General features: G+C 40.8%; 3 protein-coding genes across 3 annotated transcripts; all 3 read right to left on the reverse strand.

Moving 5' to 3' along the window:
- Positions 1–13,744: 13,744 nt before the first annotated feature.
- Positions 13,745–14,492, reverse strand: LOC134209056 (uncharacterized). Its single transcript, XM_062685037.1, has 2 exons — positions 14,198–14,492; positions 13,745–14,139 (listed from the first exon to the last, which is right to left on the reverse strand). Exons 1-2 carry the CDS (start codon positions 14,490–14,492, stop codon positions 13,745–13,747), a joined length of 690 nt encoding a protein of 229 aa, XP_062541021.1.
- Positions 14,493–14,640: 148 nt separating this feature from the next.
- Positions 14,641–18,484, reverse strand: LOC134209057 (uncharacterized). The gene is made up of 3 exons (XM_062685038.1): positions 17,872–18,484; positions 16,196–17,776; positions 14,641–16,121 (listed from the first exon to the last, which is right to left on the reverse strand). The coding sequence occupies exons 1-3, from the start codon at positions 18,482–18,484 to the stop codon at positions 14,641–14,643; spliced, it is 3,675 nt and encodes a 1,224-aa protein (XP_062541022.1).
- A 13,573-nt stretch (positions 18,485–32,057) lies between these two features.
- LOC134209298 (fatty acyl-CoA reductase wat-like) lies at positions 32,058–105,920 on the reverse strand. Its single transcript, XM_062685293.1, has 9 exons — positions 105,739–105,920; positions 91,332–91,599; positions 46,922–47,258; positions 46,594–46,858; positions 46,292–46,484; positions 46,094–46,209; positions 45,850–46,030; positions 32,765–32,872; positions 32,058–32,698 (listed from the first exon to the last, which is right to left on the reverse strand). The coding sequence occupies exons 2-9, from the start codon at positions 91,484–91,486 to the stop codon at positions 32,458–32,460; spliced, it is 1,596 nt and encodes a 531-aa protein (XP_062541277.1). The 5' UTR covers positions 91,487–91,599; positions 105,739–105,920; the 3' UTR covers positions 32,058–32,457.
- Positions 105,921–144,179: the final 38,259 nt, after the last annotated feature.

Here is a 144,179-nt window from a genome sequence, read left to right on the forward strand (position 1 = left end):
AAATATTGATTTTAAAAATGCACTGGAGAATCGAACTTAGAACCTCAAGATCGGCTGGCTTAAACGCTAGCATTTGTACCAATTTAGATTCGTGGAGGTTGTGCACCATAAAGCTATGATATTACAAATAAATCTCAGGTAACTTTGCATACATGCCGTAGTTTACCTTTTCACAGCATTGAGCTTCGCGACCGTCCTTTATATAAGTATCCAGAGAGGGTCATTCCCTGAAAAACATCGTTCTCGTCATCCATAATAACGAGACGGGCTCATTCAATGAAAAGTCTTACCGCACATGGGCTGGGACGTAAGTAAACTAGAGACAAACAAAAAGAGCCTATTGCGATTGAATGATTAGGGCAACTGTACCGGTTTTGGCCATGTTCCTAATTTGGCCAATTTTGCGAATAACTCCGAAAATAAAGCAATTCGCGAGGGTTTTTTTAGTTCCAGCAAAAGATATATCCCTCACGATTCAACGCTGCTTTCAACTGATCGATTATTTTGCAAAAATATGCATTTTCCAAGGTTGGCCAAATTAGGCACTAAGTTGGCCAAAACCGGTGCTCTTCCCCTATTTTATTATTATTATTTATCAGATTAAGGCCGGAGTGGCCTGTGCTGCACATAAAAGTCTTCTCCATTCAGCTCGGTCCATGGCTGTACTTCGCCAGCCACGCAGTTTGCGGAGGGTCCGCAAATCGTCCTCCACCTGATCGATCCACCTTGCCCGCTGTGCACCTCGCCTTCTTGTTCCCGTCGGATCGTTGTCGAGAACCATTTTCATCATGTGATTGAATGATCCTGCAAGTGAAACATTGGTCTTTATTGTTTGACTATGACTATGAACGGTGATCAATGACAAGCCTGGTGGCTGGCTTCGATTCCCGGTGCCGGTCAAGGCAATTTTTGGTTTGGAAGTTGTCTCGACTTCCCTAGGCATAAAAGTATCATTGTGTTAGCCTCATGCAAAAGTGGTAAGTTGGCTTAGAAACCCCGCGGCTAATAGCTGTGGAAGTGCTGAATGGACACGAAGCAGCGAGGCGACATACCCCTTATATTTTATTTTAAAATATTCTTTTTTATATACACACATAAGAAGAATACAGCAGCAGGGGGGCAGCAGGGACTATGTCCAAGGGCTTGACGATCCCTCCCCAGGCCATCTGCGAGTTCGGGTGCTCCGCTAAAGCGACCGTGTGCCGCTCAAAGCGCCCAAGTCCTGGTGTAAGGTGGGACGCTAAACAGCCCTAACACGACGACCCTCCGACGAGACAGTAGGTTTGCGCAGGCCCAATAAGCCGCCTTTAAAAACAACTATTACGAACGACATAGAAGATAATACGACTCGATACAATCGGCAACGACCTAGGCGACGAATAAAGGATCACGATTGGAAGCTTGGAACATATAACTGCAAGTCGCTAGGCTTCGCAGGTTGCGACAGGATAATCTACGATGAATTACATCCCCGCAACTTCGATGTCGTAGCGCTGCAGGAAATCTGCTGGACAGGACAGAAAGTGTGGAAAAGCGGGCATCGAGCGGCTACCTTCTACCAAAGCTGTGGCACTACCAACGAGCTGGGATCCGGCTTCATAGTGCTGGGAAAGATGCGCCAACGCGTGATTGGGTGGCAGCCAATCAACGCAAGGATGTGAAGACTGAGGATAAAAAGCCGTTTCTTCAACTATAGCATCATCAACGTGTAGTGAACACACGAAGGGAGACCTGACGACGAGAAATAAACGTTTTATGCACAGCTGGGGCAAACATGCGATGGATGCTCACTGCGGGACGTCAAAATCGTCATGGGTGACAGGATGAACGCTCAGGTAGGAAGGGAGGAAATGTATAGACCGGTCATCGGACCGGATAGTCTGCATACCGTATCGAACGACAACGGCCAACGATGCATAAACTTTGCAGCCTCCCGCGGAATGGTAGTCCGAAGCACTTTCTTCCACCGTAAGAATATCCACAAGGCCACATGGAAATCACCTAATCAAGTAACGGAAAACCAAATCGACCACGTTCTAATCGACGGTAAATTCTTCTCCGACATCACGAACGTACGCACTTACAGCAGTGCGAATATTGAATCCGACCTCGTCTCGTCTACCTCGTCGCAGTATGTCTGCGCTCAAAACTCTCGGTGGTGATCAACACGCGTCGTAGTCGTCCACCGCGGCTTAACATCGGGTGGCTACAAGACGGTAGACTAGCCCAAGACTACGCGCAGCAGCTGGAAGTGGACTCCCAACGGAAGAGCAGCTAGGCGCAGCGTCTTTTGAAAATGGCTGGCAAGATATTCGATCCGCCATTGGAAGCACCGCAACCGCTGCACTAGGCACGGTGGCTCCGGATCAGAAAAACGACTGGTATGACGGCGAATGTGAGCAGTTAGTTGAGGAGAAGAATGCAGCATGGGCGAGATTGCTGCAAGACCGCACGAGGGCGAACGAGGCATGATACAAACGGGCGCGGAACAGACAAAAGTCGATTTTCCAGAGGAAAAAGCGCCAGAAGGAAGATCGAGACATCGGAACTGTACCGCGCTAATAACGCACGAAAGTTCTATGAGGAGTTGAACCGTTCACGTAAGGGCCACGTGCCACAGCCCGATATGTGTAAGGACATAAACGGGAACCTTCTTACGAACGAGCGTGAGGTGATCCAAAGGTGGCGGCAGCACTACGAAGAGCACCTGAATGGCGATATGGCAGACAACGGTGGCGGTATGGTAATGAACCTAGGAGCACGCGCGCAGGACATGCGACTTCCGGCTCCGAAACTCCAGGAAATCCAGGAGGAGATCGGCCGGCTGAAAAACAACAAAGCCCCTGGGGTTGACCAACTACCAGGAGAGCTGCTTAAACACGGTGGTGAAGCACTGGCTAGAGCGTTACATTGGGTAATTACCAAGGTTTGAGAGGATAAGGTTCTGTCGCAGGAGTGGATGGAAGGTGTCGTGTGACCCATCTACAAAAGTGCGATAAGCTGGATTGTAGCAACTACCGCGCAATCACATTGCTGAACGCCGCCTACAAGGTACTCTCCCAAATTTTATGCCGCCGACTAACACCAATTGCAAGAGAGTTCGTGGGGCAGTACCAGGCGGGATTTATGGGAGAACGCTCTACCACAGACCAGGTGTTCGTCATACGTCAGGTATTGCAGAAATGCCGCGAATACAACGTGCCCACACATCATCTATTTATCGACTTCAAAGCCGCATATGATACAATCGATCGGGACCAGCTATGGCAGCTAATGCACGAAAACGGATTTCCGGATAAACTGATACGGTTGATCAAGGCGACGATGGATCGGGTGATGTGCGTAGTTCGAGTTTCAGGGGCATTCTCGAGTCCCTTAGAAACCCGTAGAGGGTTACGGCAAGGTGATGGTCTTTCATGTCTGCTATTCAACATCGCTTTGGAGGGAGTAATACGAAGAGCAGGGATTGACACGAGTGGTACGATTTTCACGAAGTCCGTCCAGTTATTTGGTTTCGCCGACGACATTGATATCATGGCACGTAACTTTGAGAGGATGGAGGAAGCCTACATCAGACTGAAAAGCGAAGCTAAACGGATTGGACTAGTCATCAACACGTCGAAGACGAAGTACATGATAGGAAGAGGCTCCAGAGAGGTCAATGTGAGCCACCCACCACGAGTTTCCATCGGTGGTGACGAAATCCGATAACGCCGATAACGATACCAGCAGAGAAATTCGAAGACGCATAGTGGCTGGAATTCGTACGTACTTTGGACTCCGCAAGACGCTCCGATCGAATAGAGTTCGCCACCGTACCAAACTGACTATCTACAAAACGCTAATAAGACCGGTAGTTCTCTACGGACACGAGACCTGGACGATGCTCGTGGAGGACCAACGCGCACTGGGAGTTTTCGAAAGGAAAGTGTTGCGTACCATCTATGGTGGGTTGCAGATGGCGGACGGTACGTGGAGGAGGCGAATGTACCACGAGTTGCATCAGCTGTTGGGAGAACCATCCATCGTTCACACCGCGAAAATCGGAAGACTAGGTGGAGGACGACTTGCGGACCCTCTGCAGACTGCGTGGTTGGCGAAGTGCAGCCATGAACCGAGCTGAATGGAGAAGTCTTTTATGTGCAGCACAGGCCACTCCGGCCTTAGTCTGATGATAAATAAATTAAGAAGAATAATGTACAAGTAAGGCAATAAGTGGGACATTTGAAATTTATATAACTCAAGTGTACACACTTAATTTTTTTACCGGGATCTCAGCAAAATGTTGAACTTTTACCGAGAATCGCCAGCCGTGCCCCAGCAAACATGTTTTTTGCCGAGATTTCTGTCAAAGTTACTGATAATCAGCAAATAATTTGCCGAAAATCAGCTAACAAACGCTGTTTTTGACGGAATATCAGTTATTTATTTTGCTGGCGCACGGCTGTGCGGATTTTTGCCGAGCTGCAGAAATAAAAACTGAGTGTGTAATTTCGTGTAAACACAAGCTTCAACCGCATACAGCAGTTTCAGTGTACTAAAAAGTTGTGTGCGCCATTTTGCGCCGAAACAAGTTACACGATTCTAAAACACATTTTATCAAATAACTTTTCAATTTCAAGAGATAGAGCTTTGCAATGTTCTACATTTCTTCAAAAACGTGTATTTTTGTTAGCCAAACTACTTTGTAGAAGGTGGTAAAAATTCCTGAAACATAGAAAAAAAGTTATGCCCAAAAAACTGAATTCAGGGCATACACTGAAAACTAAAACTACCCAAAAGTGGGTTGTTTACACTCAAAACCGTGGTTTGGGCCAATAACCCAAATTTGAGTAAAATGGCTTTTCTGGCACTAGGTAGTTTGCCTTTAATCACATGTAAACAATTTACCCAAAGCTGAGTTTAATTTATCCAAAGTGGACCTTGATCAACTCAAAATTGAGAATATTGAATTTACTCCAATTTGGGTTATTGGGCTGAGCAACCCCGGTGAGGTGCTTGCATCTTGCTCTAGTTTTGACAACAATCATGGGAAGAAAAGGGAATACTACCCACAGTTGAGTAAATTTTTCTGCGATATTCGCAGCAGTGCGTATATTGAGTTCAAATTTTGAGTTGATTTGTCTGTCCGTGTATAAGCAATATAAGGGCATAACATACTTTTGCATATAAACTATAAAGACGGATCCATAAAAAAAAGTGAAAAGCGATTCATAAATAACATCTGACTCACAGGGCTGGTAGCGATGAATGCCGTTCAAAATAGTGACTTTAGTAACCAACGATGACGAAAAAGTGACAGAAAAAAAGTTGCAGAAAAAGTGACCAAAAAGTGACTTTCAATTGCAGAAAAATTGACCAAATAGTGACTTTTGCATGAAGTTTTAAACCAGGGATAGAGCTACAACACAGACGAACAGACGTAACACTAGATAAATTACCTTTGACCATGACTTCATTGATCAATTTGAATTTGATTGCTTGCTTGTTTCACAACTAGAGGCGCTAGCGTCGTAATCCTTCAAGTTTGACATTTCACTCCACCACCTTCTTGTGACAATGTCATACGAAACATTCTTTTGTGTAACATCCTCGCAAGATGGTGGTAGAGGAGTCGAGCCATGGATTTTTCAGAAAAATGTTCAAGCTATTACGTCTGTTTGTCTGTGGTTACAAGTAAGTTGCATTAGCATTGTTATGATATAATTTGTAGATTGCAAACTAGTGTTTTATTTTTGAAATCCTTATCTAGAATGCTATCACAAATCAAGAAAAGGCAAAAACAACAAAAGCATGAATATTACTGCTATTGACCACGCTAATCTTCACCATAAAAAGGGAGAGGATGAAACCAAGCGGCCAAGAGCAATGTGACCATGGTATCATATTGAGGCATCATATTAAGTAACACACCACGACAAGGTTTCTACCCGGTTTCATGGGAACGGGAACATTTGTTGTTTAATATGAGCTCGAAGTTTTCTGTATAACAGCAATTTTAGTGCTATAAAATGATCTTATTGATTCCTAGACGGTGCATTATTTGGATTTGTAAGCTAATAAATCTTAGGTAGGACCATTTGGCCGGTGTTCTGCCAAATACACATTTTCTGCCCAAACTTCCGGATAGCAGATCTAATTGATCACAAATAGTATCGAATATCACTCAGCCTCATAACTGTGGATATCCTTCAACAAATTGTCGTATGAATTGATATAAAGTGATTTCCGTTTTTTTTTGGGAACAAAATACAAGTTAGTCAAAAAGCCGCTTAGTGCGGTTTAATATAAAATAATTTAAATAAATAGAGAACTTAAAAAAATACGATTTTACCTGTTATTAAACTATGGTTTAATAACAACTTTAAATGAAGTTTTTGATATTTTGGACTCGACGTGGCATTCTGAGGAAAATTTTTAAAATCCAATAAAATCATGGTCTTTTATTAGAAATCCAGAAATTCTAATAAACTATAGTCTAAATGGCAGACTTTAGTATTGAAGTTAATAAAAATGGGTGGCCAAATAATCTGAAGTAAAAAAAATCTTTTAAATCTAATTAGTTTGTTGTTTTATTTAAGATTTAAAAAACCGACTAATCCATTCACCTCCACACTAGTTTTGGGTATTCTTGATCTTTTTTTCATAAAAATGTGATATTTCTAAAATAATTTCAATAACAAAGTTTAGAATTACACCATGATCCTTTTTCAAGGCGATTTAATTCTCGAGCTTTTTTCTTACAAATCTTACCGGAGTTAGGGGTACTAAATTATAGTAAAAATGAACACCCTCGTTAGCAAAAATGAGCAGCGTCGTGCCTTTTGTTTTTTAAGAAGCCTTTAATCAAACATTTTTTCTATCACGACTTCCTGCATGTGATCCGCAACTCATTTTCGCAAAGCTTGTTTTTACGCACGATCAAAACGCCATCTAGCTTGGGTTTGGGCCAGAATTACTTCCGTCATAACTTGCTTTTTTTCGAGACTTTCCCCGAAGGATTGGTACTCTATTCTCGAGGTCAACCTTTCGCAACAAATCCCATTCGTGAAGAAAAATATCATTGTCGATTTAAATCGGAAACAAACTCACGGTTCCACAACTCACAAACCTTACAACACAGTGGCGTAGCCAGAAAATTGGTCTGGGGGGGGTTTTCCGAACATTTTTTTTTTCGAAAAAAAAAATTTCTTCTGAAAATTTTGTCTCTGGGGGGGGTTTTATGCCCAAAACCACCCCCCTGGCTACGCCACTGTTACAACACACTTGGAACTTTTTTGGTGCATATTTCCCAAATTTTATATATTGCAACCAGACTCACATTTGATTTGGTTGATAACAATAGTAGGTACAAATGATTTTTATTTTGATTTTTTTACAATAGGCAGTGCAAAAATAGTGACTTTAGTGACCATTTTCTGAAAAATAGTGACTTTAGTGACTTTTGGATGCAAATAGTGACTTTTTAGTGACTAGACTCAAAATAGTGACCAAGTCACTAAAAAGTGACTCGCTACCAGGCCTGGACTCAGCACATTCAAAGTTAATTGCCTATTATTATTATTATTATTATTATTTATTCAGACTAAGGCCGAAGTGGCCTGTGCGGTATATAAGAGTCTTCTCCATTCGGCTCGGTCCATGGCTACACGTCGCCAACCACGCAGTCTACGGAGGGTCCGCAAGTCATCTTCCACCTGATCGATCCACCTTGCCCGCTGCGCACCTCGCCTTCTTGTGCCCGTCGGATCGTTGTCGAGAACCATTTTCACCGGGTTACTGTCCGACATTCTGGCTACGTGCCCGGCCCATCGCAGTCGTCCGATTTTCGCGGTGTGAACGATGGATGGTTCTCCCAACAGCTGATGCAATTCGTGGTTCATTCGCCTCCTCCACGTACCGTCCGCCATCTGCACCCCACCATAGATGGTACGCAGCACTTTCCTTTCGAGAACTCCAAGTGCGCGTTGGTCCTCCACGAGCATCGTCCAGGTCTCGTGTCCGTAGAGGACTACCGGTCTAATGAGCGTTTTGTAGATTGTCAGTTTGGTACGGCGGCGAACTCTATTCGATCGGAGCGTCTTGCGGAGTCCAAAGTACGTACGATTTCCAGCCACTATGCGTCTCCGAATTTCTCTGCTGGTGTCATTTTCGGCAGTCACCAGTGAGCCCAAGTACACAAATTCTTCTACCACCTCGATTTCGTCACCACCGATGCAAACTCGCGGTGGGTGGCTCACATTGTCTTCTCTTGAACCTCTTCCTATCATGTACTTCGTCTTCGACGTGTTGATGACTAGTCCGATCCGCTTAGCTTCCCTCTTCAGTCTGATGTAGGCTTCCTCCATCTTCTCCAAGTTACGTGCCATAATATCTATGTCGTCGGCGAAACCAAATAGCTGGACGGACTTATTGAAAATTGTACCACTCGTGTTAATCCCTGCTCTTCGTATTACCCCTTCCAAAGCGATGTTGAATAGCAAACACGAAAGACCATCACCTTGCCGTAACCCTCTGCGGGTTTCGAAGGGACTCGAGAATGCCCCTGAAACTCGAACTACGCACATCACCCGATCCATCGTCGCTTTGATCAACCGTGTCAGTTTATCCGGAAAACCGTGTTCGTGCATTAGCTGCCATAGCTGGTCCCGATCGATTGTATCATATGCGGCTTTGAAGTCGATGAATAGATGATGTGTGGGCACGTTGTATTCGCGGCATTTCTGCAGTACTTGGCGAATGGCGAACACCTGGTCCGTGGTGGAGCGTTCGCCCATAAAACCCGCCTGGTACTGCCCCACGAACTCCCTTGCAGTTGGTGCTAGTCGACGGCATAAAATTTGGGAGAGTACCTTGTAGGCGGCGTTCAGCAATGTGATTGCGCGGTAGTTGCTACAATCCAGCTTATCGCCCTTTTTGTAGATGGGACACACGACACCTTCCATCCACTCCTGCGGCAAAACTTCCTCCTCCCAAATCTTGGTAATGACCCAGTGCAGCGCTCTAGCCAGTGCCTCACCACCGTGTTTAAATAGCTCTCCTGGTAGTTGGTCAACCCCAGGGGCTTTGTTGTTCTTCAGCCGGCCAATCTCCTCCTGGATTTCCTGGAGATCAGGAGCCGGTAGAATTCTGTCCTGCGCGCGTTCTCCCAGGTCCATCACCATACCGCCATCTTCGTCTGCCACATCGCCATTCAGGTGTTCTTCGTAGTGCTGCCGCCACCTTTGGATCACCTCGCGCTCGTTCGTAAGAAGGTTCCCGTTTATGTCCTTACACATATCAGGCTGTGGCACGTGGCCCTTACGTGAACGGTTTAACTTCTCATAGAACTTTCGTGTGTTATTAGCGCGGTACAGTTGCTCCGTTTCTTCACGGTCTCGATCTTCCTGCTGGCGCTTTTTCCTCCGGAAAATCGAGTTTTGTCTGTTCCGCGCCTGTTTATATCGTGCTTCGTTCGCCCTCGTGCGGTGTTGCAGCAATCTCGCCCATGCTGCATTCTTCTCTTCCACTAACTGCTCACATTCGCCGTCATACCAGTCGTTTCTCTGATCCGAGGGCACCGTGCCAAGTGCAGCGGTTGCGGTGCTACCAATGGCGGATCGAATATCTCTCCAGCCATCTTCAAGAGACGCTGCGCCTAGCTGCTCTTCCGTTGGAAGTGCCACTTCCAGCTGCTGCGCGTATTCTTGGGCTAGTCTACCGTCTTGTAGCCGCCCAATGTTAAGCCGCGGCGTCCGACTTCGACGCGTGTTGTACACCGTCGAGAGTTTTGAGCGCAGGCATACTGCAACGAGGTAGTGGTCGGATTCAATATTCGCACTGCGGTAAGTGCGGACGTTCGTGATGTCGGAGAAGAATTTACCGTCGATTAGAACGTGGTCGATTTGGTTTTCCGTTTCTTGGTTAGGTGATCTCCATGTGGCCTTGTGGATATTTTTGCGGGGAAAGAAGGTGCTTCGGACTACCATTCCGCGGGAGGCTGCGAAGTTTATGCATCGTTGGCCGTTGTCATTTGATACGGTGTGCAGACTATCCGGTCCGATGACCGGTCTATACATTTCCTCCCTTCCTACCTGTGCGTTCATGTCACCGATGACGATTTTAACGTCCCGCAGTGGGCATCCATCGTATGTCTGCTCCAGCTGTGCGTAGAACGCTTCTTTCTCGTCGTCGGGTCTCCCTTCGTGTGGGCAGTGCACGTTGATGATGCTATAGTTGAAGAAACGGCCTTTAATCCTCAGCTTGCACATCCTTGCGTTGATTGGCTGCCACCCAATCACGCGTTGGCGCATCTTACCCAGCACTATGAAGCCGGTTCCCAGCTCGTTGGTGGTGCCACAGCTTTGGTAGAAGGTAGCCGCTCGATGCCCGCTTTTCCACACTTTCTGTCCTGTCCAGCAAATCTCCTGCAGCGCCACGACGTCGAAGTTGCGGGGATGTAATTCATCGTAGATCATCCTGTCGCAACCTGCGAAACCTAGCGACTTGCAATTCCATGTTCCAAGCTTCCAATCGTGATCCTGTATTCGTCGCCTAGGTCTTTGCCGATTATATCGAGTCGCATTATCTCTTATATTGTTCGTAATGATTGGTTTTCTAGGCGGCTTATTGGGCCTGCGCAAACCTCCTGTCTCGTCGGAGGGCCGTCGTGTCAGGGCTGTTTAGCGTCCCACCTAACACCAGGACTTGGGCTTGTGCGCTTTGAGCGGCACACGGTCGCTTTGGTGGGGCCTACTTGCGGATACATGCAGCTTTTTATAGAGGTTTAACAGGGCCCACTGTCAAACCCCACCACATCCTAGGCAAGCCCCACAACTCGCAGATGGCCTGGGGAGGGATCGTCAAGCCCTTGGACATAGTCCCTTGCCTATATGCCGGGTATTAAGCCACCCGGTGTGGAAATTAATTACTATGTCTGAAACTTGATTATGCATATGTACAACATGAGATAGATTTAGTTCGGAAAAGGTATTGGAGTGTAACCGCCCCTTCGGTGGGGTTTGATCCCACGACCCCAGTTCGTATGACAGGTGCTTTCCCTACTAAGCTACGAAGGACCTGGTTGACATGTGTACAAAAATGCATATGAGAGACTTAGTTCTGAAAATTTATTGCGAGAGATCGGCTGGTACCTGGTGCTGGGAATTTGGTTTCATCAGTACCCGCTAAGCTGCGGAGGACGACGGAGGTCCTTCGTAGCTTAGTAGAGAAAGCACCTGTCATGCGAACTGGGGTCGTGGGATTAAACCCCACCGAAGGGGCGGTTACCCTCCAATACCTTTTCCGAACTAAATCTATCACATGTTGTACATATGCATAATCAAGTTTCAGACATAGTAACATCTGACTGTTCCTTAAAACGCTACCATTAATCCATAAAATAGTTCAGGTGTAGATTGAAGGGACCAAGGAAACCATCGACATAGGGAGAAATATCGAGATACAGAACATCGAGATGTAGAGAGTCGACTGTAACAAGATTGAAACACCTGAGTGTGCCATGAGATTCCAAAAAGAATCATTTTTCGATCCATAACTAAGCTAAAATTTAGCAATTAATAGGAAAATATGTTCCATTGACATGATCAAGAAAAACAATACAATTCTTGCTATTTTCTTATGAACATATGACAAATGATCCATAAATCTTTATCGTGATCATGATCCATAATTTCAGTAATATGATCCATAATTTTAGTCATATGATCCATAATTCTGGACATTTGATCCAAAACTGTTCAAATGATGCATAGTTTTGGTGATAAGATCTATAAATTTTGAGAAATGATCCAAAAATTTTATAAAATGTGTGGATCAATTAATACAGTTTCATCACTGCTTCATCATTCGATTCCCGGCTGTTTGATATATTTTCATATGCTGATAATGCCGCCGCAGAAATTGATGATTCACACGATTCATATTCAAGCTCCTCGTCATATGCTGGATCTTTGTCGCTGTCTTAAAAAGTTTCCTCGCTGCTAGACATCTTGATTTGATAAGCTTTAACAAGATATCTGTTTCATAGTTAAAGGTTCATTGAAAGTAAAAATACTGCTTACCGAAAGATGATCAAATACCAAACTTCAACAACTTTCGGTATAGTACCAATGAACTTCATAGAATTTCTAATATTGAGACATTGCAACGAATAGCTCCTTGTATACCATTAGTATAAATTAGGATAAGTTCTAACACGATTAATTTACTATACTACCTACACTTTTAAACGTATAATCCCTCATGAATATGGTGGGTGATGTATTCGTAAATGAAGAGATCGATTGTCATTCAACAATATATTTCATATGCCATCAATCACTTTTCATTATGTGCCATTTTTTCAAGCCTTTAATATTTTTTAAAAAATACATCGGATTTTCCTGGAGCCTTATTTTGAAACGAAGAATATCGTGCAACATTTATCTAAAAACAAATATTTTTTGTCACAACCCTTTGCTTCCTTAACCTTACCCTTAGGGTATTAGTTTCCACGAAAATACTCAATCTGCTAACTGATCCTAAGATTGAGTGCTTTCATGGAGATTATTTATCCTGTTCTTTGACATAAGGACGCATGCAACGGAATTCAAAAATGGTTACCCCAGTTCTTATCTTGTGTTTTTCGATGAGTCAAAAATAACTTAATAGTCAATCAACATATCTGGAAAAATTACAGTAAAAACGAAAATTATTGTTGCCTGGTTCCTTTTTGTTAATAATTGTGCTACAGATTTGAATCGTAAGGTTGTTTTGATATTGGATTCTAAAGCAGCCTTAGCCTTAGAATCAGGGTTTCGACTTTTCGTTTCAATGAGACCAAAGCAAGCGTTTTTCGGGCCAAGGGAAAATCTTGTTTCGTTGTTTATGTTGAGGATCATCTTTCACCCATCAATCTTTTCTCTAGAATTAGCATTGGAAGATGAACGAAAATCTTGCCTATTAGATGAAAATCCTTTTTCGTTTCATTACTTTCACCTCTCACTCACTTTTCGCGAGAATTATCACAGAACAATTACAAAATTGTATGGCCGCGCCGGGATTCGAACCCAGAATAGTAACAATAATAGCTGTGGAGATGCGCTTACTTTAGCCACACCACCACGCTATCTGTATGAAAGCGTTAAGTTATTTGTTCCACATAAGCTACTACCATTTGCATTGATGATGCCACGAAAAGACTCGAATATGAAAGAAAAAGAGCAAACCAACGTGTTGTGACCCTTCCGGTGTAGTGATCAGATCCCAAAATAAGACGCACAAGACACTTCCGATTGTTCTAAACACTCCGTTTTATTCAATAACTACTTTATTGCTTATTCTAACTTTATTTAAAAAACTACGGATACAGGTTAACAATTTAGTAGCTGACCGCGCTCGGAAAGGACCCAATTACGAATAACGAAATTATTTCAAAAATTGCGCGCGCTACATATTTCTGTTCGGGCTCTATTCAAACCGTTTCGGCTGATATTCGGACACCAATCGTGTGTCTCGGAAAAGCTTTTCATTCGAGCAATTTTGGGCATTGCAAACTACACTACCAAATGAATATTGTCTAAGCTACATGCTACATTCTCCCGTAGTAGCGTTTGTCGACTATAACATCTACATAGCCGGCCACCTAAATTTGACGTTCCAAATTTACAACAAAACAAGAAAACAGACATAGCTTCATCGTTGTACCACTAGGAATGACTTATTTTCTATAATTATACACTAATATTTGCTTATTTTTAGGACTTTAGCTGGCAGGTGTCGAGATCTCATCGGTGTTGTGTTGTTGGTCGCATGGTAATGGGTAGATACGCGAGATTGAACGTTTGTAGGTTCCACTCAAAGTTCGTAGTGTCGCAACGCGAACTACGCCATCATCTCCAGGGTGATTTTGCACAATTCGTGCCAGCGGCCATGATATAGATGGTTTTCCTTCATCTTGTACCAACACAATTTGCCCAACTTGGATGTTCGTCGCTGATCCAGCCTTCTTCCTTTGATGGTTCTGCTCGTAGAGGTACTCCTTACGCCATCGATCCCAGTGTTGTTGGACCAGCTTCTGCAGTTCGTGGTAATGTTGCAATCGGTTGCTAGGGATACTGGTGTAGTCTGGCTCCGGCAGACTTTGTAGCGACGTACCGACTAGGAAATGGCCAGGTGTGAGAACGACGATCACCCGACAATGATGTCAGCGGGCGACTATTCATGTTGGCTTCGATTTGGGTCAGGATGGTCGCGAAATCTTCATAGGACAGTTGAGTGCTTCCGAGTGTTTTCACCAAAGACGTTTTAGCTGTTTTGACGGCCGCCTCCCACAATCCGCCGAATGAAGGTGCTCGCGGTGGTATGAAATACCATTGAATTCGCTTCAGGCTGCATTCGTTGTTGATTGCTTCTCTCGTGCGCTTGTTCTCCAAAAGACGATGCAGTTCAACCAGGGTGTTATTTGCTCCTCTAAAATTTGTACCATTGTCGGAGTGTATTTCCGTTGGCATGCCGCGCCGGGCGATGAAGCGGCGTAGTGCGGCGATAAAGGCTTCTGTTGACAGATCGCATACTAGCTCCAGATGTACGGCCTTTGATGCAAAGCATACAAAAACGCAATGAAGGCTTTTCGTGCCGCAGCTCGTCGGTGTACAGGCTTCAAGTAGACAGGGCCACAAAATCCACTCCGGTCACAGCGAAAGCTCTATTTGGTGCGGTGCGTTGCTTCGGTAATTGGCCAACGGGTTGAACGATAGGGGTAGGGTTTTGACGAAAGCATTGCAAACACTTACGGAACACAGAGGTGGCGACTAGTTTGCCGTTTACAGGCCAAAATTCTTGGTGCATAGAGGCAAGTGTCATGCGAGGCCCAGAGTGCATACAGAGTTTGTGGTAGTATTCGGTGATTAGGTATGTGAGAGGGTGATGCTTTGGAAGGATGATAGGGTGCTTTGTTTGGTATTTTTCAGAAGAGTGATCCAGACGCCCACGCAGACGAATCAGGCTATTCTCGTCTAGGAATGGATGAAGCAGGCGTAGTGGTGATCGTTTAGAAACCGGTCGATTTTTAGCCAAATCCTTGAGCTCTTCCGTAAAAACCTCCTGTTGTGCAACCCTTGAAAGGACTTCCTTGGCCTGTTCCAATTCATGGACTGATACGAATGTATTAGGACTAGGAGCGAATTTTCGTTGACATTGGTTTTTGAAGCGAAGAAGTAGAGCTGTTATTCTAACCAGTCTTTGGAAGGAAGAGTATCGGTAGAACAGAAAATTATGGTCCGATCCTGTTTGTGCCACAAAAACCGATTTTCGTCGCTCCAGAAGATCTTCGGATGGAACTACGTTTGACTTCTTAGGCCAGTCGTTTTTTCCTCGTGATAGCCATGATGGTCCACTCCCCCAAATAGTGTTTCCGATCAATTCCTTGGGAAGCATTCCCCGCGAAACGTGGTCCGCTGGATTTTCGTTTCCGCTCACGTGGTTCCATGAATGGCCATGCGTTAGTTGCTGGATTTCTGCCGTACGGTTGCCGATGAAATTTTGCCATGAATTTGGTGTTGCTTGAATCCAGTGCAGAGTTACAGTCGAGTCTGTCCAAAACCAGCATCGAGTACCTTCCATGCGCAAAGCTTTCGATACTCGAGCGTACAACCTAGCCCCAAGTAAAGCAGCACAAAGTTCGAGTCGCGGTAAACTAATGCGTTTTAGTGGTGCAACTCTGGATTTGGCCGCAATTAGTTGAATCTTTGTATTTCCTTCCTGGTCTTCCGAGCGTGCGTAGATACATGCACCATATCCTGCTTCTGATGCATCCGTGAACACGTGAAATTCAATCGATGATGATCCCAGCAAGAAAAGGTATCTCGGAACCTTGTATTCTTCCAGGCATTGTAATTGTGAAGAAAATTCCTCCCATTTCACCATAACGTCATTCGGTACTTGATCGTCCCATCCAGAATTCGCAATCCAAAGCTGCTGCATACGAATTTTTGCCCATGCCACGACTGGTGACACCAAACCAAGCGGGTCGTACAGCTTCGCAATCGTCGAGAAAATTTTGCGTTTCGTTAAATAGCCCTCGTGTGTGGGTGGTTGAACCTCGATGCAAAACTGGTCTGGTCCGGTCTCCCAACCTACTCCTAACGTTTTTATTTTTGTAGATCGTCGAAGTGCAATGTTGCCTCTCCTCCCAACAGTTCCTTGGGAATCTTACGCAGAACTTCCACCTTGTTGGAGCACCATTTCCGCAACTCGAGACCTCCTTGCGACATCAGTGTTTGCACTTCTTCTTGAAGTTCGATAGCTTCGGGTACAGAATCAGCTCCGGATAAAAAGTCGTCCATGTAGAAATCTTCCTGCACCGCTGAAGTAGCAAGATCCCATTTGTTCTTCGAGTCCAAAGCCAGTTGCTTCAAAACTCGAGTGGCAAGGAAAGAAGATGGAGTTAAACCATAGGTGATTGTTTGGAGCTCGTACACTTGAAGGGGTTCTACAGTGCTAAATCTCCATACAATTCTCTGAAGAGGTGTGTCGTCTTCATGAACCCTGATCTGTCGGTACATTTTAGTGACATCAGCGACTAATGCGACAGCATGTTTTCTGAAACGGAGCATCAAGTCGAGGAGATCGTCTTGTATATTTGGACCAGCAAGCAGAGCATCATTCAGCGAGTAATTAGTAGACGTTTTAGCAGACCCATCAAAGACTACGCGCACCTTGGTAGTCGAACTTGAGTCCTTAAACACCGGGTGGTGCGGGAGATAACAGACCGTTTTTCCTTCATCCAATTGCGGGTCGCTAGCCTCGCCTATACACTTCATGTGGCCCAAACTCAAATATTCTTGCATGAAGTCTGAATACTGCTTGCGCAAACCAGAATCTTGCTCCAAGCGTTTCTCGATTTGGGAAAACCGTCGTATCGCACCTTGTTTAGACTCTCCAATCATGTCGTAGAAATCCATGCGTTTAGGGTAACGAACCGTATATCTTCCCGTACCGTCTCGTGTATGCGTACTAGTAAAGTGCGCCTCACAGTCTTCTTCCTCTTGCGAATATGGTGTTTTGTTCGAAAGTTCCTCCAAAGCCCAAAACTTTTCAATAGTTTTCTCGAACGGTTCTATTCTAGCTACGTGACAACTGACATTGCTTATTTCATCCATGCATTTGGATTCACCTGTCGCAACCCATCCGAATATTGTTTGCACGAACACAGGAAGAGCATTTCCAAACTTTCGAACCTGCAACCGGCCACCATCACGTACTAGAAAGTCGTAGAAGTATTGAGCACCCAGCACTAAATCGATCGGAGCCGAGACAAAAAATTCCGGATCCGCTAGAGCTATATCGGAAGGAGGATTCCAGTGCATCAACGGAATAGACCGTGAAGGTTGATCGTCGGTAACTTTATCCAAAACCAGAAATTCCATTGCAATCGAATACTTCTGGACGCGTGAAGATATTGTGGTGGAGACTTCAAATGCCGATTGGCTGCGCGATCCTCCGATTCCCGTTATTACCACCTTCCTATCCAGTCGAGAAAGCCGGAGAAGTTGAAATAGTCTCCTTGACATCAGATTAGCCTGCGAGCCAGAATCTAGGAGAGCTCGTGCGATGTGCGTCCTTCCCAATGCATCTTTCACCTTCAACAACACCGTCTGCAGGAACACGTGCGACCTAGTATTTCCTACCGCCAAATTCGATGATATTGTTGCCGTCGAAGGACCCACAGTAGTAGAAGGGTTTGAACCACCACCAGATGAAGATGTACCAGGTAACTGTACGTCAACATTCGCTGCTGGAGAGATATTGGAAGAGGGACCAGAACCAGAACCAGGGAAACCAGGGTGCAGCAACGAATGATGCTTCTTCGAGCAAGTTTTGCATCGGTACTTTGACGGGCAATCTCGAGCCAAATGATTTCGTCCCAGACAATTACTACATAACCGCTTGGAGTTGGTGAGTTGCAGCCTTTATCAACAGGAAGTTTCGCAAAGGCTGGACACCGAGAGATCCAATGTTTGTCTTGGCAGGCAAAACAGTTCGAGGAGAAATTTTCAGTCGCCGAGTTGACCGAAACCTTGGCCATTCGAGGCTTGAAACTATTATGTGGCGAAGACGTAGTCGGAACGAATATATGCTGATCAACAGAAACTGCATCCAAAACTCGAGTCTGCTTTTTGAGAAACTGCACCAGCGATGTAAATGTAGGCTCCTTTTCTGGTGCGACGTTTTCCTCCCACCGCTTTTGCGTAATTTCGTCGAGTTTCGAAACCATCAAATGCACTAACATCGCACCCCAACCGTTGGTCTTCTCTCCAAGTTGATCCAAAATTTTTGTGTTCCGCTCAAAGCAATCGATGAGATCATGCAACGCAACAGCAGATTCCTTTTTTATCCTCGGATATTCAAAAAGCGCGTTCATATGTCGTTTCTTGAGAAGGTAGTTGTTTGAGAAACGAGCCACCAAACCATCCCAAGCAACCCTATAGTTAGCATCGCTCATAGAGTAAGAATCTACCAATTTCAACGCATCGCCTTTGAGAGAAGCACGCAAGTAGTGAAATTTTTGAATATTACTCAAATCGGCAGAAGAGTCAATCAAAGCCACAAACGTGTCATGAAATGGCAACCAATTTTCAAAATCTCCGTTGAACTTTGGCAGATTGATTTGAACAAGTCAAACCGCAGCTTGTACATTCGAGGTGTTGTTATTAGGTTGTGTGTTTTGTGTTGCATGCTGTCTCGCTAACTTATTCGCCAGCCGTGTAATATTTTTCCTCGAATTCCACTCGCAATTGCTGTAGTTCTTTAAGCCTTCGATGTCGCCCTTTACCTCCTCGAATTCCTTCCACTTCTGCTCGAGCTTCTCCATGCGTATGATGACCTGCTGATGATCGAACTGAACGGTGCTGTTCAGGTACTGCTCGATGCGCATGACAAATTCGACCACGTTGTCCCTGGTGCGCATAAGCAACTTCTGCTTCTTCGACATGATGATGATTTCCTTGAAGCCTTGAACTGTAAGGAAAGCAACCAGCGAAGCACCTTCTAACGGAAATAATCGTTTTCTGGACAGAAACTCACCTGGTGAGCCTGTCAATCAGGCCTTGTATAATAATGATTCAGCGACGGCAACGGCAATCAGACCAGACAATAAATGGTACGTAGCACTGTAAAACATGAAGAAGCGAAGCACCTTCTAACCAGATTTATCGTTTGTTGGACAGGAACTCACCTGGTGAGCCTGTCAACTAGGCCTTGTATGTAAATGGATTTAGCGCCAAACACAACGATAATATCGACCCGGTACTCAAAGATGACGATTTCTGTGGAAATACAAGCAGCGAAGCACCTTCTAACGAGAATTACAGTTGATGGACAGAAACTCACCTGGTGAGCCTGTCAATTAGGCCTTGTATAAATGTAATTCTCCTACAGCAACGGCTTTTTAGAATGGGTAAAATTCTAAGAACACGAACTGGAACTCCATTCGTTGGGATTCGTCCTCCGTAGGTTTTAGCGGTACGATATTTGGAGCAGATAGCGATGGCGTCTCAAGAAAGCACAGAAGTGAACGTATTGTTCTGAAATTCCAACAAGAGAAGCACCTTCCAACCAATAAAAAGATGTCTGGACAGAGACTCACCAATTGAGCCTTTTGTTAAGGCCTTGTATAATAAAAGTACACCAGCTCTTGTTGGCCAATTCCACACGCCGAAATACCGATCGTATCCGCTGTCCAAATGTCCAATTCCGAGACGCAAGGTCCGAGTAATGCCACTAATAAACCGTTGATGAAACCGCGATGGCTACGTCCAAAGATCGTCACGATCTCGATGGCGGTTGGTTCCGTATAATAGAGTGTAGATCACTATTGTCCAAGGTTCCAATGGCGTCTCGGCGTCGATTCCTTCCTAGATCACTATCCTGGTCACGGCACCAATGTTGTGACCCTTCCGGTGTAGTGATCAGATCCCAAAATAAGACGCACAAGACACTTCCGTTTGTTCTAAACACTCCGTTTTATTCAATAACTACTTTATTGCTTATTCTAACTTTATTTAAAAACTACGGATACAGGTTAACAATTTAGTAGCTGACCGCGCTCGGAAAGGACCCAATTACGAATAACGAAATTATTTCAAAAATTGCGCGCGCTACATATTTCTGTTCGGGCTCTATTCAAACCGTTTCGGCTGATATTCGGACACCAATCGTGTGTCTCGGAAAAGCTTTTCATTCGAGCAATTTTGGGCATTGCAAACTACACTACCAAATGAATATTGTCTAAGCTACATGCTACATTTTCCCGTAGTAGCGTTTGTCGACTATAACATCTACACAACGTTTAGCGGCAATCAAAGTGAGCGAAAAATTGTTATCACTCTCCAGGCTGTTTTTCTTTCCCGAAAAGCGATTTCTCCCCGAAAACTTTCCCGAGGGAAAATCATGTGCTCCTGAGATTGAGTGAGCATTATGAACCCTGCTTAGAATATATTTCGATGAGAATACTCATCTTTTTGTTTATTTATTTTAAATAACTTTGAAACTCATAAACATTTTCTGGAAAAAATATTTCCTAAATATTCATGATTTCAGCGTCAATCCTAGTGCTAATTTTAGAACACGGCACTATGTTAGCATATTATACATTCAGGATACAAGGTCTCCAGACTACTACGCAGTAGTAAACCTGACAAATAGTGGAAGGAACAATGTGACACACTTTCACGTTATATAAGGAAATTAATGCGCTTCTGCAACAAACGCCGCACATATCACCGCCCGCAGATGGGCCAGACCGAGTGCAGCGAGCTAATCTTCATCGAGCCATAAGCAGTTTAGAATTGATATAAATTCATGAAAAAACAAGAAACTGCAATTGGTCCTCACCGTCGCGTCGCCGTCGAGTCCCAAATGCAAATCAGCAGTCGGCCCCTGGTAATGATAATAATAGTAAAGAGTGGTGAATCCGAGACAGATTGATCAAAACAAGTCTTGGGCGACATGCATGGACAAATCGCACCGAGACCGCAGTCTGCCACGTCGTTTATTTAGATGATTTGAATACGCGGGCATAAACAAGAGGCGACTCCAGGCGTGGAACGACACGCTATATGGAAACATCTGGACAATGAATAATGGGGCTGCGTTTTGGTGTAGATCGCTTCGGCTTCTTATGCTTATGTGATTCTGATGCATAATGCACACCGTCTCGACGGGACTTTGTTGTTTGACCTAAATAATCTCAGGTGTTGATTAGCAAGTCTATCTTTGCTAGAGTACAATCTCTGCTATTTATAAATTGATAGTAGTTATGTAAAACACATCTTTTTTAATTTACTGCTTCGAATCAGTATTAGGCTGGAAAAGGATACTTCAAATTCCAGCTGGGTTTAAATATGTAAGGATATTGATATTCCACGTAGTTCGCTAATAGAATATTCTCATGTGCACACTTCAACCATATATGGCGTTAAAAATAGACTTTAGGACAAATCCGAAGGACATGTCCGTATGTTTGTGCACCCCGACAGCCCTGTATTGATAACATCAAATCTAAATAAACAACTCGACTCTCTTGAGATGCCAGCATCAATGTGACTGCATCTGGAAGAATCTAAAATGCACTAACTTAACTTAAACATAATATGTTCCACCACGATAAATAACGATCACATATTGAAAATTTATACCACCCCCAGAAGCACCTAAATTTATTTTTCTGGTTCTTAGGCATTTTCTTCAGCTAAATTTACTAAAAAGTCATAGAATTAGCCCTCTAAACATCTAGTATCAATGACAAAGTGGTAGATAATAGTCTAAAGAAGCTATTAATTTATTTATTTACCTGTCATAAGACGAGTTTATACAATCCCATTGAATTCCACCACTTAATTGTATCTTGACAGATACGTATTTCGACCTCAACAGTAAGGCCGTCCTCAGTGTCTCGTACTTGACTCGACTTAAGTCGAGTGGAAATTAAAATTAATAATTAAATATAAGCTTTAGGCATAAATTAAAAGCTTTATATTTTTGAGAATGAGGAAATGTCATTTACATACAATATAAATAAAGAGGGCCAAGATGGGAGCCTTGTGGAACTCCTGAAGTGACTTGAATGGGATTGGATTTCTTTCTATTAAATTTAATAATAAGATTCAAGCCATCTAAGGAGTCCTGGCTCAATTCCAATTTTTTGCAATTTGAAGAGTAACAATGAAATGTCAATGCGATCAAACGCCTTGCTAAAGTCAGTGTACAGAGGTTCCACGTAGTTACCATTATCCATCGCATGGAGAGTATAATCAATGAATTCTATTAAATTTGTAGCGGTTGAGCGACCTTTAAAAAATCCGTGCTGTTTATTTGTAATTCTGTTTTTAAGTTGTGAAAATAATTTTTCATTAATACTAGATTCAAAAAGTTTAGGAATGCAAGAGATGATGGCTATTCCACGACTAATGCTTTTATTATGTGGAGTAAAATTGATGCATTCAGACGATATTTCTATGAAAAAGTCTGAAAAATCACAAATCTCGTTTGATGCACCTCTAAATCTTCATGGATTTGGCTGAAAATTGGTCAGCAGACTCCATTTAAGATACACCCGATTCTTTTTTTACACGGGGGATGCGTGCCGTGTGAAAAAAATCCGTGTAAAAATAATCCGTGTTATTTCGAGAAACCGTGTAAAAATAATCCGTGTTATTTCGAGAATCCGTGCAAAAAAATCCGTGCTATTTCGAGAAACCGTGTAAAAAAGCCGTGCAAAAATATCCGTGTAAAAAAGTCACCGGGTCTTTGTTAATCTGGGGATGCGTTCCGTGTAAAAATAGATCCGTGTAAAAAAATCCGTGTTATTTCGAGAATCCGTGAAAAAAAAAATCCGTGCTATTTCGAGAAACGGTGCAAAAAAAAAGTATAAAAAAGCCGTGTAAAAAAAATCCGTGCGAAAATAATCCGTGAAAAAAAAGAATCGGGTGTACTCATTGAAATAGAGGGGTGGCGCTTTGAATCTGAAATACTTTTGCAAAAGGGTAAACAGATCTATTATATATAGATATAATATAGTATAATATAATATAATGTAATTCAAGATGGTCTTTAGAAATATTGTCGCGATTATCTTTTTTTAGAATGCTGCGGCAGTCTTACACTCGCAGGCTTGACTGCGAAGGTAAACGTCAAGATAGTCGCCGTGTTAAAATATAGGCAGAATTTTCCCGCTCAAAACAAAACCACGTGCTTTTCGCGAAATGACAGCAGTGTTCGATTGTATTAGTGAGAGGCAATCGGAGTCACTTAGTACATGGAGAGTGTTTATCATGGCAAGTGCATACTTGACTCTGTTGTGTTTAGTGACCGTTGCGATTACCTAAGAAGCAATAAGCAGGAAGCCGCAGTATTCTATTTTATCTCGAGATGCATAATATCATTTCGCGTAACACATCGGTTACAAAAAAAAACAGTATTGAGAAATATATTTCGGTAACATGGACTAATTTGAAGATGAGTAATTCTCGCTGAGACCGTCCCAGTATGTGTACGAGGTTCTCAAAAATGCCTGAATTCATGTTCCCTCAAAACTTGTCGGCGAGCGTATGAAAGATCTGAGTTGAATTCCTAAGCAATATGGACTCCTGTTTGTTATACACAAAATGAAGTTAACCCAATTGGTAAGAAAATAATCAAATCGACTTCTGTGAAACATTTTTCATGCCTGCCATATCCTAACGGAACTATCAAATCTATACTTTCGCCTCTAATACTATCATGAACATGTACAACTAACTTTGGAAGATGATATTAGCATTTCCATATCATCAACATAAGTTTGAGCTACATGTGGATGTTTATAATTAAAAAAGTTAACAATTTTTCCACAACATATACAAAATGATGTTCAATTATGTATCAGAGATGAATTACATATTGTAAATCTGCGGCTCTCAACCTTTTAATTGAAAGATACCCCTTCAAACTTTTACATTCATTAAGGTACCCCCAATTTTTTCGTTGTGAATAAACTTAAGTATAACGCATACGATATATGTAAAACGGTCCTGAAAACTAACGGAATGCATGGCTGTCCAAAAGTTGTCTGATATCTTCATTATTCCGTGAAACTTTTCAATTCAAATTAAGTTTATATATCAAGCTTCCTATAAGATTTTCAGGAGTTTTGGTAGATTCTGAGCATCCTGAAAGGAAGTTTTCGAGCCTCTTGAAAGGAGGCTTCCAAGCCACTAAACAGGGTTTCCACGTTTCTCGATAGAAAGCTTCCGAGCGTCTCCCAAGCCTCTTGAAAGGAGGGTCCAAAGCCTCTCAAAATGAGGCTTCAGATGTTTTTGAAATGAGGCTTCAGATCTTCTTGAAATGAGGCTTCCGAGCCTCTTGAAAGGAGGCTTCCGAGCCTCTTGAAAGGAGGCTTTCGAGTCTCTTGAAAGGAGGCTTCGCCTTTTGAAAGGAAGCTTCCGAGCGTCTTGAAAGGAGGCTACCGAGTCTCTTGAAAGGAGGCTTCCGAGTCTCTTGAAAGGAGGCTTCCGAGCCTCTTGAAAGGAGGCTTCCGAGCCTCTTGAAAGGAGGCTTCCGAGGCCTCTTGAAAGGAGGCTTCCGAGGCCTCCTGAAATTGGCTTGCGAGGCCTCTTGAAAGGAGGCTTCCGAGCCTCTTGAAAGGAGGCTTCCGAGCCTCTTGAAAGGAGGCTTCCGAGCCTCTTGAAAGGAGGCTTCCGAGCCTCTTGAAAGGAGGCTTCCTAGCCCCTTGAAAGGACGCTTCCAGGCCTCTTGAAAGGAGGCTTCTGAGCCTCTCAAAATGAGGCTTCCGAGCCTTTCGAAAGGAAGCTTCCGAGCTTCTTCAAATGAGGCTTCCGAGGCCTCTTAAAGGAGGCTTCAGGCCTCTTGAAAGGAGGCTTCGAGCCTCTTGAAAGGAGGCGTCCGAGCCTCTTGAAAGGAGGCGTCCGAGCCTCTTGAAAGGAGGCTTCCGAGCCTTTTGAAAAAGGAGGCTTCCGAGCATCTTGAAAAAGGAGGCTTCCGAACCCCTTGAAAGGAGGCTTCCAAGCTTCATAAAGGAGGCTCCCAAGCCTTATGAAAAAAGGCTTCCGGACCTCATGAAATAAGGCTTCCGAGCCTCTTGAAAGGAGGCGTCCGAGTCTCGTGAAAGGAGGCGTCCGAGCCTCTTGAAAGGAGGTGTCCGAGTCTCTTGAAAGGAGGCTTCCGAGCCTCTTGAAGGAGGCCTCCCGGCCCCCTGAAAGGAGGCCTCCGAGCCTCTTGAACGGAGGCTTCCGAGCCTCTTGACAGGAGGCTTCCGAGCCGCGTGGATGGCGGCTGCCGAGGCACCTTAAAGGAGGCTTCCAAGCCTCTTGAAAGGAGGCTTCCGAGCCTCTTGAAAGGAGGCTTCCGAGCCTCTTGAAAGGAGGCTTCCGAGCCTCTTGAAAGGAGGCTTCCGAGCCTCTTGAAAGGAGGCTTCCGGGCCTCTTTAAAGGAGGCTTCCGGGCCTCTTGAAAGGAGGCTTCCGAGCCTCTTGAAAGGAGGCTTCCGAGCCTCTTGAAAGGAGGCTTCCGAGCCTCTTGAAAGGAGGCTACCGAGCCTCTTGAAAGGAGGCTACCGAGCCTCTTGAAAGGAGGCTTCCGAGCCTCTTGAAAGGAGGCTTCCGAGCCTCTTGAAAGGAGGCTTCCGAGCCTCTTGAAAGGAGGCTTCCGAACAGCTTGAAAGGAGGCTTCCGAGCCTCTTGAAAGGAGGCTTCCATGCATCTTGAAAAGAGATACAATCTGATTGTTCAACACTCAAATACGCTCATACTTTTTCATTGGTAAAAACTAGCCAGCGAGTAAGAATCGTTTGAAAATTGTATCTTAATTTGAAGCATTTACCTTTACGAAAGCATAACGCTTAATAGAAGATTTAACTAGACTGTTGACATTTAGCTGGTACATATTAGTGAGGTTTATATTTAAATAATAACTCTGTGTTTATTATCGTTTGAGTCCAAAATTTAAGAAGTTATAGTCGGCGCAACTCGTCTACAGTTCTAATTTGTAAATTTCTCGAATGAAAAATAGCAATCAATATCTCAGAAAACGGTTCAGCACAACACTGTTCAGAATCCTTTTATCTTTTGTCCCACAGCTGGTTGTAGTGACAGGATTCAATAGGGTTTGATTTCCTGATTGCCATGTATATTATGAACAAGTCAAAGTTTAGAAATAAAATAATTACACAATTATCAAAACTGTATCAATAAGCTTTTAATGAAATTGTGATACATCCGCCATTCTGCATTTCTGTCCGAGCCAGTGAAACTACCCCCAGGTGTACATGTATCCCAGGTTGAGAACCGCTGCTGTAGCTTATGCAGAAGGGTGCCAATGGTATGTATGGGAAAAAAAAATGTCATCGAATTTCAAAAATGACATTGCTCATAAGTTTCGTCACCTCAAAATATTACCCCATGCAAAATTTAAGCTCAATCGGACATGATTTAGGGGTGCGTAAAATTGATCAAAGTTTTGACATTTTTACCCATGAAAATTTTCCCATGACCAAAGGAAAAGTCGAAAATCGATTTTTTGTTTTGTTTGTTTTTTTCAAAATATTTTTTTTAATGGCACCGGATCTCGACGTTTCATGCATTTTTAAGTCATTTGGAATCAAAAATAAAAATTCGATTTTCGACTTTTCCTTTGGTTTCCCCTTTTCATGGGTAAAAATTTAAAAATTCTGAAGAATTTTAGGCACCCCTAAATCATGTCCGATTGAGCTCAAATTTTGCATGGGGTCATATTTTAGGGTAATGAAACTAGTGAGCAATATCGTTTTTTGAAATTCGAAAATGCCATTTTCATTGGCACCCTATTATGCACCGATACCAAAATTTTAGGTATTCATCTCGTCCATAGTGATCAATGATCAATGTCGTTTTAAACGAATTAAAAAGGACGAGAAAATTGTATAGTTCCAAAATTATTAAAATCGGTCAGTAACGGCAAAGATATTGTGAAATGGTTATTGGCAGTCTAATGTTGCATAAGGGGGAAACATAAAAGATGATATTCAAAAAATATGCACAAGAAATTTACACATACTCAGCAGCTATTTTTTGGAATGACGCGTTTAAAAATGACGCACTAGGTCAAGTTGTTCAACATAATAGTAGTTTTTGTTTTGGAAATATCAGGAAAATTGTTGATTCTAATGTTATCAATTTGAATTCAGGTGCTGCGAGACCCTAAGTTTAAAATTTAAAAAATATAAATTGTTGAATTTGAAATTTGAATTGGCCAATATATCAAAAATAAATTCAACATATTTGTAGTTCACTGCCAAAATTTCAGCTCAATTGGTCATCGGGGTACAAAGTTACAGCTTGACAAAGTTGACCATTTTGTATGAAAAACGGCTTCCGCTGCTATTATTCTGAACACAGGTGTATATATGTATATATACAATATTTAAATTTTGATCCAACTTGTATTATTGTTTCAGAATCATGTAGCTCGAAGGGCAACATCAACCCTCTTTCAAGTTCGTGATTCAATTCATTGACATATTTTGATCTATCAATAAAACTAGGGTAAATGATAAATTACTAAGCACGTTTCAACAATATTATTTTTCCCAGAATAAGCTCAAATATAATTTCACTTAACTTTGATATATATTCGAAGGCTCTCCCGGGCAGAAGCCATAAACAGAATAACAAAACATGATATGGATTTGATTGATATAAGAAATAAAATAATAGGCAACAATATCAAAAATTGCAAATTTAAATAGCATCATTTAAATATCAAGATATGCTATGTATAAGAGCATACTAATGGCACTTGATAATGATCACTTAATACAAATAGCATAACTTGATGTCATAATGATTTTTAGTGCAAAATATTGATATTGTCGTCTGATCTTTTATCTCTTATATCAATCATGTCCATAACTCATTTTGCTATTTTATCAACATTTGATATTATTGAACTATTTTCGTCTACTCGGGCTCCGCTACTATTTTAATAATGAAATTCTAACGGTCCAAAGGAATGCATTTTTCGAGCCCAAAATTATAACTCCAATTACTGGTACAATGTTTCAATATTTGCGATATTTTTTAATTTGCGTTCCTATAGTTGCGAATCCCATTGTTCTCTTATGGGACTCGCAACTAAAGAAACATCTCCGCAACTATTGGTACATAGACGAAAAAATATTAAGGTATTTTGAGGATATTCACAAGCTTCGAAGGGCTACCAAAGATTTTTTTTGCTCGGATCGGGTACTGCCAGTTCAACTCACTGTTTCACAGTGTGGGCTGCTGTGATTGATTTGTCAATTTTGAGTAAGGTACACTGGGGGAAATGGAAAAAGGGGGTAAGTGTAAAAATCGACTCGAAAAATTTCAATTGTACAGACTTTACAGTCTTTACCACATCATAACATTGTGCAAAAATATACTTTAATGTGCACACTAATACTATGTTGAAATCTGTGTTATGCATACACTAACGCAGTTTAAGCTGGAGCTGTCATTTTTGGTTTCGCGAAAAGTTAATTTTTGCATTAATGAAATCAATTCTTACTTGCTCCTTTTTCGTGTGATTTTGCACCACAGGTGACCATTATAATACAATTAAACTAATCACATTCAGTTTGTAGTGGTTTGTACGATGAAAGCAAATAATTCAAAGATTTTACACTTACCCCTGGTATCGAACACTGCGGGGAAAGTGGATAATGTTCTGATCACGCAATTTTTTCTTCCCCCAGGGTTTATTTCGATAGCTGTGAATCCTAATATGTTCCTTCTTTGTTATCATTATGATTTCAGTGGTGATTGGACATAAGAAAACCCTTGATTAATCCACACCTATCGGTGTTGATGCCTTTCACATGTTTTACATATGAAAAAAATGTATGAGAAAGATAAAAATAGCACTGATAGGTGAATATATTCCATAATACATATTTATTTGTGTTCATAACAAGTTTCACTGTTGAATGCAATTTGTTGCGGAGAAATCGGTTAGGGACAAGTGCGTGAAAATAGGTTATTATTTTGTACGTGTATTGTGCACACACATACATACAAACACGCACACACAGACATCATCTCAATTCGTTAAACTGAGTCGATAAGTTTATAACACTGTAAGTCTCATTCTTCCTCAAAAAAGTTCATCTTTGGGGCGAACATACAGATTTTACACACTTAGTGTTCGAGAAGGCCCAACCTACCCACTCCTAGCTATTACAAGAATTCCTTGGGGACCTATTCCTTTAATCCAACGAAATTATTCAACAAAACATACTCAGAGCAATAACCATCTTGATTTTAATCATATAACACTACTCATCACAATTGAAGGTCAAGATAACTTGGGTTTTCCACTTACCCCATTTCACTGGGTTAAGTGGAAAAATAACTCCTAAATTTCAAATCTATTTTTATAAATTTCAAGCGACTAAAATGGCATGAATTACCGCACAGTTGGTGCAAAATGGACTGTTTTTGAGAGCCCATAATGATTGAATGCATTTAGATCATTTAAACTGCTTTTACAATAAGTTGAACATGAATTATCGATTTTTCCTTTTCCACTTCCCCTACACTTTATACCATGCAACCGCAACTATATGAACACCCAAGATTATCGACACTTTTACCCTAGTTGTTATTCATTAAGTTCAGCTTTAAGTAAATTTGAGATATCCTCATCATGTAGCGTGAAAGATAACACACACAAATTAAGGATATCTACTTTCTGATTTGTTATCTGCTGATAGATATAATGATGGTGTCGAAATATTGTTCATTTAGATTGCGTTTTATTTATCAGTGGAATTAACGTTAGATTGTAATTGATAGATATTAAAAACCCTTGCATGTCTCACATTGACTTAAACAGCGTTGTGCAAAGTAAGTTTTCATTCTTGTTTTCTGAGAAAGAAAATTAAAACATTGAAGCACCCTAACAGATCTGAATTTGTGTTATAGATGGAGCCTAAATGAAGGCGTAGTCGTTCATGCATGCAACAACAAAAAAGTCACGCAACATTGCACACGTAAAGGCACACTTGCTCGAAATTGATCGCAATGATCTTGGGCGGTAGATCACCCATGCTGGATCGCGATGTTTTCCCACTACCTGATGCATCAAATACAACGTACAACAAGTACAACGAATGAAACATAGATATGCAGTTACAAAATTACATTTCTGCTACATGAAACGCATTTATTAGAATGTTTCAGAAAATTTACATATGCAACCGTTGTGCTCTGTTCGAATGTGGACAACTGTTGAAAGTCAGTGGATTTGTTTTATTTTTTGATTCTAGGGAATATTCTTTGTAATATTAATATTATAAATATTTAGGAATCTTCCTGAGGGGTCGTATTCTACTTACGTACCCACTTTTCTGGGTTTTTTGAACTTGTAAAAAATTTTCTCATACAAATTATTTTTTGTTTACATAAAGAGTAAGAAAATGTTTTTCTGGCAATTTCCCATTTTTCCGATAACCAACTATTCGAATGGTGTGTATCTCAATTGACAGAACAAAATATTTTACCTAATTGAAGAGAGGTACTGAACAATTGAGACGGCATGGAAACGAAAGGGGCAAAAATGACTGACTAGATTTACTATTCACTGCTCAGATGAAGGAGACGAAATTTATCAGCACTGTTTGCGTCGGTTGAAACGCACCTAACAACTCATGGCTGGGATGAATCACCCATTTGAATCATCGTAGAGTTTAGGGGCCCTCCTTAGCCGTGCGGTAAGATGCGCGGCTACAAAGCAAGACCATGCTGAGGGTGCCTGGGTTCTATTCCCGGTGCCGGTCTAGGCAATTTTCGGTTTGGAAATTGTCTCGACTTCCCTGGGCATAAAATTATCATCGTGTTAGCCTCATGATACAGGAATGTAGAAATGGTAACTTGGCTTAGTCACTTAACTTTATGAGGATATTTAGGACAGTATTGAAAACTTACTTTTTTCGGGATCAAATAATGGCAGAGCTTGCGTAAATGAAGGAGATAAAAACTCAACTTTTTCAACAATTTCATATTATTTTAAATTCAAAAGCTCAGTCATGAAATAAATGTCAATTATTCCCAGTTTTAGATTGAGTAGTGTAAGCCCGTTACAAATATTTAATTCACATTATATCCCAATTGGTCTCTGGAAGGTCAAGATGGGGGGGGGGGAGCAAATAAAAAATAAATATTAAAATGAAAAAAAAAAAAAACTAAAATGAAAAAAAAAAAAAAATAAAAAAAAAAAAAAAAAAAAAAAACTAAAAAACTAAAAAATAAAAAAAAAAAAAATTATACGTTCTACACTTAACTATCTGAATTGTACGTTAGTTTTTATTTTTTCTAATCTGTTTAATAAGGTTTTAATTACTGAGTTTAAAGATTAAAAAAAATTAAGACACGAACCACGAAAACCAACATCAGACGAAAATTGCCGTTTACCCATGTTAAAAAAGACCTAATACCTTGACCATTTCATGTAAAGTGGTCTTTCTCTAATAATCACAAGACTAATATTCTTCTGCTTCATACTGGCGTTTTTGGTCGTGAATCTAACTGAGTTCTGTTATTTTTATTTTTTTCAAATAACTTTATCCAAGTGATTTTTACATTAAGTTTGAGAGTTCATCACTAAGCTTTGTTAACTAAACTATTAGCAGGTGTGTTGACTTATTATTTATGACTTATAAGCAGATGTGTTGACTTATTGTTTCTCTTTGAATTTAGATTTTGCGGTCTGGCCAAAAAGTTCCATTGCCCTAAATAATATGCCATCAATTAGAATTTAACCTTGCCTCATCAGAAACCGGAATGTTATCTATTAACAAATCCACTATACCTTGCGCAAAACATGTTATCAGATTTATCACATTTGCAAACATGCATCAAGCGTCGTCGCAACCATCAAGGTGCACGCAGCGCTAACAACGTTATGCAATGCAATGACTGCCAGTGTCGCTACATCTAAACATGTTCGTACGATGGCGGCTGACGAGAGAGGGACAATGTCGATCACAACGAAATCAATCCAGGAAGGTTTAAAGAGTACACAATCAATAATTTAACATTTATTTGATCGACTATCAACACCCGTCTGTAGGGGTAGGATGCGTCCGGTTTATTGGAAGAACACCTAACTCGATACATTCTACAAACAAAGAACTTTTTTTTATATCCATAAAACAAATGTACAGATGATTCAACAGGTTTCCCCGATTGCGGAGATACCCGTTTGTATTTGAGCAGAGGGAGTGGTGGTGAACTATTGGAACAAGGCCCACTCCAAATCGGTAATGTCATCACAAATCTCTGTCACGCGATCCATTTATTCACTTCAACCCACATTCGAACATGAACTCAACACAAGCTGCATTCTACCGCACTCTCACTCACGCAATTATCATTGGTTCAACTGGTGGAGAGATTAATTGATATCCTCAGAACAGGATCCACTTGAAGATGTAGAACAGCAGCACTATCCAGAAGAAGTAGTACGCCGCCAGGATGAACCAGTGGACGAGTCGCATCTGCCGGTGTCGCTTCTTGGCCTCCTCCAGGTTGTCCATCGGTTCGTTGGCGATGTGCCGCCGCAGTCCGTGGATGTACGTCCAGAAGTAGTCGGGCCAGTCGATCTGGGCGATGTCACACGGGAACATGATCCGGTCGTCCGGGGACAGTCTGCAGAAGATATTAAAAGTGTTTTAGTTTGACAGAACATTACTACGGTTAAAGCTTCGGTCATACTTTTGAACGAGGCCTTTCATGTTCTCCTTCTCGAAGTGCCACCGACCGTTGGCGAAGTACGAAATTACGGTGGCAAATTTGTGCACTTTCCGGTACAGATCCATGATGCTGGAATATAGTAAAAATAAAGATTAAATTCGTAAGGATTCGGTCTTTTAGGAATGGAGCAGCTCGGTGTTTCATTTCGAATCAATATTTATTCGAGATGGAAAGCCGAGCTGTAATAATTTGTTATTGAGATTGATTTCTTTCGGCGTTAGCTTCTTATTAAGACTGCTATAACCGAAAGAAATCAATCCTAATAGCAACATTTCAGTCGTCAACCCGCAGTGAAGTCGAGAAAATTTCCAACCCGAAAATTTCCTAGACCGTTTGTTTAAGGTTAAGATTTGTTGAGTACTCAAAACAAAATTTTGGAACTATTGGTGCAATAAAAACAATAATTTAATGCAGTAGTATTGGTGTCGTATTTCTTCTTCTTATTGGCATTACATCCCCACACTGAGACAGAGCCGCCTCGCAGCTTAGTGTTCATTCAGCACTTCCACAGTTATTGACTGCGATGTTTCTAAGCCAAGTTACCATTTTTGCATTCGTATATCAGGAGGCAAACACGATGATACTTCTATGCCCAGGGAAGTCGAGATAATTTCCAAACCGAAAATTGCCTAGCCTGGCACTGGAAATCGAACCCAGCCATCCTCAGCATGGTCTTGCATTGTAGCCGTGCATCTTACCGCACGCACAGAAAAAATAATGAAAACTAAGAAGCGCGTAGAAATTAAACACGTAGAAAATTACACTATCCTGGGCGTACATGGATCATTTCCAACAAGTTCGCCCTAAATGTATGCAATTTCTGTAGCATTATGTCAATTTCTACTGCATGAACCATATCAAAAGTGGCATAATGCTATAGAAATCGCATACATTCAGGCAAAAATATCGTTTAAATTTACGCTCTTTTATGTGCATTACTTTCGTGTGCATTACTTTCGTGTAAAGTTCAACAACTTTTTCTATCTGTGCGGCTAAGGAGGGCCCATATTGGTGTCGTATTTATTACAACAAAAATCCATCCCATGCTCCGAATATACTCCAAAAACCTACATATGTCGGTTTAAAAAAACTGACCGAGCACAGCCTGTTTCAAGTTTGTATTAAATTAGTGAGAAACAAAATTTTTCATTACACTACTGCTACAGCGCCTCTCGACCAAGCGCTGGCGAAAAAAACCCCATAGCTAAAAGCAACACCCTAGGTTTATTCAACGAAGACCACATCTTAATGAATCACTCTAACAATCAGTAGTTGATTCCAATATATGTCGTAATTTTCGCGTAACAATGCTTTTGTAAGAGATAGAAACAACAATTCAGGATACTATGTTGCATTGCAGGTTTTAGTGAAGCCATCTGTGAAGTTTAATGACCATGACCTACTATTCGCAACCTGTAGTACAATCATATAATATAGAACGACAAATCAATATGCGATCCCTCTAGAGTTAAAGCTCATGAATATTACTCCCAGTCATATAGGGTCGCCCTTTACCAGCGCCCAATGGTACAAGGAAAAATTCAACTCCTCATACCTACGCTCACACAAAACTAAAACAGTCGATCAACTTCAATCCAATCCGGTCTAAACAATTGGACGTGGCGGGGCATAATGAATTTTTTGAGCCACCCAAACTTTTAGTTTGCTGCTACCGGTGCCTGTGTTTACATTCGCTCCGCAATCAATTTTTCAGTTTTTTTTCGGGCAAGAATTGAGATTAATATTAAGTTTGAACTTCAGACTAGTGTCTAATCAAATAAAGTGACCCGAGCAGCACACATGTTGCACAAAAGTTACTGTAACTGCTATACAACCGAATTTAATCACATTTGAGTTGCTGCAACTAAACTGGTCTAGATTTTGCTGCTAGGGGAGGTTTGATAAGCATCCCATCAACATTTCGGGATGCTCCTGTGCGAAATGGGGTTTGCCAAAGTTTGAACCGAACTACATAGGATCCAATGAAGATACGTAAGATACGCCGAATGATGAACAGCATACCGGTTCTATGCCACAGACGCACTTAGTACCGTACAAGGAAACCAATCGAAAGGCCGAGCTTCTAAAAGCTAGGAGTTACCAGTTGAACGAAAACAAACACCAAGTGGTTGAAATAATTTGGAAGGAAGAAGAAATGCCTTCGAGCTGAAAGATCGCAGCAAGCCATGCGCGCGGATTGTTTGCTTTCGAATTTGTTGTCACGTTTTTGTTCGTTCCTGCAAGAATTAGATTTGGCTGATTTGGCTTTGCATATGTACTAGAAAAAACATGTTTATGTTATCTGAAGTGATAAAGTATGGAAGAGTGGAGTGCATTGTTCATGAAAGTGACCTCAGACTGTACGTGAGTTACCAGGCAGTCTGAAAACAAGTCACTATAGCTGCAGTAGAGCTAACACCTTCTAACTCCCCGGCTAAAGCTGACTTTATTGCAGACTGTTTTGTTCCATAATACCACTGCCTGACAGTGGGGTTTGGATTGAAGATACACAGTGTATTACGCACGCATACACAACATGAAATGCCTTCGAGCTAACTTGTTGGCCTCTTATGTCCTATCTATAAGAATGTTCGTATGCGGAGACCTTTGTCAGCGAATGTCAACGCGGTTTTCGAGAAGGACAATCAACAACGGACCAGAAGTTTACTCTGCGACAAATCCTTGATAAATTCCGGAAGTACAACTTGCGGACTCATCACCTGTTTGTGGATTAAGGCAGCATACGACTCAGTGAAAAGGATCGGACTGTGCCATATGATGCGAGAACACGGCTTTCCGGCAAAGCTTATTAGGTTGAATTGTGCGACGCTGAAGGGATCCAAAACGATCCGCAACAGGGTGTCTCTTCGCGAACTTGGAGCGGAATATAACAGCTGCGTCTTTGCTTCCTTCCGTGAGTATATCGCCCGAATTTAAGAGGAAGTGACAGCGAATCCGTCATCTTTTTGGTGGATTTTTAAAGATAGGAATGGAGCTGATTCGATACCGTTGGAAATGAGCTTCGGCGACAACGTGAGTCATGACTTCGAAGCCTCTGTCGAACTCTTTGCCGACTTTTTCAAATCCGTCTACAACGCCAACTCTTCGCCGCTTTCCCCGGAACTTTTAAATTCATTACCATCAAGCGATATTCGTTATCCACGTCCAGCTTTCACTGTAGCAGACATCACCCCTGCACTAAGCTCTATTGACCCATCCAAAGGCCCTGGATCAGATAAATAACCTCCCGCTTTTATTCGCCGATGCTCAGAGGTACTTGGCGAACCTGTTTGTTTTATATTCAACCTCTCTTCATCGGAAAGTGTTTTTCCGGATGCATGGAAATTGTCTGCGGTGACGCCTATGTATAAATTATCGCCCCTTTTCTATCCTTTGCTGCCTGGCCAAAACTCTGGAACTTTTGATTCATGATAAAATGTACTTTGCGGCTAGACTTATAATCTCGGATTTTCAACACGGTTTTGTGAAGAATCGTTCTACCACCACGAATCAAATGTCGTACGTAAGCATGCTCAACTCCAGTTTAGAAAAACGATATCAAGTGGACAGTATATATGTGGATTTTTCGAAAGCTTTCGACAAAGTTCCCCATGAACTAACACTGCAAAAGCTTGAGAGACTAAGATTCCCTGACTGGCTTATGGTTGGTTGTGGTTGCGCTCCTACCTACGAAACAGACATGCTTACGTTAAATTAAGATCTGCAACGTCCAGCCATTTCGCAACTCCATCCGACGTGCCGCAAGGTAGCCATCTTGGCCCGTTAGTATTCATACTTTTCGTCAACGATTTGTGTTTGTTCAGTTTCCCACATTCTGACTTTTCCGAGCCCATCTTAATGAGCTCAGCTCCGATACCATCCTTACCAGCTGCTTTATTGGTCTTTAGCTGTTGGATGGCATCCTTAACTTCCTTCAAGGCTATTTTTGACCGATCGTTTACTTTAGGAGAAAATAGACTTTTCTGATGAAAAATGGCTTTTTTCCAAAGGGATTATTTTTTACCAACAGAAGTAGAAAAAAAAATTAACCCGTTGGACAATAGAGAAACTCATGAGCTTTTATTTGATATAAAATTCAGGAGCGCCAACTCAAGACCAGCGAAGAAAACTACAATTTTCTGCAGCACTGTTTCTGTTCGTGAAAATTGCAACCCTACTTGTATTGATGTTTTCCAATCTGTAGAAGACTGTCAAAGTTTTGTGCCTGCGTAAAAATTGAAAATCAGGATTTCTCATTTGGGGACAGTGGAGTAAAAATAAATGTCAAAATTAATCAATTTTTTATGCGAGTTCTAAAATACACAATTAGGCCGATACAAATATTTAAAAACAATTATATCTCCCCCATTCGGATTTTTTTTGCTCAAAACTAATATTTTGAGGGGACATCAAAACAAATTTTGGATTATTTTGAGGATTTTCAAAACAGTCTATAACAAATCCGAGGAGTTTTTTGATTTCTCTCATTTCAATATTTATTTTTTATCACAAAATTGACGTGCCTCCTATTTTTCAAACTCACAAACTGACATTGAAAAAAAAAATGACTTTTCGAAAAGAAATGGTCGAGATATTCAAATATTTTTTACACAACAACTACACGGTCTTGTTGTGGTCCTCAAGCGCTTTCAGGTGGTGTAAATCGAAGAAAATCTGTGTAGGTAAAAAAATGATTTTCCTTTGATCCATGCTAAATGCATGTTTTTAACACGGTCACGTAAAATTGAATCAGGTTTATCCCATTAGACGCTATCCATATAGCACGTGGGCAAAGGTGTCGGTCAGTTTTAGATATTATTCTCCGCAGCGTGAACAATTGCTCATAAAATTGTTTCGAATAAGAAATTTGTGTACCGTGGACAGTTCCCGAGCAAAGGCAGATAACTGAAATGATATCAAACTGATAACACGATTAGTTATCCTTATTATCATTTTGATATTTAGTTATTAATCATGTGATTAACTGATAACTGAATAATAACAAATTTTATTATCAATACAAATTTTCTTCTAAATTTCGCGTCGTTCAAAAATCGGGCTAAGCATTCTACCCTTGCCAACATACTACTTCTGTTAAATGTACCCGGCCTATGCTATGAATATTGTGATAAGAACTGTTTCCAAACACTGAACTGAAATTTTCGTCTAAGCAGAGAGTGATTTTCCCCGTTACCCTCGATATCTATTGATTTGTTTATTTCTCTGTCAACAAAGGAATTTACACAAGAATTGAAATTTTCTTATTTGTTTTATGCTATGCTTATTAACTTTACCTTCATTTCAGGTGTCGTTGAATAATAAAATTTCGCTTAACTTTTCAAAACGACCTAAGTAACATTTTTTTCATGAATTAATTTGAATAGCGCAATCAACATAAAAACATGAAAGCTTTCGATTGCAGTACTCAAATTAATTCATGAAAAAATGTTACTTAGGTCCTTTTGAAAAGTTAAGCGAGAAATATGTATCTGAGAACCAATTAAGCGTTGTAGTTTATTAAGTACTTAAAATTGCCTTGCAGCTCCCGGGACATATGATCCAAGGGCATGTGCTCATTCAGGAACGGTGAATAATCTTGACTAACCGCCAAGCTAACCGCAACATAATTCATCTTGGAATCCACAGTGCTTATATATATATATATATATATATATATATATATATATATATGGAGAAGCGGAACATTTAACTGCAAATGTCGGATAATCAAGAAATTGCAACGATCTGCTGGACGCAAAAGACAAACCAGAGCTAGATCATCTGCAGCCAAACCTTCAATAGTCGATGTTGAAAGGACGGTCGACGCATGGGTTGAGATGTGAAACAGAAAATCCTTTGGAAGGTGTTTTGTCACAGTAACCCAAAAAATATGTTTTAACTAGTCGACCCAGCAAACCTGGCAGACATTGTAGGTTAAAATGCACGTTGTGGACTCGGTACCCATACGATACGAAATTTTCATACGAATCCTAATTTTAGTTTTCCACAATTTACTCAACCTTACTCGAGATTTTCGCATGAGCAAAAATCATATAAACCCGCCGGAAACTATAAAAACATATCTGCAGAAGGAATTAAGTCATAGAGCATCGACTGAGCTGATAGGTTTGACTTTATAAAAATAAAAACTACTTGAGGTTGATTTGACTAGCGAGAGGATTCACTCATGGCCGGATTGAGGAAGAGGGAGGGTGCTTTGAGTCATGGCCCCGGGCCCTCACATAACCGTATGTACCAAAATCAACCTTTTTCGTATATTTAGGGGCTCCCGAAAACTGTCGACCCCGACCCTGGATTCGCCAAATGGCAAAATTTTTCCTGGTGTTAGGTGGGACGCTAAACAGCCCTGACACGACGGCCCTCCGACGAGACAGGAGGTTTGCGCAGGCCCAATAAGCCGCCTGGAAAACCAATCATTACGAACAATATAAGAGATAATGCGACTCGATATAATCGGCAAAGACCTAGGCGACGAATACAGGATCACGATTGGAAGCTTGGAACATGGAACTGCAAGTCGCTAGGTTTCGCAGGTTGCGACAGGATGATCTACGATGAATTACATCCCCGCAACTTCGACGTCGTGGCGCTGCAGGAGATTTGCTGGACAGGACAGAAAGTGTGGAAAAGCGGGCATCGAGCGGCTACCTTCTACCAAAGCTGTGGCACCACCAACGAGCTGGGAACCGGCTTCATAGTGCTGGGTAAGATGCGCCATCGTGTGATTGGGTGACAACCAATCAACGCAAGGATGTGCAAGCTGAAGATTAAAGGCCGTTCCTTCAACTATAGCATCATCAACGTGCACTGCCCAACCGAAGGGATACCCGACGACGAGAAAGTAGCGTTCTACGCACAACTGGAGCAGACATACGATGGATGCCCATAGTCTGCACACCGTACGGCAAACCGACTTCGCAGCCTCCCGCGGAATGGCAGTCCGAAGCACCTTCTTTCCACGCAAAAATATCCACAAGGCCACATGTAGATCACCTAACCAAGAAACGGAAGACTAAATAGACCACGTTCTAATCGACGGTAAATTCTTCTTCAACATCACGAACGTCCGCACTTACCGCAGTGCGAATATTGAATCCGACCACTACCTCGTTGCAGTATGCCTACGCTCAAAACTCTCGACGGTGTACAACACGCGTCGAAGTCGGACGCCGCGGCTTAACATTGGGCAGCTACAAGACGGTAGACTAGCCCAAGAATACACGCAGAAGCTGGAAGTGGCACTCCCGACGGAAGAGCAGCTAGGCGCAGCGTCTCTTGAAGATGGCTGGAGAGATATTCGATCCGCCATTGCACAGTGGTTTGCTCTAGAACAAAGGATGGGGGGCAGTAGTAAATTTCATACAAATTTGAAACGGCTTGTGCTCTGTTCAATTACAATCAACTCTCAAAAAATTGCATGGCTATTGAAATAGCAAATTGTATCGTTTGAGCAAAGTCAAATATAGTTGTTGTGTAGCGGTAGCTTTATTCATCTGTTATGCTTGTTCAAATATTTTTTTCAAATCATGTGGAAAAAAACTAAAATTGGTAGAATTTCGGATGCCATGAGCAAAATTTGGAAGTCAGACACTTCAATCTAATAATTAGAAATAGGCATTTTTAAAGTTCTTGTGAACAAAAAATACGCATTTGTAAGGTTTCAAATAGAAACAGACCAAACAATTCTAAGCACATTTCAAACTAAAACGTTAAAAAAGCAACTTATCGCAACTTTTCGCAAAACAAAATAGTGATTAATAGAAAGCTATTGCTTTCAGCTTTGTAATGAGCATAGAATCATTATGGGCACTCAATTGCGCCTATACTTTTGGAGCACTTCAATAAAAAAATGTGAGTATTTTTTATAAATTTGTATATAAAGTTAACTTAAGTTGAGTTCTTTCACCTATATTTGACATAGGCATACTATTTAAGACCCTGATAATGCAGTCTTGAAATAATACTGGAATTAGCGATGTAATTGAAGCCGTACGATGCTGATCTAAACGCTTTGTCAAACAGCGTTTTTGATTGGAAATCAACAATCATGTTCAATTAAAAATAATGTAACAAAGTCAAAACTCAACAGAACTTCTTCAAATTTTGAATTTGAACCACATAAGTATTCTATAAAATGAGAAAAATATAATTCTGACCGAAATACGAATTTCGATTTTTGAGGTTGCCTTCGAACCATTGTGCATTGGTAGCACCGCAACCTCTGCACTTGGCACGGTGCCCCCGGATCAGAGAAACGAACGGTATGACGGCGAATGTGAGCAGTTAGTAGAAGAGAAGAATGCAGCATGGGCGAGATTGCTGCAACACCGCACGAGGGCGAACGAGGCACGATATAAACCGGCGCGGAACAGACAAAACTCGATTTTCCGGAGGAAAAATCGCCAGCAGGAAGATCGAGACCGTGAAGAGATGGAGCAACTGTACCGCGCTAATAACACACGAAAGTTCTATGAGAAGTTGAACCGTTCACGTAAGGGCCACGTGCCACAACCTGATATGTGTAAGGACATAAACGGGAACCTTCTAACGAACGAACGTGAGGTGATCCAAAGGTGGCGGCAGCACTACGAAGAACACCCGAATGGCGATGTGGTAGACGAGGATGGCGGTATGGTGATGGACCTGGGAGAACGCGCGCCGAGATTGGCCGGCTGAAAAACAACAAAGCCCCTGGGGTTGACCAGCTACCAGGAGAGCTATTTAAATACGGTGGTGAGGCACTGGCTAGAGCGCTGCACTGGGTCATTACCAAGATTTGGGAGGTGGAAGTTTTGCCGCAGGAGTGGATGGAAGGTGGCGTGTGTCCCATCTACAAAAAGGGCGATAAGCTGGATTGTAGCAACAACCGCGCAATCACATTTCTGAACGTCGCCCACAAGGTACTCTCCCAAATTTTATGCCGTCGACTAGCACCAATTGCAAGGGAGTTCGTGGGGCAGTACCAGGTGGGTTTTATGGGCGAACACTCCACCACAGACCAGGTGTTCGCCATTCGCCAAGTACTGTAGAAATGCCGCGAATACAACGTGCCCACACATCATCTATTCATCGACTTCAAAGCCGCATATGATACAATCGATCGGGACCAGCTATGGCAGCTAATGCACGAACACGGATTTCCGGATAAACTGACGCGGTTGATCAAAGCGACGATGGATCGGGTGATGTGCGTAGTTCGAGTTTCAGTTCGAGTTTCGTTCTCGAGTCCCTTCGAAACGCGCAGAGGGTTACGGCAAGGTGATGGTCTTTCGTGTCTGCTTTTCAACATCGCTTTGGAAGGGGTAATACGAAGAGCAGGGATTAACACGAGTGGTACAATTTTCAATAAGTCCGTCCAGCTATTTGGCCTCGCCGACGACATAGATATTATGGCACGTAACTTTGAGAAGATGGAGGAATCCTACATCAGACTGAAGAGGGAAGCCAAGCGGATCGGACTAGTCATCAACACGTCGAAGACGAAGTACATGATAGGAAGAGGTTCAAGAGAAGACAATGTGAGCCACCCACCGCGAGTTGGCATCGGTGGTGACGAAATCGAAGTGGTTGAAGAATTTGTGTACTTGGGCTCACTGGTGACTGCCGAAAATGATACCAGCAGAGAAATTCGGAGACGTATAGTGGCTGGAAATCGTACATACTTTGGACTCCACAAGACGCTCCGATCGAATAGAGTTCGCCGCCGTACCAAACTGACTATCTACAAAACGCTCATTAGACCGGTAGTCTTCTACGGACACGAGACCTGGATGGTGCTCGTGGGGGACCAACGCGCACTGGGAGTTTTCGAAAGGAAAGTGCTGCGTATCATCTATGGTGGGGTGCAGATGGCGGACGGTACGTGGAGGAGGCGAATGAACCACGAGTTGCATCAGCTGTTGGGAGAACCATCCATCGTTCACACCGCGAAAATCGGACGACTGCGGTGGGCCGGGCACGTAGCCAGAATGTCGGACAATAACCCGGTGAAAATTGTTCTCGACAACAATCCGACTGGCACAAGAACGCGAGGTGCGCAGCGGGCAAGGTGGACCGATCAGGTGGAAGATGACTTGCGGACCCTCCGTAGACTGCGTGGCTGGCGTCGTGCAGCCATGGACCGAGCCGAATGGAGAAGATTCTTATATACCGCACAGGCCACTTCGGCCTTAGTCTGAATAAATAAATATAATAATAATTCGATGTGAGAAAATCGTAGCGTGTACATTGAACACTGAGAGGAAATTTTCGGGTTTCAAGCAAAATATCTTGAAAATTAGAATTGATCGAGTCCGCAGCTCCCAGGTTTTTAGATGCACGACCGAAAAATTATTACATATTTTATGTTTTGCACTCTAAAATTATTTACAATATTTACACATTTCAATTAAAGCTAACTCAAATCAATATTTACCACAATTACCATTAGAATTTTTAGATTACGCCATTTATTATATGATAATTGGTATTTCGTATTGAAGAGGCCGTTTGCAACATGATATTCAATTCATTTTGGGTTGTCAAAAGAAATCTTTTCAAACAATATAATGAAGATTTTAGTATACTAATTATTGTAAGATAAGTTTTTCTGATAGGAAACCGAGCTAGAAACGCATGTGCAATGCAGAGAGAAATCCAGTAAGACTCGACTGTCAAGCACTTTGCTATCTCGTTCTCCCAGGGATTATATTCTCTCTATGTTATTTTTTTTGTAGCAAGCGGTCATGCTCTCTCTGTGCATAGATGGTAGAATTCATATTTGAAGATAGAGTCTTGGAAGTGTAAAGGAATTACTCTGATTGACATGGTTCTGTAGAAAACATTTCAAGTCATATGACATAATGAAGTGGAGATTCTTTCCACCAATTCAATATGAATTGATAATATGTATTTGAATTGAATTAAATTATTATTGAAATAAATTAAATTATCGCATTACAATAAAATGCGGATTGAATAGTAATATAGGATATCTCAACTAATTTTAGATACGTATAATAAGCCATGCAGATAACTTGCTGTTTGTCTCAGACAATTCATTGACTTCATTGACATTGGCAAACAGCAATATGGTGTGCGAAACAGAGAGCGAGTAGGTACAATGCGAGAAGAATGTAAACTTCCACAGCAACCTCGTATCGTAGCTCTCCAACTGCTTCAGCGTGCGTTAATTTCGATATGGTGTACCGGCATGGTCCCGCCGGATACAGTTCAACGAGGCATATCAAATTTATTATACATTTCCACAAATATATTCCTACCACACTTCTGCTACATTTTCCGTTTGCATTCGATTAAGTTTGAATAAAAAAACATCAAGCATCCCTATTTTTTTTCATGATGACATTTTGAAGTGTGTGTAAAACTAGCGTCATATTTTGGGTAGTTCGATTTACGTGTGTATCGATCCTTTTGGACGCGAGTTGGCGCCACATGTGGTGTCGCCAAAATTTCGTGAGAGTTAGTCATATTGTTAATAATAATAATAAATATAATAGCCCTGTTTGTCTGTCCGGTGACTAGCCAACCAGACGCAGCACGCGGGGAAATTCTCACAAAAAATAAAATATGCGACGCTTTTGACATTTTTTTACTAGCATGTAGATGCAGAAAACAAAACCAGTGACAACCTTAGATAACCAGACACAGCATTTGATAAAAAAACACAGACAACAGACGTTGAAATTTTTATTTTTCTTAATGCAGAAAAGAATCTAAACACTTGCCATGGGCGCTACTGCGTCCACAAGTGCACTAGTATAGTATATTTGATTAAAACCTATGCTAGAAGATATTTTTGCCTTTCTAATGAGAGAAGAAGGGAAATGTGAGGTTTGAGTAAAATGCCTTCAGCGTGTATTAATAGATTCACACATCAGCGTGATGACTTTACCTCTTCCAGTCAGACCTCCGCAGCGTGCATACGCATCCACGGAGAGTCGCTGTCATAACTTCGTTCCGGCCATTTAGGGCCACACAAGCTCCTATTTCCATCCCATCAAAAACAAAGCAATGAAAAGGCATTTGGGTTGTTTCTTATTTTTGTGATTTTTTTCACTAGTGAACATGTGTGTTAGCAAAAAGAAGCGACGAGATTGGTTCTGTATTTCTTTGCTTTGCGATGAGATGAATATATGTTCAGTGAGATGGAAAACGGAACAGTTCCCCTATTTCTTTCGTTTTTTCAAAACCGTAGGAAAAACAATGTGTTTCTAATAACTCCGGAACGCAAAGATCGATCGGGACAATATTCAATAGAAAATAACTAGACCGCATTCCACGTCGATTGCAAGCTATTGTCGGATAATGTTAAGGTGATTATACAATAAAGCCAGAAATCGGCCATTTTGTAAACCACATACAGACATCACCTAAATTTATCGAGCTGAATCGATGTGTATATAACACTATTGGTCTCCGAGCGTTCTATCAAAAGTTAGGTTTTGGCATGATTCTATAGCCTTTGCGTATTACTACATATACTAGGTAAAGAAAGGCAAAATAATAAAATAAATTACCGACTTCTTGCTAGCGGGCTTTCGTGTGACACTTGTTTGAACATTTTATGTCAATTTGTCACAGTGTTTAAGCAATATCAATATCAATATTGATTGTTTGCTAGGTCGAGACGAAATTAACGTAATTCAATGCGATTCCGTGCAAACAGTGGTAAACGTCGTCGCAGTGCACCATTCAACAATGATTGTCGCACGTACATTATTATTCTTTATCCAAAGATTCATTGAATTTTTGTAACTGGTTGTTGTTTGCATTGTATTTTTGTGCGTAAAAAAATCGAACCACTCGGTAGTTCCAAGAAATGTTTACCGCACGCCGTCGTCGCCAAACAGAAGTCAAAGAATCGTAATTACGTCGACATATATATTTATTCAAAAGAGAAGATGAGCAATTCGCTTGGTTTATTTACATAAAAAACTTCGACGAATAAAGAAACATCGAAACAATGACGATATCAGCAAAAATCCGACCCGACCTTAATTCAGCCAAAAACCTCATATACTCACCGTGGCGTCCTTCGAATTGCCCTCAGATAGGTATCTATGAGAAATGCCGGCACCAGATGGTACAGAAACTTGTAGTACTCGTACATGTACTTGTTGGTCGTCGTGTTATGACAAACCACCCACAGCGATCGCTTCGGGGGACAGTGCTTGCCAACCTGAATGGAGTAATCGTAGATTTTCTCTGTGAATGAACAAATGTTAGCGACATTCATTTACCGAATTTGATATTTCGCAATGTACTCACGATATGTAATCGGGTTATCGCTTCCGGTGACACAGTTGTAGATTTTGGTTTTTGGCTTGGCCAGCGCCTTCATATCGGTGCTGGAGTTCTTAGCCTCAATGGCCGGATCGTGTTTCCTAAAGTGGTGATAGATAAAACTTTAACTTAACATGAGGTCCTTTGCTGTAACAGATAACAACCAACGCTTTTGCTGATTACCGTTCAATGTAGGTCTGCCATCCGGCGGCCAGTACTCCATTTACGACAATATCGGCCGGTATGATGTCGGCAGCGTTGTCATCATCAACTAACATGACGCGAATGATTCCGAGCGCGATTCCGGCGATGACCCCATTTAGGCCGTATATGTTGTCCGTCCATCCCTCGATCGGTTCCTCGTTGGTGGCAATGACTTAATTTAGTGGAATTAGAAAAGGTCAAATCGAAAATCAGTAAATAGAACAAAGTACAGTGGAATATGCAAATATTCATGTCGTTTGGGCATATCAGCCTGAACTCACTAATGGATGGTCGAACGACGGCGATAGGCAACAACTCGCCAAACTGACGCACAATGTCTTCCGTCAGTGCTTTGGTATAGACGTAAGTATTGGGCCAAGGGTGGATGAACTCGTTGATTGTTTTGTTGAGGTGATCCTCGAAGTGCTCGTCCATGGCCTCTATCAGGTGGATCATTTTTTCCGGGTCGGACGGTGGTGTATAGAATTCTTCCTTGATGGTCGATTCTGGGCAGTTGGAATACGCCGTTGATATGTAGATGAAGAGCTACTCGGAGACTATTTTGTCAGATGACTGATCAATTTGAAATAGAACGAACAATTTTCTTACCTCTAAATTGATAATTTTCTCGCAAATTCGAAGCAGGTCGCGAGTGCCCCGCACGTTGACTTCGATTGCCTTCTTAAGGGCCTGATCGAAGCGTACATCGGAAGCGGCATGGAACACAATTTGCGTATTTTTGATGATGTAGTCGATGGATTCCTCGGACAGACCCACGCCCGGGTGTTGCAGATCCGCGTCCAAGATTTTCACCCGATCCATGAAGGTGGGATAGTGCTTCTTCAGGTTCAAAAACACCACACTGCCAAATAGTTCGTCGCATCGCTGCTGGACTGTTTTGCCCTTCTTGGGCCGCGACAGGAGTATGATCTGTCGGACGTCGATTCTGTGGAAGGAAAGTAAGCATTGTTTAGCATTCGAGTAATTATTTTTCCGTCAGGCGATAAATTCTTGTCGCAATTCCATTGGCAGCCGATTTGTTCCATTCCAGTCGTGACAGTTAATTCGTTACGGTTGTCATCACCACCGGCGGTGTGGGTCGTGCTCTATCATTAAACATTCAATGGAAGAATCATGCATCTCGCATCATGTGCGAGCGGCTGTATTGGCGTGGATAGTGTGGAAGAGGCGATGAGTTGACCGACATCAACTCCCCACCCCTTCCTGGAAGCATGAAGATTTGTTTTAAATTGTGTTTATATTTAATTGCGATTAAATACCGGCTTGCGAGTTAAACAGCATTACCATACATCAATGGGAGAAGACTGTCCGAGCGTTATCGAACAAAAAGCGTAACGAGTAGGTGAGTGAGAGCCAAAGCCAACCGTCATTGTTATGGAAATGGTAATGTAGTTTTTCAAACTTGATGAATCAAATTGCGCATGTATTTTTTAGAAATAAATCTGACATTGAAACCTGTCAATGTCAGATTTATTTTTGAGATTTTGAGTTTTTCGCAACACTTTACAGAAGTAGGTTTAAACTCGAACGGATGATGTATTTTTGGTGGCGATATAAATCTAACGACAACAGGTCAGTCTGGTTATAAATAATGTGACCAGCAAGCGTCCTGCGAAACACGGGACGCCTATCTGGGTTACGTAAGTTAAAGTGCATTTCGCATAGATTTTGGCATAAAAATCGGAAGGGTTATGCACAAGAAACGACCGCCGGACACAAGTATAAGACTTTATAATTCTTCCATTTACTTCCACTATAACTAACTTTGTACCAGCAGATACGTATTCGGTTTTCTACTTCTTCAGTGTTATGTTATCGACTACAAAATACTGAGGAAGTTTTCAAGTAGATAACGAAATACGTATCTGTTGATACAGTTAAAGTTGATAATAGTGGAAGTAAATGGAAGAATTGTAAAGTCTTATAACTGTGTAACATATCCCCTAATAATGAATCATACGCAAAACAGTTTAGTGCGTTGAGAAGTATAGTGCCATCATGCATGAAGATTAAAAGATATTTCATTTGACTATCTATGTAAATGGTTTGAGTATGAGCATGAGCATGATTGACTGCCCACGGTTGCCAGGTCCAGAGCCTTGAATATTCGATTATTTTTTATGGAGCCCATCGGCTTTCTTTGTCACTTCACTTCTAAACATTCATATTTGACTCTGCACCGTCAATTTTTGGTTTGAATGTGGGTCAGTGATTATTTGAAATTCACAATTTGTTGAATAATCGTAAAACCGAACACATGTTTGATGATCATCTAGTCAATAGTCAACTAGTCAATTAGTCAACAGTGTTTCACTCCCTTCAATAATTTTCAGCGTACTTAAAAGATTTTTCTTCGCTGAATTCAGTTCTGTTTTCATATTTTTTGTAACACGTCCAGTGTTTGAGAAAAACGGGTTTTAATTCACAAAACTACGTATTTTTATGGACATTTCGTTTCTTTGTTCTGAAGCTGGTTTTCGGCTTCTAACTTTGAGAATGAGGTTTGAATTATATAGAAGAAATCGTACATGATCCAAATAAGTTGTTGAATTTCATTTGACTCGTTAATTTGTTGTGGAAAACGGAATTTATTTCACAAAAGTAAGAACTTCATAGACATTTGGTTTCTCTGTAAAGTTAAATTTTGGTTTCTCACTTTGAAAATAAAGTTTGAATATCGTAGGATAAGCCTTGCATGTGGTTTGTTGAATTTTATTTGGCACACAAATTTTAAAAATAATTCACAAAAGTACTTATTTTCATACAAATTTGCTGTCTCTGCCCTGCAAAGCAGTATTTCGGCTTCGCACTTTGAACATTGTAGAATATAGGCATATGATTTGTTGGATTTTATTTAGCACGTACATTTGTTGTGGAAAACGGAATTTATTTCACAAAAGTACGTATTTTCATAGAAATTTGGTTTATTTACTATGTATAACTCTACAAAGCTCTATATCGGCTTTTCAATTCGAAAATAACATTTCAATTTCAACGTACATTGGTTGTGAAAAAATTAATTAAATTCACAAAAGTGTGTATTTTTATTAAAACTTGGTTTCTGTGCTCGTCAAAGCTGAGTTTCGGCTTTTCATTTTGAGATTAAAGTTTGCATTCCATAAAATGGGCCTTGCAGAATGCATATGGGTTGTTGAATTTTATTTTGCACAACTCTTGTGCATTCTTCAAGGCCCATTTTATGATACTCAACCTTTGTTTACACAGTGAGATGGTGACATTCAGCATTGCAAAGCACAGAACCGAATTTCTATGAAAATACTTTCTTTTGTGAATTAAATTCCGTTTTTCATAACAAATGTACATGCCAAATAAAATCCAACAACTCAGATGCATTAACGCCCTTTCTACAAAATCAAACTTTCTTCTCATATTAAGGATCCGAAATTCAGCTTTGTAAAGGAGAAAAACGAAATTTCTATGAAAATACGTTTTTTGTTAATCAAATTTCGTTTTTCACTACAAATGAACGTGCCAAATAAAATCCAACAATCCACATGTATTCTACAAGCAGTGTTGGTAGAATGAAATCTGAATCATCGAGGCTTCATGCACGAGCGATTCTGTAGAAGGATCATCGTGCTTGAGTTTCTCGAACAGAATCGCATCGCTTCGCTCACTCGCCGAAAAAAGAATACGCTCTAAAAGCATCAAATCGAGGCCCAAGCCCAAGTCCTGGTGTTAGGTGGGACGCTAAACAGCCCTGACACGACGGCCCACCAAAGCTGTGGCACCACTAACGGGAACCGGCTTTATAGGGCTGGGAAAGATGCGCCAACGCGTGATTGGGTGGCAGCCAATCAACGCAAGGATGTGCAAGCTGAGGATAAAAGGCCGTTTCTTCAACTATAGCATCATCCACGTGCACTGCCCATACGAAGGGAGATCCGACGACGAGAAAGAAGCGTTCTACGCACAGCTGGAGCAGACATACGATGGATGCCCACTGCGGGACGTCAAAATCATCATCGGCAACATGAACGCTCAGGTAGGAAGGGAGGAAATGTATAGACCGGTCATCGGACCGGATAGTCTGCACCAAGATGAATACACCACTTGGTGTTTCAATCTGCCAAATTCACGATTCAGCCATCTTGGATTTTAGTATGGGAGAGCCAGCCGGTTTGTTTATGTTTTGCACCGAAAATGAATTTTTCACCCCCGCCTTCTTCTCGACCATAAATTGAGCACATTGAAACACCTAGCTGTGTATTCATCTTGGTCTGCACACCGTATCGAATCATAACGAGCAACGGTGCATAATCTTCACAGCCTCCCGCGGAATGGTAGTCCGAAGCACTTTCTTCCCCCGCAAGAATATCCACAAGGCCACATGGAAATCACCTAATCAAGTAACGGAAAACCAAATCGACCACGTTCTAATCGACGGTAAATTCTTCTCCGACATCACGAACGTATGCACTTACCGCAGTGCGAATATTGAATCCGACCACTACCTCGTTGCAGTATGTCTGCGCTCAAAACTCTCGACGGTGTACAACACGCGTCGGAGTCGTCCGCCGCAGCAGCAGGAATTGGCACTCCCAACGGAAGAGCAGCTAGGCGCAGCATCTCTTGAAGATGGCTGGTAAGATATTCGATCCGCCATGGGAAGTACCGCTCCGGATCAGAGAAACGACTGGTATGACGGCGAATGTGAGCAGTTAGTTGAGGAGAACAATGCAGCATGGTCGAGATTGCTGCAACACCGCACGAGGATAAACGAGGCACAATACAAACGGGCGCGGAATATACAAAACTCCGTTTTTCGGAGGAAAAGCGCCAGCAGGAAGATCGAGACCGTGAAGAGACGGAGGAACTGTAACGCGTCAATAACGCACGAAAGTTCTATGAGAAGTTGAACCGTTCACGTAAGGGCCACGTGCCACAGCCCGATATGTGTAAGGACATGAACGGGAACCTTCTTACGAACGAGCGTGAGGTGATCCAAAGGTGGCGTCAGCACTACGCAAAGCACCTGAATGGCGATGGGGCAGACAACGGTGGCGGTATAGTAATGAACCTGGGAGCATGCGCGCAGGACATACGACTTCCGACTCCGAATCTCCAAGAAATCCAGGAAGCGATTGCCCGGCTGAAAAACAACAAAGCCCCTGGAGTTGACGAACTACCAGGAAAGGTGTTTAAATGTGGTGGTGAGGCACTGGCTATAGCCCAATTACCAAGGTTTGGGAGGATAAGGTTCTGCCGCAGGAGTGGATGGAAGGTGTCGTGTGTCCCATCTACAAAAGGGCGATAAGCTGGATTGTAGCAACTACCGCGCAATCACATTGCTGAACGCCGCCTACAAGGTACTCTCCCAAATGTTATGCCGCCGACTAACACCAATTGCAAGAGAGTTCGTGGGGGATTTATACCAGGCGAAATTTATGGGTGAACGCTCTACCACAGACCAGCTGTTCGCCATACGTCAGATATTGCAGAAATGCCGCGAATACAACATGCCCACTCATCATCTATTTATCGACTTCGAAGCCGCATATGACACAATAGATCGGGACCAGTAATGGCAGCACGGAAACGGATTTCCGGATAAACTGATACGGTTGATCAAGACGACGATAAATCGGGTGATGTGCGTAGTTCGAGTTTCAGGTACATTCTCGAGTCCCTTCGAAACGCGCAGAGGGCAACGGCAAGGTGATGGTCTTTCGTGTCTGCTATTGGACATAACTTTGGAGGGAGTAACACGAAGGGCAGGTATTGATACGAGTGGTACGATTTTCACGAAGCCCGTCCAGTTATTTGGTTTCACCAACGACATTGATATCATGGCACGTAACTTTGAGAGGATGAAGATCAAACAGAAAAGCGAAGCTAAATGAATTGAACTAGTCATCAACCTGTTGAAGACGAAGTACATGATAGGAAGAGGCTCACGAGAGGTCAATGTAAGCCACCCACTACGAGTTTCTATCGGTGGTGACGCAATCGAGGTGGTTGAAGAATTCGTGTACTTGGGCTCACTGGTGACCGCCGATAACGATAACAGCAGAGAAATTCGGAGACGCATCATGACAGGAAATCGTACGAACTTTGACTCCGTAAAACGCTCCGATCGAATAGAGTTCGCCGCCGTACCAAACTGACTATCTACAAAACGCTTATTAGACCGGTAGTTCTCTACGGACACGAGACCTGGACGATGCACGCTATGTTTGAAGGCAACTATTATGCAAAGTGAATGCACCTCGGATGTTAAGCCGTTAGATCATAGTTTTTGACCTCTAGTTTAAGGATCTGCGTCGATAAAAATATTTCATCGGTGAAATTTTGACTTTTTCACTATTTAAGATAATACTTTTAACCTAAAAACCTTTTTTGATTTTTTAAAAAAATTTAAAGCAATTTATATAAAATCCAACAACTTCTTTTTTTTTCCTGATGCTTTAAGAAACATTTTCATACAAAAACATTTTTCTTATGATAAAAATACTAGAACTTATATTAAAATTACTGCTAGTCTCAAATGTTCTTACGGTTTATTATGAATAGATCTGGAACCTTCCTTAGCCGTGCGGTAAGATGCACTGCTAAGGACTGTATCGAAAATAAGTTATCCACAATATTTTATTCGAATAAAATAGGATAAATTTACAAAAAATATTAAGAATTGTCTAGCAATATATGTTAATTCTGTTTGTTAAGTTTTATGAAAAAATATAATCTTATATATAAAAATGAAATGGTCTGTGTTCGTATCCGCATAACTCGAAAACGGCTGGATGGATTTTTTTCATTTCTTCAGCAGATATGTTCGTTATCGTTTCCGACGGGTTTATATGATATTTCCGCATGCGAAAATTACGAGTAGAGTTAAATAAATTGTGAAAAACTAGAATTTAGATTCGTATGGAAATTTCGCATAGGCAGTTCACAACGCGTATTTTCGCCTACTATGCAGGACAACGTCTGCCGGGTCGACTAGTACCTAATAAATATTGCACTATTCCAACATTTATTCAAGCCTTTTTTTCCTGGTCACAAATCGGCATAAAATTGCCTCGTTTTATAACATGATTACTTTCTGGTCCAAATTCCGGTCACTTGATTTTGATTTTATTCCTTTTACGACAGGTTAGTGAACGTATAGAATTCTCCAAGCTTGTTGACTATGAATTTTTGCCCCTAGGGGTGGATAGCGAAACGCTTGGTCAAATTATTCATCTCGATGCCCTTCTTACGGAACCATGTGTCCAAAACTCGAATTTCGATATCACTTTCAATTTGCGATACATCGGAAACAACAAATTTTTAACAAACAATCTAATTCTGATTTGAAACTTAACATATGAATACATCGATTGCAGGGTAAAACAAACCAATACCTTCATGAGCTTCTGAGTAGTAACACTTTGAAAATGGATAACTTATTTTCGATACAGTCCTGCAAGACACTGCAAGACCATGCTAAAAGTGGCTGGGTTCGATTCCCTGTCTTGTCTAGGAAATATTCTCGCTTTCCCGGGGCATAAAGTATCATCGTAGCCTCATAATATACGAATGCGAAAATGGTAACATGGACTAGATACCTCACAGTTATTAACTATGGAAGTACTAAATGAACGATAAGCTCCGAGGCGGCATATGCCAGAGTGGTTGATGTAATGCCAATAAGAAGAAGTAATATTAAATTTAAGAACATAATATCACTCTTTATCATTCTTTTAAAATCAACAAAAAATTAAAACTACGAACTAGTTCAAACTTGTATTTATGTTCTGTATTTCAAACTTGATTGAACCTCAATGGACGTCTGCATTATGTGACCACTGTTATATGCTACCGCCGTGGATAACAGTTTACTTGCATACTGTTCGTGGTTATCTGGACTTTTATAGTTTTACTAAGTAGTATAGAAATTTCTGTGGATGGCTTCCGTTGCTTGCTCCGTATACTTTGTAAGGCCTCCCTGTAATGCGCTTAATTCAAGAACATGGAATTTCAAAATAAGAAATGTTTCGGTGATTGGTAGCCCGCCTGCTATCCAACTGTCACAAAAAGCTCGTATGGCGTCTGAATAGAAGTCCAACAATGTTACACTAAAACAGCAATCAACTACCTGTGGTAGACTCTTCAATACCTTGAAATAACCATTGCATTATTTTCCTTTCAAATCACACGTTTAACTAAAAGACTTCGGCAGTAACGCCCAGTGAAATCAAGTTGAGCGTGATGAGTTGCGTTGACCTCTGATGTCCAGACTTCAGATTTGTCTGGATGGTTTTTTGCTACAGTTCCGAAAATTTGGTAGACCAATCCCACCAGCCATTTTAGCGCTGGAGGAGGAGTTTTTGTCTAAAATTGTGTCATAGTCTCCTCCTTCCAGAAGATGATTATGAACACAATTGAAATATAATCGAGCTTCTTCCTGGACCTGTCCAGCTTTAAATTCTGTTTCTATGGTAACAAGTGGTGCAGGGTTGCTGTTTTTTAATAGACAGATAGATAGACAGACAGATAGAGATAAGCAGTTACACAAGAATTCGGTATCGAAAAATGAAATATATGTTCGGTGTCAACAGTATTTCTAGTGTAACTTCTGCTACTTTCATCATATGAAAATTATTTTTATATGAAAATTTTCCTTGAAGCGTCAAGAAAAAAATGTGATGCCTGGATTTTATATAACTTGCTTAAAAAAAAATTAAAAAATCAGAATTGAGTTTTAGGTTAAAAATATCCCCTTAAATGGTAAAAAAAGTCAAATTTTCACCGATGAAATATTTCAATCCACACAGATCCTTAAACTAGAGGTCAAAAACTACGACCTAACGGCTTAACATCTGAGGTGCATTCACTTTGCATAATAGTTGCCTTTAAACATAGCGTGCGATGCTCGTGGAGGACCAACGCGCACTGGGAGTTTTCGAAAGGAAAGTGCTGCATACCATCTATGGTAGGGTGCAGATGGCGGACGGTACGTGGGAAAGGCGAATGAACCACGAGTTGCATCAGCTGTTGGGAGAACCATACATCGTTCACACCGCGGAAATCGAAAGACTCGGAGGGGCCGGGCACGTAGCCAGAATGTCGGACAGTAATCCGGTGAAAATGGTTCTCGACAACGATCCGATGGGAACAAGAAAGCGAGGTGCACAGCGGGCAAGGTGGATCGATCAGGTGGAGGACGATTTGCGGACCATCCGCAGACTGCGTGGTTGGCGAAGTGCAGCCATGGACCGAGCTGAATGGAGAAGACTTTTATGTATTGCACAGGCCACTCCGGCCTTAGTCTGGAAATAAATAAATGCTTCTAAAATGCGTTTCATGAAAGGATCACTTTTACGGATGATTCGGTCCTCCAGGCAGAGTTGCTCAGTATCACTATGAGCAGTGGTAGAACCAATATCATTATTTATTTCAGCAATCAATATCAAATTCGACCAAGGGGCAACCAACGCTAAACTTTGTGATAATAGATATTATTCATTGTCCCGCAATAGAATTTCGTGATATTCCTAGTATTTATGATTTTCGTCAAACAAAGAAACGGTTTCTAGCTCGTTTTTTTTAATTTATTTAAAGGCTCATTTGCTCGGAAGCTTTACGGAGCCACAGCATTTTTTTTTTCAAATTCTAGTTTAATATTATTTACAATATTATAAGAATTAAAAATATCATTTGGACTTTTTCTTGTCCGAAAACTTAACTCCAACTGTACAGTCGTTCTGGGAACACTGACTGGAACACATCTTTTTGCGCTCTTTCGACCGCTTTGTTGACATCCATCGCTTGTTGCTGCCAACGTTAACCTCGTATGGAGATGTAGGGGGAATGACGGCTTTGGCAGGTTTTGTTCTATTATTGGCAGGGGGTTTTTTTATGACTGACTAGGCTCAAATTTTATGAAATTTGGCCACAATATTCTTTGATATGCAAAGAATGCTTAGGCCAAATTTGAGCATGGTCAGTCATAAGAAACCCCCCTGCCAATAATAGAACAAAATCTGCCAAAGCCGTCATTCCCCCTACTACCGTTGTACATCGTCTACGTAGTCGTTGTCATCGTCGTTATTGTTGCCTTCGTCGTCGTCACTGCTGTTTGTTTTATTTTGATCTGCGTTAGGTGCTGTAGGTAGAATTTTTATTTCTGCGCCGTACGATGAGTGATGTTTCTGGATGATCAGAGGGAAGTTATTGATGTCCATCGGGGGAGCGTTTTCGTTTGTAACTTTAGAAGCGGATGGTGTGGCTGATGACTTTTGTTTGTCGTTTAAAGCTTTTGTTGAAGCTTGTTGAATTGTACTTTCGGTCTGTGCTGTTTTGCAATTGCATTTCTGATTTGGTTGCAACAGATTTTGGCATGTATTACAAATCTTAGGATGGCCTGGATATGTAATCAGGGTAGTAAAACCAAAAATAGTAGCCACTGATGGTATCGGTTTTTTGATCTTCATATGAAGTATTCGAACCCCATTGTACACTCCAGGAAAAAACTTCTTCCACCGCTCTCGTGTTACCGATAAAACTTCGCCATTATTTTCCAGAAAAGCTATCACTGAAGTGAGCTTCATGGCAGGTGGCAAATAATGAACTCTCACTGGAATGGCTTCTCCCTCCACGTACACCGGCATTTTGAAGTTTTTGTCTCCATGGACAATAATGTGTCTGTTATTATGCAGACGGTGATAGCGAGAGGCGTTTTCTTTAAATTCAATATATACACGCGTATATTATGCAATTGAATGTTTTCGGTATCCGACAGCTGCAACTTTATCTCCTTCTCCAGGAACTGGTGGACCTTTGCTGCATTAGGGCGTTCGGGAAGAATGTTGAAATCAATAACCACCGTATTCGAGCGCGCAACACTCATGACGAGTAATAAAAAAGCGGGAGATTGTTTACGTCTATCGTCTGTGAGTACTGGTTGTCAACTGCTGCTAGCTCGGATGTTATGAATGTTATGACGTGTTCCAGTTAGTTGATGAAACACGGTGCCCGTATTGGAAACACCTGATTCGTACCTTCTACAGATTCTAGAAAATTTTCAAAACGCATTTTATATTTCCAATACACTCAAACCAAAACGTGGGCCCCAAAGATTGTTCGAAAAGTATTAGTAATAGAAATAGTTTCTCAGTGATTTTTTTAAGAATTTAAGCGAGACAGAAATCATGTGTTATAATTAGGATAATTCGAAGAAATCATGTGTTGCCTAAAACTGGGTGGCATTGTGTGCCATGCTTTCCCAACCAGGGCTCTTCGATCAATTTATCATAGATACTACGTAGTTTTTCGCTAATATTTGTTAGTATTTCTGGATACTGTCGAAAGTTTAGAGTTAGTTGCCCCTTGAATCAGACTGATACTTGAAGCAATCGGCTGTCACTGACAGAGATCATCAGAAGCAAATTACTTAAAAATCTATTTCATCATGATTATTTTTTGCATTTCAATACGTCCACTTGTGATAAATCCACTCGTGATAAATAGGAAATTCGTAAGATATTTGATGAAACTGTGAAAAAAATAGTTTTCCAGGTAGTTATGGCAGAATTTACTGACTGAGGTCCCCTTTTAAAGCAATAATAACCGCCACAAGTATAATCATATGCATTAATGACACAAAATAATTATGCACAAAGCTGCATTATAGCGAATAAAGGAACATATTATAACATCCACAGTAGAGAAAAAAAATAAACAAAAATATTATAAACATAAATATTAATAAACAGTCAGTCGAAGGTATTGTTCTCGGATCTTCATTTGACTAGATGGTCTTCGAATACATCCGGAATTGGGTTGCAAGTTGCAACAGGGCAATCAGTGCTGGGAGCAGCTTTAGAGAGTGAATACAATTGTGGCAAAGCTCGAAACAGTTGTGTTGATAGCAGAATGAGATGTCGGGCCTGATATCCGAAAGGTAGGAACGGGGTTGATAGCCAGTGCTCGAGATGGGACCCCGACGAAAGCAGTGAACCGTAAGCTGGTCCTGTATTGTGGATGGAAACTGGTCAGCATTTAACATCGTTTCCTTATTGTAAGCGAAGTTGACGTCCTAGGTAGGACCAAAGGGAAAAATGAAAAAAAAAAAACAATGATTTTTTAACTCCGGAACGCAATGGCCGATTGGGCGAAAAATTAGGAAGGGTTCCGCGTCGAATGCAACCTGTTGCAAGCGAATCGGATAAGGCTAAGTACAAAAAAGTGTGTCTCACATTTCTTTGTACACACACATACATACATACATGCATACAACACTATGGGTCTCCGAGCCATTTATCAAAAGTTTAATTTTGGAGTGATCATATAGCCTTTACGTATACTTAGTATACGCGAAAAGCAAAAATTGTTACTGAGATTCCCTTTGTTCTTATTCCTAAATATGTCGATTACATTATTGACAAAACGTATTTATCTTTTGTTAAAATTTAACCTGTTACTAAGTGTCACAGTTAATAAAATGCTGTGGTTTTAACTTCGGAAGTCAATTGGGAAAACTGGTGAATGTAATTGTAGCCTGCTGCGATTAACTGTTCAGCACGCACGTGGTCCTGGAACGCTCATGCAGACTCGGCATACAAGAGCTTTCAATTAATTACTGAGGAAATGCTAATAGAATATAAAGCAGGAAGGCAGGTCGAGTTCCAGTTGGAATGTAGAGCCATTGAAGATAAAGAAGAAAAAGAAGAATGTACAAAATGCAAGAGCGCGCGTGTTCGAGTGCTAAATCGGTTGATGTGCGCCAAAAAGCGGGCTGAGTCAATTGGTATTTGACACTTCTGGTCTGTGGGCGCTTAATAAGAGCCTTTTAGCAATGAAAGTATGTAATCAGTTTCTTTAGCTACGCTTCACTCTTTAGCGATGCTTTTCCAAACGATTAGACCGGATGTAAGGTCTAAGAAGAGGCGAAGGAATCAGCTATAAGCGGCGTAAAAGGAAACGGTGGGTCTAGCACTACAAATGATTGATGGCATAGAAGCTTGTAAATATTCAAAAAGCAGTGAACAAACGGTTTTTGCCATTTCCGAAACGTGTGATTGCATTACCTTATGAACAAGTACTTGCTTCTAATGATGACGGAGCGCAAACTTAACATGGCCAAACTGGTTCAACTGGTTCTTACCGTACGATGCGGGATCATTTGTTTGACGATTTATTTGTTGTCAGGTAATTGAGTAATTTGTATATTTTTTTGCATTAGCAAACATGAGCTGCTGTGAGAAGCCGCTAATGGATTCTTTCTAGCGAAGCATCTCCGGTCGTTACCACCAGCGATAATCAATTGAGGATTGAGATCTTTTTTTAGTATTGTTAAGTTCGTATACCTAGAAGCAAGTTCATCGAAGTGCAAGTAAGCACATGCGAATGGTAGATTTGATAAAACTAAAATACTATTTAATAACGTTTAAAAAATTTGGAGTTTAATTTTGGGTGTTATAATATTGTTTTATGGTAAGATTAGTGTACTAGTGAGGCAAAGCGCCTATCGTGAATCTTAACCATTCCTCGGAATAGTTGCATGTAAATGGAAACCCCTGCATTAGTAGTCAGCTGGGATTTTATTCCCTATTAAGGATTCTGGACAGCAGATATATCGGTTAATGCATTTCTGCGGTTATTCCCCTAATTGTAGTGTTTACGTGTTGCGGCTTGCTCCATAGTATGCAGGTGTAGCTACTAGATGGATCAGATGGAATGAAAGCAAACAGCGTTTTTTTATTTGAAATGACGTGGTTTGCAAACACTTCATATTGTAGTTTAATCGGTGATTTATGATATTATTATGATTGCACATTAAACTAAAGCTCGCGTCATGTATAATTTTTTGCATGTAGTACGAATCTTGAATTCCAGGTACTTGAAAGAATCAAGAATAGGAATACTGTTTTCGAATAACCGTATGTGCATTGCTTATTACTAATTTTTATAATCATGAAATGTTGAAATGCACCTTGAGCAATTTGCAAATTTCTTGAAAACGAAAGCAGAAAAGCGACGCGCCCTAGATTAAGCCCAACATTTCTGCAGGCACCGAAAATGGGTATAGAACAGCACACTCCTATGAAATCAGTTTCACTTCAGTATTAAAGTGACTGGTTCCTGGAATATGGAAAACTTTTTTAATTATTGAGCGATATAATGCTTATAATGTTTAGATTTATTCATTCATGCGCCAACACTAAAGGTAGCAGTCCAAGTCGATAGATCACGTGATCTGCGGTGCGTTATCATGCTTTTGTTTAACACCCACTACTGCTTTTTCTCGCTAGTGCTCCATTTTAACGTGCTATAGAATCATTGCTACGTGAGACAATTTACCTAACGATGCGCTGTCTGGCAGTCATCTTTGAGGATATCTAAGCATGAACTGATTTCATAAGCAAAACATAGACTAACTGCAGAGGTACAGTGAAAAAAGATATTAGTGATGCCAAAGCTTCTTCTGGCATTTCTCAGTCCAGCTTAAAAGGAGTTCTTTCGTTGTTTGTTATGTTTCGAAAATGGAATGTTTTTTGTAAGTGAATCATTACATTCAGTTGAATTCAATTCAATTCATTGGATTCAAGTAAGTTACGCCATTCGTTGCTAAATTCACTTGACTTTATTGCGAAATAAGAGTCCAAACAACATCAATCATCTCCCCATCAATTGAGATTGACTGCATAAAATGACAATAAAAGATAGGTCCAAAGTTAAGTCAGTAATATGATCCATCAGGATGTCGGATTTCCATATCAGAATGTATGCTTGTGGGCAATCTTATAGAAGAGATATTCAAAACCTGGGAATGAAATCGTTTTTAAAAGCATACAAAAGGAATATTCAGGGATTTGACAATTTTTAGTTATTATTTTTAGACAAATGGTCATATCTCAGTGGTTTTTCGATCAATTTTCTCAGTTTTTCATCAACCTTTTATCCATCTCTTCTAGTTTCCGAATATTACAAAAAGTGTGTCTAGTAATGCTCCATAACCTGGTAAATGGGAACAAATTTTGAGCATCCCTACTATGGTTTCGGTGATTATTCGATGCCCGGTGGAATCAGTTTATAATTCAGGGTATAGGAAGCTAAAGAAAATATTTATTTAAAAGCATGTTATCTTCTGTGAACTGGTTGAATTTAATGTAAACTATACAGGAAACATGTGTGATAGTAAACTAAGATGTTCTAGGTTCTCGGAAATGTCCTGGAGTTTAAATCAAATGGTCTACCGCATCAACCACGGCTTCCATGATATCCTCAACCGCGGTATCAACCTAATTATGCTCTCCTAGTATTTGTCTTCCATTAGCGTCTCAAATCACGGCATGTGAGATGATGTAAGATTTCCAAATTATCCTGGAGTTGGGATTAAAAGGTCTATCGGATCAACCACGACCCTGCCAACAATTCAGTTCATATAATTCATTTGCAATCATGTCAATTAAAAAATCATGCAAAAATTCCACATATACGTACAAATTTGGAGGCCATATACGTACATTCGGAATAAATTTTCTTGCTTATATGATTTCATATGAAGTGAAAAGATCCTTTATACAACTTCGTTTAAAACTACATTTATCGTTCTGAATGACTTCGTATGCATAAAATTATAACTCAACGTCGTAATTTTAACAACTTGAAAGTAGCGAATGTATTTTCGACATATAACATGTGACATACGCAAACTTTGTCATTTCTCTTATTAGAGTTTTTTTTGTCCTACCCACGTCTTGGAACGTGGCCTCGCCTCTGGATAAAGCATATTCATATGATACATTAAAACTTTTGATCTCCTCCAAAACAAGCAAAGCATAATTGTAAAAATTAATTTTGCTTAATTTTTGACGTCCTTTGCACCAGTTGTCGCACTAGTGGTCCCTATTTGGCCAATCCCATAAGAAAACAATGGGATTTGCCAAATAAAGAACCAAAATTGAGAATACTGCCACAACTGGTGCATGTGTTCCTATTATATGGATCAATCAATTTTGATGATTATAACAAATTTTATTGTGGTTTTCACAGCTGTTCTAAGGAGCAGGAAGTAAAACCTTTCGCTCGATACATAAAGTCCACCCACGTGCCTTTCACTTATTTTTAATAAAAATAGTTGTTTTATATATGGCGACAATTGGTACACCCACCCTAACGTTGTTTTTAAGGTGACTCGGGAGGCACTACCCACCAGGTTATTTTTCCTATCTTTTGTCTCTTTCTAACATTGTTACCTCGTAACTTTGGAGCGGAATATTTCGGTTTTCAGTTGTTTGCTGTAATTGTAAATGTATCAGCATGTAGAATGCAAGTAAGCACGCGCCGATGATACTTTTTCAAAATCACATTTGTTGTAGAAAATAAATTAATAATGATGAAAATGGTGACGATTTGAAGATTGTTCGTGCTTCCCGTGTCACCTTTAGTTTTCTAATTATTCTTCATTTGCAAATTTCGAAATTCTGGATATACCTAGTTTCAATTCGAAGATCCTCGAGATGTTAGTCCTTCAAAAATCCTCAAAGCCATAGGAACACATACATTGCGAACAAGAAACTAGGTACACATGCATTATAAAATGTGGTTTGGTAACTTAATTAGACCTATGCGCCGCTGCGCCACGCGCCACTACCGCCGATGGTTTTTACAGACGCCGCCGCCGCTGACGATTTTTCGTTGGCGCACCGCTGATCATAATTTTGCCACACCAATGACTAATCTCGATAAAAAAATTCAATTAACTTGAGTCGAGTCAAGTCAAGTACGAGACATTGAAGACGGTCTAACAGTTGAGGTCGAAATACGTATCTGTAAAGCAATACAACGTGGAGCAATTGATTGGAATAATACTTCAATAGTACTTGGAATAGAGTTCAATTTCAAATCTACCTCAAGTGATGTTGTCTCTAAGTCGATGTGGTGACATATATACATTGTCTTGGTTAATGAATAAGTTGGTTGAGTAGTTTGAGAGTTTGAATGAGGCTTTATCTAGTAAAATAATACATAAATTGTTTATCTGGTTTTCGAAATTCATCTAAGCCAGGGGCTCATTCAGTCGGGCGACTAAACTTGTAGGCGACTCGCAGAATAAGTTTGTTGTGGTACATAAGCTTTTGTGAGAGCCTGGATACATGCCCAAAGCGCCACCCCCTCCCACCCCATTTTCAAAGGATCTGGCATTGGAGTAGGAAAATCATTCCAGTTCAGGAATATCAAGCTTAGTAGCACAGTCATTATCTTGTTTTTTCTTATTTTTTTTATTTATTAAAATCAACCAAGCCAGTTTTCTTTGGCAAAATTTAGCAATTTAATCAAATCCTTACTGTGAATGCTTTTCCAGTTTTTTTTGTCCCGAGTAACTATTTTTTATTTGGAAATCAATTTTTGAATATGATTGACAAAAGCACTTGGTATTTTGCGAGCATCAGTTGAAAACGCTTCTTCTTTTTTTATTAATTGCCACTGTAACCCAGAATTGGGATGTTGTCGCCTATCCGCTTAGTATTCAATAAAATTATTTAGTTGAACGTCAGGCAGTTACAAAAATCACAAAATTTTAATTTTATTTTATTGTATTGAATCTGTTCCTGGAATTCCTCGAATATTCGAAGAAGCATCGTTTCGAATTTCCTCCAAGGATTCCTTCGGAAAATATTCCAGAAATTACTTCGGAAATAAATCAAGATTTTTTTTGGAAATTTCTCCACATCTTCCTCCGAAGAGAATCCTTTTATTTTAGAAAATTACTTCAGGAATTCTTCCGGAAATTTCTTTATGTATTTTTCGGAAATTCGTTACAAAATTTCTCCGAAGATTCCTTCATAATTTCCATTACCGTTCTCTTAAGAAATCCTTGACGAATTTCATTCTGAATTCTTTAAGGAATGCATATGAAAATTGTTGCAGGAGCTCCTGCTCCTGCTGTTGGGAATTCCTTCAGAGACTCCTTAGGGAATTTCTTAAGAAATCCGTTAGGAGTTTCTCCAAAAAATACTTAGGAGATCCTTCATTTTTTGAAGCAATACCTTCGAAAATTTGCTTGAGAGATCCTTCGGAAAATCCTCTTTTTGAAATTTCTTTGGCAATTATATCATGAATTCCTTAAATAAATTCCTCTAGATAATGCATAAGGAATTCCTTCAAAATTTCCCTGAACAATTTCTTCAGAACTTCTTCCAGCAATTCCTATAAAACATTCTCCGGGAATTCTTTCAAAACTTAATGCAGGAATTCCTTCGAAAATGCCTTTATGAGCTCTTTCCAAAAATGTTTCAGTAATACATTCGGATTTTTTTTCCAAAAATTCTTTCTAAAAGTCTTTTAGTGTTTATTTTAGTAATTTTTTCAAAAATTTTGTTAGTAACGGAAGTGATCTTTAGGTTATTTAAGAAAAAGAGTCCTGGAGGAATTCTCAAATGATTTTTTGGAGGAGATTTTGGAAATTTATGGAAGGTTTTGTGCAGGAATTGCCAAATGAATTTTTGAAGGCATTTCCAAAAGAGAACCTGAAAGGATTTTCGAAAATAATACCTGAAAGAACTGCTAGAAGAGTTTTTGAGGGTATTCCTAAAAGACTTCCCAAAAGAAATCCTAAATGAATTTCTGGAGAAATCCATAAACAATTTCTGGTGAAATTTCAGGAGGAATTCTCAAAGGCATTCTCAATGATGAAGAAATTCCTGATACAATTTCAGAGGAAACGCCTACTGGTATTTCTGAAGTAATTCCTCGATTTCTCAAGGATTCCTCCGCAATTTCCTCCAGAAATTCTTTTGAAGATTTTCCCCCCGTAATTCCCTCGGAAATTGCCTCAAGGAGATCTACAAAAACTCCCCCGGAAACTTCCAGGAAGTTTTTCGGAAATTCTTTAGAGTATTTCTTGGTATTTCCCCTAGGAATTAGTTCAGAATTTCCTCCACGTATTCCTTCAGAAATTTGTGTAGGAAAACCTTGGGGAATTGGTAAAGATATTCTTCAAAAAATATCTTCATAATTTCTTCTAAGAATTCCTTGCGAAGTTCTAGGACGAAATTCTAGGAAACTCCTCAAGAATTCCTGATCAATTATCTGAATTTTCGAAACAACTTCCGACAATCTTAGATTTCTCCAAGAATTCCTTTGGACATTCCGTCAAGACTTCGTTCATAAATTCCTCTAGGATTTTTTTTTCGGAAATTTACCGAAAATTTTTCAGGAAATAAATCTAGAAATATAATAAATGATGAAATTATTCAAGATATTCCTCCAAAAACCCTGATTAATCCACCTAGCGGTGATGGTGCCTTTCTCGTGCATTATTAAAAATAGTATTTTGGCCATTACTGTTGATCCCATAGTCCGACTTGGTAAATTTTCAATAGGAAACAATGGGGCAGTATCCTGCGTCGAATGCAACTTGTAACTTGTAACAAGTAAATCGGTTAAGGATAAGTGCCTGAAAAATGAGTGACACTTTTTTGGGTGCGTGCGCACATACACACACACACACACACATACACACAGACATCACCTCATCTCTGAATTGTGATATAACAGTGACTGGCAGTAAAAGCACTTTTTCGTATTAGTTTAACAGATAATCGTTTTTTTTTTCAAAATATTTATGGATTAATGAGTTGCACCATATGAGCGGAAACGCCCATTCCTACCGCACGTCGTTTTTGTGAAATACAGATGAAGACGACGCTCATTCAGTTGTGGTTATCAATTTGTGCAAGCTGTAGTGCATCGTTATACGTGGGTAGAATTTTGTGAGAACTATTTTACGTATTGAATCATGAATCGCGGAGAACTTTTCCAATCGTTGTACAATGCATTTGTTAAGGCATTTCCTGAGAGAAAATAGCAGCAGTGCCAGGCTGATGTCGTCGCGTTTTGGAACGAATGGAAGGAAAAGAACCCCATGTTAGGAGCGGCTGATCATCGTCCGAGTGCCAGCGAGGGACTCTAAGCAAAACTGTGCACTATGGTCCTCCGAAAATTTAGGGGGTTTGGTGTCAGGCCCTGCAAGCCAGCCTTCAAAAATCCTCACGCTACGAATAATCAACGAGAGAGTACGGACCAGAACAATCGGCGAAGACCACAGCAACGAAAAATTGATTAATATATGAAGAAGAGCTCCCGTCTCTGCTCATAACAATTTGTGATATAGCGCTGCATGGGTCTGCTGCTCACGACAGACGACACGATGAAAGTGTAGGAAGTGTGAAAACTCTCAATGAACTGACACTTGCATTGCAGTCAAAAGGGTTTAGCATCAAACGATCAGCCACTTATCTACGTTTGGTCCCAAGGCGAGCTGACAGCAGCGAAGGAAAACGCCACATTTCCATGGTATCGGTCAAACTGCTTCGTGCGATTCTGTACAGCTTCGATTCGATCACTCGAAGAATTGGCATCGCTTCTCGTTCCTAAGAGGCCCCATACACGTTCCGACCTGTTTTACAACATTGACACCGCCCCCAGGAAATTTGGTTCGGTTGGTGTAAAGTCGGACCGTCTGTGGGCAAGTTGTACGACTGCTGTACAGTACAACTTGCCCACTAACGGTCCGACTTTACTTCGACCGAACTAAATTTCCTGAAACGAAATCAAGAGCCTACAACAGGTCGAAGCGTGTATGGGGCCCCTAAAGAAGCTTGAGTTATTAGCCAGGACGACAAAGCGAGAGTTGCTATTGGTTTGGCAGCAGCAAATAAGCTGGCCCCCATGCTTATGCACGTGGAGTATAAGGTCACGCTGCCCGACCACGACTGGGTGTGTCACGTCAACGCCCTGCCAATAGTCCACTGTGGCGAATTTAGGCTGTGGTCATCACAATGGGCTTGGACCAATACAGCGATCGGTCTAACGATAACAGATAGGTATGGGGAATGATGATAACGAATTGTAATCAAAACAAATTGAACTGAATTGTAAAAAAGTCTAGGTGATTTTGTGACTCGCAAGTCATGCTCCAAATTCGCGATTGAAATTTAATTCCATTTGTTATTTCACGTAGATAGTTAGCGGTTAGGTAAGTCTAGTGCATCTATCATGCAATCATGCAATCTATCAATAATTATACAGTTTCGCCTAGTACAGGTTCATGCAGTATTTACTTACAAACTATAGAACGATGGTGAGGAAAATATGACATAAAACTAAGATACATAACCCTAACTGAAATTACTATAAATCTAGAGTACAGTAAAGGCACTGCTTCGGGCAGACCGAAATGTTTATTCAAATTATTCTAAATGAATTAGATGTAAGTATGCTCGTTTTCTACAACCTAATGAAACAAAAGTGACTTGAATTTGCAGTATCTATAAACACAAATGCTACAAGCTATAGTCCAATGCAGCAGGGACTATGTCCAAGGGCTTGACGATCCCTCCCCAGGCCATCTGCGAGTTGTGGGGCTTGCCTAGGATGTGGTGGGGTTTGACAGTGAGCCCTGTTAAACCTCTATAAAAAGCTGCATGTATCCGCAAGTAGGCCCCACCAAAGCGACCGTGTGCCGCTCAAAGCCCAAGTCCAAGTCCTGGTGTTAGGTAGGACACTAAACAGCCCTGACACGACGGCCTTCCGACGAGACAGGAGGTTTGCGCAGGCCCAATAAGCCGCCTGGAAAACCAATCATTACGAACAATATAAGAGATAATGCGACTCGATATAATCGGCAAAGACCTAGGCGACGAATACAGGATCACGATTGGAAGCTTGGAACATGGAATTGCAAGTCGCTAGGTTTCGCAGGTTGTGACAGGATGATCTACGATGAATTACATCCCCGCAACTTCGACGTCGTGGCGCTGCAGGAGATTTGCTGGACAGGACAGAAAGTGTGGAAAAGCGGGCATCGAGCGGCTACCTTCTACCAAAGCTGTGGCGCCACCAACGAGCTGGGAACCGGCTTCATAGTGCTGGGTAAGATGCGCCAACGCGTGATTGGGTGACAGCCAATCGACGCAAGGATGTGCAAGCTGAGGTTTAAAGGCCGTTTCTTCAACTATAGAATCATCAACGTGCACTGCCCACACGAAGGGAGACCCGACGACGAGAAAGAAGCGTTCTACGCACTGCTGGAGCAGGACGTCAAAATCGTCATCGGTGACATGAACGCACGGGTAGGAAGGGAGGAAATGTATAGAGCGGTCATCGGACCGGATAGTCTGCACACCGTATCGAATGACAACGGCCAACGATGCATAAACTTCGCAGCCTCCCGCGGAATGGTAGTCCGAAGCACCTTCTTTCCCCGCAAAAATATCCACAAGGCCACATGGAGATCACCTAACCAAGAAACGGAAAACAAAATCGACCACGTACTAATAGACTATAAATTCTTTTCCTACAGCACGAACGTCCGCACTTACCGCAGTGCGAATATTGAATCTGACCACTACCTCGTTGCAGTATGCCTGCGCTCAAAACTCTCGACGGAGTACAACACGCGTCGAAGTCGGACGCCGCGGCTTAACATTGGGCGGCTACAAGACGGTAGACTAGCCCAAGAATACGCGCAGCAGCTGGAAGTGGCACTTCCAACGGAAGAGCAGCTAGGCCCAGCGTCTCTTGAAGATGGCTGGAGATATTCGATCCGCCATTGGTAGCACCGCAACTGCTGCACTTGGCACGGTGCCCCCGGATCAGAGAAACGACTGGTATGACGGCGAATGTGAGCAGTTAGTGGAAGAGAAGAATGCAGCATGGGCGAGATTGCTGCAACACCGCACGAGGGCGAACGAGGCACGATATAAACAGGCGCGGAACAGACAAAACTCGATTTTCCGGAGGAAAAAGCGCCAGCAGGAGATCGAGATCGTGAAGAGACGGAGCTCTTGTACTGCGCTAATAACACACGAAAGTTCTATGAGAAGTTAAACCGTTCACGTAAGGGCCACGTGCCACAGCCTCATATGTGTAAGGACATAAACGGGAACCTTCTTACGAACGAGCGTGAGGTGATCCAAAGGTGGCAGACGAAGATGGCGGTATGGTGATGGACCTGGGAGAACGCGCGCAGGACATAATCTTACCGGCTCTGAATCTCCAGGAAATCCAGGAGGAGATTGGCCGGCTGAAGAACAACAAAGCCCCTGGGGTTGACCAACAACCAGGAGAGCGATTTAAACACGGTGGTGAGGCACTGGCTAGAGCGCAGCACTGGGTCATTACCAAGATTTGGGAGGAGGAAGTTTTGCCGCAGGAGTGGATGGAAGGTGTCGTGTGTCCCATCTACAAAAAGGGCGATAAGCTGGATTGTAGCAACTACCGCGCAATCACATTGCTGAACGCCGCCTACAAAGGTACTCTCCCAAATTTTATGCCGTCGACTAGCACCAACTGCAAGGGAGTTCGTGGGGCAGTACCAGGCGGGTTTTATGGGCGAAGGCTCTACCTCGGACCAGGTGTTCGCCATTCGCCAAGTACTGCAGAAATGCCGCGAATTCAACGTGCCCTCACATCATTTATTCATCGACTTCAAAGCCGCATATGATACAATCGATCGGGACCAGCTATGGCAGCTAATGCACGAACACGGTTTTCCGGATAAACTGACACGGTTGATCAAAGCGACGGTGGATCGGGTGATGTGCGTAGTTCGAGTTTCAGGGGCATTCTCGAGTCCCTTCGAAACCCGCAGAGGGTTACGGCAAGGTGATGGTCTTTCGTGTCTGCTATTCAACATCGCTTTGGAAGGGGTAATACGAAGAGCAGGGATTAACACGAGTGGCACAATTTTCAATAAGTCCGTCCAGCTATTTGGTTTCGCCGACGACATAGATATTATGGCACGTAACTTTGAGAAGATGGAGGAAGCCTACATCAGACTGAAGAGTAGAGTTTCCATCCCGGGACATCCCGGGACAAAAAATCCCGGGATTTAGGAAAATTCGGGATTTCCCGATTCCCGGGATATTATTTTTGAAATCCAAAAACAGTGTAATTTTTCTTCTTACAAAAGTTATTTGTTTTGAGCGCGAAACCCAACTTAGGTGATAAACTCATATCATATTTTTATACGTCCCATGCGACATATTTTTTTTCAAGTTCGTTTATTTGGTAGGCTCAGGCATGTATACGGAGCCAAGGTTCTTTGTAATGCACAATCGATATCATCTTATTATTAAATTAGTAAGAGAGGAACAGAAATGAAAATTAAAGGAGATAGTTAGTAGATCACCTTCACCTTCACAAAAAAATACCAATCAATGGATGGCTACTGACTGATACTTTTTCCAGCAGCTACAGCTCTCTATAAACTAAACGACAAGTGTCGACAGTACAAGATCAGCTACATCTATTTGGCGCCTGCTTCCTACCCGTCTCCCGTCTACAGTGAGGTTGTGTACACTAGGTAATATTCGCGTTTCTAATCTCCTCGCGCCGCCCAACATTGAGTCAGTCTTCCTGAGCTTTTTGCCTCCAAAACAATTCTTGATCCAAGTCATGTCCTTCCAATCGTCGATCGTACAACAAACTTTCCAGCAAATGCACAAGTACAAGTGGTCCGACCCCGATGCTCTGCCTAATTTTTTGGTGTATCGCCAATTTCTCCAATTCTCGGTTTCTGTCAAAATGGTGGACCAACTTTAATCGCGTAATCTATTAACCCCATTATCGTTAAATTATCGAGTTAACTTACGTTTAATTATCGAACTCCGATAATAATTGAGTTGATTCATCTTTATCGATTAACATCAAGATTAGGAAGCGATCTGTTCAAGATTAGGAAGAGCTGCAGCTCTTGGCAAAAGTATCAATTAGTAGCCTGCCATGGGTTGGAGGATACTCTAGTATTATGTTTTCTTTGTGAGGGGGCTCCCATATATCCAATATCCAAAAGGGTACTCTACCTCCCGAGAAAAACGTGAATATTATTTGCATCTTGAAGTCGTTTTTTTTTTCAAAATAATCGTTTCTAATTAGAATTGAATTGAGTTCCAATTTGAAATCTGTAGTATCTGGCCTTTCTAAAATTTGAACTTTACCCCTGAACATTGTATAAAATCGTTTTTAAATAAAAAAGAAAGTTTTCTAAGGAAGCATTGAAAAATCCCGGGATCCCGGGATTTCCCGGGATATACGAACAAGTTTATCCCGAATCCCGTGACAACGAAAATGGCCGGGAAATGGAAACTCTACTGAAGAGGGAAGCTAAGCGGATCGGACTAGTCAACAACACGTCGAAGACGAAGTACATGATAGGAAGAGGTTCAAGAGAAGACAATGTGAGCCACCCACCGCGAGTTTGCATCGGTAGTGACGAAATCGAGGTGGTAGAAGAATTTGTGTACTTGGGCTCACTGGTGACTGCCGAAAATGACACCAGCAGAGAAATTCGTAGACGCATAGTGGCTGTAAATCGTACGTACTTTGGACTCCGCAAGACGCTCCGATCGAATAGAGTTCGCCGCCGTACCAAACTGACAATCTACAAAACGTTAATTAGACTGGTAGTCCTCTACGGACACGAGACCTGGACGATGCTCGTGGAGGACCAACGCGCACTTGGAGTTTTCGAAAGGAAAGTGCTGCGTACCATCTATGGTGGGGTGCAGATGGCGGACGGTACGTGGAGGAGGCGAATGAACCACGAATTGCATCAGTTGTTGGGAGAACCATCCATCGTTCACACCGCGAAAATCGGACGACTGCGATGGGCCGGGCACGTGGCCAGAATGTCGGACAGTAACCCGGTGAAAATGGTTCTCGACAACGATCCGACGGGCACAAGAAGGCGAGGTGCGCAGCGGGCAAGGTGGCCCAAGTAGCACACGCATCATCTTCCTAAAAGCACCTTGTTTCTATTCAGTTTCATTAAAGGCATTGAAAAAACATCAAAGCACGAAAAAGTTGCATCAAGATGTCAAAAACGTCGAATTGTGATCAATGTTCCATTAAAATTGCAATGCAGTACTTGTTTGACATTTGGAAACAAACAAACAAAGAATACTGCATTTCATGTTGTAAACACGAAACAAAATCATTAAGTTGCATATTTTTCACAATGTAACTTCAATGCGTCTTTCAAAATTTAATTGTTTGCTTAAATTAAGTTGCAGATAAGTTGAATGTGTCTTCATGTTTAATTTTTTTCCTGTGATGGTGCAATCGAGTAACAGGAAACCCGAGTACAAAACTACATAATCGTATGGTTTTATGGTGAGTCAACATGCAGTCCCTTCGAGTTCGAAGTGTTGAATGGTGCTGTGGTAGAGTGAAGGACTATCAATCACAAGATCCATAAATCGAATTCAGTTTTATATTTTAATTTTTTTTCCGCTGTAGTATTTTGAAACATTATTGCAATTTTACTGCAATCGAAGGATGTTTCCGTAGGCTCCACCTCTTGCGCTTTTTAGATTGCAAGAGAGTTTTATTTGATGGCACATACGCAAAGATTGTTTTTTTCCGAATAGTTGCAACACAGTGAAATGTTCAGTAGTGAAACAATTTGTGCTGCTTGGGGGGTCGATCAGGTGGAAGATGACTTGCGGACCCTCCGTAGACTGCGTGGTTGGCGACGTGTAGCCATGGACCGAGCCGAATGGAGAAGACTCTTATATACCGCACAGGCCACTTCGGCCTTAGTCTGAATAAATAATAAAATAATAATCATAACATAACAAAATAATCAAACTAAAAAAACTAATGTCCTACTTAAAATGAGGATAAAACATAGAAAAAAAAACTGTAGCGTTTTTTTGTGATGTTTCACAATTGGACCAACAGGGGGGGTTATCTCAGTTAACGTAACGTAATGAATGGTCTTGTTACGCTTTACATGTTGTTACACAAGAGGGGGGGGGGTTCAAAATCCCGATCTTTTTGCGTTAAGTAACTTTTGCACAAACCCTAATGGCAACTATTTTTGGCATTGGCCTTACGACGTTCATGCCATGATTCTGCCTTCTTAATGCTTAACGTCCATAGATCGTAATTATTGGTTTTACAGGCGGCTTATTGGCCCTGCGCAAACCTCCTGTCTCGTCGGAGCGCGGTCGTGCCAGGTTATTAGGGTCAGCCAACGGTCGTTATGGTGGATCCTGCTTGGGGATACAAGCAGCATTTTATAGAGATCAACAAAGCCCACTGTCAAACCCCATCATATCATAGGCAGGAATCACAACTCCCAGTTGGTCTGGAGAGGGATCGTCAAACCCTTTGGTATAGTCCCTTCTGCCTCATTAACGTTGAGTCGCTGCTTAGCGTCCTCTATTCCTAACGTTTTAATGACTAACTGGGTATATACTTCTAAAGTTCTGATATTTCCAGAAAATGCGAAGCGTGAGTGATTCCCTTACTATCAACCATAATCCATAAATCACGAGAGAGAAAATGCAGAAAGTCTCACCCACAAAATTGTCGTGAATATGCGTACATATTAACGACATAATGATTAGTTCACAAATTCTTGAATGAAGAAGTGTGTGTTGTTTTTCTCTAGAACCATGTTTACATTAGTTCTATGTAATGTGATTTTTAGAAAACATGGTATCAATAGAGTTGCTTTGATAAAAATAAAAACATAATTTTTCACCAATTACGCAAACCTAAGCGAAATTATTCAATGGTTAAACCTCGTGTTCCGTTGCGCAATAATTATCCAAACAAACCGTCACTCCCTGGGTTCTCGTCATTTCTAGACCAACATTTGAAAAGGGCGTAACAGCCAAATTTTATTCCTTCTGATTCTTCGTCTACGTATAATGCTATATTTGGGGACAAAGAATCAGAAAGAATAAATTTTGGCTGTTACGCCCTTTTCAAATGTTGGTCTAGATTTGTTGGAGCACGGCAAACACTTGTCGCGGTCGTCGCGTCGTGGCCACATCTTGGCCCCAAAAACAAAAACCATTGCGCAGACAAAAGTTCATTAGTCATTGGTAAGTACCAATCGTCCTGCACGAAGCAGTTACCTACGCAACCTAACTGCAGAGAGAAAGAGAGATAGGAAACCACCGATTCGAGTGTGGTCGTTGGACGATCTTCAGCTGACCTTCGGCCGATTGCGCCCACTGCCTGCGCCCGTGCGTGGGGAACCTGTTTGCCAGTCAAATTTTGCCTCCCTTCGACCGCCCGAACAAGGAACTGATCACGTAGATAATTTGGACCCGACGCTTAAGCTCCACTCAGCACTTGTTCTACACACTTTGAACCAACCACTCTGCCCGAACGAAAAAACCGTGAAATATCCCGCCCGAACAAGTGCACAGCACAATTACCGATAATTGCGGTTGGCGAGGAGTGGCGCAGCATCACCGCTGCGCTGTCGATCCGGCACCTGCTATCTTTAATATTTGATCGTTTATTAGTTGAGGATTTGCTCGCGCATGCTTTTTTTATTGTTTCAGCTGCCGTTCGCGGTTGGCACACGCCTCGGCGGACTCATGCCTACGGAGTTGTTCAGCGTGTGGTTCAAGTTCAAGACTCAAGAATGCACACGGTCAGTACCGGCACTTGCGCGATGCTAATGACTTCTATCAGTCGAGTCCAGCGTTGGCGAGTGATTCCCTAAGTATCCATATCCTAACCGTATCTGAGAGTCCAGCCGGGTCTTAGAGGATTGTTTTGATGATTGGAGGCAATTCGCAATGGTTAATCATATATAGTTTCATTTATGTAAGAGAGCAAAGGTGTTTGCAGTGGTCAAGTACTTCACTGCTCCAATGACCACCGGAACTTATTGTGAAAAGGTATTCAATGTAAGTAATTATGAGAATGCAGGGGTTAATAAACATCGCTGTTAATTCTTTGTCTTTGTTTGTCTTTGTCTTTGTTAATTGTTGCTGAGTGATCGACTCATAAAGGCAACATTTAAAAAGTCCTCATCATAGTTTCGTGACTTTTAATTTTTGGAAACTAGTGCTTCACGTGAATATATGCAAAAATGCTCTAACCTTTCGGATAATTACATACTAGAAAAATATTAAACCAACTAAACATCAAAAAATCTATTCTTTTTATTGAATCAGGTTTTTCGATGTATATTGTTGATTTGCCTGAACATCTGGGGCCACGTGAATGAAACAATCACCTAGGTAATGTGACAATTCACAGTTTGGTGCTATCTCCACCGGCCCTTAGATGCAAAATCCCTCAAGTGGGAATCATTTTAGCAATTAGAGACGTTGTTTGACCGTTCATGATTGCAAATATAATTCATCTACCAGCTTTACTGCTCCAATAATCCAAACACTCAGGAAATCGTACTCAAATGATCTCACCATTTCCTATCCAAAGAGGCAAATATTTGCTCGAATCCACAGTTGCGCATTTGCTTAGGCTTTGATTGACTTTAAAACCGATGCCAGCAATTGCCGTGCGTCGTCGCTTCGGTAGCTGATTGCCGGTAGGAAAATAAATGTAATTACCAAACCACGAGCCAAGTTCACGATCATGACGATCAATTTCTATTGCGGTTGCTCAGATACTCTGCGCAAATACCAAAGGATAATCAACTGGGGTCAGTGTACCGTCGTCGTTGCTTCCGGCTAGCTGCGTACTGAAGAAAAACAAATACCTGGTACTGAGACAATGAAGGTCAATCTTTTTGTGCGCGGTCTGTTATGATCATAAAATTAGCTTCGGCGGCAGAAATGGGCAGTTTTTACAATGCTTGAACATTTTTTTCTTTGAAGATGATTGTTCTGCAGTAGTAATGCTGGAACCAGTTTGTTGATATAACTTTAATACAATGAACCTGCAAAAGGTATGATTTGGAGGCGAGTAGAATGTTTTTTGTTTGTTTACTTGTCATCTCGATACTTAGCGGTAAATATTGGTTTATGTAACAATAACCCTTCGGATCAATCGATAGCTCCTGCTGAGAAGGCAAACATTTCGTCTGCTAAAAAAATCTTGTGCTCAATATTTTCAGCCCACGTGAATATATTGACATGCCAACATGCGAACAATTTTCATCAACTTCGTAATGACTATTAGGAGGACATGGTAATAAATAACAGCGAATTATCGAGCCTCTGAAAATTCAAATTTTCCCAGATATCGATTATATTGGGGCAGCAGGGACTGTGTCCAAGGGCTTTACGACTCCTCCCCTGGGGTTTGGCAGTGGGCTCGGCTAAACCTCTCCCAAAAGCCACAAGTATTCGCAAGCAGACCCTATCTAAGCGACGATGTGCCGCTTAAAGCGCACGAGCCTAGCGGGAGTAGCAATCGGCACATCAGGATCGATGCCAGTAAGATCCTGATTATGGCGTACTGGCTGTGTGTTACTGGATTATGTTTTGAATATTTTAATACTGTGAAGCGGGGGCTGGTAGTCTGGACATTCTATTCTCTTGGGAAGGCCGGGTGGCACCGACCTCTGAAACGACAAATGGGCTAATAATAGTCAGGCTGTCTTCCGTCCCATAAAACCGTGGCGGGCCACGTTCTAAGTATATTCATTCATAGTACTTTTCTCTCATAGGTGTATAGAAGGGACAACAAGCGACAAACAGTTTTTACATGATTCATTAGGGTTCACTTTAAAGTTTTATTAGACGGTTGTATTCACTTGCAGACATGTGCAGGTTTAGCAGATTTGTTGAACTGAAAACGGCATTTTTTGCTAGAAATTCTTAAATATCTTTAAATATGTACAAACTATGACAATTATGTTTTTTTTTAGCAAAACGTGTATTTTTGCCTTTCTCGTACACCAAGTTGTAACGAAAAGGCTATATATTCAATTCCAAGACGATTTTGTGATAGAAGGTCCGGAGACCCATAGTGTTATATACCAATCGACTCAGCTCGACGAATTGAGATGATGCCTGTCTGTGTGAATGTGTGTGCGTGTGTGTATGTATGTGTGTAAAACTCACCCATCTTTTAGACACTTATCTTGATTCGATTTGTTTGCACTAAGGGAATCCTGTACCATTGTTTCCAATTGACAATTGGCCGGATCGGACTATGGGATCAAAAGTTATGGCTAAAATACGATTTATATACAAAAAACACGCTAAGAAATACTCACTCAATTTGTTTAGTACATCTGATGTACGAGAAAGGCACAAACACCGCTAGGTGGATCAATCAGAGATTTTTCATAGCGATTTAAATTGTAGAACATTTTAAAATTAAAGATAATTTATAGAAAAAGTTATACGAACAAAAGTGATGTCTACTAGAAACGCGGATAGAAAATGTAACTCTGTCGTGTTGACAGTCAACATTTTCTTCTTCTTCATTATAAAACAACCAGGGTTTCGACTTTTCGTTTCAATGAGATCAAAGCAAGCATTTTTTGGGCCAAGGGAGAATCTTTTTTCGTTGTTTATGTTGAGGATCATCTTTCACCCCACAATCTTTTCTCTATAATTAGCCTTGGAAGATAAGCGAAAATCTTGCCTATTAGATGAACATATTCGCTTCACGAGTAAAAAAAGAGTGTATTTGGGCCTACCAAAAATGCCACACTCGTGCGAACGTACTGCCTGCATTTTTCTGGTGCTTGCTTTGTTCGTGAGTACGGGCAGAGCAAAGTAAAAAAGCAAGGCAGTATTCTGTTCGGGAGTAAAAATCACGGTTGCGAGTATTTGTGGTTACTTCGAACACAATGGATAAATTTCACTTGAGATAAACACAATAACAATAAACAAAGGTGTTCTTGCTCGAACATTCGTGATCAACATGTTCCGAGGTTGTTTTATGAGAAATTATGCCGAATGGCTCGCGAAGCTTCACGAACATTTTTCGTGGTTCGTTCTCTGTTCTCTCTGCGAGTAGAAGGTAGCCAAGGAAAAGACAAAACAAGTGTTCGCGAGTACCTATTTAGCATTGCCTACTTCTCGTTTTGTGAGCAAGGTTCACAGATTTCCACCACTGATGCGCTTACTCTAGCTACGCTCTACACTACTAATAATCCACACATATTTATTGGCAAAAATCCATAGATTTTACTTATGATGTATATCAGCGCACACATAACCATTCTCCACGCGAACTACTTATAAAATATATATCCAAATAAACTTTATGTGTGGTCTCGAATTAGCAATTATATAATTTATGTGTGGTTCCATATCGATTATATTAGGGTGGAGCTATTGCAAAAATTTATAACGGCGACACATATATCTTATATAGATATTTTTGGCAGTGTATGTATGAAAGCAATAAAAGTTATTTGTTCTACATGAGCTACTATGTACAGGGTGTCTGCAAATTATCCGTACAACAAGACAGGTTTTTAAATATTTTTTGGAATACATTAAAGAACCAGGATGCATTGCATGTTATTATAATAGGACTACATAAACCAAGCTGAATTTGTTCACATTAAAATGACCCCTGTATCCTGAGTTGTTATATGTAGGTGCAAAACGACTTGGCGAGCGTGGGGCGTATCCGAGGATGGAGAGATGCGGCCTCGAACCGTGTATTGTGGCGTCAAATTGTTGATTCAGTGTTGTCTGTTTAGATGTAAACTAAATAAATGAAATGAATCCTGAGTTGTATGCCTTCCATCGTGTTGGAAAAAATCACAGATACTTTTCACACATTTTTGACGATTGTGACATAATTTCAAATGTCTCGATAATATGTTCGGTGTTTTGATGGCTGTTGATTTCAAAATAGACCATACCGAATGATAAGTTCAATCCAAATCGGGTGAATAGGAAGGCAATTCATTTTTGTTCGGAAAACCGAAAAAAAGCATTCACAAAGATTTTTTTTATATATGAAATGACGCTCAGTGTTCTCAGAATATACATCTGTTACAGCCTGCTGAGTTGTTATGCCCATATAGCTACCGATTCAGTCCATTATTGTCTGTTTTTGATTTGTAGAAGCAAACTATCGAAATCTGTACGGATAATTTGCAGACACCCTGTAGGTATTATTTGAATTGATGAAGCCACGAAAAGACTCGAATATGAAAGAAAAAGAGCAAACCAACGTTTGGCGGCTATCGAAGTGAGCGAAAAATGGTTGTCACTCTCCAGGTTGTTTTTTTTTTCGAAAAGAGATTTCCCCCAAACATTTCTGTGAGGGAGCCGCCTTTGCTCCTGAGATTGAGTGAGCATTACGGACCTGTGTATGATAGATAATTGGTGGATAACTGTGAGCGTGTTTACTCTTTCGTCAGTTGACAGATGAATGCTTAAGCATTAATCTCACGCACATTCATCGCAGCATGCCTCGACTATCCGATCCGTGTGCTTCTCCATCGACCAATCACCAAAGACGGACGCGCCTCGCAGACGACTGCTTCTGCCGGACCAAACCGCATATTTGGCGATCCTGCCATTTAATTGAAAAATAGATGGTAGGGTAAAACTTCCTATCGTTGTGGTATGTCCTAATTTTGCAGTAGTGTTAAAATAGTCCATTCTGGATATAATAGCATTAAGACTCAAGACTCCATAACTCAGTTTTGAAAATTAATGACTTTATTGCTTGTTAGTATTGGTGAGGCAACTAGTACGAAAAAGTGACGAAAATTTGAGGTGGGTGGAAATGGGGTGGTAAACGCATGTCAGCTGCTACATATGTTGCCAGATGCTACAAATAGTTTATTTTTGAGCATTTATGAAATATTTAATGTATGGAAACTTATTTTAAAATTCTTCGTACACCACTGGGCTTTCAACATACAGTGTTGGGAAAAGTACAGTAAAACACTTTGATTCTCCGAATATTTACATTTTATCCGGTAAAATTTCGTGCACCGAGCACACTGAGACAGTTTCCCAAATTAATGTAAGACGAAATTATGTCTTTTTTATTCTTCCGCAGACTGTTTGTTTGCTGCTGCGTGAGTCTCGTGCCATCCACACCCCTTGAATCTTGATTCCTCTATTCTCCCATGTCTTAATGAAATTGTCACTTTGAAATGGGGGCCCATTGTCACTCTGAATGACCAACGGATACCCCCAAATCATGAAAACTTTGTTTAAGGCTTGAACAGTAGCTTCAGCATTTATCGACTTCATCTCAATGACATGTAGATACCTGGAGTAAATGTCCACAATAACTAGGAACTCGCCGTAACCAAACTCCTTGTCGGTGTAAAAATCGATTTGCAGAACTTCCCATGGGTTGCGCGGAAGTTCTCTACTAATCGAAGGAACCGGAGGGTTTCTTTTTGACAGTAGAAGACACGTTTCGCAAGCTTTCACATACAGCTCTATTTCGGTGCTCATTCCTGGCCACCAGAAATATTCACGCATTATGCGTTTTGTCGACGATACTCCCATATGCCCCTGGTGGGCGGAAACTATTGCCTTTCGGCGCAGTGTTATAGGAAGAACGATTCTGTCATTTTTGAATATTATACTTCCGATGATTCTAAGCTCCTTCGCTTGAAGCTGGTACATCTTCAAATCGTTTATCCACTCTCCAGTATCCATAGCTGTTTTAACTTTGCAAATCTCTGCATCATTTTCGGAAAGCGCTTCTATTTCATTCCATGAAATCTCCATTGCTCCGCAATCGAGGTAGTACAGCAGATGTTTGTCATCTGCATCATCATCGAAGGATCTATCTGGCACATTCTGCTTGACCAGACGGGAGAGAGAATCTGCAAGGTTTGAATTTCCTGGTATCCTTTTCACCGTAAAGCTATATGGCTGCAATCTTAAAGCCCAAGACTCCGCCCTGGTGACTGCTCTGCGACCAATACGATGAGAACCATTGAAAATAAATTCGTTGGCCTCCGAATCAGTCCAGATAGTGAAGGATGTACTCATTAAGTACATCGAAAATTTTTCCACACCCCAGACCATAGCCAACGCTTCTTTCTGTGTCTGGGGGTATTTCTGTTCAGGAAGAGTAAGGGCCTTTGAGGCACAAGCTATAACTCCAGGATTGCTTTCCTTATCCAGCTGAACTACGACGGCTCCCAAACCGTACGGAGAGGCGTCCACATAAAGCTCCGTTTTATCAAGCCTGCTGTAGTAGCCTAAGGTAGTAACAGTTTTCCATGCATCGTTTTTCAAGAACAAGAATTCTTCCTCCAATTCGACATTCCAATAGAAGCTTTCGGACTTGGCCAATTGTCGCAACGTCCACGTCCTTTGAGCTCTGTTGGGAATGAATTTCTCGATGAAGTTAATGAGCCCCAAGAAGCAAGAGTCTCTGGGCTCCTGAAGTTCTGAAGTGCGGTGATCTTCCCTTCCTCTAGTTTCCAACCATCGGACGATACCACGAATCCTAGAAACGATACTTCCTGCTGTCCAAACATGGATTTTTCTTCGTTGATGCATACATTATGGTTCTTCAAACAAGCCAACACTTTCGCCAAGTTCCTATCGTGTTCGTCCTTCGTTTTCCAAAACCATTATGTCATCCAAATAATTCACTTTCCCTTCACAGTCGGCAAGAACAATAGTTTGCAATACCTCCTGAAAAATGTCAGGGGCATTACATAGTCCGAAAGGAAGTCTTTTATATCGGTAGAGTCCATCCCCCGAAAAGAAATTCGTCAGGTGACGGGAATTTTCATCCAACTCTATGTGGAAAAAGGCACTTCTCAAATCAATGGTTGAGAACCATTTCGCACCGTGGAGTTCCATTAGAATGGATTCAAATGTAGGCATCTTAAAAGGGGTTCTATGGATGCTTTGATTTGGACCCCTTAAATCAATCACAAGTCGAACATCGTCCTTGCCTTTGGGGACTACGAGCAAGGATGAACAGAATGATCTGTCCATCTCTGTAGTCACTTCCTCTATTATCCCCGATGTTAACAGATCATTTAGTTTCTGTTTAGTCAACTCCTTGAATGCCATTGGAATGTTGGTATACACGTTCCTCGATGGTGGAATACTTGGGTCATATCTTAACGTTACCGGAGGAACATTGAACTTCGGGAATTCCTTGCATTGAACCGTTCGCTCGACTGTAGCGGCTTCCGAGTTACACTGGGTTTGCATCAATTGATTACAATGTATTGGTACTTTCAACCCAATGTCAAGCACACTGTACCTGATCGCTGTATTAAACCCAAGTAGTGCTCGCTTTTCATCGACAACGTAGAATTTCTCAATGGTGATTGGGCGCTCTTCCGAAATAAAAAGTTCGGCTGAAAATGTGGCCAATACTTTTATATAATTGACCGAGGCGTATGCTTTCAAAGGCTTGTCAGTGGTGTATGCTAGGGCTATAATATTAGAAGCAGCTTGTTGGTCGGTCATAATTTGATCAAACGACTTTTTCGTTATAGTGTTCACCTGAGCGCCTGGATAAATAACAGAAAAGAGGTCAAACTTTTTTTTTTTGTAATGTGTAGAAATGCATGACACACCTGAATCTATTACGAACTGGACTTCGACTCCTGCTACTCGACCGGTCACAATAGCGTCATCAAATGAGAAGATCGACGAGTGTGGTTGTACGCTATCTATCTCATGACTAGCTTCTTGTTGGCTTTCAAAACGCACAGTTTAATATGATCAAACTCATTGCGACGTTAATACAACTACATTTATGGATTGCTTTTTTTTTTTACAGGTTTTATAAAACATCGTATTTCGTTTCTAAATAAGTCAGTTTGTTCATTTATTAATATTGAATATTTTATTTATTTCAGAAATTGTGAAACGATAAAATGATAAAATAAATTCAAATGCAGGAAATTCAACAGTTATTTATCAAAATGAGTTATTACTGAATTACTCTGGTTCCTCATCAATCTCATGTACCTTGGTGACTGGTTCAAGATGCTCAGCTTTGCTATCTACAGCTGCGATTTGTTTGATCCTTCCTTGCTCTTCGGATTCTGCTGGTCGTTTCCAAGATCTACGTCGGATTTGCTGATTCGACGATGTGCACAAGCGAGCAATGTGGCCCATACGACCACACGTGTGACACACTTTACCAGCTGCTGGGCAAGTGAAGGATCGATGGGAGAAACTACCACATCTCCAACAACTAGATCCGCTTTGATTACGTAGTACTCCTGTGTTAAATCCCCTGGCAGCGCTTCTGACACCACGATAACCGCGAGGCACTCCTCTCCCTCTCCAGTTCGCTTGGAAGTTTGTTGGTCGTTGTGTTTGAAACTCCGAAACATTCTGCGAAACTGCGGCTATGACCGCTGTTTCGGCGATGGATTCTTTGGAACTCCTCTTCATTTGCTTTCTCCAATTCCCGATCTCGTACCAAGTCGATCAGATCTTTCATGGTTCCTTGCTTCACCCAATTCCTGTGAGCAAGTATGCGAACCCTGCTATCGCTTGCACCCTTAGTTACTACGCGAACAACGGCCTCCATTTCTTCCTCTCTACCATAGCTACATAACTTGGCTGTAGTAGCCACTCGTCGGACGAACTCTATGCTACTTTCGTTTAATGCCTGAGACAAGTTCATCAGCTTACCGCGTTGGGACAAGATATAAGCTCTGGAACCGAAATAATCATCCAGCCGTGCCAAAGCATTCGAGAACGGCTCTGATTTCTCATCAGCCATTCCTGGGCTGAAACCGTTGTGCTGAAAATTTCTCGCAGTTTCGTTCCCGCTTTTATCTTGAAAACTCCAAATTTAGCCATCTCATCAGCTGAGTTGACGAGTTGCAGTGAAGCAAACAAAGTCTCTTTCCAAAATTCATATGCTCGCTTATCAATTTCAGTTTCGCCTTCAGTTGGTACACACTCCGGAACATTGAGTGTACCAAGAGTTCATAGTTGCAAGAAACAAGGATCCTTGCCTGGCATCTGTCATTTCTTCTCTAGTAGTGCCGATAGAACCATTACTCACACTTTGATCAGCGGATAGTCTCGTCACTTGTTCTCGGAGGAAATTGTTCTTCTCCACCGCCTCCTTCAACTCTTTAATTAATTTCTTTTTCGAAATTTTTCTGAAACAAGCAAAATTTCTAGATAAATATATTTTCTTTGGAAGGGTTGCAATTCAATTATGTTTGTTTCTGTGCACCTATTTCATTTACTTTGTCGTTTCGTTCTCACTTTTTACATTTACCATTATCCGCATTTCTTATGATTTTTTTCATACTTCGAAAAACTATTTTGTTTCTTATGTTTTCAGCTGAATCATGTATTTTTTTTTAATCAATTATTTTTTTTGATCAACTATTTTTTCAACAATTATTTTTTTTGACCATTTATTTTCCTTTCAATTTTTTTAATTTCTCTTTAACTCTCACGGCTTACACCAACCAAATTCTCACACTTTCATGTATTTTTTCAATCAACTATTTTTTTTCAACAATTATTTTTTTGATCATTTATTTTTTCAACAATTATTTTTTTCGGCCATTTATTTTCCGATCAATCATTTTCCCATTTCTCTTTTTTTTTCTCTACATCTTCCGGCCTTCAACTACCGGCCGGTAATTATTTTCAATCACTCCGTTTTTTAGTTTCTAGATTAATCTTATTCCTCATTGGAAATACTTACGCTTTCGGTGGTTCGGTTGCGCTACCGGCTGAGCCAATGTCGTAACCGCCGACCGAAGAACCGGATTGAATGGACAAAGTGACGCCATCTTCTACTAGAAGACGTTCTTCATGGCTGGCCATGCTAACGTATGCACCAGCCGAAACCAAACCATCCTCAAAAGACTGACTCATCTTTTCCTCTATTTCCTTTGACTCTACAAGAACTCTCCAAAGAGCCCTTCAACTATCACCAGGTCTAAAGAGAACTTATCTAGATAAAAGTCAGGAAGGAATTTCTACCAAGCTTATCAAGGATAGTGATCTAGATCACATTTTGTTTGTATAGAGTATCATCTGTAAAGGGGTTGTGTTCCAATTGCTTTAATCTCTTCTATAAATAATTATTATTTCATTTGTCAATTTATATTTCGTATCTATTACCACAACAGCCTTTTCATGGGGGTGGCCATCCATCCACACTTTCTTGTGCGCAGTGCAAATAGAACAGAATCGAGTTGAATTAGGCTTTGGCACACAGCCTTGAAATAGTGCTAGCCACAGATACTGATTTATTAGTTCTAGTCTGTAAAATGAGTGAAGATTTTAAGAATAATGAAATGTATATTTGCCACCAAAACCGATTATACGTTGAGAAATTATTCTACGAAAACATTGATTGTGGGGGGAGAAAATAGTAAAAGTATGTGCAGCGTCTGCTTGGTCGTGCCTGCTGCTGCGGCTGCCGTGGTTTTGCGTTTTTTTGACTGCATGGTAGGATGAATGGTACGGTAAAATTAAATGTCAACCATTCTCCACCCTGCCAACAGAAGCTTACATAATCTTTTCTTTTTTCTGGTTGATTTGATTAATTCGATAAAAAGTAATAATTATTTGATTAAATAAATCTGGCAACGATGAAATGATGATTCTTTTCTTGTATATGCATAAAGTTGTTTGCGTGTCGACTACCATATTCTATGTATTGTTTTGATATTTCTAAGTTGCTTTGCCTAGATTTTGAGCGCACTATTTCACCTAATGCGGTAATGAATTTGGGTTTTCCGAATTTTGCAACATTCACAATACGGCCGTCAAATTTGTCTCTCACTTCAAATTTTTTAAAGCAATTTTCGTTGGTTTTTCGACATGAAGTGAAGAAATTGGTGTTCATTATCAAAGAGAAAAGAGAAAGTTAGGTAGTGAATTATGTTTAGTTGTGATAAAATCAAAAAAAAGGCGAGAAAAAAACAAGTTAAAAAGTGAGTGTATGTTCAAAATAGGTGTATGGGTGTGTTTCGATCGTTCGGAGTTGGTGTGTGTACAATTAGTATACGAAAATTTGTCCAGGAAAAAGGCAGTTTTAAGCGCTTTTCAGTCAATTAATAAATAATTAATTAGCTAGGTGAGTGAAAAATTCATATGAAAATACCATGAATATACGTTGACAGAGGTAAGTTGGTGAATAACAGTGAAATATTGAATTTTGGCAAAAATTGCATTAGTATTAGTGCGAATGAGAACAAAATCATCTTCATCATCAAATTGATTACGGTTTATAGAGCCTTAAAAACAATTGTGGATACGCTAAAACTCATCGAATTAACGACTAGACCAGCTTTTGTTTCACAAAAATCCGTTCAAAATTATGAAAAATCAACATTTTTCATTAAAAATTTGAATCCTTTGAGCCTATTATTGCGGTAGTGCTAATGTCCTATTGTTGTGGTATCGATTTCCATAAGAATTGCATGCAATACCGCAACAATAGGACTGACCTTGGAAAAATGTCGCAACGATAGGCTACTGCGTCCTATTATTGCGGTAGTTTGTTTTTATTGTGATAAAAACAAAACAACATAAGTTTAGCACAATTGACGTAATATTTACGAATCTATAATTACCGAGCAACCTATTCGACTACTGCAATGTGGAAAAAGACCAAAAGGTAATTTTTAAAGAATTTTCGAAATCCATTTTGTTTCGACACGGTGCTTAACCCCTCCATAATAGGTCGTTCTACCCTAAGTGATATTGTTAAGAAAATTGTTTTGAGCTTTTTAGTGGAATGTCTTCACTTGTCATAAGACGAGTTTGTACAATCCCATTGAGTTCCACCACTTAATTGTATCTTGACAGATACGTATTTCCACCTCAACAGTAAGGCCGTCTTCAGTGTCTCGTACTGTAGTGATAGTGATATTGTTTTTTTCTTTTTATTGTTTTGGCTTGTGATGCCACAAAAAAAACGCGTCATGGATTTCTGAAAGTGCAAAAAAAGTGTGTTTGGAAGACGAGATACTTGTGTAGATTTCAGGGGGGTAATATGCGGTGCATCGCGCCTCCTCTGCATGTAGTATGAAGCAAATGTAAATAAACAATCCCACATTTTTTTCGGTAGTCAGCAGTAATGTAGGAATTAATGCTTGACGACTGTGGGTATGTAACGGAACGAGTAGTTTTCCGGCTGTAGCAGTCTTGTAACGCAGCAAAAACAAGTTTACTTCTGCATCCGACAGTTTCGATAATTTATTTTATCCTTTTCAAGGATTGGAAGATTGTTTTTTGTACACATAGTAGTGTTATACACTAATATTGTCCATCCAAATTTGAAATGGCGCCCGCTTTGGTGCATGGGTTTCAGTTTTTTCGAGATACAGTGTATCGTGGGTGGCTTTTGCTATAAAACCCAGAAGCTTTTCTGCCTTCACTATGCTTTCCGTTTTAATTTTAATCTTCTCCTACGCTTTTGAGCACTGCACCTAATAGCTGTCTTCGATTCTAACTGCTAAGAATCGAAGACAGCTGTAAATGCAGTATAAAGAAAACAAACAACCAATAATGAGTTAATCAATATCCTACAAGATTCCAGTTCGAAAAATCTTACACTTGCCAAGCGGGGTGGCCCAGGGTGGCCCGCCTTTCCCAAGCGGCGAGGCCCGGATAATACATCTTAGGTAGGCTTGATTTGTTCGTGGATGACAGGCTTACTCTCCCCCTGGTAGATTTTGATTGAGAAACAGATGCATTAGACGATGAAGACGATGAAATGTAGAAATGAAGTTCTTGCATTACTTATTTTTATCATTATTCTAATAGAACATATATTTGGGTTACTATTCAAAAATAGTGTGTCACACCAAAATGAGTGTTATGATTTTGACAAGGACTGTTCAGCTACTTGGTTTGGACTGAAAAGGGATGCTAAGCGTATCGGAGAAAGTCATCAATTCCTCGTAAGGCTATTGCGCTTTGGCTTACCCCTTCAAAGCCGCAATTACATTAAGTACACATGATTATTTAGGAGCTTTGGCAAAATAATGTAACGAATAACGATTGTTCTCTATCAGGAAAATAAGTCTTTGGGGTCCAAAAAAAACTGCAAGCCTTCTACGATGTTGTTTCTGATAGATGAAAGTACAAAGTGAAGGAGAGGCAAATAAACCATGAATTGCTTCAGCTGAAGGGAGGACGACCCATTGCTCACAGCAAGAAAAGTGGACGACTGGAGGACCAGGACGTAGCCAGAATGTTGGACAAACATCTAAAAAAAAGATTCTCAATTTGCCGTGTACAAAATAGACAGATACGCAGGGAAAAAGCTGGTTCCATCAGGAAGATGACTTACGGACCCTCCATACACTGCGTAGTTCACACGTTCAGCTACAGATCTGACTAAATGGCGACAACCTGTATGCACTGAAGAGGCGATGTTTTAGATTGTTTTTACTAATTCGAATATACTTGAACGCGTGAGTATTTGTATTAGAATACCTATATTCAACTTTTAACGTGCGTTCCTGAGAAGCGATTGCATGCTTGCATAGGTTGTGAAACACGATCGACGGTTTTTGTTGTACAACACACACTCAAACAAGCTTGAGTGTAATGCAGAAAAAATAGAGGAAACATCTAGATAAATTATCTTTTGTAACTAAAACGATATCCCATCCCAAAACAATCGTAGAGATGCAGAGGTATACTCGGTCTCTAGTAGCAACGAGAGTCGGATAATAACAATCCTTCCCTTCCTATATGACTGTAAGGACGTGGCCGGCGCCGTTATTGTCTTAAAATATTTGTGCTCCCGAAACTTGTATATTGATAATGGGTAGCTAATCCCAAGCCCATTTATTGTGTTCTCTGTACAATTTCGCAAGTTTAGTCAATCACGGAGTAGCAACTACGAATTGTGTGATCATAATGCTCATGCTCATTTCTAAGAAGAACTTCCTGGAGGTGATTCTGAAAAATAAAACATCTTTGAGATGTTCTCAGAACAATAATTCTGGAGGAACTCCATAAGGAACTCGTCATGGAATTTCAGATTGTTTTCCGGGAAAAATTACTGAAGGAATTTCTGAATGATTTCCTGGAGCAATTTCCAAAAACTATTCTTCAAAAAACTTCCGATAGAAATTCTGGGGAAAATTCTGAAGGAATTCCAAAAGGAGCCTTGGAGGTATTCCCGAAGGGATTTCACAAAAAGTTTCTGGAAAATTTCCCGAAAGGATTCCTGGAGGAATTTCAGAAAGTGCTGTTAGAAAAACTACCGAAGGAGCTTTTTATCAAAATTCCCAAGAAATTCCTGAAAATGTTGGAAAGAACTCCTGGAGAAGTTTCAAACATATTTTCCTAGGAAATGACTGATAAATTATCGGGAGGAGTCGTTTTCGAATGAATTTGGGCAAGGTTTCCTGAATGTGTTTTATACCAAAAAGAATTGATTCATTTGATTGAAAAACTGCATTTTAAACAATTTCGAGAAACAACAAAAACTGTTTTTGAACAAATTGGCACTGGTTCTTTTGATTTATTCTATACAGATCAATTGTTTTTGGAAAAACTCAACACCCTGGGACACTTTCAGTGCGAAACGAAAACTGTAAGCAGTACTCCTTAATTGCTCTTCAAATTGCATGCACATATGTAGTTTATCAAACAAACGAGAAAAAAAAATCATACGTATTTTTGAATAAGGATTCAGAATACATAAAAATCTCATGTTGGACAAAAAATGTCAAATATGTGTAGTTTCTATTTCAAATTACCGAAAGAACTCCTGAAGGAATAATCGTCTATTGCGTTTCGGAGTTTTTGACAATTACTAGAAATAATGAAATCTTCCTAAAATGCTATTTTGTTATATGTGTTGGCTCGCAGGAATGTTCCAGGTTGCCGATCGTTTGCTTCGAAGCATTTGTTGACAAATTCGCATCATTGGAATTTAAATAATCCTCATTTCATATCTCCTCCCAAAACTCAAACCATTTCGACCACTGTGTTTCAGGAAATCCCCCAAATTTGAGGAACTTTACAAGAAAATTAAAAACAATTTATTAAAACCGTGTGAATAGCTGCAGTTGCCATTGTTCCGGATTCTTAATCTTATACCCAAAAAATCACGATTTTTGTATAAAATATTGATATATACAATTCTGCCAGGTTTTAAAACAAGATACTATATTAAAATAATACAAAATTGTTAGATTTTATTTTGTTTAGCAAGTCTTGGACAGAACTGTTTTAAAATCCACAATCCATTTCACTAGTTGGGTGTAAAATGTTTGAAACAGGTAGGGGAATGACGGCTTTGGCAGGTTTTGTTCTATTATTGTCAGGGGGTTTTTTATGACTAATTATGCTCAAATTTGGCCTAAACATTCTTTGCATATCAAAGAATATTGTGGCCAAATTTCATAAAATTTGGTCGACAAAAATCCCCTGACAATAATAGAACAAAACCTGCCAAAGCAGTTTTTTCCCCTATGTCAAATACTTTTCAGCTGGATGAACCCAAAAATTTTCAAGACCATGGAGATCTAAGAAAACGAGGGTTGGCGAGTTAGACCTACAGTTTACTATTTTTAGAAAGTGCTATGGCTTCTTCATTTGTTCTCACGGATTTCTTTATTTTCTAAATTTCAATATAAGTTGTTGTAAAATTCCCTCAAAAATCGTAAATAATTTCTAGTCAAATTCTTCCAATGGATTCACGTTTTATCACAAAAGCTTCCATATGAGAACTGCACTATTCTGCAAGTTGGCCACGACTATAAATCACCCCATCTTGAAGAGAGCATGGTAATATGAATGCTTTCTGTTACTGATGAAACACAATTCACAATAAAAAGAAATAAGTTAACTTATTTGCTTTTCATTACTTTGCTTTAAAATGCATGCATATTGATACAATGCCCCTATTTGTCGTGGATATTTTCAATTTCATTAAGTGGTAGTCAACACAAAATATTGATGGTGCATTTTCTAAACAATCCCAGGAGGTTGGCTATTTTAAATAATTCGATAACGTATTTTCATTGTACATTTACTACTAAGAATACGATCGATTGCAATTACAGACAGTCGCAGATTAAAAACAAACATAAACCACAGCTTTATAATTGCACTACTCATCCGACAGTCAATGAAAGCAGCACATGGACAACTACGATTCTACGCCGTTTTGATTATAAATTACCACCAACGGGCCACGGGGACGGGGCCTGGCATATCAAGTGCTTCAGTGCTCTCCCCGCCAAGGCTAACTGATACGACACCATTAGGCCATAGTACGCAGCGGCTCATAAAATCTGCCAATGGATTGCCATGCTGGAACAAATAAATTTGCTCGATGCGCGCGCTAATGCTTACATATCTACATGCGATAGTGCTTCACTTACCTGAGTAGCTTCTCGATCAACAGCCGACCGATAAAGCCGGTTCCACCGGTGACCAGGATGTTCTTGCCTCGGTAGAACTCCATCACCGGCGTGGTGGTGATCTTCTTCTCCTCCGTTAGGGCGAGGTCATTGTTGAGCGCCACATCCGTGCTCATTTTGGGGCTTGGCTTGGTTGTGACGGTTTCTGGGGAGGAACTGAGGTACGGCGTACGCAAAGTCTAACGTTTCCTTCCGCGGTTAATCTGTGCCGAAGATAAGGGTTCGTTCGCTGTACAGGAATAGGAATTCTTTGTTTGTTTGCACGTTCGTTTGGCTCGGTCGACGGTGGGGGTCAGAGGTGGCACACTGCGACCGGCGCGCGAGAAAGGCGATAGATAGTTCGGGCGAAGCTTCACCCAAATCAATTTGGAGCGTTGAATGCGTTACGCGATCACCGTTGCTGGCCGCGCGTTTCCTTGCACAGTTAATAGCACCAATTCTGTAAAAGGCACCCAACGTAACTCGGGGCAAACACGGACGCGCGCGCGCACGACGGAATCGTAAATCCAACGGCCGTATGTCTCCCTCTGCCAGTGGCACGGCGGCGTGCTGATGCCACAGCTGAAGAAGAATTGTCCGTCGACGACAAACGAAAAGTACGCTGATGATATGGGTAAATAGAGTCACCTAATGTTGCCTCACACTCCTACTCGCGGGTCGGTGTCGCATAAGTTGTACCACAGGGCTGGCATCGGGACTGATTGTTTTGTTACTATTTCCTGTTTTACCTAAAGAAAGCTTGTATGCTGATGGAGTTATATTTTCTAGAGCACTCTACTTTGAAGGACAATAACATGTTCGATGTTAAACGTCTTAAATTTTGGTACGTTGATTCCAGGACAGTTTTTCGAAATTACATCTGACTTTGTTAACAAAGATTCAAACGAGTCTGATAGCATTCCAATAACCAATACCAGCGACAGGTAGACGAAAGTTTCTATATGTTAATGATGTTGGTTTGCATATTATATTGAAATCTTACACACGCAAATAAAGTGTTCGTGAATTCATGAGTTAACAAGATCACGGCAATTTCGGGAACAACAGTCACGTTTTCTGGAACTTTCTGGGAAACGTGACTGGTGTTCTCGAATCCGAGATTTAAATCACAGTGTATTTATTATTAAATGTATTTTGTACTACTTTAATACAGTGTCTATGAAGCTTTCATTTTTTTGTATTAAAACCTTGCAGAATTATACATGCCAAGGTTTTGTACAAAAAATGCAAGATTTGTTTTTTGTTTGTTATCTATTTTGAATTAAAAATTGCATAATCTGTTTCAAGTCGTAGTCATCCGTTTTCCAGACAACAACAGACGCTACTTTATATAATTTTGACCATTATCAATTATTTTACCCATATAACTAGTAGGCTGTTGCAAAAAGTAACTGAATCTGTAATACCTGCGAAAACTACCTCAGATAGCTGATAGTTCCCATCAATCCCCATGCAAAAACTGAATTTCTTTGAGACAGCGCATCTGCCAATCAACATGATACCTCGTCGCGCTCAAAGTAGGGGAGAACAGTACAAAACGCACCCCTTAAGCGCTTTCGATGTTTTCGGAGGTGAACTAGCCTTGGGCTAAAAACCTCTTTAATAAAGATTTTAATAATAATGTTTTCACCAATATAGAATATCGAATCACTTCAACGTGTAGATGAAAAATTTACGAAATTAGCGACAATGATCTCAGAATCAAAATAACAAAGTTTTTATGAATTTCTTTAAAATTGCATATTTTCCAAAAACTATCGATCAGTTTCCACAGCGAAGAAGCCCAAGTGATATATCTCCTGCTGCAGCTAATAAAATCCTCGGAAATTGCTTTTTTTTTCAGAGTTATGCGTGAAACTGGCCAAATTGGGAACATGGCCAAAACTGGTACAGTTACCGTATCCCTTTTTTAAGTCGTGATAAAATAACTAAATTGAACAAAAAAAAAGGACAGCTTGGCCAATTCGTATCCCGTGTGCTCCATTTTAAATAAAAGCATTTTTGCTCAAATCAGAGCAACTGCACTTTTTGTCGAATATTGTTTAGTTGAATTAGAGTGTGGTGTGCTGAATACAAATACATTTATGTTAATATTAAGTACCGTTGTCGGGGATGGCAATGGGTCAAACGGCGGTGAGAATAAGTTACTTTTTCAACAACATAGAATACTTGTAGAATAGATTAAATGAATCTAAGGGCAAGAAAACTAAATTATAAGAGACCGTTTTGAGCGATTTTGTTATTCGACCTCCACAATGTCGGCGAGGGCGCTGTACCAACCGCCACCCTCCCCGGCCCAGACCCATTGTCACCCACGAGGACGGTAGGAAGAAGAAGCATCTTAGGAACGTTGTGTTGTACATTGCATTGTTGTTAGTTTTCTTTAAGCACAAACAGTGCAAGAATTATAATTTATTCAAATGTGACATGAGTTCTTAAGCCAAAAAGTTGCCATGTTATGGACACCATATAAGGGCCAAATAGACATTCTGATCAAATGTGTTATATTCATAAGTAAAATCAAAACAGCAAAATAAAAGCTAGTTTGAAATTTGAATTAATGTTAAACCATTCTGTTGTAGCGTTTTAGAGCAAACTAGCTTGAACAGGATTTATTGAGTTTTATATATTTGAAACACTTTTTGCTAGATCTCTGTTGTTTGAATCATATGGACAAATACTTTTAGTCCGCTGTAGAATTACCACCATAAAAAAATTTCGGGATAAATGAAAAAAAAAATGTAAATTTACATATCGCAGGCGTTCCTGATTTTGATAAATCTTTACTGGAAAGAACCGGACAAGCTGAAACCTAGACAGGCAACTTGGTCAAAGTTATTCCGGTACTGTCGTTTTCTTGGCTTTGCACCAATAATGGCGATAGTGTCCCCATTGTTGCGAGTGGGATTCGGAACTATAGGAACACTGCACCATTTTAGGTAACAATAATTATGGATGCTGCTGCTATAAGAACACATTTCGGTTGAAATATAATTAACAAACTTTCTAATGCACTCTTTAGGTAAGTGAAATAAAGTATAGACTTGGTATGAACTAACAAATAGTGGTGGAACGTGCATAGTTCCTCCACTATTGGGTCAAATACCCTGCTATTGAAATTGGTTATCATTGTTTTGCAAATACCATTTTGATAGATCGAAGTGACATTTGGAAAACTCAAACATCCATCTATTGCTTTATTTTTTTGCCCAGTGTGTAGACGAATGACAGTGAAACAAAAACGTGTTGTGTTCTTGGCTTAGCAGTATTATTGATTCAAATGAACTATAATGTTTTTGTTCCAGCGTTTCAGTCCGGATTTGAGACCTTCTTCAGGGATAAATAATTGATCAACGACAGGCTAAAAGTATTAGGACAAGAGCGAATAATTCTTTATCCGTGGGTAAGGTCTCAAATCCGAACCGAAAAAGTATTACGTATTTGTTTTACTGTCGTTTTTGTGGCCCGCCCTCATGACCGCAGCATAGGAAACATGATAATCAACCAGCAAACATGGTGAAGGAGAGGAAATATTATCGAAGCAACTATCTAGGGGAACATTTCGGCACTTTATCCCGTAGCTCCTATTTCCATCCCATCAAAGACAAAGCAATGAAAAGGAATTTGGTTTGTTTCTTATTTTTGTGATTTTTTTCACCAGTGAGCACGCGTGTTAGCAAAAAGGATCGACGAGATTGGTGCTGTTTTTCTTTGTTTTGCGAGGTTCAGTGAGATGGAAAACGGAAAAGTTCCTCTACTTGTCAACAACGTACACCCAGCATTGGTGGATACCAACGCCAGAAATTCGCCACAAATTGTAGTAACTGTACTTGTCGCAGTTGTAACTAGAGCAAAAAGAAGGAGTGTCCGCTTGTGTTTGTGAAAGGCGATCCGCCGAATTTTGCGTTCGATGAATCGTTATGATTGCTAAGAGCCTGAGATCAAGCTTGAGGTACGCATTCTCTTCTACAGCGTGGCAGTCACAGTTATGTCTGCCAACAAAGATCATCATAAATCTGTCGAAGTTCTCCACAAGTATGAATATTACAGACATGATCTCCCAGGAAGGAAGCCGTTCAAAGGTTTCCTGTAAGAATTCCGGTAGGAAGAGGATTTCATCACGGTAATCGAAAGCTGCGGACTGAAACCAGTGGCCATGCACAAAATCGCTCTTAACAACAAGGATTTTGATAAGAAAATTATTTTGAGCTTTTTAGTGGAATGTTTTCACCTGTCATAAGACGAGTTTATACAATCTCATTGAATTCCACCACTTAATTGTATCTTGACAGATACGTATTTCGACCTCAAAAGTAAGGCCGTCTTCAGTGTCTCGTAGTCAAGTCGAGTCAAGTACGAGACACTGAAGACGGCCTTACTTTTGAGGTCGAAATACGTATCTGTCAAGATACAATTAAGTGGTGGAATTCAATGGGATTGTATAAACTCGTCTTATGACAGGTGAACAAGGATTTGCAAGGTAAGGAAACACCTCGACCATAATCATGTGCTGCAATACGTACACCAGCTGTGTGTCAGCGGTGGACATTCATACACACTCAGTTTTTATTTCTGCAGCTCGGCAAAATCCGCACAGCCATATGCCCAGCAAAAAGAAAAATGAGGTTTGATAGCTGGTTTTCGGCAAATTATTTGCTGATTTTCAGCAGCTTTGACAGATATCTCGGCGAAAAACAAGATTGCTGGGGCTCGGCTGTGCGAATCTCGTTAAAAGATGAACAAATTGCTGAGACCCGGAAAAAAATTAAGTAGGACCCTGGGACGGGACTTGCAAAAAGGAAAAATTCAACACCATCTGCTTCCAGACAATCGCTGTCACGAAATGTCAGATGCAGCCAGAACCTTTTTTTGTTATATCATCTAAAGTATTCTGCATGATCTTGTTCTACGAAGACTTTTTCACTTTTGAAAAATTATCCAAAGTTGCCAGACAGCTTAATATTAAACATTTGTGAATTTGAGTTTTATTCCCGATATAAAAATCATTATGGAAATAAGTTTTCAAATTCGCGGATTGCATTCACTTTTATTGTGCTCAGAAGAGTCTACATGGGACTTAAGTGAAACAATCAAGGCAATAGTTGAAAATCGATGACATCAGTTTAAAAACAATGGTCAAAAAGAAGAACAAGTGTCAAAACAAGGAAAAAGGAAGCAGCGTCTTTGCCGGTCTCGTCTCAGATCGGGCCACCCTAAAAGAATGTCCAAAGCGCGTAGATTTACTTGATATTTATCAGCCATATTGTCGCGCTTATCTTTTTCTAGACTTCCGCGGCGGTCTTACTCTCGCAGGCTCGACTGCGAAGGTAGACGTCAAGATAGCCGCCGGGTTAAAAGATAGGGAAAATTTTCCCTCTCAAAACAAAACCACGTGCTTTTCGCCAAATGACAGCAGTTCTCGATTGTATTAGTGAGAGGCAACCGAGGTCACTGAGTACATGGAGAGTGTTTATGATGACAAGTACATACAGTGGGTAAGATTTTTATTGACTCTGTCGTGTTTAGTGACTGTAGCGATTACCTGAGAAGCAGCCAGCAGGACGCCGCAGTATTCTATATTTTCTTGAGATACATAATATCCCTTCCGGAAAAGAACAGAGGTCCACTGCTCATCGTGGTAAAATATCCAACCATTCCGGTTTCCCGTCAAGTGATTCCAGTCCTTCCATCGATGCAACCGCCCAAGTGACTGGCATACTGGAGATGGTCAGGTTTCACATTTTCCAAACCCGAACTCGATTCATAAATTCCCGTACCCAACCCGTACCCTACAATTTTTACATTCGTAAACCAGTACCCGTCCCGAACCGAACTAATTAAACCCGAGGTGGACCCGAACAATTTTTTTGCCTGAAAACTCAAACTAGATATTTTATATTTCTCTTCACATCAAAAAGGATGTAGGCAAATAACGAAAAAGCCTCAAAATTACCAGAAACGAATAAAAAAAATCGGAGTTTTATTTCTTAAACCCGTATCCGACCCGGACCCGACATTTGTTTTATCTCATAAACCCGTACCTAACTCGAATCCGACATTGTACTGATTTTCCAAACCCGAACCCGACAAGAACCTGTCGGGTTCAGCTTCGGGTGGAGCTTCAGGTTTAAAACCATCTCCATGGGCTAGGAGTACCGGATGAATGCTGTCATCAGAGAAAAAGTAGAACCACTAAAATTTACCACGGCAAGGTATAGCCAACGGAATTATAATTTTGAAAATTACAAAAATAATATAAAAATAATTTTAAAAATTACAAGGTGATCTTTTTTTTAAATGGTTTATTGCACGAGACTAGAAATTCTAGAAATAGTACCTTTTCCGGGATCAATTCGAGAAAAACATGTAGATAATCAAAAGTCTAACCTGGTGCTCAAAATTATTTTAAAAATTGCATCCCATATCTCGTTGTGGAAATTTTTTCGTGATTCTACTTTTTTCTTTTTAGACATTTCTACTAGCGTATGGCAGTAGTATTCCATTGTTCAACACGCAAAAAAAAGTTCTTAAATTCGTGAACTAACAAGTTCATGGTGTATTTTTAGTCACGGTTTCGGGAACAACAATCATTTTTTCTGGAACGTTCTCCCAAACGTAAATTCGAGAACGCTTTTTTTGCGTGTATCCACCAACTCTTCCTCTCAATGGTCCCCTTAACCAGTATGAGAATGAAAATCTTTCTCCAGCAGCCAAAGTACTGTTATTATAAATGTCAAACTAATGTTGATGAAATGAAATATTCCCTACAATATAGTACATCATAAATAGCCAGGTTCTGCTTATTGAAGAATAATTTGCAAAAATACTGTTTACTGACTACAGCGCCACTAGCATTCTAGTACTTGTGCTTCTATTTTATGCATCCACCAGAGCAAAACTCCGACGAAACTTGTAGTTCGCTACCCGTCTGCACAGTTAGGGTTAGACGGTATAATGCGCCCCACCTGGCCAAAACGCCACCCTTTGATTTCTAGAAAACTATAACTAACTAAGGGTAAACATCAGTTGGTACCTTTAAATATTTGTAAAACCATCATACTATGTGAATGTGGAAGTATTTTTATATTACATAATGAAAATGATAGCAAAATGACAGTTTTGATGTAATTTTCAATGTTTGTTTGCTCAACATTCTGGAGCGACGCTTGCATAATGTCCGCAAAACTTGCACTGGAACACTCAGTTGGGCAACAAAATAACTTTTCTCAGTGGTTAATATGATATAAAATTGCTTCCATCTTCAAAAAAGTTACGTTTTTCGAAAATATGTTTCACTGGTCAAAACGCCTCAGTGTAGGCAGGACGATATGCCCTTACCAAATGGACACAAGCGCAGCGAGCTTGCAGCAGTTGCAGCCAAATTAAATGGAAACTACTGAAATGTAATTCAAACCTGCTTGAATGGACTTGTGCTGTTTTTTTTAATGTCAAGCACATAACGATTTGTAACCTTTTTAATATAAAATTGATAAAATACTAATGAAGGGATATGAAACGTCTTTGGTTAATACTAATGACACACTGGTGGTATTCGTACCATGGTACAAGTTGTACCACTAGTGTGTCACCTTGTACCATGCTGGTACAACGTGGAATACCATGGTACAATATGTACTAGGGTATATAACCGTGGTACTTGTACCATCAGTGTGTCTTTAGTATAAGGTGGCGCGTATTGCCCAGGCACTTGTTGAAATCCATTTTTTCACGACTTTTCAAAAAAGCTGTATTACGTGTTTTCTGAAATATTTTTATATGACTTCTCACAGGCAATACATGTGCGACTTTTTGGAATACCAAATAACACAAAGTATGCATAAATTGCGTTGAAAAGTAAAAAGTTGTCATGGTATTGCTTTAGGGAGGGTGCATATTATACCGTCTTACCCTATAAAACATGTTTCGATCAGGTCATCATTGCAAATGGTTGCTAAAGACTCCTTGAATAAATTGCAAGGCTTGCTGCTTAAAATCAAAACATTCGAGCTGGCAGATTCATTATTTTTGAAATTTAAGCCAAGCCAAGGCATGTGACGGAGCATGGCAGATGGCCCTTTGGACGAACATCATCAAGCTGAATCGACGGCAAACATCAAGCATAGGGCTGTAGTCACAGCAATGGAAATGGTATCGTCTGGAGCAACTACAATGAAGAAGGCCACTGAACGATCCCACTTCTTTCAATACCTGACCCATCTTACATACCTGTACATCGCACACAAAGACCCAGTACAACATTCCCCTAGAACAAAGTCCCCACACCCAACCGGCGGTTGTTAGATTTTCTAACAATTCTGTATAAGAATATACCAAAACCTGTATAAGAACTGGGCATATGCGAAATTGCTAGGCCCCGCATTTCAACTTGCCCTGGTGTACCTTATATGGAAAATAGTATTTAGATTATGACATGCTTGAACAGTGCCTCCCCAACGCCAATATTTTCAAACCACGCTAACGTCGAACCACTATACGTATAAATTAGGTGATAAATCGTGGCTTCGTCATTTTGAAGAAAGTTCTATTCTTGTGAAAAATCTCGATGATATTTCTAAGAAACTGCTTCTAATTTTTTTTAAATCGCCATTCACAGAAATTTTTGTATGGAAACAAGTTAGGGGCTGTCCACAAACCACGTAGACTGAAATTTCACATTTTCAAACCACCCCTCCCCTGGTAGACTTTCATAGACTTTGCCGAAACCCCTCCCCCACCCCCCTGAAATCTACGTAGACTTTTCCAAATTTTACAAAATGTCATATGTGATTGGACAATCAAAATCAAAAATTAAATTAATTAATTAATTAATTAATTAATTAATTAATTAATTAATTAATTAATTAATTAATTAAATTTTTAATCCTCTTTCCACAGCTCCTGAAACCAAATCACCAAGTCAATTAATTTAAATTCTGTTGAATTCGATTCCTCCTAGAGGTGTGCACCACCGCTGTCGACACTTTTGCACTGGCGCTCCACTGCCTAAAATCTGTCACGCATCTGACCTATAATTCTCAACGCTGGTTCAAATTTGTAGAAAACCGAAGAATTTTCAGAATATCGAAAAATTTCGAGTTGAAATTCCGAGAATGTCAAGTTTATATTCCAATAAGTTTTTCGTGGAAATTTTCGTAGAAGATCCCGATTGATAATCTTTAAAGCTTCCCGGTAATATTTCAAAGAACTCTCCGTGAAAATGTAGATGCTTTTCTTTAAATTTCCATGCAATATCCCATTGAATAATAATCTGTTGACATCGCAAGAATTTCCTTCTAAATTCCAAAAGTAGTTTTGTTAATGTTTCTAGTAACTTTCCGTGAAAATTTATAATTATTTCCCGAGGTAATTTTAAGTTTAAACGGACATTCCTAAATATTTCCCGTGGAATTTTAGAATGGTTTTCTATGTTCTTGCAGATTTGGAGCAATTTCCTGGGGATTTTTTTTAATCCTATAAGCAGACCCAATACGAGGTAATACTTTTCTCATCAAACTTTTTTTTCAATATTTTCACTGATTAGCCGGCATGGCCGTACCTGAAGAAGAACTCATTTTTTTTCTTGAACTAATACGAATCAAATAGCGATAATGCACAAAACACGCAAACACTCAACCATCATCGACTTCTGTGGGCAAACTGCGGGGGGAGATGAGGGGAAATATTGTAAAGAATATCAAACTTTTCTGATTTCCCTCAATATTTACTTCAATATTTTGGGTTCGCACTCACAACATCAATCTTTTTCTTCAATAATCAAGAGTTTGCCAAACTTTTCCCGTCATCTGGGGTCTGCTATAGACATACCAAAGACTTTTCCGAATAATTTGCGATGGAAATTATAGAGAATTTTTTTTGGTGAATTTCTCGTAAAAATTTAAAATAATTTTTCATGAAAATTACAAAGGCTTTTAACGAAAATTGCTATTTTTTTGCGGTTGCTCAAAGAGTTTTTGGTACACCCAAGAAACAGATTTTACAATTATTGTATAAAAACGTGGCATATACAAATCTGTAAGGTTTTATACAGAAATTGTATTAAAATAATACAAATCTGTATAATTTCAATACAACGATTGTATTAATTGTATTGTATATGCCCAATTATTAAACAGTTTCTGTAAGGTTTTTATGCAGAACTGTATTAAAATCTGCCATCCGCTGGTTATAGGAAATATATATATAGGAAATTTAAATTATTTCTCATGGAAATTTTCAACAGTTTCTTTAGAAATTCCTAAGATTTTCCATCGATTATTCCAAAGCATTCGCATTAGTACTCCTGAAGAAATTGCCGTAAAATATACGAAGAATTTCCCATGGACATTTCGAAGAATTTCGCGTATATATAAAAAGATTTCCTCGCGAAAATTCCGAAGATTTTCTGAAATTAAGAAAAAATTCGGGGGGACTTCCCAGAAAATCTTTAGTGAAGGGTTTTTCGCGGAATCCCCGTTGAAGTGTAACATAATTTTCCGTGAAAATTCTAAAGAATCACTTGTAGTTTCCAAAGAAGTTCCCGACGAAAATTAAAAAAAAATCTAGTAGAATCTGAAATAAAATCCAAGTGGAAATTTTGATTTTTTTTCGAAAGTTTCTAAAGAATACTTCGGAGAATTTTCCTGCTCAACACAGAATAAATCCGGGGAATATCCATATATTTTTAAGCCGTAGTTCAGACTTTTACTTCAGTGAAATTCATTAGATTATTTTGATAAAGTCTTTAAAAAAATCAAACAGTGAACTTTGCAGATAACTTCTGTATAAATTGTTTCCAAAAAATAAAAAATAAAGATGTCTACGTAGACTTTTGGTATACACCCCCGTCCCACTTCGTAGACTAACGTAGACTTTTTCGAAACCCCTCCCTCCCCCTCAAGAGTCTACGTGGTTTATGGACAGCCCCTTAGCGAAATTTTGCATTTGAATTTTGAGTAGTTTTTTTTATAAAAAATTTTAAAAGCATTTTCCCTAAGACACTCTAGCAAAATCTGAAAACTGTCTAATAGAAGTTTTAAAATGTTTCCAATAGAAAATCATTGGAGAAAAAAAATTTATTGCATAACTTCTCATAAAAATATAAATCAATTTCCCGCAGAAATTTAATACAGATTTCCGAAGTAGGTAATTGAAACAGTCTTTAATTGAAATTCCAAAGAATTTCTCAGAAAAGAAAAAAAGATTTTAGATGTGGTTATACAGCCGATGCAGCAGACCACTATGACCAAAAAAGGTAAATAAATTTAAATGAGAAAGATGTTTGAGGACAGGCCACCCGAAATCTAAAATCAAATCTACTCTCGTTTTCAAGGGCACCTAACTCAATACGGAAGCAACGTACAACTGTAATTTTTATTATTCCTGTTTTGCTGCCTCGCAGTATGCGTGAAATAATAAAAAATAATTTTGTGCGTTGCTTCCATATTGAGTGGTGGTGGCCTTCGAAAACGCGAGTGAATTTGGTTTTTGATTCCGGGAGGCTTGTCCTTAAAAAATTGAAATCCTTCTAAACCACTACTGATCTCACTCGTACACAAGCCTCAAACGTGCAAAGCTAGATTGTTTAATAAACCATAAAAAGGTGTCCTCAAGGAGGCGTACTATCACCTCTATTGTGGTCTTTAATCGTTGATGATCTTCTCAAACAACTGGAGGCTCGAGGCTTTGAAATAATTGGCTTCGCGGATGATATAGTCATATTAGTAAGAGGAAAATATGACTGTGTTATTTCGGACCGAATGCAAATCGCTCTAAATTTCATCACACACATATGGTGTGAAAAAGAAGGATTAAATATAAATCCTTCAAAGGCCACATTAGTGGCGTTTACAAGGAGAAGAAATAATTCTCTTCCTACTTTAAAGTTGAAAGGAGAAGATTTGAAACTTTCAAACTCAGTCAAGCATCTTGGAGTTAGACTTGACAGTAAGCTGAATTGGAACTTACATCTTGAGGAAGTATTAAGCAAAGCTACAAATGCTTTATGGATAAGTAAGGTGACGTTCGGTAAAAAGTGGGGACTAAAGCCAAAATGATTTAATGGATTTATACGGCGATTGTGAAACCCAGAATGTCATATCCCGCATTCCTATGCTGGCCAACAACAAAAGAAAGGCCGGTTCAGCAGAAGATGCAAACACTTCAAAGATTAGCTACTCTTTCAATAACTGGTGCAATGGGGAGCACGCCGAATAAAGCGCTAGACGCTTTGCTCCACATGCTACCATTGGATCAATTTATTCAATTAGAAGCAGAGAAGAGTGCTTTGAAGGTCAAGAGAGATTCAAACCTCTTCGAAGGTGACCTAAAAGGACATCTTAGTATTCTAAACAAAATAAGTATCAACTCACTTATCACAAGCAATGATGATTGGATGAGGAGAAAATACAATTTTTATCGATGCTTTGATGTAATTAATCTTGAGCGAAATATATGGGCGAACGGTGGACCAAGTCTTCGCTCATGATCTATTGTATTTCACACCGTTGGTTCAAAGCTGAACAATCAAGTTGGAGCAGGCGTGACAGGCCCAAGGACAAATATTTTGATTTCCATGGGCAAGTGACCAACTGTATCCAAGCTATCTTGAATGGTCTAATTAATGCTTACGCCGAAATTACAGGCATTCAAATATTTGCATAATGTGTGACAGTCAAGCAGCATTGAATGCTTTGAAATCAGCAACATGCACATCCAAACTCGTTTGGGAATGTGTTCAGTCACTCCAAACCTTGGGTAGTCGTAACAAAGTGAACCTGTATTGGGTTCCTGGTCATTTTGGCATTGAAGGCAATGAACAAGCTGATATGCTGGCCAGACTTGGTTCATCTCGACAATTCATAGGTCCCGAACCATTTTGTGGTGTATCTGCGTGTTCTCTTAGAATGGAACTCAAATCTTGGGAACATTCTAAAATAGAGGACATCTGGAAAAACACCTTGATTGCGAGGCAATCTAAACGTTTCATCGCACCAAACGCATTTATCACTCGCAAAATTTTAGATCTTTCAAAAAGATCTTAACACATATACAGGTCTAATAACAGGCCATTTCCCGAGCCGATATCACTTGAATCTGTTAGGAAAACTTCAAGATGATGTATGTCGTTTCTGCGGCACACATGTAGAAGACTCGGAACATCTGTTATGCCATTGTCCGGCAATTTTAGAAAGAGATTACAGTTCTTCAATAGGGGCTTATAGAACCCTCAGAAGTTTGGAGAACAAGTCCCAATATGGTAGTACGATTCATCAGAACCATAATACCGCATTGGGATAACGCTGGTAGTCAAGGAAATGCAATTGCTCTAAATAGTAATGATGCGTCAACTTGACAAAGCTAGATCAAATGGGGCATATATCACAATAGATCTAACAAATGGTCGCAGTGATTAAGATACCCAACAGGGGGAAAAAAAAAACCATTCTTATAAATCAGGAAATCCTCATTAAACCAGTAATGTTTTCGTCAATATACCAAAATACCAGTTTTGACCGGAAATCGGCCAATGACACCTACTGCACAAAAATATAGTGTTCATAGGATGAAGCTCATAATATTCAAATGAAAGAAAAACCTTTCCTTTCTCAGGCATTAACTAGTACCGAAAAACATTTATTTTTACGAGTATGTCGTTCTTGAGTTTCATGATGTGTACACAAAAATTATATGCAGTTGTCCATTCAGGAAGTTTTTTTTCTTTATTAATGTGAATTTTGATGTTTGAATCAATTATTCACTCATTCGGGAAGCGGAAAAATACTAGATATGCTCAAGCATATTGATGTTTTACTAACTGAACTCCGGTTTTAAGCTGCACGTCTATTTTTTATAATTCAGAGACTTTTCATAATGTGATTCAAATCCGTTCCTTTGTGATTAAAATAATGAAGATATCTTACTTCTTGCCCACCTTCTAGTTCAGTTTTGTTTTGAGCAATTGCATAGTTTACTTATGTACTCGCATTTCCACGAAGATCAATTTAACTAGAACAGGAATTCACTTCTAGATCACCGTTGCTATCAACACGTTCACTAACCAATATCCGTCGATACCAGCCCTGTAGGGTTACCACTTGGCCCCCTCCGAAGACCGCTGTGCGATTTGTTTATTTAAATCAAACACTTTCAACAATTAAAAACTATTCGCTTTCGCCTTCGACTCCTCTGCCACTCCAAGAGGCCTATTCAATTGCTATCTAAATATGGAAAATCGCTACGTTCTTCAAACACAGTTACACTCTGCTCGTTTAATGTCACTTAAACAAATAGCGATTCTTTCACGTAACTTCAGAGTCCCAGATTTAACCGAATCACATTTCGGTTTACACTTATCAGGAAATGACCCCACCTTCCGCCACAATTCACTTTGATCCTTCCAATTGTTTCGAACACCTTTTCCGCACTGCACAATATCCACCACACACTCTGTGTCTCTTACGATCAATCGATTTACCAAGTCAACTAGGACGGAACTGGGACCGTGAATCCGATCTGCGTGCGAACTGTTCGAGCTGATTGACGAAACTAAGCAACTCGAGTAATTCTATTTCCATTGTCAAGCACTTGCGCGCGCGCCCGCAATCGCAACTACCAGCGCCAGTACTTCGTCGTCACTCATCGCGAGTAACTCACACACCCGCGACCTGCGATCCTCCCGCTGCTGCCTGGCGCTGACCACGCTGCCAAGCCTCATATACATAGCCCATGGCATCGATCGCTTATTACCCAGTGAACCAATATTGCATACCAGCTTACATTAGGCGTTCGGTGGTAACCATCAGCTGGGTGGTAGTTTTTTTTTTTGTGATTTGTGGGTTGATAATGGTAACAGAGTGACGACTAATACTGGCTAATGAGGCTTACGTTCATGCAAACATTTTGAATGACGACAATTGATTCGGTCCTCTAATGAATAAAAATATTTTACCTTAGTCCTTGGGTATGCGGAAGATTTAAGTGGTTTGTAGTTATCCTCCCAACATTCCCCAGAAAAAAATGGGAATTTATAAGGTTCTTGTGGAGGAAAACTGCAGATCGTTATCCTTCAAAGTTTTCAGTTGTCAAATTGGAAAGCAAATTATGGCAAATTAAAGTTTAAAATTTGTTTTTTAAACGACATAATAACATTTGATACAACACTTAAAATAACTAGTCTATTAGAAAATTAAGACATCGACCATGCAATCTAAGTAAATTAATGTTCCTTTTTAAGGTTTAAGACGACATTCGCCCTTGAACTACAGAATTTATAGTGAATGCAATTTTTTCTGGACAATGTTCGTTTAGCTTAGACAAATATCAAAGCATTGATAATTGAATTGATGTACTCAGTAGAATAAAAACTATGACAGGTCAATTATCACTACTTTCCATAGCCCAGGGCTACTATTCATGTTTTTTTCGCTCAAAGTAGCATACACCGAAAAAAATATAACTTAGAATGTGCTCTGCAGAATCACATAATTGAATAACAGAACATAGTTGAATAAAGTCTTTTTTATGTTTCATTATGTCGTATTATGTGTATACGTATAACGCAGCCATTTATTTATAACAAATTGGAAAAAAGAAGAGAAAAGAAGTTCAAATATTCTGACGGGAGCACAAAAATTCTAGGAGAAATTTTTCGCTCCTACAGCTACAAAAATGCTTTTGAAATTATTAAGGAGTCTATTTATGGGCGATTGAATACTTCAACGACAATGATAGAACATTTCAAGCATTATTCGCAATTTTCATGAACTATGATATAATTTAGAGATCAAAAGCGCATAGCATCGACTCCTAAATGTTTCGAAGGATAGAAAATTTCTAGCTGTATTCGTAGTTTTAATAGAGAGAAAAAGACGAAGTTTTGAGGGAAACTAGATGTATAAAATTGATTTGAATATGAAAGTTTCACGGAATAACGAAAATTTTATACAATTTTTCGGAGAGTTATGAAATACCGCTGTCAAGGGTGGCAATGGGTCGAATGGGGGTAAGAATGGGTCACTGTTTCAATTACTTAGAATGCTTGTAGAATAGATTCAATGTATTTGAGGACAAGACAACTAAATGTTAAAATAAAACTTTTGAACGTTTTTGTTATCCGACCTTCAGACTGTCGGTAAGAGTGATGACCCATTCTCACCCCCCAGACACATTGTCAGGGGGCAGCAGGGACCATGTCCAAGGGCTTGACGACCCTCCCCAGCTGTCTGTGAGTCAGGGAGAACTGCCTAGGGCGTGGTGGGATTTAGCAGTGGGCTCTGCTAAAATCCCTCCCAAAAAACCACAAGTGCCCGTAATCAGACTCTATCAAAGCGACTGTGTGCCGCTTCAAAAGCACAAGCCCAGGGAGTGCTACTGGCACATCAGGGTTGATACCAGTAAGACCCTGATTATGGCATACTGGTTGCGTGTATTGGTCTTGTATTTGGATATTGTTATATTGTGAAGCGAGGGCTGGCAGTCTGACATTCTACTCTCTTAGTAGGGCCGGGTGACACCGACTCGAAACGGCGAGTGGGCTAATGGCTAGGCTGTCTTCCGTCCCATAAAACCGTGGCGGGCCTTGTAGCACGCTGCCCAATCCTGCCATCCAGTTTTGCCTACTGGGTGGGAGTAGGCTCAGATGCCCTTTCTTGACTTGCGTTGATCTGCCTCTAAACACGCAAGTGTCAACCCTCGCATGGCCTCCCTGCTTGCCGCAAGGCAGACATAGATAACCATGGGATCACTAAAGGCGACTACTCCAGTAGGAATCGGCGGCAGCCGCAAGGGGGACCCATAGAGCAATGATCATTGAACGCAATCAGTCTTTGGAGTTGGAGGTGACGGCTGCTGCTATTGGCAGTACCGAAGAATGGTGGTGGGGAGTAGCCCTGCCTGCACGCCTGACGAGCCACTACCAGGGATACGGGTGGTGGCCGAGCAACTCGACGAGATCATCGAGTTCGTAAGCGGCAGGCAGAACACCAACAAGGAGCTTAAGCAGAGCTTGTTGGTGCTCCGGCAAGCTGTTCGTGTCGCAAGACAAGAACAGGTCGCTTATATCAGGCGTGTAGCGGCAGCAGAGAAGGTAGCCAAAGGTACGCAGACCAAGGCCCTCTCCTCCCCTAGGTTGAGCGGTCCTCTGTACGTCTAAGAGGGGGATTCTTTGGTACACAGGTAGCCTATCTCAGACTACCGGTGGCTGACGCCAAAAAGGTCATTGAGAAAGGGAAGCTGAAGATCGGCTGGTCTGCCCAGTAAGCGTACTCCAGCCACCTTCAGTGGACAGGTGCTATCGGTGCCTTGAGTCCGGGCACAAGTCTTATGACTGCAAGGGCCCAGACCGAAGCAAGATGTGTCGTCGCTGCGGCGAGGAGGGACACAAGGCGCAGGTATGCGACAAGGCACCTAGGTGCCTTATCCATTGTATGGGCGGGCCTGCGTGTCCCTTCGGAGAAGCCAATCGGAAAAAACCGTGCAAGTAACACAGCTAAATCTGAATCACTGTGCACCTGCCCAGCAACTGCTGTGGCAGGCGGTCTCGGAGTCGAGGATCGATGTCGCCCTCCTGTCCGACCCGTACAACGTCCCTGCCGGCAATGGCAACTGGGTGGCGGACGGGTCTGGAGTCGGCGGCAATCTGCACAACGGAAGGTACCCCGTTCAAGAGGTTGTACACTCCTCCGTGGAGGGTGTCGCGATAGCCAAGATCAATGGGGTGTTCTATTGTAGCTGCTACGCCCCACCAATGGAACAGTTCAACAGGCAGATCAGATCGACAGGCTATCGTCCGACCTAGTAGGTCGGATCCCGTTCGTTATAGCGGAAGATTTTAATGCTTGGGCAGTGGAATGGGGCAGCAGCTGCACCAATCAGAGGGGACAAGCGTTACTCTAGGCACTTGCAAAACTCGACACAGTGCTTGTCAATGACGGAGCCAGTAGCACATTCCGTAGGAATGGGGCCGAGTCATGGATAGATGTAACGTTTGTCAGCCCCAGTCTGGTCTCGGACCTGGACTGGAGGGTAGACGAGGGCTACACCCATAGTGATCACCTAGCAATTCGCTTCAAGATCAACTATGGTGTGCATCATCCGAGGGCAGGTGATCCCTGTCAGGTCCGTGGGTGGAAGACCAATCCCTTCGACAGCGAAGTTTTAACCGTGACCCTGAGACTGGAGGCCAACACTGACAGTCTAAGCGCGGATGCTGTCCTATCACGCGCGTGCGACGCTACTATGCCAAGGAAAGCCCTGCCAAGAAATGGCAGACGCCCGGTATACTGGTGGAGTGCCGAAATTGCAGCCCTACGATCAGCCTGCCTCAAGGCTAGACGTAGGACGCAACGAACCCGCACCGAGGAGGAAAGAGCGGTCCGCCGGGAAGTGTTTCAAGCTGCGAGACTGGCCCTTAACAAGGCCATCAAGAGCAGCAAGAGAGCGTGCTTCGACAACCTGTGCGAAGGTGCCAATGCGAATCCGTGGAGTGACGCCTATAGGATCGTGATGGCCAAGACCAAAGGGGGCTCTTCACCCCCCGAACGGTCACCGGACCGGTTGGCGAGGATCATCGAAGTACTCTTCCCGTCCCGAGCCACAAGTCCCTGGCCTCCTCCTGCGCTGCAAGACGCTGGGAGTGTGGCCGAAATGGTGGCTCCGGTGACGGACGAAGAGTTACTCGCAGTGGCTAACACCCTTGCGATGAACAAAGCTCCAGGCCCCGATGGAGTTCCAAACAGTGCACTCAAGGCAGCGATCATAGCGAACCCGAACATGTTCAGGCTAGCTATGCAGAGATGCCTGTATGAGTGTTGTTTCCCTGAGAGATGGAAAAGGCAGAAGTTGGTACTGCTGCCGAAGGCCGGGAATCCTCCGGGTGACCCACCCTAGCAGCACAATGCAGACCGATTTGGTTGCAGCAACTCAGATGTGACTGAATTCCGTCGCGTATGGGTTACAGAAACTTTTGTGCAACATGTGTGCTGCTCGGGCATCGGCGTACAGACCAATTTGCCTGATCGACACGACGGGTAAACTGTTCGAGAGGATCATCCTCAACAGGCTCACCCCGTACGCAGAGGATACGGATGGCCTGTCGAGTAACCAGTTTGGTTTTCGAAAGGGTAAGTCCACGGTGGACGCTATCAATTCAGTCCTCAAGACTGCAGAGGTAGCGATCCAACGGAAAAGGCGAGGAATTCGATACTGTGCGTTGGTGACACTGGACGTGAAGAACGCATTCAACAGCGCAAGCTGGGATGCCATCGCGCTCTCGTTACACCGGCTTAGCCTGCCGGTGGGACTGTACCGGATCTTGGAAAGCTACTTCCAGAACCATGTGCTGCTATACGAGACCGATGCCGGTCAGAAAAGTGTTCCTATTACCGCAGGAGTCCCGCAAGGGTCAATCCTGGGCCCGGTATTATGGAACCTGATGTATGACGGGGTTCTGAAGCTAAAGTTCCCTCCTGGTGTGAAGATCGTCGGCTTTGCTGACGATGTAACCCTAGAGGTCTACGGGGAGTCAATCCCCGAAGTAGAGCTAACCGCAGAACACGCGATCAGCACTGTGGCGGACTGGATGAGTGCGAGAGGCCTTGAGCTCGCTCAACATAAGACGGAGGTGGTTATCGTCAGCAACCGTAAGTCGGCACAACATGCAGTTGTACACGTGGGAGACGTCGCGATCACTTCAAAGCGGAGTCTGAAGATTCTTGGGGTCATCATAGACGACAAGCTTACCTTCAGTAGCCATGTCGAATATGCGTGCAAGAAGGCTTCGACTGCTGTGGCGGCATTATCGAGGATGATGTCCAACAGCTCCAAGGTGTGCGCCAGTAGACGTAGGCTACTGGCAGGCGTTGCCGCATCTATTCTTAGGTACGGCGGCCCATCCTGGGCAAAAGCACTGGGGGTAACCAGTTACCTGCAGAAACTGGAGAGCACCTACCGCTTGATGTGTCTCAGGGTGATATCGGCCTACTGCACGGTATCGCGCGATGCATCCTGCGTGATAGCGAGTATGATGCCAGTCGAGCTGGTCATCAGGGAAGACTAGGAGTGTTTTGACCTACGTGGCACCAGAGGAGCCCGCGAGCGTACCAGGGTGACTTCGGTTGCCAGATGGCAGCGCGAGTGGGATAACTCCTCGAAAGGTAGGTGGACCCACCGGCTGATTCCTAACATACCAAGCTGGGTAGGGAGACCCCATGGGGAGGTTCACTTCCATCTGACACAATTCCTGTCAGGCCATGGCTGTTTCCGACAGTATCACCACAGGTTTGGGCACGCGGAGGTCCCCGTCTGTCCTGACTGCCCAGGTGTTGACGAAACTGCAGAGCACATACTGTTCGTATGTCCTCGTTTCGACGTCGAAAGAAGAGCAATGCTAGACGTTTGCGGCCGGGACACAACTCCGGATAATCTTATCCAAAGGATGTGTCAAGCGGCGGAGAAGTGGAACGCAGTCTCGACTGCAACCACTCAGATTGCCTGCAGCTTGCAGAGAATCTGGCGCGCCGAGCAACAATCGACTAGCATGACTAACTTGTGATTGGTGAGTTAGAGCGAAAGTGCCGAACGCGAAGAAGTGTGTGAATGGTCTGCCCATGCAGAGGTAATGGCGCAGCGGGTGGCAACCGAGATCGTTACCTCGAAGCATGGATGAAGTGTGAATGAATAGGTGTATGTATGGACTGCACACGCCGCGCTGGGAGTAGCGCAGGAATGTTGATTCCTATAGGATAGGGATATATATAGTTCGTATACGACTACTGATACCCCGCGGCGTAGCAGAGGAGTGTGGGTGAGCATCCAAGTCAGTCTCACATGGTACGAAAGGAATGAGTTGAGTCGAGTTGAGCTAGTCTCATATGGCATGAACGAGGTGAGTCAGACTCACATGGTATGTCAGAAGTGGGAACCTAAGCGAAACGTCCCACAAGGGATGTCAGAGGGAGTATTAGGTCGAATGACTCGAGTAGTATGTGTCAGCGCGAACTGAATGAAAGAGGTGAGCAGTCTCACATGGTACGATAAAGGTGGGCATACAAGTTAGTCCCACATGGCATGAGAAGGGTGGGCACAAAAGTTAGACCCGCACGGCATGAGAAGGGTGGGCACACAAGTTAGATCCATAGGAGCGTTAGCGTGTGTGCAAGCATGGAGTGTATGAGCATGAATCAAGGGTTTGGGTGGGCATACAAGTTAGACCCACACGGCATGACAGAGGTGCAACAGAGTATGTAGGGTGTGTTTGAGGGTGCGATAGAGCGAGCACCCAAGTCAGTCTCGCATGGGACGGGTGCCTGTGTGAGCGAGAATGAGCGAGTACGCTTAGTACTGCCGTCCCCCCAGAAGTAGTACTGCGAGGTAGTTCCTGGGGGAAACGATGGTGGAGCCCAAGGGAGCTTAGTCGGTATTACCGGTATGGTCGAGTCCGACACTCCAGTACACTTCCGTGTGGTAGTTTGGCAACTACAATGCACGTGTACTGGGTTAGTGTGCTTTATTTCCAATGGAGGGATAACATTTATTATTGCTTCATACTCGGCTAATGCATGCTTTCTTCGAAAGGATTGTGTCTTTTTAATAATATTTATTATCTAGCTGTGTTATATTTACCATTCCGGGTTTTTCCATCACCACTCAGTTCAGTAACTCATTTTACGATCACAAAAAAATATGCCATATGTCCGTTATGCCAAATGACCCCCACTTTTGTTTTCTCAATTATGCCAAATGGCGTTATGCCAAATGACTTTATGCCAAATGACCCGTTCCCAATTTATAAATAGCATATGCAACACAACCGCATATTTCATCATTTTATTATTTTCCGGTAAGGCCGATACAAATATTTAAAATCTATTTTGTCTCCCCTCCCTTGGATTTTTTTGCCAAAAAATGATATTTTGAGGGGGCAACAAAATAAAATTCGGATAATTTTAAGGATTTTCAAAACATTCTTTAACAAATCCGAGGAGTTTTTTGATTTTTTTTTCATTTTAATATGTTTTTTTTATTAACCCTCCCGCCCTTGACCTTTCGGAGACTAGTAGGACAAAAAGTCAATTAAATATTTGTAACGGCCTAATGTATTTGAATAAATTATTGGATTGTTTAATAATGCACGAGAAAGGCACAATCACTGCTAAGTGAATTAATCTGGGTTTTTTCTTAAAACATGCTATATTTGTATAGATAAAAAAAAAACAAGAGTCCAATCGAATCTAGTAAAATCATGATTTTATAAAATGAAAAGCAAGAGAAAAAAAAATTAGGGATTAATAGGGGAAAAGACCGCTTTGGCAGGTTTTGTTCTATTATTGGCAGGGGGGTTTTTGTCGACCCAATTTTATGAAATTTGGTCACAATATTCTTTGATATGCAAAGAATGTTTAGGTCAAATTTGAGCATAATCAGACATAAAAAACCGCCTGACAATAATAGAACAAAACCTGCCAAAGCCGTCATTCCCCCTATAAGAAGAAATAGTGATGGTTTTATAGCTTGATAAAAGCTATGCGGGCATTGAAAGGGGGTTGGAAGACTTCAATTTGAAGAAAATTGAAACCTTTGAGACCAAAAAACATAGCTTTAACACCACACAAACCACGCAATTTTTAAGAAAATAAAAAAAAAACAAAGTTTAAACATTTGTGATCATAAAAGCATAGTCTCGACACCAAAATACTTTGAAGGATAGAAAATTTCAAGCATCATCCCCAATTTTACTGACTCGTGAATCACCAATCACGTCTACGCACAAAATATCACGAGTCATGATATTTTGTGCGTAGAATGATAACGGAAATGAATTCTTATGAATTCATTCGTATATTTGATGTTGGATATCCTCAGTTACATGGTGGAAGGATATCCGATACGACTTGTGATCAATTGAATCTGCTACATGAAAACTTGTTCAAGAAAATGGGAATGTTTTTATTGGCGCTGGTGTGATTTGGCAGAACCCCGACCAATTGTAATGAACAGAAAACGAACCCTCGAGATTTTAAAATTTGTTTGAGGGCTTAATGATGCTTTTCAGTTCATAAAAAAATGCGAATAATGCTTGAAATGTTCTATTCTCCAAAGTATTTTGGAATCAAGACTGCTTTTATGATCTCAAATGTTTCTCAAAGGCTTGAGGCAATTCTTCGTTTTCCCATATTTTCGACATAACATGGTGCAGGACTTCATAAAGCTGCTTACTGCCATGTTTGAGAAGTTCAGCCGGGAGCTGGGTCTTTCTCGCAGCCTTATTGGTTTTGTTAATGGCTTTATTAACTTCATCTAGTATAAGCGGCTCCTCAGCATGTCCATCGTCGCTAATGTTTATTATGTTCACCGATGCACCGTCACTTCCACCGTTTAACGAAGTCTCGAAGTGTTGCTTCCACCTAGCAGCCACTTCGGTCTTATCTGTCAACAAATTCCCTTCTTGGTCGTTGCACTTTACGAGAAATGGCGCTGTCTTCCTTCGCACGTCATTGACAATCTCATAAAACCACCGCATATCTCCAACATCCGACTTCTGGGAACGTTTTTTCTCATCTGTCACTCTCTAAGGGCCCCACACACGCTCCGACATGTTGTACAACTTTGACTCCGCCCCCGGAAAATTAGCTTCGGTCGGAGTAAAGCCGGGCCGTCTGTGGTCAAGCTGTACTGTTTAACAGTCGTACAACTTGCCCACAGACGGTACGGCTTTACTCCAACCGAACCAAATTTCCGGGGTAGAAATCAAAGTTGTACAACATGTCGGAGCGTGTAAGAAGCCCCTAACACTTCGCATCGAAACAATCCGTTCTAGGTCGCATCTGTGCAGTGCCTACAGTTTCTCGTGCTGTTGTGCTCATCGCTCCTTGGATCGATTAACATCGATCGTTGATGTTGTCGCTAACGTTGATTGCACTTACCCGTTCGTCAAGCTTGTGGTGGTACTCAGCCGATACTCCTTACGCCGACAATCGCTGGATATTGTAAGGCATCGTCCGTTGTGATCTTCCGTTCGACACAGTTGACAACCGTGATCGAAATTTACTGACAACGAGGTAATGATCAGAGTCAATGTTCATACCTCTGAATGTCAGCACATTAATAACATACGAGAAATGGCGCTCATCCACCAAAACATGGTCTATCTGGTCGCAATTTTTTTCATTTGGGTATCTCCAGGTGTGATTTCGGATGTTACTTCATGCAAAGTAGCTACTTCTGATGGCCATCCCTCCGGTAGCAGTGAAATTTACTAGCCGTAGGCCGTTGTCGTAGCGGAGTGAAGGCTCTCCCTACCGAATATAGGACGGAAAATGTCTCGACCAAACTAAGAGTTAGCGTCTTCGATAACAATTTTCACGTCATGCTTTGAGCACTCTCCATAGGCTTTATCAAGGCATACATAAAACGTGTCCTTCGGCATCGGATTTCTCGTTTATCGGTGCGTAAATGTTGATCAGGCTGTAATTGAAGAATTTTCGACGATTGTATAACATTTCACCGAAAACTATTTCGCGGAATTCATTTTCGCGGTTGAACATTTCGCGGAATAACATTTGGCGGTTTGTAACTTTTCGCGGTACGACATTTGGCGGATTGTACCTTTTCGCCGAATGACTTTTGGCGGAATGTACCATTTCGCGGAACGCACCATTTCGCAGAATACTAATAATAAAAGCCTTTGTTCATTCAGCATTCCGACATTATTACCTGCGAGATCTTTAAACCAAGTTACCATTTTGTTTTGCATTCGTTTAACACGAGATTAACGAGACTATCCTTCAGTATAGCCTTGCTTAGCAGTCACGCGTCTTCCCGCACGGCTAAGGAACGCCTCCCAGAATATTTAGAAGTAGTTTTTAAAATTTCAATTGCCCCTTATACCGGGCAGATACATCCATTTAAAGAAAACGTTACCCCTCCTTTCGCCTTATACCAGGCAGACACGTTCATCTAAAGAAGGCATTATCAACTCCTTTCGCCTTATACCGGGCAGATGCGTCCATTTAAAGAAGGCGTTACCCTTCCCTTCGCCTTATACCGGGAAGACGTGTTCTTTGAAAGAAAACATTAGCAACTCCTTTCGCCTTATAACGGGCGGTAGATACGGTCGAGTCGAACCCGTACCCGATGGGTTCGGGTTTGAAAAATTACTACAATACTACAATACACGGCCGTGTAAAAAAAAATCCCATACAAAATTTTTGCAAAGTTGCTCCATTTTGCATGATTCGTCGAGACTTTTTTACACGGATTTTCAAATTTTGAACTAAAAACTTTTTTTACACGGAACGCATCCCCCGTGTAAAAAAAAGAATCGGGTGTAAATAAAAAAAATGCCCGGATTTCATGTAATTAAGCAGAAATCGGTAATTATTTGAATGATAATTCTTCTAACTGAATTCCGCCAAATGGCATTCCGCGGAATGACTTTCGGTGAAATAGTATGCAACCATTTTCGACGTATCCTTCACACATAGTATCCTTAACACACAGAAGTCGTTCTGTACCTGGTCAGTCCACCTCGCTCGCTGTGCCTTCTTGTTCCTGCTGGATCGGACGTGAACACCATCTTTGCAGGACTGCTGTCTGGCATGTCTGGGATGCTGGGCGAATTCGTGGTTCCTTCACCGCCACACACTTTTGTCTTGCACACCGCTGAAGAACGTCCTAAGTACTCCTCTCTCGAATACTCCGATTGCTTGCAAGTCCTCCTCGACTATGGTCCAAGTTTCATGTTCGTAGAGGGCTACCGATCTTATAAGCATTTTGTACATTACACATTTGGTGCGGGTGTGAATCTGCCGCAGTTGGCATGGAAGAGTAAACATTACCTGCAGCGACACAACAATCGAATCCCAGCGACTGATTTTCGCCTTCGCAGCGATGAAATCTCTTAGATCTGGGGGATCCTTTACTATCATTTTCTTCAATATCTTTAACACTACATATTTTTCCATTTCAAAAAGGAAAAAAAGATGAAGAAAAAGCAGCAAATACTTGCAAAAGAGCATCAGTTGGACTCAACGACTTTCATATCATATCGGAAGTAATATTTTGTAGGGATGGGTTCATACACTTGCAGATTAAATTAAATGAATTTTTATGCTTTGCTTCCATATAGACTCTTTTTATCTCACAGTAAAAAATAGTTGCACATTGAATGAGGCATTTTTTAACTTTTGATCTCCCTACATAGTCGTTTTGCAATCAGTATACGTCTCCTCACTTTCTTCTACTTGGTATAAAACTTGAGAAAATGCCCAATTTCGAAACGGTCAGATCAAATAACAGGTATGTGTCACTACACAGAAATAATCTTTTTTTTGTTTGCTAAACCAGTTTTAATCTTCACATTCATTGATTTATTTTCTCGGTGAATGAAACGCTCTTTTATGTTCCAGATTTTACAGTTTAGACAAATTTATTAGTCTATCAAACATCACAATTTTGTAGATCTGATCATTTGTGTATAACATTGATATCTAGGAAAATATAAACCCTTTTCGAATGTTGGTTCACATTTATGTTAGATTATGCTAAATTGCTTCCTATTTAAACAAATTTCTAAACGTCCAAAATGTGTCGTTGGTTGATAATAGGCTGCTGAACCTATATTTGGCGCTGTGAGTATAAAACACGCTGATAAATTTTCACTCAATATGGACATGAAAAAAGTGTTGGTTGGAAAAAAATTTTTTCCTGAAATATGCCACAGGAACGATATTTCCAGAAAAGTTAGATAATTTAAATACCTATTTACAGAAAAAAAAAAATAATCGATTTCTGAGATGAGGTTTTTATGTAATATCGATTTTAATTTTTAAAACTATTTTTTTTTTCAAAGTGGGAATCAGTTTTTTATTTTGTGGATATTTTTCCAAAAAACTTCTGGGAATTTCACGACAGTCCGCCATACAACACATTTTTGTTGGTCTTGTCATTTTAGAGGTACATCGATTTTTAAAAAAATCCATGAAAAAAAATTAGGCCCTCATCAAATGTTACTCTGGACCAAGGATGTTATCGATCATTTAGAAGTTTGCCAATAACTCATTCCAAAAGCTGAATTTTGAAATGTGTTGTATGGTGGACTTCTAGTGCTAAGCTTTTTCTACTCTGCCTAATGGTTTGTTGCTAGAATTCAACTAATAACGGAGTTATAGCACTAGTTGCAAAATATTTATTTATTTATCATCAGACTAAGGCCGGAGTGGCCTGTGCTGCACATAAAAGACTTCTCCATTCAGCTCGGTCCATGGCTGCACTTCGCCAACCAATCAGTCTGCGGAGGCTCCGCAAGTCGTCCTCCACCTGATCGATCCACCTTGCCCGCTGTGCACCTCGCCTTCTTGTTCCCGTCGGATCGTTGTTGAGAACCATTTTCACCGGATTACTGTCCGACATTCTGACTACGTGCCCGCCCACCGCAGTCTTCCGATTTTCGCGTTGTGAACGATGGATGGTTCTCCCAACAGCTGATGCAACTCGTGGTTCATTCGCCTCCTCCACGTACCGTCCGCCATCTGCACCCCACCATAGATGGTACGCAACACTTTCCTTTCGAAAACTCCCAGTGCGCGTTGGTCCTCCACGAGCATCGTCCAGGTCTCGTGTCCGTAGAGAACTACCGGTCTTATAAGCGTTTTGTAGATAGTCAGTTTGGTACGGCGGCGGACTCTATTCTATTTTCTCTATTGAGAAAAATATATAAAGCTCTTTTAGTGGAATGTATTCAACCGTCTAAGACGAATTAAGTACTCTCCATTTAATTCCACCAGTTAATTTTCGATATCTTTGCAGATACGTATTTCGACCACAACTGTGTGGTCGTCTTCAGTGTCTCGTACTTTTCCGTACTTTCCGTAAGTCGAGTCAAGTACGAGACACTGAAAACGACCACACAGTTGTGGTCGAAATACGTATCTGCAAAGATATCGAAAATTAACTGGTGGAATTAAATGGAGAGTACTGATTTCGTCTTAGACGGTCTAATTTTGAAATCATTTAGTCTAAGTTACTGAAACTTTAGCTATAACTCCGTTACTAGTGGTATTCAAACAACGAACCATTAGGCAGAGTTGTAGAAAAACCTTCGCACTAGAAGTCCACCATACAACACATTTCGAAATTCAGCTTTTGGAATGAGTTATTGGCAAACTACTAAATGATCGAACGCGAATTACTAAATGATCGATAACATCCTTGCTCTGGACAATTTTTGATAAACTAAGTATGCAGAGTGGCTTAGAAATACCATATCTTCATGCCCACCAAGTTTCATTCGATTCTGAGATAGTGCTGCCAGCCCCGTGGAAGTGATAGTGGATAGTGAAATTCGTCTAATCTTAAAAATCAATATTTGAAGGGAATAAATATCGTAGGGCATTGCTTACAATGTTCTTGGTGTATCAAAAGTGTAATCCAAATAGAGTGACATAACGCAATTCGAATGGGGAGAGAATAAGGGACCGACTGTTTACTTCGATGACATTTACTTCCAGGGTGCAGCAGCCGTAAAAAGTGTAGACAATAACCTTCCGTGCACCATGTTTACGGTACTCGTCATTGAGTGGCCTGCTACTCTATGTTCTGAGATTTTCACATTTTCCACCATGAGCTCATGGAAGAATGGTAGTTGGAAATCGATAAAATGTATGGGAAAATCAAGTATTTTGCAAATTTATGGAAAATGGAAGTGTTTTAGAAGAAAGTAGTGATAAGGAATGAAATATGAGGTGAAAAGATTATCTCCTGCACTTAGTTTGCACTGATTAGTAGTTTTATAGTGATGAAATTTCGATTTTACTACCACTGAAAAAACGCCGTCTCTTGCATTAATCGTTTTGACTGGTACCTTATTGTAAAATATTATTCGAATTGCACTGGCAATTCTATTGTCGGAATCGAACATTCTGAAAATCCATTTATCTATCATCCATAGTAGACAAATTAATGGAAGGCATCTAAATATTCTGCGACATTCTGTGCACTCATCTTGCCATACAAAAGGTTATAGCCACCATCTCGCGTGCAAATTGCACAAAATCAAGTTTAGGACAACAATGCCAACAGAAGGCGTTGGTGTGAAATGTAAAACGCGAAAGTATACGATGCGAGCGCCTCTAGATGTAGAGATCGCAATCAATTGAATTTAAAACGATCGTTGAATTCATGGTCGATGATAATTTCTACAGAGTTACGTTTGTTTTCTGTGGTTTAAATATGCCTTTCGTCAGCAAGGCGTAGCATAGAATACTTGGCCGAAACAGCAAAAGATCACATCGTCGAGATAGCTGAGCTATGCTTCCAGGTTCGAGACCCAAATGAGGACATTTCCACGATTAACTTCCAGGAAGATTTGTACATCTGTTGAATGAGCATAACATACAAATTGAAATGCTAAGAAATATTAAAAGAATGGATTAAAATAATAATTTGATTTGCTTGAATTTCTATTTGTATCATTTGTTAGATATTCATTACCTACAGCTGATCAGATGACCGCAGAGAAGCTCATCGAAAAAAAATTCGCTCGAAAAAAAGGCAAAAATAATCTAACATTTTCCGCTTACCCCTATATTGGTATCACTAATGCAGTAATGGGGGCCCTCCTTAGCCGTGTGGTAAGACGCGCGGCTACAAAGCAAGACCATGCTGAGGGTGGCTGGGTTCGATTCCCGGTGCCGGTCTAGGCAATTTTCGGATTGGAAATTGTCTCGACTTCCCTGGGCATAAAAGTATCATCGTGTTAGCCTCATGATATACGAATGCAAAAATGGTAACGTGGCTTAGAAACCTCGCAGTTAATAACTGTGGAAGTGCTTAATGAACATTAAGCTGCGAGGCGGCTCTGTCCCAGTGTGGGGATGTAATGCCAATAAGAAGAAGAAGAATGCAGTAATGGAGCTATTATCTCTGCATTTTAATAGCATGGTAATTCGCCTTTTCCGACATTATCTTCTTCTTCTTCTTCTTCTTCTTCTTCTTCTTATTCAATGGCTCTACATTCCAACTGAAACTTGGTATGCTTTTCAACTTAGTATTCTATTAGCGTTTTCTTAGTTTTTATTGATCGAAAGCTTTTCTATGCCCACCATTGCATGAGTATTTACCTTGTGTGGCAAGTACAATGGATACACTATGTCCAGGGTGTCGAGAAAGTTTCCAACCCGAAAACATCGTTGACCGGACCTAGAATTGAACTCGCCATCTCCGGATTGACAATTCTGCGCCTTTACTCGTAAGGCTATCAATGTATTTAATGTATAGAATTACGTGCAGCTTTAAATTTAAATCGAAGCAACGTTTTAATACTTACGGTTACTTAGAAAATGAACTTGGAACTAAATGAATGTTAGCTAGAAACGTAATCAGAAAAGAGAAAAGCATTGGGAGATACGGGCTCTTGCATGAATTTTCTTGTTGTTGACGGATAAACAATTCCACGAAGAAAATCAACGTTTGCTTGGACGGAAATTTCAGTTCAGCGTCGGGAAACAGTTTTATAGCCTCCGCCATTATGGCGGAAGTGGAAAGCTGGATTCTTTAAAACAAAAGTTTTTTATTGGATTGTTTATAGGCGAATAGAAATCTAACTAGATAATTAATTATTCAGGAATGAAGTGAATTTACTATTCACGCGTTGTTCTGATTGGTGGTACCTGCAGTAAGAAGTAGAATAGAAATTAACGCAAAACTATCATCACCTTCTTGATGACGATAGAGGAATACCCAATTAACATGACATTCGAATCGTTGTAGTTTTCCAATTAACATGCACAGGAGATCGCACCTCCATTGCTTGTTCTATTACATTCCAATTAGTTCTATCCATCATATCATTACTCATCGCGATATAAATTACTCCCACACTAACGTCACCACATCTCAAAAAGACGAGTGCCGTTGAAAAACTTCAAGTCCATCGCTAGCTGGTCGTTTGAGTGTTTATCACTCTGGATTCTAGTGAGTGGAAAATTTGAATGATTAAACCGTGTGTTTTGAACACACCGGTCCAGACCTTAACTACTGTGCAATTGCCCATTAAACAGTCTGAGTGTGGCGTTTGCTTGCAATCAGTATCGGTAACCGGAAAAGATACGTTCCAGTACAGGCGACGAACCTAGTTTGCGTTGTTTACAAGCACTTTAATCGCGATATTATCTCCATTCTTTGTTTTGCATCAAGAGCCATTACTGAATGGTTTGATGGATGCACGAGAGGACGACACGCCAGATGCCGAGAGTGTGACTTCACCATTCTGATGCAATTCTGGTAAAATTTGTCAGCGGAACTTTTTTTGCAAGGCGATTCGAATCAAAGAAGTTCCTGTTCGATTAAGTCGAATAGAAATGGATGTGAGACGATGCCTCTCGAGTCTCGACTGTGTACACTCTTAGATGGAAATTACGCAAGTAAAATTGCTTGACGCGTCATAACTAAATATCGACGGTAGGTAAATAGAGGGTACTGAGATATGGTGAACGCTGGCCAGCCGAACGGCAGCAGCAGTTGGCCGCGGTAGTCGTCGTGCTGTAAGGTCAGTCTTCTACCAGTTAGGTGAGATTTCTTCGGTATCTCTACGTGGGATCCAGTTCCACGAAGAGCAATGGGCAACAACATGCAATTAGCTCGGTGCGGTGGCGCTGCCTCACACGTGCACCTAATGTTATTGATTTCGTCAAAAGGAAGACCACTTGAGAGGCGAGGTAGACTTTATTTCCTACTAAACTATTTCTCCGAGGCAATTCTGTGGGACAGTCATGGGTTCATTGAGGCAAAGATTTTCTTGATCGCTTTACTGATTCTTGTTAGAGGCTTTGCAAACTTCGTAAGATTAGAGAGATTGCGATTTGTAATTATTTAGCTTCTAGAATATACTGCAGCTTGGAATTGTACATGGATTTAATAGACATGGACAAATTTAAAATACATATACCTTATGTTGATGATCTCCGTTACAAAAAAATACAACATCCAACTCACCTCTAACATTCAACCATTTTTACCATCGTCATGAATACACCATAGATGAATAAAACAACGAAATCCATTTTTTTACCGGATCATCTTACACTAAGTAAGCTGCAATGATTTGTCGATATGTACCTAATTTGCTCCATTCAAATCGAATTGTTCAATCTCATCTTGTCATTATCGACAACTTCATAATCGCCGGCATTATCGAGTTTATCCTTAACCTTCAGAGGTCTAGCACAGAATGATTTTCGGCATATTCACCAGTGACCCCTCAATTAAATATTTTGTTGAACATGCCTCCGAATGCATACTATTTGGACCACTAGAAGTCGATGAACGGATATGTCCATCAACGAAACCAGTCTGGCGCATTGAACAGGCAGGCGCCTGCAATGGAGACGACACCGACGACGAGGCACTCGAGAGCGCTCTTCCAAGTGTCTGACTCTCTGGCTGGCCCACGGACGAATTGCCGAACTAGAGCTAGTGATGGTCAGGTGCTACTTAAAGACCACTTTTCAATTCAGTTCTCTTTCCGTATATGTAAATCGACTTTTTAGAAAGCACTACTAGGCAGTGACCAACCAATGATACTGAATGATGGATGGTAAGTTGAGAACATTCTTTTGCGCCGTACCTCGCTTTACTTAATATAGACAGCACTTCATTTCCGAGTTTAAGTTTTACCAGATTCCTATAAGAAAATAATCGTGTTTAATACGGCTTTTGTTCGTTGAAATTCTTGTACGGATTAAATCTGATTAAACCTTGTAATAATTCTGATAGTGTCACTACTTTTCATCAAAGCCGCTATATTTATAAACAGGAGTTGGACAAAAATGGTTGAAATTGGCAAAATTTTGTCGAAATTCAGATCAGCTTGACTTAAGTTAGAATAATTCGATTTTGATAATACCGGGACCATCGGAAGCGGAAACTCTTCTAGTATTCTGTTGTCATTCAAAATTTCAGATCTTATCTGGTAGCTGGCAATTCCGTAAAAACGGTTCAGGGAATATGATGAAAGGATAACAGATCGGAATAATGCGAGGTTTCTAATACCATGACGCCTTCCTTTCAGCAGATTCGAGGGGCCTTCTAGGGAGGGATCGCTTTTGGAGCCGACTAGAACCATGCATATGGGTGTCAAATTTCATTTTTTTTGTAGCCGATGAATATAGAATTTATTTTAAGGATACATTTTAAGAACTGTAAGATTCACTGGTCAATTTGTAACAAGCTCCGCTTGTTCTAGGAAATTGACATCAGGTAAGGATGTATGGCCATATTCGGAACCGTTTTCATATAGAGATAACCAGCATTGGACAGCATATTAGCTCTTAGGAAGCATAAAGTATGATGATACCAAACGTCACATAAAATGGCAAGTTGACGAAAAAATGCATTTTTAACACACCCTTGAAAAACCCTAAACATCTCGGTGCCCGAGGAACGATCTAAGAATTTGGATGAAGACACTTGAAGTTTTCGGTTTCCGCGATCGATGGTCCCGGTTTTATAATAACCAAAATTATGCTGATTTGATTTTCGACAAAATGTTTCCTATCTCAACCTTTCTGTCTGTATATACCATATATAAAAAAAACTCAATGTTGGTATCTTCTGAGCCCATTACCGATTACATTAAATTTGGAACACACATTCCTTAGAAATCGAATAATTAAATTTAACTTCTGAACCCTTTGACCGATTTTCACCACATTTGAAACACACATTCTCTGTCCAATGAAGACGATATTAGACTGAGTGGGAGTGTCATAAAGGAAAGAGAGGGAGAGCATATTTATGAAACGAGCAGTTTTGTAAAATCTTGTAGAAGCGCATGGGTTGATTCAAAGCAAATTTGAAACAAGTATTCTCTATCCTAAGGAAATAATATAGAGGGGATGGGGTGGTCATATGGTATCAGGTGGTTATTGGTATTGTGAACGAAAAATTCTGTATCACTTCTTAACCATCAATCGATTTCCACCAATACTAGGACACATTCCTGAAGTAAGACCTTGAGCTCTACTGGCGTGTATCATTCAGACCGTTTTGAATATGGTACATGCCCTTTGTGGAACATTGAATAGAATGTGTCCACAAAAGATGTTCTCAGTCATCCGAGAAATCTCTGAAGTAAAACCTTAGGGTATTCAAGCGTAACCAAAGATCATTCAAACCGTTTTCAGTATGGTACATGCCCTTTGTGGGTTATAGCATAGAATTCTGTCCCATGTGCCACAAAAAAACATGTTCCACGTTTAAAAATGACCGATAGATCTCTGGTTACGCGTGTAGACCTTGAGGCCTAACTTCAGGGAATTCTTTGATAACCATACTGATATGTCATGCAGAGATGCATCCTAAACAGAACATGAGCCAAGAGCGTGCCTTGGTGATCTTAGTTTTGAACTCTGAACACGCAAGCAAAACGATCATGGTAACTAAAATTCCTTAGATTTATAACTATACAAAAACATATGAGCATGCTCAATTTCTATCCGTTAGATGCCTACGTGTTCCATTACTAGCCAAAAAATTAGAAGGGTTATATACAAGATACGACCGCCCGAATTAAACTACGTAAAACAGATCATAAGATAATTATTTTGGTTAGAGCCTAGAGTGATTGAAAATTTGACTTTTGCGCTCCCTTATGCTTGAACGATAACATTAGCTGTTTTGGTGAACCTCCTAAATTTTCAACTGAATTGGTTATAATATAACTGAGTACGAGCAGTTTGAAGTTTGTATGAAAATTACTATACAAATCGCCCCCTATGTGAGAGATCGTTTCGTGAGGCGGATCATCAACTATTTAGGGGGAGATCTCCCAACGCCGGACACCTCCCAACACCGGACACTACTTGCAGAGGTCCCTCCTTCATCTTATTAGCATTAGCATTGAGCAATTCGCACAAATTCGTAGGTGGTACAAGCCAAGACTATTGTATGAGAGTAGCATCACTTTCATCCGTTACCACAGATATTGATTTGGGACTAACCACTATCTCTTAGATGGAAGCAATGCACTCTCCAATAGTCGAGATCTGTCCTGGCCACGTCCTTGCGAATGCTGAGGAAGGGGAAGGATGTTAGTTGGACACCTACTTAAGAAAGATGCAGAGAGCTCTACGACCTCTCGTAGGTGCAACGGGAGGTTTTTGAAATTGTTATTGTGGAAGGTTATAACAGTAGGAATCGTTTCGGTAGAACGTGAAACACAGAAAGAACTAGAATAGAAATACAAAGAAGGAAAGGGACGAGCCTGGAATTGAACCCACGACCTCCTGCTTATAAGGCAGAAGCGGTAGCCACTAGACCACCGAGCTCGTCATTAGGTCCCTCTTTCATCTTATTAAGTACAAAAGGAAGCTATTAAAAAGGGTTCTAACGGCAAGGAATATCAGATCTTCATGTGATCAACTTTGTACAAAATGTGAAGTTGAAAAAAAAATTCTTCACACCTGTTTTGTTACACTTACTTCAATTCAATTGTTTCTTCTTGCTGAGAAAGCCACATAAATTAGCAGAAACAAAAAGTGTAGAGGGCATTGAAAAAGGTGGGAATTTGGATTAGGATGCCAAAAAATTAGCTGAAGAGTCAAATAAGCTCCACTAAAAAATTTTAATATTTACAACTTAAAGCACGCGAATAATTTACTATTCTGAATGATGTCTTTACTCATGTAACAGGAACTTAGTCACATTTGAACATGATGCAATAGTGTCCGGTACTAGGAGACATTTTCCTGAATCGTAAAATTTTTCACCAAAATTCATCGTTGAAAAACGTTTTCAAATGATCAAATATAGTTTGTATGAATCATCAATGGTCAATAGGGACACGGCAGGTATTTTCGTCTGTTCGTCATAGTCTCGAAAACCAATAAAAAAGACGCTTTTTTGTAAAACTCATACGTACCAAATCGTAAGCTCAGGAGAAACGTTCTGCTATAGTGGAGTTCTAGCAAATGTACGTTACTTTCGTTGGTTTTAGCCCCTACGACGATGGACGGAAATACCTACCGTGTCCCTAATCATATTTTGTGTTTCTTTCTTCTATCTATTCTTTCTTTGAAGCAATATAACTCACGAAGAGGATGACCGATTTGCAAGATTTCCTCACTAATCGATTCGTATTGGGATCAGCTGTGTTTCTATATGCAAAAGGTTAATAAATTTTAAAGGAAATTTGGGAAAATTGTCAAAATACAATATTAGGGCGAGTTTGGAGAAAAGCTAATGCGATCGCTCGAAAAATGATCTAGAGTGCGGCGTCGCAATCAACGCAGAAAATGACATTTCGAACGTTAAACGTAAAGACTCGAGCAATGCAGGGTACGTTCTGCTAGTATGGTATAAATGGAAACATAATCCGGATAGTTAAAGTTTTTTTGTTAAATGACTTATGTGTCCGGCACTGGAGGATCTCCCCCTAAATATAATCAACTCGAAGACTTCGTAGAATATTTCTAAATCTGTAAGACGATTGTTGTTGCGAACCGGTCGGATTTTCGTAAGCAAAGTATAAAGAAAAAAAAAATGCTCATTTTTGATGTTATTCTTTTACGTGCTCAATTTTCACGATTTTTCATTTTTCACACGATTTAGTATTTCCTTAATCATTTTTCTTGCAAGCAGCGCATTTTTTGGCAATAAAGACGATTTATTCACTTGCTAAGTTTCCTATGTTGCCAATGTACTCATATATTTTTAGATATTAATGACCAACGTTGCAAAACGGTTTTCCGAAAAATTTACTGTTCTCATAGTAATTCTCATACAAATTTCAAGCGTGCGTGCTTTGTCAAATTACAACCATTGGGATGTTGGATATCTGGGGTCGGGAGGTAGTGAGGATTGTTTTGGTAAACGTTTTGCCGCGTGTAATATGAACTTTTTCCGCAAATCATGTTCGATCGCAGACCAATCCATTTATGTTTCGAACAAAATTGGCGTAACTCACTATGTATATGAAAATGGTTGGAAATGACAATTTAAAATTTTAATTTAAAACCCCAGATTTATTATTCCACAGTGGTGATGATGGCTTTCTCCCATTGTTATTCGACTTGGAGTGATTAATGCATTTAATAGTTAATTGCCTATTAAATGGCGATTAATGCTTTTGAAGTGTTATTTTAGAGATGCTGCCGAAATAGTAGGATACACGCTTACTTTCACCTACTCAGTGACTGAGTAAAGTTGCATTGCTCTCTCTTTCTATCCCACAGATAGAAATTTTACACAATTCCCGTCAAAACAGTTAGAGTGTAACCTTGTTTAAAGTTGAAAATCAATTTTAATATTTACTTCTTGCTAACATGAACATGTCCAGCATCTGTGTAGCACCTTTTCATAAACACTACTTTTTTGCTCCGACCGCGATCATTGCTCTTTTTCTATTTTGTACTTTTTGTGCGAATCACCACACAAAAGTAGAGCGCAAGAACCAACCGCAGTCGGCGGCCGTAACGAAACTGTGAAATTTTATGGGTTGGTAAAGATTTGGAATTTTTAATGTTTCCACGTTGATCATTAATAGTTCCAATAGGCTTAAAAATTGCTGGAGAGTTGTTGATTCGATTGATAATAAAATCTCGAAAATCCATTGAAAGATAAAGGAGCTATTAGCGTTTGAAATCTATCCTAATTTCGTGACGGTCTCGAATTTGGAAATTTCCGTTTTACACCCTGTATCAGAGTCTTCCCCTTAGACGTAGTTTACGTCAAAATGGTGAATGCTAGGTAGGATTTGTAGGTAAAAATGATGTAAATCCCACCGAAAGAAACAAACTATCGTAAATTCTGCAGATATGTAAGATTTAATTTTGGACCACCTATTGAACATATTTTGGACCACTCGATTAATTTTGTATTGCTTGCAAAGTTATGTTACTATTGAATTAAAATAGAGTTCTTCAGCATTTTCGGCGTTTTCATACTGAAAGTCCTTATTAAGCAATATATTTTTATAAACACTCAAAAGCTTAGAACAATATCTTCAAGCTAAGGGTATTGAAACTAATACCAATTTCAGTAACACTCGGTTTGGGCCACATCATCAAAGCAAAACAAACGTGTGGCCCATGGCCGTGATGTATGCACCAGGTCACTCCTACCCTGCATATTTTTTATGTAGTTTGTTAGATCTGTTCCATTTGCGCCATTGATAGTAGTGGGTTGCCCGGTTCTTCCTTGCTCCTTGCACATTCTTTTTCAAAACGAAATATAATCGTAGAACGCGGAACTCTGTTGCATTGGCAAATGACACGAACGGAGAGCTCTAGCAAAGAGTGGTTCTTGTCGTGGAGCTTTCTAAACTATTCTGCTCACAATCGCATATTTGTCCCATATGGATAGGAATTCCCGCAAAGGTGGGACTGATATGCGATCATAGGAAGTATTTTTCGTAAGGTTAACAGTTACATGTTGGGTTAATAGACATTTTTCTAGGGCACACATCAATGAATGGTAAATTGCGGTATGCGGTATGAACAGTGATTTATTAATATTTTGACGTTGGCTTTCTCAGTCTAATTTAATTAAGACGGCTAGTTTGGCATAACCCGACGTTTCGTTTCGGACTCACGATGAGATGGACTGGCAACGACAACAACAATGGTAATGGAAATCTAAAAATAGATTCTGTGTGGACTCTGCTTAGCAGAATACCACAGTAGAACTCGGCACAGTAGCGGTTAAGTAACACAGAGTGCCTAACAAATAAAGAAAGGAATGAAATAAAAAAAATAATACAAAATTCAGCTAGGTGGTCTAAAATAAGAGCCCGGTCCAAAATACAGCCATTACCCTAATGTAGGCAATTATTTATAATGTGTATCACACTAAGGGGCCGTACACATATTACGGTCAATATCTTACGCTCCATATAAATAAAAAATCTTTTGCATGAAAAAAATCTTACATGGCGGGAGAGGAGGTCGAAAAACCTAAAAAAATTGCTTACGTAATAGTGTACGCCCCCTAAGGCAAAACCAAGGGATTAAAATGATTGAACCGAGAAAGGCATCGTCACCGCTAGGTGTAGTTTTCTGGGTTTTTAAATCAGTAAAGTGTCGCTACCAAAAATTCATGACGAGACTAGGTGGGCTGATTGAATCTGTCCACGCCGAAAAAGGGCATTTGAGGACGTGCGCCAAGAAATTCCTAGTCTGAATTTGAGTGAAGAAGAATGGGTCTATGTCAAAGAATACACCGATGGTTTTAAACCTTTGTTTACTCTGACAAGACAACAGATTGATCCTTGGAGACGTATTCAAGCTGTTCAAGATGTGCCCTATGAAGATATCTCAGGTATCCTTGAACAATTGGTTTATGGAGAGCCATGAACTAGCGCTAGAAAGAAGAATGCGCTTGACGATGGTTAACGATGCCTCCGGTGGTGTTTCATCGATTATCTCTACAAGACTAGAAGAGCATAATATGTACAAACTTGACACAATATTAACACATATTGATATTTCAAGCTATATATAGACGAATCCAAGTAAAAATAAGAAGAAGACACACGACGGTGTTAACTTTGACAGATCCTACAGTACAGCATAGGGAGATAATTTTAAAATGCTTATTATAAATTCTAAACAAATTGTAGTTAAAATCTGATTGAAGTACGATACGGAAAAAGTTCGGAATTAGGTACATATTCGGAAGCTTATCTCAATTTTTTTTTAATATTTTCCAAAAATGCATCTATCATACAGTTCGGAACTTTTTCCGTATCATACTTCAATCAGATTTTAATTACATTTTGTCTAGAATTTATAATAAGCATTTTAAAATTATCTCCCTATGCTGTGCTGTAGGATCTGTCAAAGTTAACACCGTCGTGTGTCTTCTTCTTATTTTTACTTGGATTCGTCTGTAATGGCAAAGTTTTGATCATTGTAGCTGTAATTATATTTTATCACTAGCAGACCCGACAAACTTCGTTTCGGCCCCAAAAAAACCTCTGCATACAAATTTTCACGCAAACTGGTTCAGTAGACAGACAGAAATTCATGTTTATGTATATAGAAGAAGATATGATTTTAAAAATTTGAAAAAACATTGAAAAGCCCAAAAGTAGGCAATAAAATCGATGTGGCAGCCAGAGATATCACAACGCAATACATGTAGTATGTTTTATGTGAGACTGAAGTGTATTACTAAATAGCTGCTCCTGACCTGGAACGCATATCAGGTTTAAATGATTGCAATAAATCTGGTCCTACTGGCCGTGACATGGTTGTATAGCGGTCTACGAGAGGATGTGAGAACTGGGAGGTCTGCATGGAAGGTTTTGAGATAAGGTTCTGAAGTGTGCTATAAAACTCTGATACAACGTGGATTGTTACTTGGGTATGGTGTTCTCATCTCTGATGTTTTCTGCCTTAAATATCTTATTGACAAACTCCTTGTTGTTTACAAATGACCTGCTGGGAACGGTTTCGGCATTCTCTGAAACTCCTACAGTAATCACTTGGCCTTGTTTTGTGTAGATCTCTCTGATGAAACCATTCCACGCATTTCTTTACCAGTTTTGTGTATCTTTGGTAGTCTATTACTTACTTACTTACGGATCCTGTACACCTCCGGTGGTGCAAAGGGCCGACTTGAAAGATCTCCATCCTGAGCGTTGCCCGGCTATCGCTTTAACCTGTTGCCAGGTTAGATTTCGGTCGACTTCTTTTATTTCTTTGTTGAGGCTTCGCCGCCATGAGCCTCTGGGTCTGCCTCTGCTGCGATGTCCCGCTGGGTTCCAGTCTAATGCTTGTTTACAGATTTCGTTTCCGCCCCTACGTAGAGTGTGGCCGACCCAGCCCCACTTCCGATCCCGAATTTCTGTTGCTATCGGCCTCTGGTGACAACGACGATAGAGCTCATTGTTTGAGATCCAGTTGTGAGGCCACCAGGCCCGAATTATATACCGCAGGCATCTGTTAATGAACACCTGCAGCCGTTGAGTGTTCTCCACTGATACACACCATGTTTCGCTAGCGTATAACAGCACAGATTTCACGTTAGAGTTGAAAATTCGTATTTTGGTGCGTTCACTTATCTGCCTGTTTTTCCAGATATTTCTTAAACTCGCAAAGGCAGCCCTTGCTTTCTTGATCCGTGCGCCTATGTCGATCTTGGTACCGCCGTCCGACGCCATTTGGCTACCAAGATATTGGAAGCTTTCAACATTCTCCACTGGTTGCCCGGCTACTGTGAAACTGGAAGGAGTCGCCGTGTTTACATCCAACGATTTGGTTTTGTTGACGTTGATGACTAAACCTGCCGAAGAGGAGCGCTCGGCAAGGTCGTTGAGCTTACTCTGCATATCAGAGCGCCGTTGCGCGAGGAGTGCAACGTCATCAGCCAATTCGAAGTCGTTTAGATGCTCCATGGTTATAGGCTGCCATAACAGCCCGCGGTTTGGTTCACGGTCAATCGCACCTACCAGAATCTCATCGATTACGATGAGGAACAGTAACGGTGATAGGATACATCCTTGCCTCACACCAGCTACGACCCGGATAGGGTCGGACAAGACCCCATTGTGCAGCACTCTACACGAAAAGGCCTCGTACTGTGCTTCGATGAGGCCGATGATTTTCTCAGGAACTCCCTTGCGTCTCAGGGCGCCCCACATATTCTCGTGATTGAGACGGTCGAAAGCTTTTTCGTAGTCAATAAATACCAAGTAAAGGGACTCTTGGAATTCGTTGACCTGCTCCAGAATGATGCGGAGCGTGACAATATGGTCCACACAGGATCTTCCGGCACGGAATCCGGCTTGCTGCCGCCGGAGAGTCGCATCGATCTTCTCCTGAATCCGGGCTAGGATAATTTTGCACAGAACTTTGAGAACGGTACACAGCAACATAATGCCTCGCCAGTTATCGCATACAGTCAGGTCACCCTTTAAGGGCACCTTTACTAAGCTACCTTGCATCCAGTCGACCGGGAAAGTTGCGGTGTCCCAGATATTATGAAATAAACGATGCAGTAGTTGAGCGGATGTCATGGGGTCAGCTTTGAGCATCTCGGCTGATATGCGGTCGACCCCTGGGGCTTTATTCGATTTCATGCTTTGGATAGCTGTTTGAATCTCTAGCAGTGATGGAGCTTCGGTATTGACGCGTGTTATACGTCGGATCCTAGGCAGATCATGCCGAGGTGGTGATGGCCTGGCTGGCACTTGAAAAAGTTGTTCGAAGTGCTCGAACCAGCGTTTCAGCTGGTCAGTTGGGTCGGTCAATAACTGATCATTCGCGTCTTTCACAGGCATCGTTGCATTCATCTTCGCCCCGCTTAAGCGTCGTGAGATATTGTAGAGGAGGCGAATGTCCCCGGTTGCGGCGGCTCTCTCTCCTTCGTCGGCCAGAGAGTCTGCCCACGCTCGCTTGTCCCGTCGACATGAGCGTTTTACTTCCTTCTCAAGAGCCGCGTATCGTTGGCGGGCTAGAACTTTGGCTCCTCTGGTTTTTGATCGCTCTATCGCGGCTTTGGCTTCTCTTCGCTCCTCTATCTTCCTCCAGGTCTCATCGGTGATCCATTGTTTTCTCTGGGTGCGTAGTTCGCCCAGATTGTTCTCGCTGGTGGCGATGAAGGCATTCTTGATGGCGGTCCATTGGTCTTCCACGCTGCCACCTTCCGGAATATCTGCAGCACGCGTCTCCAGTTCTTCAACGAAGGACCGTTTCACCGTGGCATCTTCCAGTCGGCGTGTGTTGAATCGTCGTCCAACTCTTTCCTCCTGCCGACGAATCCGCGCAATGCGCAGGCGTATTTCGCCGATGAGGAGGTGATGATCAGACGCGATATCGGCACTACGTTTATTCCGTACATCAAGAAGGCTCCGTTTCCATTTTCGGCTGATGCAGATGTGGTCGATTTGATTTTCTGTAAAGCCGTCACGGGAGACCCACGTGACCTTGTGAACCGGTCGATGAGGGAAGAGCGATCCCCGATCACCATGTCGTTATTACCACAAAATTCTGCGAACAGCTCTCCGTTTTCGCTCATTTCTCCGAGACCATGGCGTCCCATAATGCGCTCATGGTTCGAGTTATCGGATCCGATCTTCGCATTGAAGTCGCCCAAACAGATCTTGATATCACCCTTCGGAATTCTATCTACGACGGCATTGAGTTGACTGTAAAAGTTCTCTTTGTCTTGCAGATCGGCAGCATCGGTTGGCGCATAACATTGGATTATAGTAAGGTTTCGGACCCGTGTTCTAAATCTGGCAACGATTATCCTTTCACTTATAGGTTCCCACTTCATAAGCGCAGAGTGTGCCTGAGCGCTTAGTAGGAAGCCAACTCCGCGTTGCCGGGGAGCGTGTTCACCTCGTAAACCAGAGTATAGCAGAACTTGTCCCGACGGCGTTCTGTGTTCTCCAAAGTTTGGCCAACGGACTTCACTCAGTCCCAGGATCTCAAGCTTCATGCGGCGTGCCTCATTGGCAAGTTGTGCCAATTTACCCTGCTGGGCTAGGGTTAAAACGTTCCATGTTCCTATTCGTGTCCGTTGTTTCGCGCTAAGAGTCGTCGCCGTAAAATCAGTCCGTATTCTTTCATTATCGGATTCTCGAACAAATTGATGCTTCGGGAACAGTAGGTTGTTGGCCCAAGGTTCCCTATCCACCGGGATGGGGCTGCCATCTTAGGTATAGCTTCCAGAGAATAGCATTTCATACTCAGCCGCTGGATGCCAGAACAGACGCTGTTGGAGCCGCACCTCCTTGGTGGACAGACGCTCGATCAGTCGGGTCAAATTTGTTTAAAGTCCTACCCAACACCAGGACTAGGCTAGTGCGCTTTGAGCGGCACACGGTCGCTTTGATAGGGCCTGCTTGTGGATACATGCAGCTTTTTATAGAAGTTCAACAGAGCCCACTGTCAAACCCCACCACATCCTAGGCAGACCCCACAGGACGCACCCTCTCACTCTAGCTGATGTCAGAAGGACAACAGTGCCCAGGCTGCACTACCAGCTAAGTACGCAACCCTTAGCTGGCGGTCAATTGTCATCAGCAGACCAGTGGAAGCGTGAGTATTGGAACTTGTGAGGACCAGAGCTATGTTAGGCGCCCCTTCCCGGATGTCAACTCACCATTTCGCAGCCCTTGGTAGTCTATTGATCCTTGTTAATACATGGTTCTCCATGTATAGACTCGGATACAGGGTGTAAAATGAAAATTTCCTAATTGGGGACCGTCACGAAATCATGTAAGATTTGTAACATTGATAGGTTCTTTATCTTTCAATGGATTTAGAAGATTTATATATCAATCGATTTACAAACTCTTCACCAATTTACCAATAGGGTAACGGTACCAATAGTGGAGGTATTAGTAGATCAACAAAAGGAAATCTTTTTTAAGAATTGATAATTATGGAAAATTTACAGCTTTAATATCTTAGACGATCCCCACCAGTGCGTAAATAAAGCCAAAATAGCAACCTCTTTCATGACGCGAACTCGCACCGGTCGTTGGTAAACGGGTTTGGGAAATGTAAACGCAACCTTCGGTGAATAGCGAGTTGGCAAATTTGGCGACCCGCTCCAACCGTTGCCAAACCATCACACGGAAATATAGAGTAACGCATAAATAAAAAAAAAAAAAACTTGACTTGAATCGACTGACTGACTTGACTGACTTTAGTCGAGTCAAGTACAAGACACTGAAGACGACCACGCAGTTGTGGTCGAAATACGTATCTGCAAAGATAACGAAAATTAACTGGTGGAATTAAATGGACAGTACTTAATTCGTCTTAGACGGTTTAATACATTCCACTAAACGAGCTTAATATATTTTTCTGGAATTTTTAGAATATTGGCGTCTTCTACAAAGTTGTTCGGGTGGTCAAAACCATCATGATGAAAACAAGTTTAATTTGAAATACAACCGCTTGGCGGCGCTAGTGAATTGGAAATAACCTAAAAGGTTAGATATTTCGATAGTTGAAATCTTAAGAATATTGCCGTCTTCTACAAAGTTGTTCGGATGATTAAAACCATCATGACGAAAGCAAGTTTAGTTAATAATACAACCGCTTGGCGGCGCTAGTGTATTGGAAATAACCTGATAGGTCAAGTATCTCAAAATATGTAATTTTTAGAATATTGCCGCCTTCTACAAAGTTGTTTGGGTGGTCAAAACCATTATGCCCAACGCAGGTTTAGATTAAGATATAACCGTGTATAAGAAATAACCTGCTAGGTTAGATATTTCGGAAACTGAAATTTTTAGAATATTGCCGTATTCCACAAAGTTGTTCGGGTGGTGAAAACCGTCATGATGCAAGCAAGTTTAGTTTTAAACACAATCGCTTAGCGGCGCTAGTGTATAAGAAATAAACTGATAGGTTAAATATCTGAAAATCTGTAATTTTCAGAATATTGCCGTATTCTACAAAGCTACTTGCCATAAGACGAGTTCGTACAATTCCATTTATTTCCACCACTTGGTTGTACCTTTAACAGATACTTATTTCGACTTCTACAGTAAGGCCATCTTCAGTGACTCGTACTTGACTCGATTCGACTCAACTCGAGCGCCAACGAGTATTGCGGTTTCAAACTAAACTTCTGGTTTTGACTACCCTTTTAAATCTTACATAATAACCAACCTAACAGATAATTCGGATAACTTTGTAGAAGATGGCGACTTTCTAACTCTAACGGATTTAGAAATATTTAACCTAACAGGTTATTTCTCATACACTAGCGCCGCTATGCGTATGAATTCTAAACTAAACTAGTCTCCATCATAAATGTTATGGCTACCCGAACAACTTTGTAGAAGACAAATCTTTTTAAGTCTTATAGATCTCGAGATATCCACCTCACTAAATTATTGCATATAAGCTTGCGCCACCTAGCAGATGTGTGTCTAGCTAATCTGATAATCACAAAATGCATTACGCACATATTTATATTATAAAAGTTGGAGCGCGTTCTGAAAGATTTGAAAATAAATAATATTTTTTTCCTGATTTTATTTATTTCCGTGTTTTTCTCAATAGCAACCGGATATTCACCACCGGTGCGAATCATGATTGCACTTCAACAACCTTGATAGAAACAACCGGTGCGAGAACAAGTGCATAAATAAAATATGAACGCATTTCGTTCCTATACTAGACACTCATTTGGATACACATCGGTGGGGATCGTCTTAGTCAATAGATAAACTGATAAATTTGATAACAAAAATGAGATAGATGTCATTTAACATCAATAATTACCAAATATTGCTTGCACGACTATGGGTACACTGTTCCTTTAGCGGCGGTAGAAATAAATTTTGGTTCCCATAGTGGTGCTATCCATTGTTTTCTTATGAGACTCGCCACTATTGGTACAGTTGCACCACTATAGGTGCAAGGAAGTCAATTTTGTTAAGGAAAATCATTGTTTTTAATAGTTTTTCAAGTGAAATCTTAAGATAAGTTGCATTTAACAAAATATTTGAAGCACGGCGCATCAACTGAAACCATCGTAAAGTGTATAAATATGATAAATCTCATTAAAACCCCACTACCTCCACTATTGGTGCTACCTCCACTAAGGGTACGGTTACCCTACTATTATAATTTTAAAGTATCAACGCTAATCTATTGAAAATTTCAGTTCTTTCAAGATTTATGCATCTTCTATGCAGCGCGTTCCAATCCTTGGTAATTGCCTACTTTTAAGGTATTATCAATTGATGAACTGGGGTGTATGAATGGGGTGGCCCAACTATTAGACAGTGGGGTCCCCAACTCCCTCTGGAGAGAGATGCTGCTAAAGGTTGGTAGTAGTGTCGGTGGGATAGTTCCTTCTCTTCTATATAGAGCGGAATAATGATTCAGTATACTATATTTGGTTTTACGTAGTTTACGTCGAGCGGTCGTGTCTTGTATACAACCCCAAATTTTTTTATCACTGACCGTAAGTCGGATTAGTCCTGGAAACGAGTCCACTCTTACCTCCTTTGATTTCCGTCGTCGTCGTCTTTCTATTTTTTTTGACGTAAACTACGTCTAAGGGGAAGACTTGGATACAGGGTGTAAAATGAAAATTTCAAAATTGGAGACCGTCACGAAATCATGTAAGATTTGTAACATTGATAGGTCCTTCATCTTTCAATGGATTTTAAAGATTTATATATCAATCGATTCGCAAACTCTCCACCAATTTGCCAGTAGTATTGAAACTTTCGAGTATCAACGGTAAACTATTGAAAATTTTAGTTTTTTCATGCATCATGCATCTCATATGCAGAGCACTCCAATCCTTGGCAATTGCCTACTTTTAGGGTATTATCAATTGTTAACTGGGTCGTATGAAAGGGGTGGCCCAGCTTCTAGACAGTAGGGTCCCTACTCCCTCACAGAGTGGAAGATGCTGCTAAAGCTGGGTAGTAGTGTCGGTGGGATAGTTCCTTTTCTTCTGTACAGAACGGAATAATTGGTTCAGTGTACTTTATTTGATTTTACGTAGTTTACGTCCAGCGGTCGTGTCTTGTATACAACCCCAACATTTTTTTGACGTAAACTACGTCTAAGGGGAAGACTTGGATACAGGGTGTAAAATGAAAATTTAAAAATTGGAGACCGTCACGAAATCATGTAAGATTTGTAACGTTGATAGGTCCTTCATCTTTCAATGGATTTTAAAGATTTATATATCAATCGATTCATAAACTCTCCACCAATTTGCCAGTACCATTGAAACTTTTGAGTTTCAATGCTTAACTATTGAAAATTTTAGTTCTTTCATGCATCATGCATCCCCTATGCAGCGCGTTCGTATCCTTGGTAATTGCCTACTTTTAGGAGATGCTGCTAATGCTGGGTAGTAGTGTCGGTGGGATAGTTCCTTATCTTCTATATAGAGCAGAACAATTGATTCAGTGTACTATATTTGGTTTTACGTAGTTTACGTCGAGCGGTCGTGTCTTGTATACAACCCCAGCATTTTGACGTAAACTACGTCTAAGGGGAAGACTCGGATACAGGGTGACAAATGAAAATTTCCAATTTCGAGACCGTCACGAAATCATGTAAGATTTGTAACATTAATAGGTTTTGACGTAAACTACGTCTAAGGGGAAGACTCGGATACAGGGTGACAAATGAAAATTTCCAAATTCGAGACCGTCACGAAATTATGTAAGATTTTGAACTTTAATAGCGCCTTTATCTTCCGATGGATTTTTGAGATTTATATATCAATCGATTCGGAAATTCTCTACCAATTTGTCAATTATATTGAAACTTTGGGTTATGCAGAAGCGGGCTTGGTAGTCATATGGCTACTGCTTCTGCCTCATACGCAGGAGGTCATGGGTTCAATCCCAGGTCCGTTCCATTCTCGTACTTTGTATCTTTCTCTTTATTTCTCATGTTCTAGCAATCGCTAGAACTGGAAATGGACTTCCATACCGTTTCCATTACTATTCATATACCTTCAACTAGAGTATTCTATCGGTAATCTGCTAGAATTGGAAATGAACTATACTACTCGTTTCCTACATCCAATTAGAAATTCCATCAGTTACCTTCTCCTATCTATCACATTGGCAGCTCGTTAACCAAGACGGACCTCTGCCTCTCCAACCTAACCCAGAAATTCCAACAAATTCCGCATGAACTCGTGGCAAGTGCAGAGGTATATTCGGCTTGCAGTGGGCGAGTGATTGCATCATCATTTCCTCCCTCTTCCCAAAATTGACTTGCATTCTGACGTGGCAGGCGCCAGTATGACCTAACAAATGAGATCACCAGTACTTGTACATTGAAGATGTGTGCTAGTCCCAAGCAAACATCTGTTGGTTCCCTGTGCAAGAACAGCTGATCTGGTCATAATGGAGTAGCAACTACGAGCAGTCAATCAAGCTCAAGCTCAAGCTATATTGAATCTTTGGGTTATTAATGCTAAAATAGGGTATCGGAGCATTTTGACAGCAACCTCTTTTCTTGTCCGCTAGAGTCTTGTTTCGGCCGTCGCCGTTCAGTGCGGTTGGCTTTTGTGCAGTGTTTCGCACAAAAAGTAGAACAATGGAGCCAGACCAGTGACCGCGGTCGAAACAAATGTAACAAAAATGCGTAGTGTAGTGCATGGTAAACAAAAAGTGATCCAGATGGGGGCATGTTTGTGCAGGCATGAGACGATCAATTGTTATCAATGCCAATGCCCTTGCTAGTAATGCAATCAATTTATATTAAAAAACGACTTTGGAAAATGCATTTTTTTGCAAACTGAAAACTAATAAGGGCGTTACACATATTTATTAAAAAATATGGTCTCCGCAAAGTCAAGGGGGAGGAGGTAATCTTCTTCTTCTTCTACTGAATCGAGCGACGTGAAAATTTGAATGCAGAGGTTTTGGAGCCGGGGAAGGTTCTTAAGATGGTTAGAGACCCCTCTCCTCTTTGAAACCTGGCTCCTATACAAATGAAACACCAATTTCATCATAACTCGAGAATAAGCAAATGGAAACAAATTTGGCGTGTGGAGGTTTTGGAAGAGAAGATATGTTTTTGTGGTGGTTTGCCACGACCCCCCCCCCCTTCTGGACAGGGGGGCTCCCATACAAATGAACCAAAAATTTCTGCATAACTCGAGAATTAATCAGAGAATAAATCAATTTTAGGCGAAGCAAAGTTCGACTGGTCTGCTAGTAAAAAATAAATATTAAAATGGAAAAAAATTTAAAAAATCTCCTCAGAAGGATTTAATTTTGATTCAGGAAGTGTGAATGCACTTAAGATATTTTTATAATACGTGGGTGCAATAATGCGGTACTTATTGTACACGACAAAAGCTTCGAAACGCATACGTTCTTGAAACGGGCTATATATCACTTTCTTGCTCCCTGGTTCAAAAGTCTTGCAATGATGTTAATAAAATGTTTGCACGAATATTTTACCCATAATGACACTCAGTGTTGGTAGAATCATACTCGAATTTGAATCATCGAGGTTTCATGCACGAGCTAACTCGCCTGCGATTCTGTAGGGGAAGCATTGCGCTTGAGTTTCCCGGCCAGAATCGCATCGCTTCGCTCACTCACCGTAAAATGATTTCGTTCTAAAAAGCGTCAAAACGCAATCGAGACGTATGTTTTGTTTATATATTATTATTAGCCATTGTTTTAGACGAAAAATAGTTAATTCAATGCATTCAACAATGACGAACACGTAAATATCATGCAATGATGCAAATTGCGATTCAAATCATGAGCAAATCTCTCGGCCATAATTGTGATGGGATTTGACTCACGCATGGTTTGAATCGCCGATGAGATTTGAGATTTTGAGATTTTACCAACACTGGTGACACTGCCAGACAGTAGGAGTTAGAATGTAATAACACACACTATCTTTTCCCGTCCGCAACGTTTACTACTCGCGCGCACCACAACCAAATCAATTGGGTTTTAGTACATGATTAACATTTTATGATTTCTAGTGATGCACGAAAAACAAGATATGACTATGATTGGAATGTTTCTGAATAATAAATGTTGCAAACGGAAAAGAGAATGCTTCCCTAGGGCTTCTTCTATTGAAATATTTCATCAAATGCTTCAAAACCCAAATGTAGGCAATTCGGATCCAAAAAAGCCATCATTACCTCTGAGGACTAAATTTGGGTTTTCATAGTAATTTTTTTCAAACAACTGTCGTATCCAACAATTTTCATATCTTAAGATACGCTAGTTTTGTTCGAAACCAGTGACATAAGTAATCAAATGAATTTTCTAAAAATATTCATGCATGATGGCACTACAATCCTCAATGGACAAAACTGCCTTACGTAGTTTACGTTGGCGGTTGTGTCTTGTACATAACCCTTCTGATTTTTTTATCTTTCAATGGATTTTAAAGATTTATATATCAATCGATTCGCAAACTCTCCATCAATTTTCCAGTTGTATTGAAACTATTGAAAATTTTAGTTCTTTCATGCGTCATGCATCTGCTATTTAGTGCGTTCCAATCCTTGGTAATTGCCTATTTTTTGGGTATTATCAATTGTTGAATGGGGTGGCCCAGCTGCCAGACAGTGGGGTCCCTACTCCCTCACACAGTGGGAAATGCTGCTAAAGCTGGGAAGTAGTGTCGGTGGGTTAGTTCCTTCTCTTCTATATAGAGCGGAATATATGGCTCAGTGTACTATATTTGGTTTTACGTAGTTTACGTCGAGCGGTCGTGTCTTGTATACAACCCCAAACATTTTTTTTTGTTGTGGCTCGACTTTGGACCTTGTGAATTAAAAAAAAATTGAATGAAAAGAAAGTTGAATATGTTCAAGTTTTGGCAACTCAATTGAATTTAACTGAGTTGTACAATTCACTTGCTGTTTCAAAACGTTGAATTACAATGGAAATGACAAATAGGCACAAACTTACCTTCATCGTCCACTGTATGAAACAGGTTTTTTATAATTCGCTCTGCGATTGGGTTTTTTACCGGGACCAGGTTATACAGTATGCCCTCCATCAACAGCATTGGGGGATGTTCATCAGCTCGCTGCTTTCTAGGTAGCTGCGGCTGGTTCTGCGGCGGATGCTGTGGCTGATGGTGTTGCGGTGGATGCTGTGGCTGTAGTTGCGGCGGAAGCTGCGGCTGGTGCTGTGCCGCATACTGCGCCGGATGCTGCGACTGGTGGTGTAATGGACGATTGGTTACTGAACCGTGTGTTGTGTAGTGTTGTGGTGTGTTTGCTGTGTGGTGTGTGTTCGTGTTAAATGTTTGATAGCATGTGTCCGGGTGATTATATGTTACAGATTCGTATGGGAAATTCCTGGGGAAATGTCCCCTGCACTTTTTTAAGTTTCGAAAGTCCATTTTTGGCTGTGAAAGAAGGAAATATAAATTTAGTGTGTCTTTCTCGTTCTTTATATGGGGGGGACACTTGTGGTATTCGTACCATGGTACAAAAATCTTGAAATGAATGCCTTACCAATTATTGTCTTCATTAAAGATAGCCTTGAAATTATTTTCTTGTCGCCTTGTACCATGGTACGAATACCACAAGTGTGTGCCCCATATTACGCTCGACAAATGCACATACGAAATACACACGGACAGAAAATGTTTACTAATTTAATATTTAATATTTAATAGTTAATATTTAATACTTAATACTTGATACTTAATATTTAATATGTATTTAATATTTATTATTTAATTCAATCAAAAGTTATTGCCTATTTCCGAGGATTAAACCACCCGACTTGAACGTTAATTTACAATGTTATGAAAACTCATGTCTGAATATGTACGTTATGTGGAAGACATTAATTTGGAAAATGTATTGGAGGTAACCGATTTCCCTTCGATGGGACTCGAACCCATGACCCTACAGTACGCTAGACTGGTGCTTTAACCAACTAAGCTACGAAGGACCTACCTGGGGGTCCATGTTTTTCTTGATCATGTTTAAGGTGACTCGGGAAGGCACTAAACACCGTATTACCTTTTATTTTTTACACCGTGTTATTTTTTTTACGTAAACTACATACGTCTAAGGGGAAGACTCGGATACAGGGTGTAAAATGAGAATTTCATAATTGGGGACCGTCACGAAATCATGTAAGATTTGTAAAATTAATAGGTCCTTTATCTTTCAATGGATTTTAAAGATTTATACATCAATCGATTCGCAAACTCTCCACCAATTTGCCAGTAGTATTGAAACTTTTGAGTATCAACGCTAAACTATTGAAAATTTTAGTTCTTTCATGCATCATGCATCTCCTAAGCAGCGCGTTCCAATTTTTGGTAATTGCCTACTTTTAGGGTAGGGGAAGTGGGGGTA

Source organism: Armigeres subalbatus, chromosome 2 (genome assembly GCF_024139115.2).
Source record: "Armigeres subalbatus isolate Guangzhou_Male chromosome 2, GZ_Asu_2, whole genome shotgun sequence".
NCBI lineage: Eukaryota > Metazoa > Arthropoda > Insecta > Diptera > Culicidae > Armigeres > Armigeres subalbatus.

Coding starts and splice junctions, on each gene's coding strand:
- LOC134209057 (XM_062685038.1), bottom strand. CDS start 18,484: ATGAGCGATGCTAACTATAGGGTTGCTTGGGATGGTTTGGTGGCTCGT. Junction 17,777..17,871: donor GCTCGAGATTGCCCGTCAAA/GTACCGATGCAA, acceptor ATATCTCTCCAG/CAGCGAATGTTGACGTACAG. Junction 16,122..16,195: donor CAACAAGGTGGAAGTTCTGC/GTAAGATTCCCA, acceptor TAAAAACGTTAG/GAGTAGGTTGGGAGACCGGA.
- LOC134209298 (XM_062685293.1), bottom strand. CDS start 91,486: ATGAGCACGGATGTGGCGCTCAACAATGACCTCGCCCTAACGGAGGAG. Junction 46,485..46,593: donor CGTCGTTCGACCATCCATTA/GTGAGTTCAGGC, acceptor CACTAAATTAAG/TCATTGCCACCAACGAGGAA. Junction 32,873..45,849: donor GCAATTCGAAGGACGCCACG/GTGAGTATATGA, acceptor ACTATATTCCAG/CATCATGGATCTGTACCGGA.
- LOC134209056 (XM_062685037.1), bottom strand. CDS start 14,492: ATGCCAACGGAAATACACTCCGACAATGGTACAAATTTTAGAGGAGCA. Junction 14,140..14,197: donor AATCGAAGCCAACATGAATA/GTCGCCCGCTGA, acceptor GCCATTTCCTAG/TCGGTACGTCGCTACAAAGT.